Below are 144,179 nucleotides of genomic sequence, written 5' to 3' on the forward strand. Positions count from 1 at the left end.
TCTTACTTTTTATTAAACTTTTACTCAGAATGTTTTAAGCATCTGGATCTTGAAATTCATTGCTGTATTGTTTAGTATTCATCATTCTCACCTGATAAAATTGCTCAGCTCGTCTACAGCAATTGAGACATATAAAACTTCCTTGATTCTGAAACTTTGGTGGGTACAGAAGTCAGAAGGTTACTCTCTCTTCTGACTGTAATGGCTGTGCAGTTGCTTTTGCTGTCACCAGTGTTTATTTTTATTAATAGATACTACGGGTCTTTTTTTTCTCATTTAGCCTGGTAGCCTAATGTTTAAAGTAGTTGAGAATCAGATTTTACTTGAAGAACATTTCATTTATTGAAGGCTATTTGAAATTACTGGTTTAATGAATGTATTGCAACTTAGCCAATAACCAATAACCTCATCTTCTTTCTGTGCAGTTCCAATTCTGCATAACAAAGAGAGGGCCATATGTATCCAGGGGAAACTGAATCACTGAAGCAGAAAATAAAGCCTGTCAAAACACTACATAAATGCTGTTACATGCATCTTTTTTAATTGAGTTGGGTAAATTGAGAGATTTCCAGTATATTCTGAATGTCTAATCCCTGGACCAAGTCAAAAAATGATCTGCCACTCCTCAAGCTAAAATGCAAGTCACAAGTCAAACCATTAGTCCTTTAAAGGAGCAGTGAATATGTGCAAAATGGTGATGGTTTTAGAGCTCCTTGATTCAAGTCATCTCACGAATTTAGTTTACTGATTAAGAAATGCTGCATCAGGAGCTTCACTGCCACCCTCCCCACAGAGATGGAACCTAATGTTCTGAAGTACAGGCTGAATGAAAAGGGTGTGAGGTTTACAGAGCTAAGCAGAGGTGTGCCTGTATCCAAGAGTAGCTCTTATGGTACAATTGGTGATAGGGGATACACATCATAAGTCACCCCAAGACACACATGTAAAAGACCTCCAATATTTCTGTCTTGTAATGAGGGCTTTAAAAACCTATTCTCATAAGGAAAAGACTTGAAGGGAGGGGAAGAAGCTTCTTAGTGATTCCTTTCAGTGGGTCACTGCTCTGCAGTGGCTCTCTAAGCTGCTATGGATTAAAACATTTTCTCAAGCACAGCTGGGCTATTTTTTTTTTTTTCCCTGGCATTTCTCATTCAGATATAAATAGCTACTAGAGCAATATTACCAAGAATATCTTTAAAGAAATAACTGATGAAGCCATAAAATAATCTTGAACTAAAGCTTTCCAGAATGACTGCTATCATTTTCGTGTCTCTGTTCTGAGTGCTCATGAATCTATCTAGGAACTGTAAATTTAGGGAAAGAAATAGAAAGGTGTATGATGAGTACAGCAGATGGGATATTTAGTGTATCTTTTTCAGAGATTCTTTTTCTTAACGCAGCATTATTTCTGTCAAAATTGAAATGCTTTGAAAAATATGCTAAGTTGATATAAGTCTGTTCAAAGGAGAACTGATAAAGCATTAAAAAGTCCAGCAAAGAATATTTTGGCCATGTAAAATTTTTTTTTATGTGAAATTTGTTATTTAAAATAATAAAAGAAATCTAAACTCTAGGAAATGTCTTGCAACATCAGAACAACAAAACATATTGGGTTTAAATGGGAAAAAATTGAAATTGGGAGAAAAAATTTCTGTGAAACAGAAAATTCAGTTCCCGGCCAGGTCTGTTTAGTGACAATTTCCTAAATCTGCAAATACTTTTGATTCATAGAATCATGAGTCATGATTCTGTAAATACTTTTGATTGATGGTTTTAAAGAGAGAGAAGATTCTTAAATGTCAACTCACAATTGCAAGTGGATTAAGATCTCCTGAGCCACCTGCTGGTTTTAGTGGGGACGGCTTGAACATTGTGTGGAAGCCCTGTTCCACATGTTCCTCGAAATGGTGCCTCAGCACTGAAGCTTAGTTGTGCCCTTCTCTGAAAACTGGGTGAAGAGATTTTCCTAAGCTGTAAATATCAATGGTCTCAGACTAATTATGCTTTTGCAAAGCATAAGGCTGTCAATTACCTGAAATGTAGGTTGCTGTTGTGCAGGAGGAAGGAGAAATGTTTGGAGTGATGGTGTTTTGTCTTGCCAAGTTTCGTGTGATGGAGCCCAGCGTTCCTGGGGATGGCTGGACACCTGCCCATGGGCAGTGGTGAATGAATTTCTTGTTTTGCTTTGCTTGTGCACATGGCTTTTGCTTTCCCCATTAAACTGTCTTTATCTCAACCCACAAGTGTTCTCACTTTTACCCTTCTGATTCTCTCCCCCATCCCACTGAGGGGGAGGGAGCACGTGGCTGTGCAGTGCTTAGGTGCTGGCTGGGGTTAAACTTCTGTATATTTAAAACTGGATATTACCTTTGAAGCCTAAAGAACATGTCAGATAGGCTGTTACCACATCTCACATGTCACCACGGAGTGCTGCAAGGTAGGTCTCACTGGGAGCTGGCCAGGGCTGGCAGCAGAAAGCTGGGAAACTGTTGTTATAAAGAAAAGACCACCTTCATAACTGGGAGAAGTGTTGGCGGAGGCAGAAGCTTTTAGTGTGAACCAAGCAGAGCCCATTCACTAGCTCTTCCTGCTATGTGGAAATTCAAACATGGAATAAAAAGGACTAGTACTTTGCAACTAGTTGCTGTGCAATGAGCATTGCACCATGCTTTGACTACAACACCCACCAAGTGTAATAACTATCTATTGGCCAGATTTTTTTTTTTCCTCTGGGGATTTTGACCAATTTCCTGTCGAAACAGATTTTTCTCGTGTCACATCCATGTATTTCTCATTACTCTGTAAATTGAAGTAGAAATATAGTCTGACAAATTAATTAGCTAGAATCCTATGTAGGAGACCATGTAGGAGGAGTGTGTAGACCTTAGAGGAGTATTTGTCACCAAATGAGCATGTCTGTGCTAGTTCAAAATGCCCTTCAAGCTATGTCTGAATTACTTCTCTGTTCAAATGAGTTACTCCTTCTTGTAGGTGGAATCAAGAATCTTGTCCTTCATCTTAATTTGCATACAGCAGATTCATGGCAGTGTAACTTAGTCACATGAAGGAATGCAGATAACACCTCCCCTGTACACCATGCAGAGCTGTTGTAAGCCAAGGAGTTGTACACCTAACAGACTAGTAAAACCAGGCCTGGAATGTCTACCAAAACAATCAGGTTGCAAACTCTGCACAATCAAGTTAAAAATCTAATTTAGGTATTTGTATGGGTTCTTAGTCATACATGTAATGTGTGCAAGTTCACATTAAAGTTAATTACATCTTGCAACTCATCCATCTAAATGAACAATGCTTTGCTTAATGCAGCTTTGTTTTTATAAATGTCCTCCCATTATGCAGCAACTGAATATTCCTGTTTTACCATGGCTTTTGTGTGTGGGAGAGGCACTCTGGAAACTAAATATATCCAGTATTAATTAAACTATGTATCTCGGAAGGACAGCAGGATAATTCTTCTTTATAGTTTTATAATGAGATTTGTCTGTACATGAAAAAAGCTCAGCCATTCAACATTTTTAGTTCAATTTTAGATCTATCTTTACACCAGTGAGAGTGAGCAACAATTGGCTCCTGTATTTTACAACCTGGTACTTAGGAAAAAAGACTGGTTTTGAATTGAGTTTTGCAAATACTCAGAAAACAGGAAGAAACAATGCACAGGGAAAGGGGAAATGGAGAACAAAACATGGAGGAAATAACAGACATTTTTGGCATCTAAAGAAATGGGAAGGAGAGAAATGTCTGTGAAATAGAAATCTGAACATGAAAGTCTTGCTGGATCCTAAGAATGACTTGCAGTATGTTAGATCATAATTTTCCTTCTCTGTTATGTCTCTTGCCCTGTTAATACCCCACATATCCCACATCTGATGGCCTTTGTGCTTACCTCCCTTCCTTGTGCCCCATACAAGCCAGCAAACTTACCCTGGCTCCCCTTGAAGCCCACAAAGCTGGCACATCCCATGTTTTGTGCCGTGAGCTGTCTGCAGAGGGTTTCCATCACCCAGGCTACAGCTGGTGGCTCTGACTCAGAAATGCAGAACATGAGGGCCAGTTTTTGCTTTCAGTTGTCCGCAGTAACCATAGAAAGGTTTCACTTCTACCCTGGATTCAACAGAATGCCACCACACCTGGAGGTGTTGTGAACTGAATGCTCTGAACTCAATTGACTGGAATTTTCCCACTGAATTACTCTACTTAGAAATGAGAGAAATCCCCAGGTTAATTCACCAGTCACACAGGTACCCTGTTATTCATAACACTTGTGTTTATTCCTTGAACAAAGCAGTTTAGCCACTCCTGTAGCCCAGGGACGAGCACAGGGGACAGCCTTGCAAATCACGCTGAGGTTGTTAAGAGGCAGAACCCCTCCAGCTGTTTCGTCTGTCCTGTCCCTGCCACAGCTGGCTTGGAGGGGTGGAGCACCTGCACGTGTCTCAGTACAAAGTCTTCTTTCTTGGCCCAAACCAGCTTTTGTCAGCACTTTAAAGAAAATTGCTGGACTTTGCATCTGAGTCATGTACACACAGCGCCAGCAGCTGCTTTTCTGCGGGGATGGTTTTCCCTGGCAAACATGTGATAGCAAACTGTGGAGGGCCTAGAAACAGAAGAAGGAAATAATTCATGAGTTTGCAAAGACTTCCAGACTTTTTTCCGTGGTATTTCAGAGGTCAATTCTTAGCCCCATATAACAGACAACAGATATTTATGACAAACATTCTCAACCAAATGAAAAAATACATGGTAAGCAAGCACCAAAGATTTCAAATATATATTTTGCAAAACTGCCTGTAATTATGCAAAGTAAATTTTATGCAAAAAGCGGCGCCACCTAAATGGCAACATAACATATGCACACGTTCAAAAAAGACAAAAAAGTATTTTCAAACAAACTATTGCCACAGTCATGCAATAGCTGGAGTCTTCAATTACAAGTTAATCTATCCTAGTAAAATGAATTCTTTAATGTGGTGATTTTTTGTTTTGTTTTGTTTTTCACTACTAAGAGTTTCTACTCTTCCAAGTTGAAACAGTAAAGAGGAATTACAGGAGAAGGTAGAAGTACCTCCATGTGTGGCAATATGACAGTAGTTTTGCTGCAGCTTTCCACTTGGCAGGTTAAAAAATCCAGCATTAGATGTCTCAGATGTTACCAAAGCAGGCATTAATTTCTCACCTTAAACTCAGGCACAAGTAGTAACTTTTGTACTAGCAACAACCCTGATAGTTATGGTTTTCTCCAAATTACCCTCTTTTCTGTGTTTCCTGGCAAGTAGAATTGGTCTTGTGGCATCGGGTTGCAGCTTTGCTGCAGACCCAGAAAGAGCAGGACTGTTCCAGCCGTGTCAGTTCATATGTGCTGCCTGCTCTTGTACCATGGTGCATTTTCTTCACGCAGCCTCCCCAGAGAGCTGGACTAAAGATACAGCTTGTGGTTCAGAGTGAAACTGCCTTGAAGAGCAGGAGACAAGGTTATATAGGTTGTGAACCCAGATGTCCATTATCTAGTTGGTGCAACAAGCTAGCTGGCTTTGTACTGCCTGGGTTTTGAAAGGTTCCAGAACAGTCCATGGAAAGGGTTTTAGACGTGTTGGCACAGGTGCAGTGATAGCTGTGTCAGAACCAGAAGGTGTTGCAACTTTCTAAGTAGTAATAATAGATGGGTTGATGCCATCTACTTCCCTAGTTTGTCTTTTCCTGGTCTGTCATAAGGGTGTCTGTCTAGAAGGGCTAAAAAGCGGAAGACTCTTCTGTTTTGAAATATTTGCAATTGTAAGCAGACAAGAAGGAAATGAGTACTAACTCTTGACAGAGGCAGAGTGCTACCCTGCAGTCTGAGTGACAAGCTGGGGTCCAAGCTCCACTACACAGAAGGGGTAGTAGTGGTTTTGAAAGTTGAGTCTCTATTGGCCTTTATAAGTTCTCCTGGTCATCTGTGAAAGTCTTAGGGATGTGACCGTCAGTAAAGACATAGCATTCACGAACCTAAGTTTAGATCACTTTAAAAAGTATAGCAAGCATGAAGAATGGATCAAAATTGAATATATCAGAAGAAGTGACACTGGTCCTGAGAAAATACCTTCATCTAGGGCCGTTCAACACTGATTCTGAGGAAATAGATGCCTTCATCTAGGGGCTTTCTAGATGAGTCCTCAAATCCATGACCACTTGAGTCAAAATTGGCTCTACAGTCCATAAAACCTGGTGTTAAAGTAAAGATCCAAGAGCCAAAGTTTTCCTTCCACTGAATTCACCTAGTGAAGATCCAAACTCATGTCATTGTGTGAATTAGTAAATACACCCTTTGAATCAAAGAACCTTACACTAAGATGTTGAATTTGTCTATTACATTGATCCACGTCTCTCCTCTGCAGTGACCAGAGTCCACTGGAATAAAGAACAATTTGAATTATTTTTTATCATATAGCTGAAAGAAAACAAACAACAACAACAGCAACAAAACTCCCGTATCATAAAGATGTGTTTACCTGAACTTCTCACCTTACTATAGATGCACAGTTTGTGGGATGGGGAGTCCTGAGTCTCTTGTCCTGTTTCCCTTGCTCTGTCACCATGTGTGTGAAACTCGTATTTCCAGTGCAGCATTGTGACTTTTTGGCAGGCCATGGAGGTGTATTTGCAAAGGCTCCCAGTGTGGTGGGACACTGTGTCCTGGCCACTTCCCACACTGCACTCTGCACAGCTTCCACACCAGTCACCTGCCTAACCTGGTGTAGAGAGCTGCTTGCCCTCATAGTGTGTGGTTTTCCCCACAGTCCCTCCTTGTGATTGTGTCCTCCTGCAGTTAATGCTTTGCCATTCCTGAGCTCTGTTTAGGCATTCCATGTCCCAGCCTTGGTTAATAAAAGTAGAGCCCTCAGAATGAACAGCTTTGCCTACATTTCTACATGGACAACTAAACTAAGTGTATGAAACTTTACCTCCCTGACCACCTACTAATAATAAACCTTCTCTGTCTCTGCCTTCATGCTTAGATAATCAGTCCCCATCCTTTTCACGTGATGAACAATTTTATTGTCTCAATTTTGTCTATTTTTATAACAAACACTTCCCTTAGGTTTTTGCCTTTGGAGTTTTTCTTTTTTCATTGACTCTCTGGAATACTATATTGAGCTTATTTTAAATTGCAAAGTGTGCCCATGTGTAGTGTGCCTCAATGAAACATGCATGAAGTGCTGTTCCGAGCAGCTCCTGCTGTCAATCTGTACGCAGTGTTTCTGAGGAGGCTGCTGCTCCCAGGTTCCCCAAAAGCACTGCCTGATGTCACCACCTCAGTTCCTGTCTCCTTTTAAAGCCATGGATTCTCCCTCTCCAGAGCTAACCCTTGCTTTAGCTGTTCAGCACGGAGTCCTAGCTAGTGTAGCACTCCCCGCCTTCTGCACATTCAGTTCCATGGCAGCAAAGCTTACCCCGAGGATGGTTTTCCTTGGAAACGTGTACCAAATGTGTAATAGTGTAAGAAGCTGAATAGAGTTTTACCAGTGAATACTAAAGATCATCAATGAAAGTCACCACTGAGAAGCAAGTGCCACTGGAGATCATTTCTCAAACAGTATGACTAATGCAATTTATGACCCTGTCTCATCTCCTCAGGCTCCTGTTTAGCTAATGTGTCATCCTTTCAATCTTATGTTTCACCCCAGCTGTCCGTGTTTTTACATTTAAAGGCTTTGCATGTGCTGTGCCTGACACTGTAGTAGTAAAGGTCACTAAGCTGACTTTACTATTAGGTGGGTTTCATTTTTATATACCAAACGTGATGAGGAAGAGTCACAGTGAAATCTGTAGACAAGATCAGCTTTAAATGTTGAACATATTAAATGACTTTGCTTTCAGTTGCTCTTCTCAGGACAAGGGGGACTGGAAATCTCATTAGAATATATAAAGTGACAGATTTTGTGGTGCCAAGTGTACTCTTGGAGCCCAATACTGTTCCCCATGTGAATACACAAAGAGTAAAGTTGCACATTCATTTGGAGGTTGTCCTACAGCTGTTTCTAGAGCAGCCACTGACAACAGCCACAACCACCCTCAATGCATCTCTAAGAGGGTTAACGGCAATAAAGGGGTCTTAAAGTGCTATTATATATTGATTAAAAACTTCCTTTTGCTTTCTTTCTGGTAGGTAACCTCCCCAGAATTAATTATTAGAACAATAACTTTTTAATCACTCAGGTGAACACTACATTCAGATAAACCAAGTCAAGTATGTCAGGTGAAATGGTCTGCAACTGTCAGCATTCTTCTGTACCATTTAGGTGAAGTAGGCTTGCTGGTTAAAACCATGAGAAGAAAACAAAACCCTTTTTTGTTTTCTCTTATGCCTTCTGCCTTACAAAACTGCTATTGTTGAAGACAGTAAATGTGGTGAGACACCATGGGTCGTTGAAGTAACATGCAGAACACATTCATTTCTGCCAAAATATATTTTAGAAAGCATTTAGTTTCTACATGCAGGTAAAAAATACACGATGGTGTGAGCCTGACCATGCAAACCTCAGTAATATTTTGTATTACTTGATTTTTTACATATAATATGGTACAGTCAGTAATAAGATACAAACCAAACTGGCACTTAATCAAGAAAATGAAGGACATTTTGTCCCATGACTGGATATAAAAGAGAGAAAACCACTCAGGGAATGCAAAAATGTAAACACTCAGTTCCTTTTGAGGAAATTTCTACACCGTTTACTCAGTAGCTTCGTGTGATCCAGACTGAGAGCTATTAAGTTAAAAAAAATATATTTAAATAGGCTGAGGGCATGAAAATTTTAGGCTATAAAAATCCTATAAGATCCTATTAAAATCCTTTCTTGGGAAAAAAAAAAAAAAAAGAAAAAGCTGTAATTAAATCCTGCTATGGAAGTCATAGTCATTTGTGAGGGACTGCCTGATCTTTCCTTAACTTTTTTTTGGGATGAATACAATGAAACTTGCTCACCATGGCCTATAGAAAACTGCCTGTCTACAGCCAGTTCAACTGAAAATTAAGATTTATAAGGGAAAAAATCCCTCCCCACAAAAAAAGGCTAACTCCCATCTAAATTTTTAAACAAACAAATTGTCACCAGAAAAGTTTCCTAAGTGCTGAGGAAGCTCTTTCTGTGTGTGTGCTTCAACCCTGCCAGGGCTGAATACCTAGGAACATTCCCTAAAAGGGAAGCAGTGGTATTCCCCAGTTCATCTTCCCAGAGAGCACTTGATAGCTGAGCTCCGAGCATGCTGATGGGGTGAATCAACATGGCATGCAGAGCCTTGGGTTCTTCATTTAAAAATACAGCCACTGAGGAAGGCAGTAATGATGTTTGTTCCTTACTTAAGCTCCTCGTATTTACTGTCCCTTGAGTTCTGCTCCCTCCTACACTAGCAGGGGTTTGGTGTCCACATTCCCCTCATTCCAGAGGAGTGGCCAGACAAGGAGGCTGGACCCCAGGCTGTGATAAGGACATGGGGTGGTTGGACCTGAGCAAGGATCATTAAGCTTTAGTTGTGAAACATGAATCCCTATGTAAAGCATCTTTCCACCCATTCAGAAGTATCTTCCCTGTCCGTAGCAGGGGTAGGATATTAGGCACGTGTCTCCCTCAGCAATTTAGCAGGTCGTAGGTTGCTGGATGTTGTGGATCCCAGCTTGAAGCATCCAAGGCCATTCCATACCTAGGACAGGGAACTTGGGTAACTAGCTGAGGTATTTTAATATCACCCTGAGAACTCAGTACCTGAAACCTATGTGAAATTATGCACTACAGTGGTCTGGGGCCTTTCATTTCTTTGAGTAGCAGATTATGGGTAACTAGAAAGAAGGGCATACAAAATGACAGAAGCAAAATATGGGAATTTTGTACAGTCCTGTCAGTTTTGACCCCTAGTTTTATGTGTGGACTACAGGATCCTGATGGAGAGCAACCCTGTTTATCCACAAAGACCATCAAATGTATGGTCATTGGCTAAGAAAGCAATCGTGTGTCATTATTTATTTAAGGAAGAGTGCAGCATGCATTTACATGACTGCATGTATGGGAATCTCATCCGGGAGTTGTGATAGGTTGTCATCACGGTCAATGAGCATTTGCTTCAACAAAAAGCAAGAAATGACTGAGAAATTGAATGGAAGAGAAGAACAGGAAGTTTGCATGCAAAGTAAGAATAGGGGAAAAAAAATACATAGAACTGACTTGATTGCTTTGTAATCCAAAATAAATTGTTTAGACCTTGAATATGACAGTTACACATTTATGGTACTAAAAGTTATAAATGTTTGAGCTCAAATAGTTTCAAAATAAACATCAGAAGTAATCACTAGGTAAAGTCCAAACCAGGGGGAATGTTAATTATTATTTTGCTTAAAATGAATTCAGTGGAAATAGTGATTTGTTGTGAAACATGCTTATTTAAATGACAGAAAGAAGTATTTTGGAAACAGCTCTGTAACTTTCTACTCCTTGACAAACAGTGGCTAATGCCTACTGGAAGGACTAGTAGTCATTGCTGAGCTCTAAATTGCTTTCAGCCTCATACTGTTATGGCCTCTCAGGAAAACTGTGTGAAATAATATGATCAATGTGCAAGGGTGGTCAAGAAAGTAAATAAAATGTGAAGATGGCTAGGGTAAAAAGGGCACTTTAAAGGTTCTTTTAAAATCCGTAAATTCTATGAAATTCAGCTGCAGTTACATGAAGTCAAGATTTTAAATCTGGGAATTTTTATTTTGAATGTAGTACCTGACTTTAAGAAGGCACGTGAATAGACATCTGCTGTCAGAAAGCAATTGGAAGGTCAGGGACCTTCAATTTAAGATCTATTAACAATGGAATATGAAGTTGTGTTTTGTAGAGCAACAAAACCTACATTCATGTCATTTTAGTTTTACTTTTCAAAAGGCTTTCAGATGACAATAGCTCTCTTTCCTGTGTTACAGCTTTGGTTAGTTTTTGTTTTGGCTCCCTTGGGTAATAACCACCAGGAGGTTTTGCAGTGCCAAAGCAATGTTTGAATGGTTACCAGTGACACAGAGAGTAATTGCCAAATGATGATTTCAAAAGTGTCATGCTATAAAAGCTGCTGGAATGGCCGTGGTTTTGTCAGTTGGCTGAACTATTTACTGCAGAGCCAAAAGGCCTAAGTGAAAGTGCGCCGAGATGGGGTTTATAAATGTGAATCCAGGGCAGCTCTTGTCCAGGCTTAATTACAGAATGTGTGTTTGTAGCGTTCACTGCGCTTTTTGAAGCAGTGCTTTCTCATCCCCAGTACAGCAGGTTACACATTTGGGAAAAGAAAACCAAGAAGCCCTGACTTGTACTTCCCCAGCTGTAACTTATGCAGCCATAGTCTAATTAAAGCGCTAAATAAACGTTGCACTTAATTAAAGACAAACCCAAGTCTATTGAAAATGGAGGGAAATAATGAGCTATTTCTTGTTGTACATGGTCTTTGTATACAATAAAACATGTGCTGAAGTGTTTTGTGGTTGGCTGATGTTTTGGCTGCTCTTTTCAAAAATGGGAAAACAAGGATTCCCGTGAGCAGGCACAGGCTTTCCCTCCAAGTGGCAGTGTGCATATCAGGAAGGCGCGATCACTTACTGATTTGAGAGATAGGTGAAATGAAACTTGATGGATACCATCGCTGAGCCCATGTCACCCTCTCTTCTGGGCCAGCACAGTTGTTCCTGCAGCCAGTCAGTGAACCATTTTGGGGAACTGATCTAGCAGAAGAAAACAACCAGTTTAGGGGGGAGGGGAGCCTGTGCTTTTATTTCAGGTGAATCACTTCTCCAGCACTGCTGGTGAGGAGGACGTGCAGACAGGGGGAGCCTTGCTCAGGGGACCAAGCAGCTGGAGGCAGTGGTTGTGCAACGTGTCACCAATTGTTTAACAATAAAATCATGTCTGGTAACAGCCAAACCCTGTAGTATTGTTAAAAGCTGAGGTGCAACTAAGGGGAAACCTGACAAACTTCTGCAGAAATGTGCATATATATATATGTATATATATATATATATAATTAAGATATTAAGGGATGGTAAGGAGTATTAGTAGCATCAAGTCAAGAGCTCTTCCTAAACTGTGGCCCTGAGAAAAGCATTAGTGTTTTCTGATGAGGTAAAAATTCCAGTCTTGTGCTCAATCTACTTCATACAGAGCTTGTGCTGCAAACAGAACAGGGAAATCTGCTCCCTGTGGTTCCCAGCAGCACCATAAGTACGACAGAATCCTAATTTGCATGGCTATGGTTCAGATTATGTATTTCAATGGCAAATCACTGTCTCAGGATTGGATTGCTCAGCCTTTTTTTATTTTAAAGAAAGTTAGGAAGTGGGAGCCCTTAAAAGTGATAATTTTATTGGGGGAGGGGAATTTAATGGAAGGTGATACTTTGTCATCCTATCCTGATGTAAAGAGAATTGAACAAAACATACGATTTATTCTTTCTTTTTGGACACATTTTATTTTTGGACATGGAAAGCTATTAAATGAAACAGTGAAAACACTTGAAAAAATATTGCAAGACAAATGTATTTCATTTAAATGCTAATTTGTTTATAATATTTTCAAATAATGTAAATAATAGTTTTGATGAAAATTATCTGAACATAGAACATGTCAAAAACACAGTGAAGAAGCTGTAAAAATGTATAAGGAAAAGCATGGTTATATATTGGAAGAGGACAGAGGAATTGGGCTAGCACTCCTGCACAACTGCTACAGAAAACTTTTTTTAAAAAAGCCCCAAGCTGCTACTGTTGTCTTTCTTACATGTAGCCATCAGTCTGAGCAGAGAGAATTTCCGCTCCTATCTCCAGAAAAGCAATTTGAAAGCCATTTCTGATCTCATTATATTATCTGCATACTCTCTTGTCTTTTGCACAATAAATTCTTTGGGAACATTAATTTTAAAAATCGCCTCACATATTGCAGCATAAAAGGCAAAAAACATTAAAACTGATACAATCTGTGAGCAACAAACCTGAGGAGTGCAAATATTGATCACATTGCAACATCTCCTGCACAGAAGCTACAGTGAAATAAAGCAGTGGTTGCAGGTTGTCATGAGCTGTGCTCGTGTTTTACCTAAAGTCCAGGATCTGCCAGCGATGTTATTACCTGATAACCTCAGTTTTAAAAAGATCCGTACTCTACTGTGGGGAGAGGAGGGCCTTGAATTACAGAGTCATAAAGGCTGTGCGTGACAGACAAGCAGCAGCCACAATTCATTTTGTTGCATTAGGCTCCCAGCTCATGTTTTTTAGGTACTCGGGGCTCTCAGAACTGTGCTGCTCTCCTCAGCTTTTCCTACAGACAGTTTTGCCAGCCTTGGAAATGTAGCTGGGACACAGGTACCATGCATTGGGCAGGCATTCAAAATGTGAGGTGGGCTTCTCTGCTGCCTTTCACCTGCTTCTGGTCAAATGTGTTTTGGCCAGCCGAGTCTCTCTGCCCTGCCTATGCTGATGCCCAAAGCGGAGTCCTTTCTCATCCTTTCCTTGACACCCCAGAGCAGGGTGACAGAGAGACAATCTCTTCCCTAATACTGTTTATCTGTGGTGCCAAAATTCACTGTGGGCTGCCAAGACCTGCTACCCTCCACATACATTAATGACGTGAATGCTGAACACCATCACCTCGCAGCCCACGCAGTCAAACCCAGCCAAACCTCAGGGAAGGGGAAGACCTAAAACTTTAGGTTGCACCATTACTGTGTCTAGTTCTGGGCTCATCAAGGAGCTCCTGGCGAGGGTCCAGCAGAGGCCACAAAGGTGGTAAGGGTCTGGAGCACCTCTCTTATGAGAAGAGCTGGGCCTGGTTAGTCTGGAGAAGGCTGAGAGGGGATCTCGTTAATTCATACAAGTATCTCAAAGGTGGGTGCCAAGAGGATGGTGCCAGACTCTTTTCAGTGGTGCCCAGTGACAGGGCAAGGAGCAGTGGCCATAAACTAAAACATCTCAAGACGAGGAAAAACTTTTTTCCGTTGAGGGTGGCAGAGCACTGAACAGCTGCCCAGGGAGGGCGCAGAGTCTCCCTCTCTGGAGACACTCCAAACCCACTTGGACACGTTCCTGTGTCACCTGCTCATGGTGACCTCGCCTTGACAAGAGGTTGGGGCGGGTGATCTCTAGAGGTCCCTTCCAACCCGAACCATCCTTTGATTCTCTGATTTATTTGGTGATACGGTTTGTTGTCGCTACGAGCAGCGACAGCGCTGGAAGCGCTCAGAAATCGCTGGCGATCCCCTGGAGAGCGGCGCCGGTCCGAGCTGCTCTCGGTTCGCCCACAGCGGGGCAAACTTCGCCTTCCGCGGGGACGCGGCGGGGCCGCCCCTGCATCCGGCGAAGGACGCGGAGCCCTTCCCGGGGGAGGAGCGGGGCGGCCGCGGGGACTCGACGGGGCCGCCCCGCTCCCGCCGGGAGCTCTCAAGATGGAGGCGGGCGGTGTGACGGGGCGGGGAAGGGGCCGGACGGGGGTTGCGCCCGGGGCAGGTGCGCGGGGCGGCGCCGCCGGGAGCCGCAGCCGGGCCGAGGGCGGCGCTCGGCGCTCCGGGAGTGGCAGCGGGGCCGGAGCGGGGCTGCGCTGCCCCCCCGCCGGGCGGTGACTCGGGCTCCCCTCCCGCCCCGCCTCCCGCCCCGCTCGCCCAGCCCGGGCCCGGCCCAGCTGCCGCCGCACGGCGCCGCCGACACCCGCCGAGCCCGGGGCGCCGCCGGGAGCCGCGCGGGGGCCATGACGGTGGAGCAGAACGTGCTGCAGCCCGGCGGCGCCGCCAAGGTGAGTCTCCGGCGGGGCCCGGCCTGGAGCGGCTCCGCGTCCCCGCCGCGCCCGGGCCTGGCCGCGCCCGCTCCGACCGCCGCCGCCGCTGCTCGTGCCCGTGCCGAGCTTCTCCCGGGCCTTGCCCGCGCCGCGGCCTCGCCCGGGCCCCGCCGCTCCGGCGACCGCGGAGCCGCAGCGGGGGCCTCCGCCGGCCCGGCCCCGGGTCGTCTCGGCCCCGGGCTTGGCGCTGCCCTCGGGAGAGCCCCGGCGCGCTCCCCGCGGCCCCGGGCGGGCCTGTTGCGCTTGCAGACTGCCGGGGAGAGCGGGGGTATCGGGGCTGGGCAGGAGAAGCGCGGGGTCCCGGCCGAGCCCCCCGTGGGCCCGGGGGGAGATGCTGCACATGCCCGGCGTGACCCTGCAGCGCCGGCATCCGCGCCTGCCAAAGGTGAACGCTATTTCCAGCGAGTGACGCGCTCCTGCTGGAGTGAAAAAGTGCCGGGTTTAGGGACTCGTGTTAACGTGCATCATGGAACGGGGTTAAGGGAATGACGGCGCTTACCAAGCTTTTACTGTGCGCCTGGACGCGCGGAGAGTGTTTCTCTGTGAAAAGAAGGAAAAAAAAAGATACTTTCTAAAGCTTTCCTTCGCTTGAACTGAACTGTCAAGAGAAATGTCTGAAATTAAATTGCAGTGCTTTTAAAATAATAAGGTTTAAAGCTAACTTGTAGGTTAATGCAACTCTTGTGGTTAGTGGTATGACTGTTGCCTCATCCCTGATTTTTATTAATGTTTTAGTGGTGCGGGGTAAAGGTGTATAATGCTTTGGTATAGTCGGTGTGGAAGTTAAATGGCTGCAGCCGTAAGAGTGGACAGTGGAAATGTGCTGATTAAGGGATAATTGGTTAAAGTGGTACAATTCATATTTAAGAAGCTTTTTTGGAGGGAGGGCGTGTCTGGCCGAGGACTGCTCTCCTAGTTGGAAGTAGTTAGCAGCAATTTTGGCTGCTTCAGCAGGAAGGTAAGGGCTGAACAGACTGATTTTGTTCCTCTGTCTGTTTTCAGCTGGGGTGTGCTCGCAAGTTAATATAGCAGATTTGCTGCTACATGTGTCTGCTGTGTTTGAAAACTGATGTTGCTGCTGTGCATCTGGACTTTCGTGAGCAAGATTATCTTTTACAAAACCTCTTGTCAGTGGTTCACTTAATAAATCGTAATAATCACATCAGATACTTTGTTACATGATGCATTGTGGACCCTGATCAGTGCTGCCTTTTTGTGCTTTCTGACAATAATCCTGAAGGAGAAATGTTAGTTTTCAGCTAAACTAGGAGAATCCTTAATTTTCAGCTAAACTACTGGTTGTGGGTCAGTAGTTCAGGATTACTTGAGCTTCAAATCAAGGACAAGCCCAAAAGGAAGTTGAAGATTGATTGAGTTATATGCCAGGTAATCCATGCTGCAGTAAAAAACAAAGCTAGCAGTAGTTGTGAAGTTGTAATCAGCATGCGGGTGATGGTCACTTCTCTAAGTGTCTAGAGAAACTGGATAAAATATCAAGGTTTTTTCATGGCAGGATTTTTTTTTTTTTAATTTCTGTTGATTATTTTATTATCTGAAATTGTTTGTTACCTGTTTTATCCCTAATTGCATGCATTTAGGGAATGAGGGAAAGGCAGATCTTGAGAGTACCTTGTAAAAAAGCTTTTTTTGACTCCAAAGTGAGTATCTCATTGCTTAGCGAGACTAATGACTAGCTAATTGGATGACAGACTTTAACATTGATCAGGTATTTGCCTGTAAGAAGGCAACTCGTGAAAGTGCAGTGGGCTGATGCATGGATGAAAGGTGGAGAGGCTACCATAGCACTAACTCATTGTCTCCTCTTGAAAGAGGAGAATTCCAATCTCCACAAATAAGGGAGTTTGTTCTGGAGACCTCAAAGTTTGTTGCAATTGTTTTCTGTTAGTGTGAAGAAACCACATACAAGCAGAAATATATTAGGTTTACAAGAGATGCCTGAGTCATCAGCATACCTTATTCAGAACTGTGGTTCCCAACATTGTTCATTAGATGTTTTCTTACTGTCATACAGGAAGTGTGTGTCAAACTTCACCAGCACTTGGAGATCTAGGTTTGTATTAATGAATGCTCCAACTACAAACAGCCCGTTTCCCACTGAAGCTATCTTTAGTTTATTGTGTAGTTAAAGCAGCTTCATCAGGTTAAAAGAAGGTTTTCTTTCATCTCTACTGGTCATCTTGACCCTTAGTTAAAACTTGTCATTTATGTCCTGAAGCAGATAATGAATCATAATATTCTTGTTGCTCATGGCCCTTGTGTGCTTCTCTGACATCGTTTGGTGTCTGGAAGTTACAGGTAATGTTCACAGTAATCAGTTAACAGTTCTCATGGTGTGCAGACCCTTCCCTCGGCCAGTGTCCCCTACACAATGGGTTCAGGGGCTGGGTGAATGGTGATTTTTCTGGTAACTGGAAGTTATGATGTGGGGAGGTCAAACGTGTTTCAGCATTGTCTCAGCTCTGATAATTACTGTGATGGTCATCTCAGACCAGCAGATTGAAGAAGCTGGGTTTTAATTGCTGGCACTTAGCTGGCCTCTCAGCAATGTGTGTTATCGAGTTCTACTGCTTTTGGAGAGAGCCTGACATTTGGTTGATACATGAATTTAAAGGCTGTTATATCTGTTCTTTGGTTTCCCACACCCACTGTTATTTCAGACCTGTAATTCAGCAGTGCATTGGCAGTGTAAACTCAGGAATAGTAAAGTTAGGCATGTCAACTCAGCTCATTTTTCTTTTTCTGAAAGAAGCACAAACTTTTAAGGATATTTACCACTTGAAATAATGCCTGGCTTAAAGCAAGGTCTGATACTAAATTCATCTCTCTTGCTCTTTTTTGGGGTAAAAAAGTGAAAATTGTGCTAGCTCATGTGTGTTTCTACTCTGCTCGTCCCATGATTTTGATGTACTTATTATTTAAAAATTTATCTAATAACATGGCACTGAGTGCTTTTCTTTGCTGAAAGCAACAGCCACTTCATGCAGAGGATGATAGAGTCGCCTGTCTCCACCAATTGACATGATGCAGCCCTGAATGGCAGGAAGTGATTGCAAAGTTTCTACTGAGCACTTGGTATGCAAGGAAGGTATCTTGGGAGCTTTTTTTTCCCCCATCTTAATAGGTGGCAACCTTCCAAGGATTTAAAATTCAAACCTTTAAAATCTCTGTATTGTTGCCTGGTGGATCCAAGGGGCTGAAGACTCCCTCTCTCATCACAAGGCCAGAGCCACTCTTTCCTGTGACCAACGTGCAGGTGTCCCTCTGCACCTTAGAAATGGCCCCTGGGTCATGGAATGAGGATGGGTTATGCATCTCCCCATGAATGGGAAGCTGTCTGTGTTTGCACTGTGTGACAGCCGGGCTCCGTGAATGGAGGGCTCGAATATGGGGAGTTACAGCTGCCAGTGCTGGTACCCAGAGCTTTGCTTCGTCTTTGGCCAGGATGAGCAGAATAACAACACTGAAGGTGTTTGCACCAACTACCAAGTAATTTGCAAACACACCTTGTTCTGTATTTAAGAAAAGAGTTCTTATCAAAAAACTTTATAATACTTATAGTTACACCTTTGATGCAGATTCCTGTTGGTATTTCTGAAAGTTAGAGCAACGTGCAAGGGCCAGTTACTCAAAATAATTTTGAAAGTCCTCATCAAACTGGTCTGCTGAATGCTTCCTGGTTTTGTGACTGTTCTGATGGATTTTTGGTGGGAGTGGGTGGAGGTATGCATGGTTAGTTTTGTTTCTTTTGTCTTTTTGTCTTTTTTTTTTTTTTTTTTTTTTTTTGTTTGGTGTCTATGCAAGCCTGCTGGATCTTGGAGGGTTGTGTTTATTGGTATAACATTATATGAATCAGCAACCTTATGAAACCTTTAACAGCAGTTTAAAACTTTTTGCTTTCAGAAAACCCTTCACAGAAATTCAGTAATGATTTCGGTTGTGGTTGCAGGAGTTTACAAGTGTAGTACTATCATTAGAATTTATCTGAAATAATGTCTTTAAGTATGTTCAGTCCACACCTCGAAAGAAAAATATTGCTTCAGAATATGAAAGTGTAAACTTTATAGATTTTCCTGGTAACATTTTGTAATATTATTTTAAAATATCTTTAGTAAATAATTAACGCACATTCCCCCCACACCCTGCCCCCAATATTTTTAGGATAACTGTATTCACAGCTACTATGAGCAGCAGCAATAAAAGATGATAAAACTCATCAGCTTCTATGAAAAGGTCAAAAAAACAAATTACCCGTGTCTTAAAATAGAAAAGTATTTTCCATTTCTTAAAGTGCTTCATAAAGATAAGTGGAAGGATAAGTGAACAGTTGCTTTTCTTACACTCCTGTGCCTGAGAAGATACATTGTGGCTGGCATCTCCTTAATTCTGTGAGATCAGCTGGTGTTTGTGGACTTGGGTAACTGAAGGGGAAAGAAAAGTAGAATAAAAGATGGGATTTCTGTTCTGTTTCTGGCTAAATCTTCTTTTCTTCCTTGCCGAAGAACCTAGCCCAGTTTTTCAGTCCCTGAGAAGCTGGCTCCACAGCTCCAGTGATGTGAATGGTTAGGTTGAGGGATGTCCCAGGTGCTGGGGACCAAGTGGCCAGGTTAGTGGATCACCCTGAGGCCCCAGTAGACTTGGGAGATGCCTTTTCAGGATGGGCTGAGATTTTTGCAGAACCAGCAGGGAGGTCTCTGACCCTCACCTGTGCCAGGAGTTGTCTGGGGAGCTGCACCAGTGACCCCCTTACAGCCATTGCTGGCAGTGCCAGTGATGGGGGGATTATTGAGGTGCCCAGAGGTGCCTAAAGATATATTAATATTGCTTTTCACTTTCTGTAGTGAAGATACTGATTTGCAATTCCCAGCTGATCATCTGGCAAAAGCTAAGAGTCAAATGTGACATTCCTGGTATTCCTTAGCATAAAAAGTAAACAAAAAGCTTAAGAGCTACATGTTTTTGTGTAGGAAAAAATTCCTTTAAAGGGCTGAATTTTTGGTTTTGTTTAGTTGGTTGTGTTTTTGGTTTTTTTTAAAATTGATTTTGTGTACTTGTTATGGAACAGAGCTCTTAAAAATCTGAGGGGGGGGGGTGTGTGGGAGTTGCTGGGACCTGACTGAGAGAGAAAAGTCTTTTCTACTTCCTCTGACTAGAAAAGCCGCAGGTGTGGGAGCAGATTTTCTTGGAAATGAAAGTATCCTGAGTGCTTTCACTTTCTAGTTCTCTTGTGATAACCACTGCGATTATTTTAAAGTGGGTAAAGGTTGCCTTGAATCACAGTGAAGGGTTGTGTGTGTGTTGTTTTTATTTTGTATAGTTGTTTTTTGTTTCTTTGTTTGCTTGGGGTTTTTTTAGCTGGCTTTGTTAAACTTCCCCATCAAACCCGGGTGACTAAGTTACCAATGGGATGGTCTTGAGTCAGTGGATAGACACCTTTAAATTGAGGGAATTCAGGTTCTCAGCAGGGGCCTGTTGACTCCTGCCTGGGGTAGCAGTGTAGTATCACGATTCAAATCACAAGTTGAGTGTTAGGTGAGTAATGTAGGAGAGGCTGTTGTGACAGTGTATTTCAGAAGGATTTTATGAATTCAGGGAAGAGTTCAGTCTTTTATTCACATCATGAAATAGAGACGGCTTCTGTTAGCTAATGATTACACTTTATCAGTTGGGGTGCTGTTAAAGAAGTCAGCATCTGCCAAGAGTGGAAAATATCAGACTGGACTGAGCATGGGTTCAGTTTCAGTGGTGGAGTGAAAGTAATGTCACTCACGTGTGACTTCTGCCAGGGAGCTGAGTGTGTGACACATGGGATGAAAGCTCCCTCTGTTCCCTTTGGGACTATGATATGTCCAATGTTCTGGTTCATGAGTGGTCAAGCATAATTAATAGGGAAAAGCTGATACTGTGAATCACAGGAGTTGGTTGCATGCAAAACTGTGCAAGTTGAAAGTTTTCTATAAGCTCATCTTTTTTATTATTTAAAAAAGGGAGACATACTAAAGCTGTGAGGCTTTAGTGTTGAGGTGGTGAGGTGAGGTGGTGAGATGTCTTCCTGCAGAGCATTCCTTGCATGACAGTACAAACTCAGGCTTTGTGCCAAGCAAAAGGAAATAGTTTTTCCTGTTTCCTCAGGTAGGCAGATGCCATTTCTTGCTGTACTTGGTGAACACTTGTATCTCTTAATTTGGCAACATAGTGTGTTCTGGACAGCACGTCAGATTTTTCCCTGTTACCTTACTTTAATACTGTGCTGAATATAGATGTTATCATAAGCTGTATTGTGCCTGCACACCTCAGCCAAACTTTCAGGTAAAATGGGGAGCAGTGTGTGCTGTGGTGACCATCTGAAATGTTACTTTCTTCCAGCACTGCAATTTGCTCTCTCATACTGTATTGCATTTCTTTATTGCTAGATTTCTGTAGGACTTCAAAACCTGGAATTGACTAAGAGCTCTACAGACCCTTAGTGGAAAATTTTCATGAAACTTTTTTGAATGGTCCTGTCCATACCACCTTTGTGCTCTGTTACCACCCCATTTTTCAGAAGTGGATAAAGTGTCTCTTGGCTGCAGAGGGTTACACCTCCCCTGCCTCAGTATTTGAGGCGAGTACACCAGCCTGTGTTCTGGAGTGGCTGTGGGGGTGTGCTGACTCCTGCTGACGCTCACAGGGCTCTATCTTCTGGGAGAGAGGTGGTTTTCTCATACTGAACTACACAGTAATTTTCCTGGTGAGCGTGGTGCAGAATCTGTGGGTTTAGGCTTTAGCATGAATGAAATGTTAAGCAACATTGACTCAAAATGTTGAGGTTGCTGTGAAATGCTGTGAAGCTGGGTCCTAAGATGGTGTAAAGGGCAGATTGACACAAAATGTCATGAGCTGGACACTGATGACTTCGGTCATTGGTGGGAGGCTTTCTGAGTTCTTGTCTGTTTAATTATAGAGTGGTTTCCTCATGTATTTAGTTCAGTAACATCATTCATTCCAAGCATTTGAAAATCACAATGAGCATATCAATCTATTCAGACTAGACTCTTGCAATTTAAGAAGGCACTGATTTTTTTTTTTTTTTTCAGTTGGGTTTCGTAGTTTTCATTGTTTTGTAAATGTCATTAGCTTTTCTTTGCCACAAAGGATGAAATTCAGGAGCGCATTGAAAGCCATCAGCATGAGAGTTCCCCTGAAATCTGGTGTTACTTGGTGATGGGACTTTAACAGGAACAGCCCTGTTGTGAGCAGTAGCACCACTGAGTGTCCACAGTTTTAAGGTATCTCTCCTTCTAAGGGTGTTGGAGAGGTGGAATCCAAAGGACATGTGATGTGGAACAGCTTGAAGGCTGGAGTTGCAACTAGGTTAACTTTGAAAACATCGTCTGACACAGATTTGTGTATGTAAACCACTTTTTTTAAGGGCATCAGAAATATTGGTATGCAAATCCTAGCAGGTTTTATTCTGAGATTCACAGTTTTGACTTGATGCTTTTGTTTATAGCTGGTTTCTGAATTATTTTACCTGGTGGATTCTTGCTGAAAAAAATTATACTCTGAACAGCATTTCTTTAAAAATGTTTCTGTTGTACGCTAATTGGCAACAGTCAAGCTTATCAAAGTTTAGGTGCCAAGAAAATGCAGATTGTGCTTAAAATATCCTTGACTAAAGCTTTTTTAGCCATCAGGTGAAAGCATATTTTCAGCTTTACGGTAAGCAGAGGTAGACAGAACAATGTATTTAATAAAAGCTTGTCAGAGAGACAATAGTGTTTTCAAGGCATGATCTGGAACTATTTAAATCTAATTGACCCTTGTATCTTACTATACACAGAATTTGTGGAAATGAATGCATGTGATATAATGGCATTCCACCTCCCTGTGGCCTCTTCCTGCCAATTGTAATCATTTCACTGGTGTTGTACCCCAAAATCTAGAGGGCTCCCTTTAGAAGAGGATGTTCACTTGACATTAGGGTCTGAGGTGTAAAATTTTTGAATTGTGAATTATGTAGCTGTATTTCATGACAACTTTTACTTTTGTTGAATAGTAAGTGGTAGGCTTGAAGTCACACATGGTTTGTGTGATAACTGTCTGTCTCAAAGCTGTGTGACTAAGGAAAATCAGATACCTGTGCTTGAAATTTCTATGCCTATTCTCATACCAAAAATTATGCTGATTTTCAATCAAATTTCAATTAAAACATAAAGCCATTTTGAGAAGTTGAATTTAGCTGTGTTTTTACTGGGATTAAGCCAGAAAAAAAAAAAAAAGGAGAGTGTCACATGGAAGTTGAAAATAGTATTCATTTACGTTCAGGTGTGTGCTTTGAGAGTGCTTTAAAGTAAGCATCTGGAAAAGGCTGGGTATGCCTTGGCACTCGACGTTCCTCATTCTTTTCAGAAGAGGAGGTGACGGGAACAGACTCCTACTTCACTTTCCTTTTGTTTTTGGTTTCATTTTATTCTCCTGAAAGTTAGTTACTTTGGAAAAGAAATTTCTCCTGGGACTACAGCTGTTGTAAGAGTACTTTTCTCTTTTTCCCCTACATTTTCCAGTATGTAGGTATAAATGGCCTGGTTAGAGGACTGAATACCATGCTGTATCCCAGAAATCTTAGGTTATGACTGAGAAAGCATTCTTATACTTCGCAGATTTTAACTTTTGCTTTGTTTTGATACAGAACCATGGGAGAATATATGAGAATGTTTTTAAGCTTATAAATATGAATTTGTTTTAAAGCTAAATGGCTTTATAGACGGTTTACACAGGGGTTTCCCTTCTTGGTATTACCTATTTTCCCATCTGTCAGCTTCTTTACTTCAAAATCTGCTTCTATCTCCACCTCTTTGAGGACCATGTTTTTTTTGTTTAGAGACTTTCCCACTACTGTGTAGTTTTCTTACATTAGAACCTTTTAATTATTTGGTGGTAGTAATTAGTAAGTTTTATTTAATTCTGGCATCTAAGCTTATAACTTTTTTTTTTAATGGGATACTAGAATTAAGTCTTCTCTGTCTGTATTCCATTACTTGTTTGGAAATTAAAAAATAACCAACAGCTTACCAGCAACTTCTAAAAGTTCCCCCGGTCTTGCACGTGTTTTACAGGACATAGTGCTGAAAGCCACAGAATGTGTCTTGTGACAGCCCTGTCTGGACCACTGTTGTCCCCCCTCCTGAAGCTGCTTGGGCTGCCTTTTTGAGTACAGTCTGCTGGTCTAGAGGATAACCTCTGGATTTATCAATGGTGAAGACAGCCAGATTTCCCCATCATAACCAGTTCCAGCTCTTGCTAAGTTGCTGTGTTGCCTTGAAGCTTTTTCTGGGGCTGATTGTAAGGTGACTGGTGAATGTGCCACCTACTGCAAGTGCTGAGTGGAGGGTGTGTGCAGTGCACAGGCTCTGCTGAGTTGTTAGAGGCCAGGGAAGGTACTGAATGCTTTATGACCCAACTGAGTAGAAAAGGATTGAAGATTTTAGTATCAGAGTTTATCATCTGTCATTTAATGGAAAATGTCCTGGCATAATGCTGCTGCTAGGAAGGCAGCACAGAATTTAAGGTTTTGTTTCAAATAATTTTCCAAAAATGCGAACTCATTAGAGGAGTATTTTGTACCCCTTTTATTCAAGTCAGCTTATGAAGCTTCAGGTAGGTATGTGGTGATGGCAGAAAGTCATTCTTGGTGATACTATTATGACACTACTGAGACAGGGAAAACTGGCAGGGCTAAATTGCAGCAAACTGTGCTTATGAACCAAAGTTGTAAATTTCTTGAGACTGTGTCCGAATGTATTAGAATAACCACCTTTCTGTGGGAGGTGAGGCAAATGTGTGTTTCAATATAATGTAATTCAAAGTCCATTAAAAAAAAACCCCAAAACTTTAAGCATTATCTTTTTGTTCTTTCTCCTTGAAAGAAAATGGCCTAGAAAATGTCAGTTGCCCTCTGTGGAGTGCAGTGCTGAATTTACTGTTTCTTTAATTGTGAGGTACTAAAATTACATGCTGATCCCTAGTACAAATCTTACCATGTCTTTGAATACCGTAGTGTCTCTGTTGTGTTTGAGGTTCGTTTCAATTCTAATATCACCTGCATCCATGGAGGTTATTACCCAATGCAAGTGAAAGCTGTTGGCTGCCCTTCACAGTCCGTGGTGTGGCAGTGGCCTTTCCGCAGGGACACAGCACACGCCAGCGCATTCCTGGTGCTTGACCCAGGAAAAGCTGTCTTCCCTCAGAAGCTGAAACTGCTGTCAGAAGCCTGTCACCTTCCAGGTGACCTGTTAAACACTACCCCAGATTTCGCGTGGCTTAATGTTATCTGTAGGCTGTTCTTCTGCGGAGTTGTGCCTTGTGTCTGTCCCTGCCCCCACTCCCCTCCCCAGGCTAAGAACATGTGTCTCTTCATACGATTTCTTTTTAAATGATTAGTGGGGGCAGGATAAGCTCTCAAATCATTTTACTGAATGCTGAAAATAGGGTTATGTGGCTTTTCTGATGTAATTTTGTCTTCCAATGCACCAACAGTTGGGGAGGGGGTGACCAGTTGAGGCTGTGGGATGAGTTCACCTCTGGCAGACCTCACTGCAGTGGAGTGGAGGTGTTCCCCCTCTGTTCTTCTTCCAAGCCCGCTGTGTTGTCTCTTACTTATTGTGGGCAAGAGCAGGCAAGTGTGATGAGGAGCTACACTCTGGCTGGCCAGCATGCCAGGGAGCCTGGGGGTGCTGTGGAGGCTTTTGGGGATCCCTGGGGTCAGGCCAAGCTGCTGGAGGTGGCTTTGAGCTGTCAGGGATGTTGCTTTTGAGAGACAGGAGGGCAGACATGCCTGGGTACGTGCCCACTCTGTGATTACAAGGCCTGTTTCTGTAGGAAATTGTTACTAATTTTTTTTTTTAATAGGACTAAAGGGAAGAACCTTTATTGAAAGGCTTTCTGTTAAGTTTGGTTGGTTTTTGTTTTTTTCTTTTTTCCTTCTTATTCAAAACAGACAGCTGAGCTTTTTCCCCAAATGTGTCCCTTCTATTGAATACAGTGGACTTACAGACCTGTCTGTAAAAAAGTTCAATTTAAATTTTATTTACAATTTCTCTGCTGTACTATGCTGAATTTTGTGTGGAAAAACTGTGAAATCTTCCTGGTATCACTTACCTAGGGCACGTAGCAGAGTTGTTTGAGGTGAAGTGGAAGCTTTGATCTTTGTGCCATCAACAGCTGCAGTAAGTGAAATCCTTCTGGATGTGCACACCTAAAGCAGGGAGTGGAGAACAGCGTATGGCATTTCAGCTGGTGCAGGAGTGGGTCTGATTGTGCATGTTCACTTGTGAGAAGTGTACATCAGGAGCACCACATCTCTGTCACTGTAAGAATTTTAATTCACCTCCTGTTGGTGTAAGTTTTCAGCAATGCTGCCTAAGTAGGATGGGGAATGCGGGAGGCTTTTTCCCCTGTCAGTTTCTCTCACTGATTAAAAGAAGGATTAAAATAATGGCAGAGAAACAACTCATTCTTAAAAGGTTGCTGCTCCACAACAGTTGAATCCAGTGGAAATCGGTGCAGTCTTTGTCTTATCCTGTCCCTTCTCCCACCCCTGGCTCTCACTAAGTTGGCAGGAAATTACTGAATGTGGAGAGCGACTCTGATGGTTTATTGAGAGCCTGGCCTGGCTTGCCAGAGGTTTGGGTGGGTGAGTGGTGGTGCTTGATCCAAGGGAGGAGTGGCATCTGGCAACACCAGCCTGGGCTGCCCGGCGCTGGCAGGAGCTACAGCCTGGGAAGAGCAGCTGGCTCCTTAGAAGCTGCTTGTGGTCTGACAGCCCGTGTGAGTGTTACTGTTTGTAAGTATTACGGAGCCTGGGATCCCATTGATCTGAGGACACTTGGAATTTCCAGAGCTGGTTTGTTTGCTCCTAGAATAGTTGCCCTTGTTATCATAACGGCAGTGTGAGGAGGAATGGGGCTAGCTTGGTGTTTCCTTGGGAGCTCTTCTGTGTTGTGCAGAGCAGGGTGATGTTTATGCATGATGGTAAATATGTGTGAACACAAGAATAAAATTAAGAAGTAAACTTTTAGAACAGTAAGTAGCCAGGAGTGATTGGAAAAATATCATAGAATCATAGAATGATCTGGGTTGGAAGGGACCTTAAAGCTCATTTTATTCCACCCCCCTGCCATGGGCAGGGATACCTTCCACTATCCCAGGTTGCTCAGAGCTCCATCCTGCCTGGCCTTGAACACTCCCAGGGATCAGGCATCCGGAGCTTCTCTGGGCAACCTGTGCCAGGGCCTCACTGCCCTGACAGTAGAGAATTTCTTCCTCATATTAATCTACACCTACTCTCAGTGTGAAGCCATTCCCCCTTGTACTGTCACTCCAGGCCCTTGTAAATAGTCTCTCTCCATCTTTCCTGTAGGCTCCCTCCAGGTGCTGAAAGGCCACAATTAGGTCATCCCAAAGCCTTCTCTTTTTCAGCCTGAATAGCCCCATTTCTCTCAGCCTTTCCTCATGTGTGTATGTATATCTTGCTTTCGCAGGGTGTTGGATTAGATGATCTCCAGAAGCCTCTTCCAACCCCCTACCCCTGTGGTTCTGTATGCGTGGATTTATGTACACACAGTTTGCTGTGTGTTTGTCATCCTCCAGCCTTCTTCTCCTTTCTATTTGTATAACATTGCATCTGACTGAGCCCGCTGGCTTCAGTTTGCCGTGGCTTGTGCATGCTTTTGGCAGGTGTCTTGGTGCTGAGGTGGGACTAGGGCTGTGAACCACTGGGACTGTGGCAGTGCCCAGCTGTTGTCCGTGGGTGGGCTCTTGGAGGAATCCTCCTGAACTTTATATGTAGTTTACAGATAATAGTGCTGGTGCTTTGAATGACCTGCCCTGCTGCCACCAGTAACTAATCACCCAACAGACTTGAATTGGAGCAGAGAGATTTTTGCTAATTACTGTCACAGTTACTGGAGTATGTAAGAATCAAAAGTGATTTTTGTGAAGCAGGTTTTCCCATGGTGTTTCCAGCGAATACAACCTGAAGTTTAATTTGTGTCTAGTTAAGTGAAACTGGAGATCTCATTGGTTTTACTGTAGTTAATTAATTTTAGAGCTGCTGTCATTACTACTGGGAAGCTCACTGTTATGCTGAGCAGGGTATGGAGAAATCATGATGCTTTAAAACACACAGATCTCAAAATTCACAGTAATTTTACATTTCTGACACCTTTTTGTTTTCAGTAAGTACTAAGGCTCCTTTCTTGATTATCATCCTGTCACTGAGGCTCATTTCAGAGTAGCTATCAGTAACAACTAGAAACTCAAGCAAGTGTTCATAAATCAGTTCTTAGACTAATTTTAAAATTCCCCCCTTTGAACTGAGCAGGTGGTTTTCCTGCTCATTGCAAGAATATTCCCCATGCAGGTGATGATTTGGCTCATAATTTCTGGATGCTTTTTTGTAAATAACTGTCAGAGGTGAGTTTGTGTTATATTTAGTGTCAGAGAATACAAACCAAACTCCTCAAGTCTCTCCTTAAAATCTCATTTCAAAATTTTTAACTGTAGCTTGAATAAAGACAAATGCATATGCTGAGAGTGAAAAAGATTGGTTTTTTTGGCCACATATGAGGCTCAAAATAGTGAGTGTTTATATGAATGCATGGTCTCATGTTGTGTAGAAACCTTAATATCAAACTGTAAAATTCATTGAAATGTCACTTGAAGCATGGAAAGCATAGAAGTATGGTGAGAGTATTTTGTGTGTTGTCTAGGATCAATATGGGTTACATAAAGCTATGATTATGTAGAATCCTTCATTTAATTTTTGAGAGATGAGTGTATGTACCTAAGTAGTGCACTCAATCCTTTTCCCCCTTAAAGTTTTATTTGGGCTAGGCTGTGGTTGGCTGGAAGTTCCTACCATACACTGTGTCCTTTTGCCTCCTTGAAGTAAGTTTTTGCTCTCAGTCCAGTTGCACTTTGTACAAGCTGCTGCTGTAATTGTCAGATTTTGGCAGCTTGTGCAGAGCAGTCCTGGACTGAAAATCTGCTGTCTTTGTGCATGTCCTTTGTTCTCCACAGGTGATTTTTGTCTGAGCCAAGCTGAGGTGCATTTTGCATCTGTGTGTGTATAAAAATATATCTTTACCTACTTTCTTAGAGGATACAATGTCATGTAAGAGGTTTCTCTTTTCATACCTGAACAAAAGGAAGCTCAGTTAGCAGATGCTGGGCAAGGGAACCTATTTCTGTTATGCTTTAAGGAACACCTTACAGCTGGTGCAGAGATTTAACTTCGTCTTTGCACTAGCAAAATAGTGCTTTTAAAAATATATGTATACATATAACCACTTTCTAATTTATATATTTTTATAAATACATTTATTCTGCATAAACATGGGGAAAAACCATGAGAGCTGGGAAGAGCAAAGACGTTCAACAAAGCCTTCTGGAGCTGACTGCATGTTTTCCCTGTGCTTCAACTCAGTATTTTCATGGAAGGAGTTAGCTTTTATTTGCCTATTTGGAACTTGACCAACAGTATATTTAGAAAATGCTTAATGTATCTGTGTTGCTGGAAGCTATAATGTACAGCAGTGTCTGTGGGCCTTTTAACTATTCCTGGGAGATATGATTAATGTGGCAGAAAATGATATTCACAGCAGTAATTGAGGGTCTTTAGTATGCTTGTCCTTTGTATGTTAAACTATTTGTTTGTTTGTAGCAGAAACTTAAAGCCTGTTTATAGAGGATTATATTCCTCTAAGCTCTCAGTGTTCTTCTCATTACAGCAGCATCATATGAGGAAACCAGCTTATTAGCTACTTGTCTGCAAGCAGTGCCATTAGCAGGTCCTCTGCGGCTCAGGCTTCATTAGAATTGTCTTTAATATAAAATATATTTGCGATGTCATTTGAGTTTTCCTCCAACAAATAGGTCTTATAAATGAGCGTTGCACTTGAAAGTAAAGAAAGTATGACTTGTGTGGAGGGCCTGAGTCAAGATGCCATTCTCAGCATTTGTATTCTTTTTTTCTTTCTTTCTTTTTGCCTCTAATAAAAGTATTCATCCCTCAGGTATCAGAATCATGGCCTGGGTTGGAAGGTACCTGAAAGATCATATGTATGGTTCCCACCCCCCTGCTGTGGGCAGGACACCTTCCACTACCCCAGAGTAGCAGAGCCCCATCCAGCCTGGCCTGGGACACTTCCAGGAATGTGTAATCCACAACCTCCCAGGGCAACCTGTTCCAGTGCCTCACCACCCTCAAAGTAAAGAATTTTTCCTGATACACAATCTAAACCTACTCTGTTAGTTGGAAGCTGTTCTGCCTTGTCCTGTCGCTGCAGGCCCTTGTAAATAATCTCAGTTTTTCGTGTAGGCTCCTGTTACGTGGTAGAAGGCTGCAAGTCACCCCTAAGCCATCTCTGTTCCAGGCTGAACAGTCCCAATTCTCTCAGCCTTTCCCCATAGGAGAGGTGCTCCATACTTCTAATCAGCTTGGTGCCCCTAGTACATTTTCATTATGTACTATTGAAATGTGAACTGTGTAGTAAGGCCATGGATCCTGTTTTCTCCTGCTAATGGTTGGATCATCTCATTCATTCCTGAACATACAACTTTATCTGTGCTTGGAAATGGAAGAGAGTTGTTTTATCTTCTGAGTTTGTAAATGCTTGTGTTGCAAATGCAAACATTTGGATGTTGCCATGAATAAAGCCAAAGTTTACGTGTGCTTCGTCAGAAGCTACAGAGAGGAGAAAATAAACAGATCAAAAGGTGGCTAATTTTCTCCCCAAATTTATCTTCACTATAATTCAGTATTAGTCAGTTTATGAGATTTGCCTTGTCCAAAAAAAGAATTTGTGTAATTTAGCTTTTTGCTCTGATTGTAGGAAGTTATCAGAGTTTACAGTACTGTCGTGGAACTAATTTGGGCACAGTATCTCCCTAAGCTGATTGTAGTGTAGATTTTTTCTGCTTCACTGGTGCTGGCACAGCTACTGAATATGCTATTGTGTGAGGTTATAAACCAGATAATCTTAATTGGGCATTTCCTGACAGCAAGGGAGGGATGGCTGAAAAAGGAGAGAATTGGAAATAAGGGCATGCATTCCTAATACACAAATTTGGCTTCTCTCTGGGAAAATGGGAGAATTTCCTGTTAGTTAAAATCATCCAAGAGCTGAAAGCCTGAAGATACATAGTGCATACCTCAGGGATCCAGAGGAAAGGGAAAGGCTGGGAATAGCTCATGCATGAAAGCCCCAAGGGAACAGACTGCTGTGTGATATGGTGGGAGTGAGTGGTGTGAGCAGCTGGATCCAAGGGCAGCCATAGCATCAGTGAACCATTCCTTTGTGTGGCCAAGGATTTGGGGTACCCTGCAACAGCTGTAGCAGCACAGTCTGGTGGTGTAGTTCAGGTCCTGGGGGCTTCTTAGAGTTAAGTCAAATGCTGTTGAGGCTCCATGGAGAATGGGCGTGTGTATGACCTATGTGCACATATGTCCTAGCACTGCAGATATTCTTGGAGTCTTGACTCACTAAACTGGAGGATCTCTGCTAGTGAAAAGATATGGAATCAGTCATGTAAATTTAAAGATAGGATGGCAAACAGTAGTGGGTACAGGCAAGTTTGAAAGAATGGGGGTGAATTTCTTAGCACCTGTAGGTGCACCTGGTTCTGTTGGAATGGTCTGGTTTGTGTCTCCATTTGAAAAGAAAGGCTGCTTATTAAACTGAATTAAAGTACAGTTAGTTATAATTCAGAATTTGAACCTCTGCTGAGGCAAGTTTGGAAAAACTAGGGAATCAGGAAAGAGCCGCTTTGAAAAAATACGGCAGCTTTTTTACGTTAGAACTGGTAGTTGTGATCTGAATCTTCCCTCACTGACTTGATTTTATGAGCATACATTGGTGTAGGTACTTCAGACACTTGTAAATACTTGTCTGCTGCCTTCTTAATTTTTTATCTTCGTTTTAGTGTAGGGTGAGTTCTTTTGGGTATTATTGGGTATAGCCTTTGAATGAATTATGATTATAATTGTTTAATATATCTATGTGTTTTTAGACATTAGAGGTTCTATATGCTAGTCACTTCAGCTCTAGTTAGCCCAAGCTTCACGAAAAGTAAAGCTTTTAGAGTAAATGTAATCAGAATGAGCATTAATAGGCATGAGGAGGGTGGCTTGCTTCATATGTAGAAGTCTGTCTGTAGTGTTGTATTAAGTATTTCTTATCATACAGAAGAGACTTAACTGTTTAGCAGTTGCATTAGAAATTGATCTCCAAGCTTCAGTCATGGGTAATAGTAAAATAAGTTTCCTGTATGCCACAATAACCAGAGCTAAAGGAATATTATTTAAAAAAAAAAGAAATTTACTCATTTTGACTTTTGCAGAGTAATACAGATGCACTAAATGAAGTCACATCAGGAATTAAGTAATACTAGCTCTCTGAATATGGTTGCAGTTGTTTCATAAGCATATTAAGTGAAAAGAAAAGCAGAAAGAAATTTGAATTTCAGCCCCTGATAGTCAATGAGGAAAGAGTTTGATAGTAGCTGCCTGCTCAGTCACTTAAAATGAAAAGAAATAGAATTACCTGTGTTAATATAGTTTCATGGGTGATAAGAAACTGTCATTAAAACAGTGAAGGAGAATAGTGACAAGTTAAACATCCAGTTGCAAGAAAGGTCAGTACACAGTAAAGATGCAATTACATCAGATTTGAGAGGATGAGGGCAGATGGTGAATTTGTGGAAAAGAAGGCCACCAGTTGGAGGTTTTAGCTCCTTTATGCAGTTTTACAATTGTTTCTGAAGATCTGTTAGTCTGTTAGCAGGTATTAAAAGAACACGTTGATCGGGTGGAAACAATTTCAATTTTACTTCTTCTAGAAAGGGAATGTATCCATTCTTTAAATTCTGCATGATTTGAAATAAGTCAATTAGAAATTAATGGCAACTTGTCCACACGTAGCTGAAAAAACCAGCAATGTCTAAACCAGACAAATGCCCCAAAGCTCCATTTAAGGTATTCAGGAGAACTGTTAATTTTCCTCTTAGTTCCTGTCACTTCTAACTAGGGTGATTATGAATTCTCCATGTTGTTCTTTTAATTACCAGTTAGAAATTCTGAAGCTGAGTGCCTTAAACTTTTGGCCTTAAAAAGAAGTATACTTAAATACTTAAATCATCTCCTGATGAGAAGGAGCATCTCTGGGCCTGGTTCTGATCTGTTAAATGTAAGGGGACCTTGAAGCACAGCTTTTACACTGGAATACTGAAATGTGGATATAAACTACAGATGTCTAAGTTTATAAGTCACAGCTGTGCTCATAAATTAACAGCCAGTATTTTGAACTGCTAAGAGATTGTTTGTTGGTAAACTGTCTCTTCTGCCTTTTCCCAGTCTCTGTGAACAATGAAGATCCTCCAGTCAGCCTTTCCAAGTGTTGTATATATTGTGGAAGATACAGAAATCTGTTACAACTTGTTGTTGTAATAATTTACAGTGAAACTATTTTCTGTTTTGTTCACCATCATGTTGGTGGCAAATAAGAAAACAAATCTACTTTACCGTCATGCCCTTGGATTGCTGCTGCCAATTTTAATGCTGTTGTAATTATTTTTCCCAAATACTTTGTTTCTTTTCTTTGATTCTTTCCAGACATAGGGGCAGGAAAGCAACTTTATAGGCGAAACAAGTCATGGCTTTGTACAGTGCTATGAAATGCACAGAGTAAACAAACGAGTGGGTGAGGGATGGGGATAGAGTGGGAGTTTGTTTTCCTGCATCACTTCACTTCTCTTGTGCCAACAGAAGGGTTTTTAAAAGGAAAAGAAAAAAGAAAGAGGCAAATTGGATTGTTAGCAGTGTCTCTTAGGATCATAAATGAAGGGAAGATTGTGTATGTAATTCATAAGCATCCTGAACTATACGCCTTCTATTTCAACTTATTAGGGCATGAAGTAGTGCCTGCCAGGTTAATTTCACACTGGGGAATTCAGCATTCATGCAGCTCTTAATTTCCTCCTCTATACAAAGCAGTGATAAGGAGAGAATAAGGGTATTTGAGTATTTGATTCCAAATAATTCACTTTAAAGATAAGTATTTTAGAAGTAGCCACAAGACAATTATAGTTGCTATTTTAAATTGAATTTGGAGAGTAGCAGGAGAATGTTTATTTATTCCCGATAGGAAATATGTTTTTTGTCTTGCAAACAAAACCCTGTACTTTACAAAAATCTTCTCTTTCATAGATTAAATTACTGTTTGGAGTTCAGGATGTGGTGGGCAAAGAATTAAAAAGAAAAACCACTTGAAAATATCTTTTCTCCATTTCCCATCTGCCAAAGGAACAATTAAATTTGTTAGTATGGAACAATGGTCAGTGCTCTGTGTTTTCATGGTTTTAATGGTTAAGATGCTTTTAATGGTTAACAGGAATTCAAGGATTGTTCCAGCTTAGTGCCTGCTTTTTGCTTCTGTGATGTGATAGCTGAGCATGAACAGAGTGAATCATCTGTTGGCTCTAAACAGGGGTGGGACGAGGTTTTTATTTAAATAAAACAAAACCAAGACACAAAGTTCTTATGGAATGAGTATTTAAGAGACCCAGGACCTCTTGTTCTTTTTCTAGTTCCAAATGTTACTTTAAACTCAGTCATGGGTGCTGACTAATGTGATTTGGGAGAGTTGGATACAACTGGTCAAGGAAGGCAGTTTGGATGGATTCCTGAAGTTCTGTTTCAGTATCAAGAAACTGTTTTGTTTGGAGTTTTAAATAGAATTTCTCTTCAAACACCTCAGTGATCAGTAAAGTTGAATTTCCTGGTTTTGTGGTTGGAATGACTAGGAATTATTTACGTTAAGGAAATAATGGGGTTGAGAGTAACTGGGAGTTAAAGAAGTTGGTTTTGATGGGAGTTCAGTCAGCTATTTCCCCTACTGCCTTTGGAGACCAAAGCTGCGGAGTTTTATTTGTTTAGAAGGGCCCATTGTGGCTTTATATAGGCTAGTTGCATCCATGTTGCCTAAGGTTACCCATTTTTTTGTTTAAAAAAATCCAAAACCAAGCAAGCCCACGAAAATGCAAAATCATAACATTTGGGAATTAGAAGTGCCTGAATTGCAGAAACTAAGACAAACTCGAGTAATGAAGGTTCTACCCCTTTTTGGTGCATAAACTTCAAATGGAGATGCCTTTAATATTTGTGGAGGAGTGTGCTTTTGTAAGTAATTGGTTTTGCTGTTATTTGGCTCTAATCTTATTTTGATGATGTTTTTTTGTTTTAGCACCAGCAAACATTTTTAAATCAGCTGAGGGAGATCACTGGTATCAATGACATCCAAGTACTACAACAGGCACTGAAGGTAAGATAACTGGCTTGTAGCTGAATGCGCCTGAATGTATCTTAACTGCCTGTGAAAGCCATAAATCCCACCCTTTCTTACTCTTGTCCCTCCCTTCCTTCCCAGCTTGAATTTATTTCAGGGGAAATGATGGCTTGTTCACTTTACAAGGAATCTTGTTCTCGTTTGGTACTGACATAAAAATTAATCCAGTGTTCAAACATGAAAAGACAGGAATGTTACGACTTGGCTTTAACCTTTGTGTGAATTGTTCTGGGATACATTGGTGCTGCTACAGCTGGTCAGCTGCTGAGGAATCAAGTGGTGTTTTCTTGTCAAGGTGTGGTTGTTTTCTATCATGCACACGCCTTGCTCATTGTGCCAAATGAAGAACTCTGCTTAAACTTGCCAGCCTTTGCTAACTTGGTATTGTTTCACTGTTTTTTCAACCACAGTAATTTATTCTACAGCACAGAAGAGTTCTTTGATGCAAGTAAAGAATGGCAGGTCTCTCTGTATTCTATTTCCATATACTTAAATAGATATAAAAAATTTTAAAAATGCTTTGTCTCTCTCAAGCAGAACTATTTAGCCATTTATACATGGTAGGTGAGAATTTAGTAATTTAAATCAAATATATATATATACACACACAAAAAATAGATAGTTGTTTTTAGCATAAGTCATGTGCACAACTGCTCTTCAAAAACCAGGATCTCTGGCTTTAAAAATGAAACTGTAGATTTTCAGAAAAATTCATCTGACTGCTTTTGAGAAGCCTGTGAATGTGCTGGTTGTGTTGTTGAGAGGTTGACCTACACTACAAGATGGTGTTTTGGTTTGGTTTTTTTTTTCTGAAATAAGTGAAACTTCACCAAAACAAGTTTTTATAAGATCTTTTATCTTTATTTTGGTTAAAAATAGTGAAATATGCAGAATATGTCAAGTTTGGAAACTTTATTTTCTAGTCAGTATTTTTACCTGACAGTACAATGGCTATTGACCTGAAGTTGCTAATCATGTAGTTTGCTTTTAAGAAAAATTATAAAAAGAGTGAGGGGACTCTCACTTCTCGTGGCTTTTTTTATGCTTAAAGGACAGCAATGGTAATCTGGAGTTGGCTGTGGCTTTTCTCACCGCGAAGAATGCCAAAGTTCCCCAACTAGAGGAGGCAACTTACTACCAAACAGCCCTTCCTGGGAATGACAGATATATCAGCGTGGGCAGCCAGGCAGACACCAGTAGGTATTTTTTCTTTTCATAAGTTTAGTGTAAAGGCATGGGAAATAAAACTTGCCTGTGACAAAACTGTTAATCTGCAGATAATTCTTACTTATCAATTCTTTGATTAATATCTGTTCTTTCCTTTCTTATTTCAGTGGGGGGTGTTTTGTTTTGTTTTGTTTTGTTTTTTTTTATTTGAGCTATCTTTAAGCATTACCTTTATTTTGGGGTCATGCAGTAAAGATTTAAGGCAAAAGCTGGGTACTCCTCCATCAAAACATAATTGGAGAAGAGTCTGTCATTGTCTGCCTTGATATGCTAAAGCTTAATAACCTTAAGAGTAGTTTCTCCCTGACAGGAATGACTTTCCCAAAGGGAGAAGTGGGAGGTTAAGTGTGAACTTTGTAATAAAAGAGTAGGTATTTTATATATGAAATTAGCATTAAATATACCTGATTTTAAACAGTTTAATTTAGTTGATATGGAGGTCCCACAACCTGCATTTCGCTAAGTTGTGCAGGTTCTAGTCCTCTGCTTTAGTGTAGTTTTTTTTATGGGAGAAAAAAATTAAATGTGTTCTGCAAATAAATACAGGAAATAACATAGAAATAAAAGTCAAAGGAAGTTTTGTAGTGGGATTGATATCTGTAAAATCTGAGTTTCTTGATGCTATAGTTACTTTATTCATGGTGCAGTGGAGAATAATTATGTATCAGTTCTTTGGCCATATATGTAGTACATCTATGTAGATTTTATTAAACAAGTAGAATTATTTAGTGTCTCCTGCAGTAGGATTTTCCCCCCTTTATTTTGCTCATGGTGGCTTCAATGTAAAGAAGTTTAGTTAGATCTCCTTATCAATTGTACAATTATCTTTTGTCTGTAGAAGGTTGACACGAACTTTTTAAACTTTTTTTTTTTTAAATTAGTGATGAATTTATTCTCAGCATGTCAGATCTGAAAATGGCATTTAAATCCTTGGTATTACTAGCAACCCTGTATAAAATGTCCCCAGTGCATTATAGGCAGTTGTGTTATCCCTGCACTAAGTTGTGGTGGGTGGCTTGGGGTTTTTTGTGTGTTTTTTCTTTTCGCTCCTTTGGAAAGAAAACACACACAAGCTTCCCCATGTGTTTAATTTTCAATGTCAGGAAATTGCCACTGAGGAAATGAAGGCTTTTAAGAACAAACTCACCACTGTGTTATATTTTCTGGTACTGACAACCTACTATGGCAGTGGAATAGTAAGCTAGATTCTCTTGGAGTCTGTGTTTAATTAGATTTAAGAGTAATCCCATTAATAGAAGTATTTAGTTTTGCTGTCACTCACTGTGCTGTACAACCTTACTGAAGAAATGAGGGACAATGGAAAGGGATATGAATCAAACCTGCAAGAGCATACATTGCCCATAGCTGATGGTCAAACTGAGAAGAGTAGGTCTTGAGTTGTACATTCCAAGGTGAATTTCAGGATTGTCTTCTCTTTTCTGGAGGGCTGAAGTGCAGACACAGGTTTCTTAGAGTTACACAGCATGACTAAGTCAGTTATCAAGAAGCACCAACTGCTGTGGGAAAAATAGATTTTTAAAATTTTTTTTAACATCATTGGGTGTCTGGTCAGTTCCTCACTGGCAACAAAGTTGAGAGCCCTTGGCCACCCTTTGTTGTTTTAGTTAGACTGAAAACACATTATGAGATAAAGGCATCTTTGTCAACTTTTCATCATATTGGGGGACTTACAAGGCAAGAACTGAACACCTACAGCAGAACAAAAGCCTAAAGCAGTGTGATCATGGAGCCCTCTCCAGGCCCCCAGAGATCTAGTGAAAGCTTCTGGAAGAAACCCACACTTTCCTTGTAATGTGCTTGCCTGTAATTATTTGGATTCTAGACTTAAAAGCCTAGTGCACCTAAAAGGCCAAGTCTCAGGGCCCTGTGTTAGTAAACGCTGTCGTGCAAGGGAGTATGAAAGAGCAATGACTTGTGAGGAGAGAATGGAAGGGTGTGCACAGGATGGAACACCTTCCTCAGTGATGGCTTTGACCATCACCGCTCCCTTCTGCAAAAGAACTCTTATTAGCAGTTCTCAGTGGCTACGCTGAGTTGCTGACAGGATCTTGTCTCTCAAATTGGACTCCCTTTATTATCCCACATAGGTATAATTACATGAATTAATTATAACTCACCCTTACTGTTCCTTACTGCTTAACTACCTGTGTGTTTGGAACTCGGGATGTTATGAGTCACCGAACTTTGCAGTCCCACCAAGTTAAAGCATCCAAACTGGGAATGAGAGAGTCACAGACAAATACCAGGGCTGCTTTTTATGCCACAGAAAAACCTGCAGCCATTTACAAAGGCTGTTGAATGTATTCCTTGCGTAAAGATACATCAGATGTGTTCTGTGAGCTTGACTGACTGCATTTGTTTGACGTGGTTACTTAGTTAAGGGGTAAAATGAAAATGTTAATGTGTACCATAACAGCCAGTGATTAGTATGAATTGTTAACTGGCTCTTCCAAAAGTGACAGTGGTCATAAGTGGGGTGAGAGTTGCATCCTGGATGGTAGGAGGTATAAGGAAACCTGGTTTGTATTATTACAAAATGCAACATTTTGACAGCTGCAAAAATATTAATGGATTTGCATAAAATCTACTTCATCTTTTAAATAAAGACTGACTTGCACAATCAGTGTTACTCACAATGCTTGCCTTTTTGTCTGTTCAAAATGGCATGTGCAAGCACCTGCAAATGTAGTATTTTCACATCAACAGTGATGCAAGCTTAATCTGATCCATTTGCAAAGGTGGTTTTAATAGTTTGACTTTCTTTTCCTTCCTGCAATCTGTGAAGAGAAAGTGCTTAAACAATAGGCTTGCAATGTACAGATGCACACTTTTTAATCTAAGGTAATTTTAATGTTCCACTTGCTAGAGTAAATCCTAGGCATTGTGCTTAAAGAAAAACGAAAGAAGTTGAGTAGTACTTTCAAATATTTTCACTTTATTGATTTCTCCAGAAACCTTTTTATTCCCATTTGAAGTAATTTTGTGTATTTCCATCTTACGGCTGCACAGCAGAACTGTTGGATTGCTAAGAATGTATCCATTTTCTTGTTATTATTGAAGGAACTTGAAGAACCCAGGGTTAAAGGAAGCAGCTGAATGTAGAGATGTATTTTGGAAGTTGTGTTGTGTTCCAATGAAACAGCTGTCAGGACAAATTCTCTCCCTCCCTTCTTTTGAAAACTCAGTTATTTTTCATTAAAACTGAATTATTAGTCTTTGCAATTGCACATTCCATAGCCAAAACAAAAGATTTCAAGCCCTTTTATAAGGGCATAGTACAGTGTAACTGTTTCGTGTGGCATTTCATAATTTGAGGATTGTAGACTTCATGGCTTCTGGCTTTTTATATCTTCCTGTTCTTAGTTTGAGCCTTTGCATATGTTTCAAAAGTCATTCAGTCAGCCCTTTCCAGTAAGGTAGAGTTTAGATTCAGCTGTACCTAAATCCTTTTGAAGTGGTGTTTATAAAACATTTCTTACTGTTCCATTCTAGAGACTCTGAAAAGTTTATGGGGTAATTTGTTTTGGAGCTTCACTGTCCCTACTTTTTAGACTCCTAGTGTCTTGCCTAAATTCCTTTTGCTTCAGGTTAAGTCCTTTACTCCTTGTGTGTCCCCTGTGGAAATTATAGTAAACTTCATTCCTTTTATCTCAAAGTGTTGTGTGCTTGAAGACAGTGTATTATAAGACTTCTCTCAGATCTAAATGACACAGCCTAAATTCCTTCCAAGTATTTGGATGCATTTCCTATACCTACTGTCATTTTTTTTTTTTCTTCTCCTCTAGACCTTCTTTAGTCTGCTTTTTTTCTGAGCTCTGGCACTTGAAACAGTAATGAAGACATCACCTTAGTTCTAAAGAAAAATAGGTGAATCTCTATAAATACCTATGTAGTACTCTGACAGAAGTGTAACACTTCCTATTTTCTTCAGTGCTGCGATGATGTGAATTGCAGATTGAACATGAGTCGGCTGTAGCTCCTGAAGCCTTCTTGGCACAAGTCCTAGTCAGTCCTCATTCTCTAGCTGTTCACTTATTGTTTCTGTGAGGAGAATTTGACAGTGGCTTCTTCTGTCACCTTACCTGACTCAGCCATCGCTATGATTCTTCATTACATTTCCTTCTATTTCAGGGATTACTTGTGTCATCTCTATCCAGGTTCCTGGGAGTTTGGCCAGCTTGGTATGTCAAGGTCCCTGCTTCAAAATGTCAGGAGTCTTGTACCTTGAGGTCGTCTTCTCATCTTACAGATTCACTTGTTGCTTTGTGTCATGATTACCTCTCCCCATCGGTGTGAGAGTTGTCAGTTTAAGGTGTTATAATCGTAGGATGTTGTAAATGCAGCTGAGATGGGGAAGCTGTGGGATAGTGGTGGCTAATATTTACAAGCTCCTGCACCAGTACAGCAGGTTGACCTGGCTGAATAGCTGGAGGGGTGCTGGGTGCTCTCCTCCCATCCAGTTTAAACCAAAATTGGCATATACAGCCCCCTAAATTCTTTTAAATCTTCATGTTGGGAGCCTGAGACCACTGTGAATTTAACATCACAGAATAGGTGGCAGTATATAGGATCTTGCATAGCCCTGCTTGTAATAAATAAACCAGATGTAGTCTCAACTTTCTTTTTTACATCTTTATATTCTTGATGTGTTGAAATTGGAATCTTGCTGCTGGATTTTAATACTTGGCACCACTCCGTTGAACCCATTAAGGCTGCCCTTTCATTTTTTCTCTTCCTGTTCCAGTTGTTGCATCACTGTGGATGTTCTACTGCCTGTCCCTGAGTTCAATTGCTACTTCTGATCTGTCCCTCATGCTGAGTTTCCCAGCCTACTTAAGTTTGAAGTTTCTACTCTCTGCCTCCTCCTCATATAAGTACCGAGTCAACAACACAGTAATTACTTTAATGACCTAGGCAATAACCAAGTAAGAACCATTTATTTAGATGATGATAGAAACTTCCTAAGTAAACAGATTAATAAGTGCTTAGGAAAAAAGGAAGATCTGTGGGGATAGATATAGTGAGTGCATTTATTATACATACACTATTATATTTGCCACAAATTTCAATATAAAATTTAAAATTGCTTTGCAGAATTACAAACGATGTCAAACTCTCTGAATCTAATGTATCAGGACACATAATTTTATAATAATATTGTAAACCAAGAATACATTTCTTTGTAAAACAAGTGATTAATTATGAATGCTAATTTTGTTTGAATAAACACGAATGCACTAAGCCAGACTGTGTTGGTGAGCAGTTTCTTCACTCATATAGAACTTTTTCATAAGCAAACTTTATTTACTAGTCATGGCCCGGTTAAGAATGTTTACATTTTCTAAGGCTATTTGACATTACAGTAATAAGTACCTTTATGAGGATGAGCCAGTGAGAACTGAAGTGTTCTGTGGGCTAAATGAGAGGAGTGTTACAAAACTGCTAAATGTAAATTAAAGTCAGGTAACTAAATTTGGACAAGTGGCATTATTCTTACACCTTTCTGAAATGCATCCTTCAGCCTATCACAGAAAAAACTTGTGTGTCTGAGAAACTTTGCGTAAAAGTAATCTTTTTCTTCAAACTCACACTCAGAGAAGTCTGTTGGTCAGATAGGAAACTTCAGTAGCTCAGTTTCATGAATGAGTACTACTGTTAATAGCTGTAACATTAACATCCCCATGCAAGAATTTATAAAACATGAAGATATTTTAAAACAAAAACAAGAAAAAAAACCTTCTTGAACTTCATGTATTGTATGTACTCTTGTATAATCTATAACCTTCTGACAGGAATACAAACTGTGCAGACAAGGTAGCATATATATAAATGTATATATTTATTCTTGGTTTTATAGATAGAAGGGTTTAGTCTCAGACTGTTACCCTTCTTTTATGACTTCTATTGAAGTCTTCTTTAGCGTCTTATGATTTAGGATTCAAGTCGTATGTGAGGTGTTGCAGCTTAATGAGTTACTGTGTCAGCTGAGATGCTGAAAAAGACCTTGAACCTGCTCCAAGTACAGCAAGCATGAGCTAAAATACATTATCTTAAATCTCAAAACCATTTTTATTTTACATTTCCTGTGGACTAAAAGCTTGCGTGAAGTAGATTACCATGGATTAGATGATATTTATAAATGTAGTTTTTGACATAAATTATGCTAGGTAAACCCTCTGTGACATGAATTGATTGCACCACTCCCATGTAGTGGTAGTATCTGGCAGCAGGTCTTCACACTATTGTCTTTTTTTCATGCAGAGCAGGAGTGATGTATTAAGAGAATATTTCTGAAGAGAATCCTATAGGGTCTACTACAAAACCCTAGCATGCCAGAACAAACTCTTTTGGCTCATCTGCTTTTGGAAAGCAAACAGTAATAAAAGATTTTGGGTTTTAATATTAAAATTATGTAATCACTGGTAATATGAATGGTAATAAACTTCTAAACACATAGGGTGGTGGTATAGATTAATGAAAATTAGAGACCTAGGGAGGTGCAAAGAAGTTGAATATTTTAATGGAAGTGTGAGTTGGAGTTGATCCAGATAGATTTTTATATAATGGGGGAGGTTTTGTTAAATACATAATTTTCACCTACATTAAGAGTTCTTTTCTAGAAAATATTGTCCATATAGGGAAACTGACTTCTTAATCTAATTTCCTTTATTGTCATATAAAAATTTCATCACTCTTCCCTGACTAGAGAATAGCTCAAGGAACATTCCTCTCCATAAGGAAGTGACCAGAGTAATCCTGTACTTGTCCATCAACATGTGTGGCTGCTGGGTTGTGACCACTATTGCTACTTTGAGAAATGCAGCTTGGCTCCAGGGGAGATGAGGTGCTGTGTGTGGCTCCTTGTAAATGCGCAGAAAATACAACACAACCACCACATTTTAGAGCATAATAGGTAGTGTGTATGTGTGGTGAGGGGATCCTCATATCTCTGTCAACCTTTCTAGTCTCCTCCTTCTCTGAGGCTGTAGGACAGAGCCAGGTTTGCCTGTGACCCAGGCTGAGGTGGTATTTTTGCCCAAATTATGTTGTTCTCAGCATGGCAGCTTATTTATCAAAACTTCTCTCGGGGAGACTTCTGCTGGTGGTGGTTGTAATTGCTTCAGTACTTCTGAAGGAGAATTTCAGGCATCTGAGTTGAAGCACCCTTCTGTTATGCTGGAAGATCTGAGCTGACTGTAGAAGGCCTAAGAATAAAATTAGGAAGTCCTGCTTTTATAGTAATAGTGTTTTTCCATACTTCTAGATCATGACAGATTGCCCAGTGCACTCTGCAGGTAAGAGTGCTTCCTTTAAAGGCCCACTAAATAAAATAGAAATTCAACCATTATTTGGAGGAAGCAGGGCTGAGTTTAAAACTAGGTTTTGAAGATGCTGGTGTTAACGGAAAAGTTTCTTTACAACTTCTTTCTGTTTTCAGCTTTCTGCCAGGACAAGTCATCCCATTTTCTGTTCATGCATGGCTGTGGCAATGATTCTTGTATACTGAGTTCAGTATTTTGTTCTGATCCAATGAGAAACGTCCCAAAAAAAGAAAGCTCAGGGAAACAGGGGATGCTACAGTCTCTACAGTGAGCCAGCCCATGCAGGAGAGAAGTCCGTACCTAGACAGACAAGCTCTTTGGGGTAATTGGGTTGGCCTGTGGAAGGAGAAATGCTGACAAACCTCTTGTCTCTCTTTGTGAGCAATTGCCAGTTTCAAATCTGTATCTCTTTCTCCTAGAGCCTTTCAGCTTCTGATGGCCAAACCCCAGGCTGGAGACAAGTGCCTTTCGTAACTCTTTGGGTAAACTTTGCATTGGAAGAGGGAGACTCAAACCAGCCCATGCTCCCTGTGCGTGTCTGTCTGGTATTGCACGCAGAAGTCTCTTTTGCACTTTTCCTCTCTGTCTGTCTGACTTGGAAAACGAGACTTTTGACCCTAGAAATGGTGACAGTAACCTTGACTTTTCTGAAGGTCATGTGCAGATGATGGACATTCCTGTAGGCTCTAGCTGCTCTAAAAGCTTGCCTGTACCTGATAGGGACATAATTTGTGTTGTGGTGTGTAGTAGGTTCCCACCTGAATCAGGAGCAGGGGTGTTGTTGCTGCCCTCAGGAAATAAGTTTATGCGGGATGTCAGTATTTGATCCTTTAGATAAGAAGAGGTGGTAAAGAAAGCAGAAGTAGGGCTGTTTTCAGTCAGTAAATACAGTCCATCCAGCATTCCCCATGTATCCAAGTATGGATTCTCAATTTGTCTCCAGTATTTGTTTTCATGTTGAGATGCAATACTTCCAGTACACGAAATTGGATTTAAATATGTTCAGAAAAGGAATGCACAGACCGGATAGAAAATAATTAGGTTGAATAAGGAAATCTCCCGCTTGTTATGAAGCTGTGTGAAATATTTGGCTCACCAGGGTACAGAAATACTTGTAGAATTTGGGGCTGTGTTGGGAAAACTCCGTTACATTGTTTCTTCATGAGGAGAAAAATTAACTATGCTCGATTAAGGTGTCCTTTTTAAGTAAGGTCCTCTTCATTATGTGTTCCCTGAAGCAACTGATCTCAGTAGCTGAAGTAATGCATTTAAGTGTATTGCTTTAAGAAGGCTTTCAGAAAACATGGATTCCTAAATTTGTCCCATAGCTTTGTGACACTTAAGAGTATTAGGAGCAGGGAGAACTACAGCCCATCATATCAAGAGCAAGCTGCTGAGGTTTTTATCTGGCTTGGAGGCAGAAGGGAGCTGTTAGCAGGGTTAGTGGTTGGAAGAGCATAGTGCACAGGAGGGATGGACTGGAATGGTGCTCAGCAATCCACGTGGGCTCTCTCCTCTACAGTAAGACTTACCTTTCATTCTGTTTCACTTTTAATTTTGAGAAAGATAGTTTTGCTTTTCAGATGTGATTGATCTCACTGGAGATGATAAAGATGATCTTCAGAGGGCAATTGCCTTGAGTTTGGAGGAATCAAACAGGGCATTCAGGGAGACTGGAATAACAGATGAGGAACAAGCCATTAGCAGGTAAACAACCAACTTATATAAAGCAGAAATTAAATTAAAGAGTTGGAGATTGGCCTGTATTGCTTTTTAAACTTTTAACAAAGAATAACTTGTTTACTTTTACTTGTGCTACTGATATGCCTGGCTTCAGGATGTTGCTTTAATGTATTGTATGTTCTACACTGGAAAATAGTCTATTATGTGTGGACTAAGATTTAATAGTATGTTTCATATTGATATATTTGTTTAAATATGGAGGAAGTGGATGGAGATAGAGAATATGTGGTCATATTTAAATAGGACCTAAACCCCAAAGCTTCTCTTGTGTACCAGGTAAAAAGCAACAAAACCAAAATATAATTAAGAAGCTAATAAATACTTTATCCTGTTTTTTGCAGTGTTCTTTTTACAATAACGTTTTCTTCCCTCTGTGCAAAGGCTGAGATTGAGGGACTGGGTATTAATATTATGGCTTGAGTATACTAAGAGCAGCTGCTCTATTTTAGCAGATGATGAATGTTATTAACCTATTTAACAAATAAGATTTATAAGCTTTGAGTGAAGTTCTGGATTTAAAGTTTTATAAACTTAATTCTCTCAATTTGGGTGTGATAAGAGTCTTTGAGTTAACTTTTGATCAGATTTTATGATAACTTTTTTGTACAGTTTGTTTTTTGGTAATGTTGTTACAATTATGACATGTTTGGGACTTGAACTAAGCCTGGGTGTAGGGTTGTGTGGGAGGGTTGTTGTTTCTTTTTTCCATCTGTAACTGGCCTTGGGAGGAATGTTGAGTTTTTCGTTTGTGGCTGGCCTTGTTCTAAGGGAAACAGGCAATGATTTGATCCTTGATAGGACGCAAAGTACTGCCTCCTTGTAAAAGACCAATTTTATAGAAAAATAATTTAGATGGTGGAGATTAACCACAATTACTCTTTTTCTCAGTTCATTGTGTTTGACAGGCTAAATGACTAATTAGAAAATTCCGTCTCTGAGAATATGGATATTTTATTGCTTTATTTATATTACTTTATCAACAGTAATTTTCTTTTTCCTTTTGAAAAATAAATGTGCTAATTGTAAGAATAAACATACCCTTCCACCCCCCCATCTATGATAAAAGCCATCTTGTTATATGAATTTAAGATAACATATTTTAGGAGGAAAAGGTAGGATGAGAGGGATTTATATTCTCATTAATAAGTGTAAGAAGTGTTTAAGGGGTTGCTTTTTTCTAAGACCTTGGTATGTGCATCTGTACAGGAGGATGGTGGAAGTTCTCTCCAGTCTTTTTTTCAGAAGGTCAGCTCTCACTTGTTCTTTTTTGAAGGTCAGAATTGTCATAATTACAGAATTGTGATTTAGGCAGGCACTCAGAAAGATGGACCTATTTCTGGGGATGGAAAATTTTTTCCCTCTTCTTCCTTTCCCAAGCCTTGACTGCTTGTGCTGTGCTCAATTCTTGGGAGCCTTGAAGATTTAGGATATTTGCTGAAGACTTTGTTTTTCAATTTTGAAACTAAAAACTTCTCTTTGGTCTTATCTGCTTAGCCCATAACTTAGCCCATAAATGCTTTCTACTTAAATTACAGTGTATATTTTTCTGGCTGCAGGAAATAACAAAGTATGCCTTTTTTTCTATATGTACAAAGGCATGTAGACAATCTGTTTGGTTATTTGCAAAGAAAATGTTGGTCTTGTGAAATAGAGACTTGCATCTAATGGCAAAATTGCACACAGTAATATGTGCAATGTCAAATGAAGAGCTTATTGCAGGTCATGATCCCCTTGGTGCACTGCACCACATTTTCTATGCTTCCTGGAGTGTTCTTTGGACCATTTGTTGCACAAATACATTTCACAAAGCCATACAAAAATATTCACTGAAGGATCCTTAGTATTTCATGACACAAGGAATGGAGTGGGACTTTGTGAATGGATGGAGAGATGAGGGAGGATCTTGAAGGTTTTGGCAGTATTGAGACATTAGATCAACTCAGTAACGTGGAAGCACTCTGAGCTGATGGCAAATTATGTCAGTGTTGAACAAATATAGAAAGTTCAGAATTCTTGATCCGAACTTTTCAATCAGTTTCGTTAAGGACAGAATTTCAGACTGGTTTTATTACAACCCCCCCCCAAAAAACCCCCACAAAACAAAACAAAAAAACCCCCACTTTGTAGTTAATACACCGCAGAAGAATGTTGGCATTCCAATAGAAAGTGCAGGATCTGTGCAGAACTTCTCAAAACAAAAAGTAGAACACTGTGTTTGTAAACAAGTCAAGCTGCAGCTAGATGCTTTTGATTTTCTAGATAAAACAAGAAGCAGAAATCAAATAGGAGGTCAATAATAAGCAAATTCTAACTGTGGAAATATTTCATTTTTAAAAATTCCGGCCATGTGCATATTTAAATAGTTTTTGGTGTGGAGAATATTTTTTCAAAGGTATTCATAGTGGTTTGGAACCTAATTTGCACAGATTTTGTTAGGGTTTCCAAGTGAGAATTAATGGAATTTCTCGACTTGTGTAATTAATGTTGTAATGCATGTAGAATTTGTGTTCCTGAATGTAATTGCTTTAGGCTGCATAATGAGGACAGATCTGATTACTGTGTAGGTGTTGAGAGGAGTGCATCTGAAATGTTCAAGTGTCCGAGCTGAACATCTCGTACATGGCACGCTTAAAGTCTTTTCCTGTTTCCTCTTTACATCTCCCAGAGAAATGTGCATGATCAATGTACTTCCTGTTGTGAGAAAGTGTCTTCTGTTTATATTACTTTTCCTGGATTGAAGGAGTCTGAAACGGGCCAAATAGGGCTTCACTAAGGAAGGCAGTGAGATATTACTGGAAGGAGAAGTCAGCTGGCCTGTGTTGTGCCTGCAGTAATGCCCATATAAAAATGAGTCCAGGCTGTCAGGGCATAAAGGATGCACAATCCCTGGGCTTTTTTTTAAATCACAGTCACTGAAACTGCTAGGAACTCTGCACTGTGGTTAAGCACTGTGTGTGTAGATCCAAGGTGGGATTGTGGAATGTTGTAGAGTCAGGGATATATTCCTGGATGTCCAGCTGTAAGACAGTCGCAGTACAAATAGCTTCCCATGCTCTTTTAGCTGAGTAACCTGACAGAGTGGGCTTTTCTGCAGCATGTTGAGTGGGCTTCCTCAGAGTGGTTTGACTGAATCTTTGTGCTGTGGACTCGCCTTGCCCTGGGGTTTTTGCTTTGGTGAGCCCTGTGCTGTTCTGCAAAGCTGCTTGGATGTGCCCATCTTGTTACAGAGAAATAAAAAACTGCTTTCAAGTCTCATGCCAAGGCTGGCACTAACTAACCCTTGCTACAGCGTTTCACTCCAAACAAGATTCCAGCCTCAGAGGTGCGGGAGGCATAGGTCCTGTGAGGCCGGGGGGATGCCAAGCCCTGCACGTAGCTGATGGCTGTGTGCTGGAGACTGTCCCCGAGGGTCACCAAGTGTGGGGCTTCAGCTCTGTCATCAGAATTGCTAAATCCTTGTAATAACTCTCTGGAAGGATGCTCATTTCGTCAAGCAATGTAAGATTCTTGATCCAGGTGATGTCCCAAATTGTGGCTCTATGAATGTAAGACAGTGAACATTTTATATGAGATATCTCACTGTGCTAGTAAATACATTTATTTATGTAGCTTTTGAGCCGATCATTAGGTTCCTATTTACTGTGCTCCCTACACTTTATTTCACTTTTCATTTTTGATTTAACTGCATCACAGCTATCATTATATCTGAAAATTAATTCAGCACATAGAATGTGCAGTTATTGCTTGTGCTCTCTGAGGACAGATAATATTATGAGTAGAATTAAGGAAAAAATACTATGACGCCTTCGGAATCAAATACTTTATTAACACATGGAAACACATTTCAGGTCGAGCTAGAGATAAGTAAATCTCTTACCTGCTAAAGAAACACAGATTCAAATACAAGAAAGAAATTTTAGTAGGTAATTAAGCTGATGAATGGTAATACTCATGGAGTCAAGGAACTGTTTCAGTTTGAGAATGTTTATTTTTCTGAACTTGAATCTTGAAATACCTTGAAATATTCTTGAGCTTGTGGGGGGAACAAAAAAAGGGAAGTTTGACTGTTACCATGAAACCCAATGGTGTGAAGTAGGTATTGTAGTCCTGTTACAAAATCATTTAAATTTATTCCAGTCTGTCAGTCTTCCTGTCAGTTTTAAAGGTCCCTTCAATTTAATTTAAACAAGATTTTAAGCAATTCTACATGCATGAGAAATTATTTGAACTATGTATGATATTTTTTAATTGATTTTTAATGTCCTCAATGACAACTTCTGCTCTCAAAGCAAAGATACACTGGTCATCTAACACTTTTGAAGGACTGTATTGGTGAAAAGGGAAATGAATTTGACGGTTTCTTTACATTTTGGGGTTTTCTTAATAGAAAACACTATCAGAAAAGACTCTTAGAACAATCAGAGTCAGGTTCCATCCCTGTGCACTGTTTGAAGAGACGTCAGAACAGAAGGTCTTAGTGGATTATGTGCCTGTCCTTTCAATGCTGTCTACAAGGTGGTGTAAAAAACTAAATTGGTTAATCCTTAGGAAATTACCAGTTTTATGTTCTTTCTGAGACAGATGCATACAAAAATGGTATTTGTATCAAATGGTCTCTCAAATTTAGAATGCCTCTCTTTTACTGTATTTTTTCCAAAATAAGTATCAATGACAAATTAGTATGTTCCCCAGGGCAGTTATCTGCAGTAAATTAATGTGATGCTTCACAGGTCTTGGTAAGATAGCTTTTCTTTCTTTAACAGGAACATAGCTTGAAATAAAGGTGTAGTTAGGAAACTGAGGGATTATGGGGTGGGGGGTTGTCCACTTCTATGTTTTTTCTAAGATGTTCAAACTTTATCCTTTAGGAGCTCCCTTTACAGACTAACCTAAGCCTGGCCTTTCTTTTGTGTTTAGTGAGTCTAGAACTGAAAGGGGGCAACTCTTCATGCTGCTCAGACTGCCTAGACGCTTGTGATGCAGCTTGTGAAATCCTGTGCTTGGTGTTGGAGAGCAGCTCAGCATTTTTTTTTGTTTCAGAGTTGGACTGGATGGCTGGGGACAGTGACTACTGTGTTAGTAGTGCACACACCTGGCTCTTGTCATATGAGTTAGAGCCACTGTTACATGACCTCAGTGCATCCACCTCCATCTTGCTATATAGAATATACCTGGCCACAAAAGTGTACTTTGTTGCCAGGCTGGGCATACGTGCTGATACAGAAATAATGTGTTGAGTGAAGCTTGAGTTGGAGAGCTTCACACCCATCAGGTTTTACTGTCATGTGAAATACAGATATTCAGCATAAATCGCATAGGAACAGTTTCCAGCAAAGAAAGTGGACATTGAAGCATACAAATTAGAGTGTTGGGTGGCATTTGAAAAATTGCAGGGAGATGTCTCTCCATGGCTCATAAAGTAATTACTTGCCATGTGAAGGGATTAGCCACAGTTGCATGAGTTGCAAAAGTGGAAACTAAGAAAACTGCGGTCATTTTTGAAAGTTGCCTAGCTAGCTTTGGCTTCCTGTCAGTAAGTGGAAGATTGGCGACTTTGTGCTTTGCACAGCAATAAAAGCATTTGTAGATGAAAGCACTGTACTATTAGCGCTGCCTAAAATTTATCCATCCTGTTTGAATCTGGTTCTTAAATAATTGATGACTTGTAGACATGGCTCTTGTAATCTAGAGATCTCACAGGAGATTAATGCACTCACTGATACCATTTTCCAAAAGGTAATGGAATTGCTGTAGCATAGCTAAAATTAAAATAGCATTTTGAAGACATGTTATTGCATATAATATAATATATTGCATATATTGCTCAGCAGCAATACGTGAATGATGTCATCATCATGTCTATATTACTACCTGAATGTATTTTACTACTTGGTGGGGGGGGGGTTTGTTTGTTTTTCTTGGGGTTTTTGTTTTTTTTCTCACATTTTTCCCCTCCCTTCTGTTCCTGAAGAGTTCTAGAAGCCAGTATTGCAGAAAATAAAGCAAGTTTAAAGAGGACGCATCCAGAGGTATGGAGTGACTCTCCAAACCCTTATGATCGAAAGCGGCAAGACAACTGCCCAGTAGGATTAAAGAATGTTGGCAACACGTGCTGGTTTAGTGCTGTCATTCAGGTAAGCACTCTTCAATTAGCTATGTGCACTCTTCATTGTATCTATTGGGAGGTGAGTTAGCTCATTTTAAGTGAATAACTTAAAATCATCTCTTTTCCTGGGAAGTTCAGGCCACTGCATGAGACGTTTATGAGCATTACTTATTTATTGAATCTCTTAATGTGTCGGCCCATAAGTCAGATTGAAGTGTAGAAAGTACTAGTAGCATATCTAAGTGAAGCTTCAAAATGTTTCTTATTAAGAAGTTGTTGAAGACAAGGAGTTGGCTCTCTGAAGATCCTGGGTGTGTGCAGCTGATGCTGACATCAGTGGCAATTGTGGATGCCAAAGAGCATGGGAGAATGGGGTTACGGAACTGACTTTTTGTATTAAAAGGAGCACATGCAAATGACTGAAAGGGGATGGCTGACAATGGAGGTAGGTAGAAGAGTGGAGATACTCAGTCATGGAGTGCTTACTCGAATGGCTACAAGGGGATACACATAGCTGGGTAAGGTAAAAGGAATAACTGATAAAGAAGGAAACTTCAGAAGAATGAAGGGGAAGGTCTGATGGATGCAATTGCAACTGGTTTTGATTGTTTTATGTAATACAATCAATATGTATGCTTTTTTTATAAAAAGATAGGGTGAGTAGGGAAATGAGTACGGATACTGCAACTTGCATACTGAAAGCTAACTTTCTAATATCAATAATTGATGTACATAAACTTTATGAATTCATCTTTTAGGAGATGTATGTTTTTGTAAATAATCGGTAGATCTACTGAAAAGCATTTTGACCTACAGAAAGCTGAGCATGAAACTGGAATACAATAGTGGGAAATTTTTTTTTAGTCTACAAGAAACAAATGCAGAGTATTGTAACTTTTCATAGTCTGAGGTTTTGAGAGGAAGAAAATAAAATATTTAATACCCCTTTTTAACAAATTGGTATCAGGCTGAAGCACTTCAGACAAACTAATACTGTTACTTTCATACTGGCTGTTGAAAGATGACTGTTGTACTTCAGGCTGAGTCCATTTAGATCAATGTTCTGCCCAGCAGTTTCCACAGATGGGTGCTTACAGAAGAGTGTAAACAGTACTCAGGATATTGCTAGTAAAACACTCCTGAGCCTCCCACTACTTTTATCTTGGAAGGTTTTTTTTAATCCTTTGCAGTTTATTTAGTTTGTAAGCCCCAGGGGACCTCCATTGTATGTACTTGTCTTCCTTGAACCTTGCAAAATTTTGCACCCATAGGGTCCTTTGGGGAGAAATTCCAGAGTTGTGCTTCCTATTGCATGAAGAACTGCCTCAGTTTCATGTGGTTTTTTTTGAACCTGGCTCCCACTATCTTTTTCCAGTAGCCTCCCTGTCTCCTGGTGGACCAAACAGAAGTTGATTGCCATTATGGTTCTGTGGGCTGCTCTCCTACTCTCAACACCTCAGTGGTCTTTTTTTTTTCCAGGCTGGATGCTGAACTGCCACCTGTAGAATCTATTCTAAGCCCTGATCTGCTTTGTTGCTGTTCCCCAGATCTTTTCTAGCTCTAGTAGCATTTTAGTTGGGGGATGAGGAAAGCTCTTAAGATGTGAGTGTGCTGTCAGTTGGAGGTGGTATGAGGGAGAGATACAGGCTCCTCAGGAAAGACAAGTAGGGATGACAAGGAGAGGCACTGCCTTCCTCCTGAAGGAGTAGCTCAAATGTGTGTGGTACTTGTGTGGGACAAGGTGACAGTTTAAGATGAGAGTCTGTGGATCAGGATCAGAGGAGAGGCTGGTAGAAGTGTGCCATTATGATTAATCTGCTACAGACTACCCACCTCAGGATGAGGATGTGCACACAGCCTTCTTGAAAGTCAGGGAAGTCTCTGGATTACAGTCTGTGGTTCCCATGGGAAACTTTAATAAACATCCTGACTTGCTGGTTCCAACACAGCAGGACACAAGCAAACCAGATTTCTGGAGGGTTTGAGGAATCACTTCTTGGTATGAGCACTGATGGGCCAACTAGGGGTGATGCACAGCTGAATCTGCTCTTCCCCAAAAATGGGAGAACTAGAGGTAGAGTAATGTGGGTACTCTTGAGTGCAGCAACTGTGAAATAGTAGAGTTCAAGATGCTAATTTGACCCATAAAAGTCCACAGGACCCACTGAGCTATGTCCAGTGGTGATTAGAGACAGTGGGAAAAAGTCTTAGCAAGGCAACTCTCTCATTTTTGAAAAGTCATGGAGAATAAAAGAGGTTTCTGATTTACTGGAGCTAGGCTTTTTAGAGCAGTGCATATTGGGAGGGTGAGAGGTAATAGGAGTCATTGAGATAAGGAAGATTAAGCCTGGATATAAGAAGCATTTTTTCCCATGAAGACAGGTAGGCAGTGGAGGTTGCCCAGAGAGGCTGTGCAGGGTCTGTCAAACCTTGGAAAGTTTTAAGATGTCTGAAAAAAAGCCCTGAGTATCCTGGTGTGATCTCACAGGTGACCTCCTGTGAGGTCAAGTGGGAGGCTTGACAAGAGACTTCCATCAGTATCTTCTGAGCTGAATTACCCTGTTATTCTATACTAATGTTTTCTGTTTCATTCTGTCTTCCCTTCCTAATTGTTTTACTCTGCTTTTAACTATGATTCTGCTTCATGTATTGATCTGATACTTTCATGGAACCATCTGGAATAAATTCAAAGTTTTGAATAATGCTAGTTAGTTTGGTGCTCATCATTATCTATAAATTCCAGAGTTGCTTTCCACCATGGACCTCACCGTACACATAGCAGTTTTGAATTTAGCTTTCTTCTTACATAGATACTCAGTCTCATGTGATGTTTCTGTCAGTTCATGTTTGCCAACTCTTGCTTTTACTACACTGCATATCTCTTTACTGAGTAAACCTGGTCAAAACTTGCTGTCCTTTTTAGATCTCTTCTGGATTTTACTTACCAGCGCAGAGTTTGTGAATTTGCAGTGACCTCCCTTCAGGCTGGAACAGATGTTTGGCTCTTGCTCCTCTCTTAATTTTTGATTGCCTATTTGTTTGTGCCTGGACCTTCCATCTCACCTCACTGGCGCTTAGTTAAAAGCTTTCATTGAATGACTTCTTTAGAAATTGCCCTGAAATCCCAGTAGACTACATACATTGGATTACTGTTACCCATGTTCTGCCTGACTTGGAGGTTTTTGGTTTTGTTTGTGGTGGGTCGTTTTGTTTGTTGCTTTGGTTTTGTTTTTTAACAGGAAGGATTTACTTACCTGCAGGTTGCGTGTAGGTAACGCTGTGGATAATGAAATGGAAAGATTTAATTGTTCTATGACCCCTCCTTCATATTGAAGTTTTTATGTTCTTAGGCCTCTTTAGGCATTTAGTAAACTAACAGGTGTTAAAAATTTCTGTGTTCCTAGAGATCTTTTCATGTTTCCCTTGTTCATCTCTCTTCCTTTCCTTATTCCTTTGCATGCATAGCTCTTTTTGCAATAGCAGAAACATTGTCCTAGCAGAAGCAAACATTTTATTTTCATTAAGATCTTTATGGAGATAATGTGACTTGGTGTTTTATCTTCTCTATTGTGTAATCAGATTTTACATTCCTAGTAGTCCCAAATTTATAGATGACTGATTTTGTGTGTGTGCATTTCTGTAAATGACTTTTATATATAGGAAACTGCAAATATTTAAATAAATGTTTTCATGGAAACTTGAATTTTTAATTCATTAACCACAGAGGTAAGAGCAGAGGGCAGAGAATGTAAAAACCTCTGCTAGACCTATGATCTCATGTTATTTATACCCAGTGTGCAACTTTATACCTTGAAAACAGATTTGAAAGAGACCTAGCTAGTTCTTATGGTCACCAGCCATACCATGTGAAAAGTCTGTGGTGTCTGGAATTATAATGGCTTGATCCTAAAAGATAGTGAAACTTCTGGAGTTAGGTCTATGGAATGTACTTCAAGCAAACCATTGAAAGATTTATAACTTCAGTTGGTTGAAAATTTAGGTTATTAATATTATTTGTCAGCCAGGAAGATTTATGTTTCAAGCAACCATCCCAGGAAATTTAATGCATGTTAATTTAGAACATGAGCTAATACCATATTTATTTATTCCCAGGGCAGATTGACTACTTGGGTTGCATTGACTATGTAGAAATATTTTCTTGCTTTCTTTGGGACGCTTTCGTAACCTGACACGTTGCTTAGGTCAACAATATCTAAATGTTAACTACTGTCAGTCACAATGATATATTGTGTAATATAATCTAAAACTAAATTGCAAAGAAAGAAAAATCTTCCTTCTATTTAAGGGGTGCTTGTTAAGGAAAAAAAAAAAAGATTTTGACATTTTTATGCTTTCCTTTTGCAATGTATGTACCAATTAACTGACTTAGTGAAATGCAGTCATAAATGGTTTGTGTATTTGCATTAAGAGCATGAAATTCCTCCAGAGACATTTGTAGTGAGTGACAGCAAGCTCTAACAAGATTCAAATATCGCTGGAAATGTTGCCTTTAACCTGTATTTATTTTGCCTTGGAGAAGTAGGCACATGTGGAAGTCATCCTCTTCTGCAGGTGAAGAGGGGAGTCTCTCTTCAGAGAGCTCCAAAACAAAGTTTTGCTTTCAACAGTTACAATCAGCAGCATTAGAATGAGCAGTAATATTTCTCCCGCAGTGTAGCTTCTAAAAATCTGCCCTGCTGTTGAGGACTTCTGACTTGATAATAACAATTTAAAACTGAGTCCCCAAGACAATATGTCGAAACAAAACTGTATTAAATCACGTTCATTTCTTCCTCACCTGCCAAGAAATGAATCAAGTTCCTTAATGATTTTTCTACCTCTTCTTGAACTTGTAATAAACTTACACGTGGGACAGGAGTTCACCCATGCATGCTTTTGCTACTGTTTAGTTAGATGAAGGACCCATAAATCTTGAGGCTTTAGAGTATTTCTGTGTTGGCTGTGTGTTGTTTATTTATTAATTTTTTAAAATTCTCATTATTGTAACTACATATGTCTGCTCTTGAAACAGAACTTAAGACATCAAGTTCTTTAAAGAAACAAAACACAAACATACCACTGTATGTTTTTACTTTTCTGCAGTAGATTTTAGTGGCTCCCTTGTGAAAAGGTAACGTCACAGTTTTCTTGGCTGTAAGAGTTTATAGCTTGAAAATGACTTAGAAATAATAGATTTATGGAGCCTGTGGAGCAGTTCCTTTGTGTCACGCTGAGCACAAGTTAAGAGTTTGGAGGATTTGGGATGTAGAAGGCAAGTAACACAGGACATGGATGAGTTGTTGGAATCATGTCTTAAGCTTGCTGGCTGTGCAAGTTCTCCCCTAGATGTTTTGGTTTCAGACATTGCACTAGACTAACTTTATCTTTTGGAGTCCCAGGTAGGGTTCTGGTCATGTGCAAGAAGTAATGTCCTGGCAGGACCTGCCCTGTGGAAAGGGTGCCATGGGAGATGATGCCCAGGTTGTTTAGAGAATGTCACAGACTCGGTGTGCCGAGGCAGATTTCTGTGGGAGGAGGAAAGTGTGTGGGGAATCAGTGAAAAGTGTACTGTAAATGCTGCTGTTTCCCCTTTCTCCAGTCCTATTCCTTGCGTACCATGTGCACTCCCCTCCCCATCTCATGACTTCCAGAGGGCCAGATTGCAGCCCCTCCTTTTACCAAATGAGGTATCCCAACAGGACAGCTGGGGCTTGGCATCTCCACACTCTTTTCTCTGTGAGTCTGTCAGAGTCCGATGAGATTTTTTTCTTCCCCAAAAGTGCATAGCTTGCTGAATGAAGTTAACAAGCATAAATCTCCAAGGGTGCTCTTTAACTTTTATTTTCAGGGTCCCTAACACCACTTCTGGCATTTTACTCTGTAGTTTTATGTTTGGGAGCAGCCTTCTTGTTTTCCTGATGTCAATATATATGAGGTTAGGATCTCCTCTGTTCTTACCAATATTGTTCTTCTTTAAAGCAGCCTACCACAAGTATCTAACTTGTACATTATTTTATGTTTCTCATTTGTCACGATGAATGGGAAGGATTGTGATGGATGATGTGGTAGTGCATTAATACCAAAAAGACTAGGATTATATAATTAAATGTGCACATATATACGTTGTACATGAGCCCCTTGCTTCCCTCAGCATGCAGTGCAAGGCTGTAGGCTAAAGAACATTCAGTGCTCAATCCCCATATGAGTTAAAATGGTCATTGATGGAATATTTTCTTTCCACTCTTTTCACTGTGGAGCAGCCTGGGGCAGGGGTTGGTGGGGGGTATAGATATAAACCGTTCTGTAGAGTTTCATGGGCAGAGGAATGATGATGTTGGAAATCTAGTTTCTTGCTTTCCATTCCTCTGTCATTCCCTCTGTTGCCCTGTAAAGTGAACCTGTCCCTTCCAAATTCAGTCATCCTATGATATTTGCTGACAGGGTATTCCTTTTCCTGCTTTTTGTGCTTCTGTAGTCTCTGGTTCCCTCAGGTTGTGTGATACTTCAAACTCTTACCATATATTTACTGATGTGTAATACTGCAAAATTTGTTGCAAAGGTATGGAAAGCTTTAATGAATCCTGGCTTTCACTTTGACTCATAAATAGTTGCCCATTTAGTTAGAATAAAGGATACAGGATGCATAGTTTAGGTGTGTTATTTAAATTTATGTCACTTCATTTAGGCAAGAAGTTGAAAACTGTAACCATGTAAGGACAAGTTGGCTGTTGTTTTATGTCCTAACAGATTTTTTTTTCTTGCTTTGACCATGTAATAGAGGAGTGGTTGAACGGCATTTTTTAGTATGTGCCAAGACACAAGCGTAAAGCAAATTCTTCTGGACACATATCATACTTAGCTGTCTTCTAAATTGCAGTAGTGTTCTGAGTTTGTTGCTATAAACAAGTAAATGTTCTCTAAATGCAGGCTGGTAATGCCATAGTGAGCTGTTTAAAATGTTGACTTAACCCAAGCCTTCTAGAGGTCTTAGTTTGACTTTCTATCTCCAACAGTATGCAAGCTGTTTTCCATCTTGTTCCATGTTGCACCTCAGCCTTTTAGAGATGTAAGACATGATGGCTTAAAACTGCATTTCATACCTAGGTTTTCAGCAGTTTGGAAAGCTAATTGGTTTGTTGGTTGTAAGTAAAAATGTCCTTTTAGAGGTATTTTCCAAAACTTTTGAGACCTGGGATTGAATTGCTCTGTGATTCTGAAATTGCTAAATGTTTTCCTGGTCACTGCCACTGTACACGTGGGGTGGTTGTGCTGAAGTTCAGCCGTCGGGCAGTGTCATATCTGTCTGTATGAGTTTTGGTTTCAGCGGGAAAGAGAAAAAGAAAACTCTTCTTCCTATACTTCCACAGTGAAGTTTGAACAGGAACCTGCTCAAGTCCTAGGCTGAAGCTGCTTTCCTCACTTCCTTTCTGTCTTTCTCACATGAAGTTTTCTAAAGAATGTGAGAGAAGCTTTGGACTGTGCCAAATCCTCAGTGTATATAAAGAAGCACAAAACTATGTTTTGGGTGACTTCCTAATTTTCTTAATGCCTGTCATTAGTCTCTATTCTGGAAGCAGGATTTATGACTTAACAGGGATAAGACACGAACATGTGGAGTGGGAGACAACCCCAGAGTAATTTAGAGTAAGTTATAAGGAGGAGCAGGATAGAAGGGAACATTGGGCCAAGCAGAGCAACTGGTGCAGCCACTTTATGGACTTTGTTGTGAGAAAGTAGGTTCAAGAATATGAACCAAAAAGGAGAAAAAAAAAATTCAATAAATAGAAAAAGTGGAAAGCCTTAAAGAGGAGAGAGAAGTGATTCTCCCAAGTTAGAACCATAGAATGGCCTGGGTGATAGAGGGGATCTTAAAGATTATCTGCTTCCTCCCGCCTGCCATGGGAAGGGACACCTTCCACTAGACCGGGTTGCTCTGAGCCCCATCCAGCCTGGCCTTGAACACTTCCAGTGTTCCACTGTGCCAGTGCCTTGTCCTCTTCACAGTAAAGAGTTTCTTCCTAATATCTGATCTAAACCTACTCTGTGAGTGTGAATCCATTCTCTCTTTTCCTGTCACTCCAGGATAGTCTCTGTCCATCTTTCCTGTAGGCTTACTTAAGGTATTGGAAGGCCACAGTTGGTCACCCTGAAGCCTTCTTCAGGCTGAACAGTCCCAATTCTCTCAAGATACAGTGATGTAGAGTCCAAAAGGCTTGCATGTTGGTGAGAACTGGACTCAGCTGTCAGTGAAGTTGCTCATGTTTTTGCAATATGGGGCTTTGGACACTAATATTCAATTGGAGACATGCAGGAGTATTAAATCACTAATTTGTGCAGTACTTAGGAGTACTTTTACTTTGAACCTTAGCACTTCAAATATTGGTAACTAGTAAATTTCAAGTGCTTTATTCTATTGGAGGAAACATGGCAATGCACGCAGATAGGACCATATATTCCATAGCTCTGTGTTTTTCTTTGATTTGAGTTACTAACATGAATAAAATGTTAACTCTAATAATAGCCAATCTGCCCTACTAAAACTGTCTCTATATACCTTAAATCACCAAAATTGTTTATAAAATGAAGTAAGAACATAAATCTAATTTGTCACGTTGGCAGAGGCAAACTATTCCAATTAATATACTTTATGACATAGGGCTCTATTTTTGCATTTTATTTTTAGAACAGTAATAATGTATTCACTATTTAAGATTGCTCTCTGCTTGTTACACAAAATGAAGGTAGATATGGTCTTGGCTTTGTGGCTTTAAATAAAAAATGAAATAAATAAATGTCAAATTGGAAATGCATGAAAGGCCCTAGATGACTAAATGAGGCAAATGGGTGTTGTGATGTGCTAATACATCTAAGTTTTCAACTTATGCAAGATCATGTTTTAGCTAAATGCCAGTACCTAAAGGAATTTGTTTAGGAGCTCTGTAGGAATGCATGCTTTTCTCCTTCCTTACCAAGAGTTGCTTTTCAAGCTCTTTGGGTTGCTCTTTCAGGCTTTTTGGGTTTTTTCCTTCTGTTCTGTCTTCCTTCTGTCCTTCCAAGCTTAACCTTTGCAAATTCAGTGGGAAGCTGTCTGTGTTTGTGGTATTCTGAACTTTGTATTTCACACAAACGTGTATAGAGGTGATGCATATTAATAATGCACAGTTCTTGTGGACAATTTTTTGCCTTTTTCTTGTTTTTTGTTCTCAGTGCTGGAAACGAATACAAAATTTGTAGCCAAAGAGAACCAAATGTTTTCAACAATCTGTTAGTGAAACAGCTGGTTTTAGTGCCTGATGCTTACAAACTTGCAAGAATCCATCAGAGAACCTGTCTGAAGCTTTCTGCAGCAGCTTGTTGGCTCATCTTTTATCTAGACTCAGAAGTTGTGTTTTCCTACTCTCTAAGTGTTATTGATGTCAGGAACTTTATTAATTTAGGACTCTGCTGGTGGCTTTTAATGACCTGTGTTGCATGCCAGGCATTTATAATGTAATATGCTGACTAATTTCTATTCTTGCAGCATTAATGCAGCATCACAGTTCTTGAATGTTAAGACTTAACCCTTCACGCAGTCAACCTAAATTTTGCCAAGGTCCTTACGTTTGATAATCCTAGGGGGAGAAAGGGATAAGCAGAGTGTTTTAAGGGAAGCCAAGGTGACTTAAATTCAGAAATTGTGTTTGGACTCAATGTAAGTAAGCGTTACTCAGAAAAGTGAATGTTTTAGTATAGAAGTATAGGAGCTACAACTCTACCTACTTCTCTCTGGCATGACTGAAAATACATCATAACCACCGATAGCAGGGGAAAGGCACAATATGTCTGTTGCCATTCAGCATTGTTGGTGTGAATGCCTTAAACTGACACTAGATTTCTGTTCTTGTTTATTCTCATTTATTTTTACTGTCTTGTTCACCCCCCAAAATTGACAGAGTACAAGGCAGTATTCCAAAAATCTGTTGATTTTCACAGTGATTTGAATTGGTATAACTTAGCTTGACTTGGTCAAGTTTCCAGGTGACAGCTTTTAAATGGTTTAAATACACTGGGGAAAAAAACCCCACAAACCCACCTTGTAGAGAGTTTTTGTTTCATGTATAAGTTTTGCATACTTTAGTAAATTGTAAAGGTATTTGATCAAGTATGGTAGATGTGAAGTATCTGCCTTTTGGATCCTGCCTGTTTTCTTGCACTGGGACTCCTGACACCTTTGTGCAGCTGAAGCCAAGTGGGTAAGAGGTGAGGTGCCACTTCATGCAGTGTGTTTGGAAAGCAAATGTGTTTGGAGCTTTAGGCTGGAGCCAGTGAGTGGCACTTGGGCCAGAGACAGTCTCTGCTGTGTCTCTTGGTGGCTGCTGAAGAGCAGCTTCTGCCTCATGGGCCACTTACTCTGGGTGCAGGGAGCCTGGACAGAAGTTGGTTCAGCAAACTGGAAATTGTTTTGCCTCACCCCTTTCTGGGCTTTGGAGGGGTTGGCCTTGGAGGTCTCTGCTGGGCTTAAGTGAGCTCATTTTTGTCTCCTTACCTTAGGAAGAACTACAGGTTCCCCACTGAGGTACTTCAGGCACAAAAATAGCTGGTTTCGGGCACTTGTTTACACTTACACTGGGAAATTCATCTTTTTTTGGTGAAGGTAGAAGCTTTCTTGAGTTGATTTAGCTCGGTATAGGAGAGCTACGACATGACACTGTCCTGTGTGCATTAGTGGTGTTGGCAGCAGATGAACTGTGAGGGTTCTGCTGCAACTCAAAACAGCCATGCACAGTGTAACCTGCTCTGGAGAGAAGTTTAATAACTAAACATCTTGCATAAGAAATTTTGAATAGTACAAGGCTGAAGAAGAAAAGACAAAATTGGACAATCCTCTTAATTACACTCAGCAGATTGCACGGATAGGTTTGTGCAGGTCAGTTGGAAAGCATGGAGTTATGATCAGTAGAGTTCTGAATTAAAGAAACAGAATTTTTGTGAGAAAACTTGTTGGTTTGAATGCCAGGCAAAAATGCTAAACTTGAATACAGTTTTCTGTACATAATTTGTATGTTTGTATTATGAAATTGGCCTGCTCAGCTGCTTGGCACTTTGATGGCACTTGGATTAGTTATGGAGAGAATTCAGCCTTTGGACATTATATTTCAGCAGCTGGTTTATTTTGTACATAAAACATTGCTATGTTTTGCTTGATGAAGAGCCCACCAGTGGAATGCTGTTACATCATGAGACATAACTTCAATTAGTATCAGCTTCTAGACTGACACTTGAATTAAATATTAACATTTTCTATGCTTTGAGTAAGTAAACAAAGAACTCTGTTTTAATCTTCCTTCTCTGCAAGGATGGATAAAAGGGGAACATGCATTTTGAACAGCAAAACAGGAAAAAAGTTGGACTACTCAGTTGTCTGCCTTGATTCAGCAAGGTCAGAAAGGTCTTTTTTCAACTGATGTTTTTGATACTTTTTAAATCTAAAAAGAAGTGTGACAACAGTAGCCTCTTCGTTTTGTTGGGGGTGCCATATGCTGTGGGGTATGGGAAAAGGTTAGGCTCCGTACAGGATCTTTCACAAAGAGAGTCAGGAACATGGCAATTCTTCATAACCTTTTTTTTTCCTATCAGTATGTTCTAAATTACTGGCATAAGTGCAGAGCCTCTTCACAATATGGGTTTCACTCACTTGGCAGTGTGGTGTTGAAAACCTATTAAACCTGTTGTGATCTGTGACTTAAGTCTTTACATGGGTAGGACAAGTTCTGGGATCAAAGTCTATTGCTGGGGTAAGCAAACTCTGCCTTTCCAAAACAAATAGTTAAGATATGTGATGGAGTGGGAGGAGAGTTAATCATAGATTGTAAACCCAAGAAGGTACAAATAGGAAGGCAAATCTTTCCTGTGCTTCTCTGATGAGCATGTTTAAGTTACTTCCAACCTTTCCTGCTACCCTGTCTTCATCAAAATGCTCTTCTGTAATGAAGCGATTTTAGTTAAGATGCTTTTTGCCTGTATAGAAAAGCAGTGATGCAGTTCCATAGGTGCTGAGGCCTCCAGTTCTCAGCCAATGCTTTGGACTTCTGTTTTTTGCAACCCAGAGTCATCTTGCTCTTTTATTCTTGGCTCCAGGCTCTGTGTTACACTGTGGAGTTCTTTGTGGGTATGCCTGCAGACACCTGTTTTCATGTCCTAGACAGACAGACAGTCTTTTCATGTGTCCATAAAATGGGAATGTTATCAGTGCCTTACCTGCAAAGCTGTATAACCCAATTTCCTTACTCTAATGTGCATCCCTCAGATTATATCGGAATGGGAGGGGAGAACGGAATGCAAAATGTCCAGCTAATTGCAAGTGGAATTAAGTTGCATATGCAGAGAGGTACTCTCTGTGCACTGAGGAGTAGATGATAGAGGGCCTACAAGATGAATTTTAGGTGGCTAAACAGTATTTCATGTCAATTTTGAAAACTGACAGTTACACAATTAATAAAATTCTTGTTGTAAAACGTAATTTGCCTATCATGTAAAGTATTGTTCCTTTTATGTGATTAAGTGCAGAGATATTTTATTACACTGTTTTCTTGGCAAAAATAATTGTCTTCTGATGAAAATATGTTTAGCAATAATCTTCCTTCTGAAATAAAACTTAACATTGCATATGTTTAACACTCCATTTGTTTTGCTAAGGCTTATTTGGATGAGTTTTTTATTGTTTGTAGAAGAGCTTAAAGATTTTCTTAATTTTTTCTTTTCAGTCATTATTTAACCTACTGGAGTTTCGAAGACTAGTTTTGAATTTCAATCCTCCTGCAAATGCTCAAGATTTGCCCCGAAACCAAAAGGTAAAACAAGAAGCCAACTTCCCCTTGTGGCTTATGAGGGCATTTCTGTCTTGTACTTGAATTTTGCACTGTTCTCTAGCTCAAGTCATCGTGGGTTTTAGAGGTGCCATTTAACAGTTCTCTGAGCTTCCTTAGATAAATGGCATCAGCCTCGCAGCAGAGTATGGGGCAAGGTGCTGAGAGAGGCAGAACATTTCTCATGTGTATAGCTTGTCTTAGCAAATTTATTTTATTCCAGTTCCCTCCCACTCATGATCTGAGATTGAGCTTTTGGTTATTAGCTTGTCTCTTCTGGCTTTTTCAGGAGGTGATTATAAGCATAAATTTTCTGATCTTTATCCTGGTACTCGTATAGGATTGGGGAGGGGATGGCCTTGGCTTAGGATTCTTGTGACTTCAGACTGGCAAGGGGGAATGGTCATGGAGTGAGGGATGAAACAGACCAGTATTTCTGCCTTCATGGGCATCCTTTGAGGAGAGATATAATGGGGCCCCTTGGTTTCTATGCTAAGAAATGGAAAGGAAGAAATGGGAAAAGGAAGTGGCTGTATGAAATGTGAAGACACTTGGTAGCCTGATTTTTAGCAAGAACTTATGGAGCAATGAATTTTTGCATATCAAGGAATTAGAATCATGGAATGGTTTAGGTTGAAAGGAAACTTAAAGATGAATTAGTTCCAACCCCTGTGCCCTGGAGAGGGGCACCTTCCACTAGACCAGGTTGCTCAGAGCTCCATCCAAACTGGCCTTGAGCACTCCCAGGGATGGGACATCCACAGCTTCTTTGGGCAACCTGTTCCAGTGCCTCACCACCCTCACAGTAAATTAGACTTTTGTTTCCCCTTTCTTGTCAGATTTAAAGAAGGGAGTGTGTTGTTAGCCTGTTCTTAGTTGCTTGTCCCTTCAGGCTTGTCTGGAATGTTCACTAGCAAAAGTAAGAGCTGTAATTAGAGAAGCAAAAGAAAACAGACAAAGGGAAGACAGTGTCCATTTTCTAAACCTCTGGGCATGTACCATAAAAGGCAAGTTGAATGTTCAGTCAGGACTGGATAATTTCTCCCCTACCTTGCCCCCTTCTTTCTCTACCACATTCAAAGTGCAAGAAGTCACTTATTTTGGTAGGAAAGCATATTTGCACTAGGTCATGAGATTGGTGTGAAAATAAAACATGGGTAGTGTTCCCAACACAAGGTGGGGATGGGGCAGTGTATTATAATAAGAAAGTCATGCTTTACCAAAGAGTTGTACTAAAATATTTTTATTTTTAGATTGACTTGCTGCCCACTATTTAATTTTTCATCATATAATTTTTTAGTAATATCCTTCAGTACTCAGAAATTGTGTTCATTTTTCAGCATGTAAAAAGCAATTGGCATCTAAAAGGTGGTGTGAAATAGCTAATAAGAAGCTGTTGTTTACAAAAACATCCAGCCCAAGCATTGACACTTGCAGCCAAATGCCTTTAGCAGTTCCAAAGTGCCATATATTAGAAATTCTGACCATGACAGACAATGATAATAATAAGTTTGTGTGAAATGGTGTGACTCCAGGCAAGTGCGTGGATTTGTGCAGAAACCTTGCTTTCTGCAGGCTTTCTGGAAAGAATCTCTGGCAGTAGTTTGTGTCCTCTCCTTTCATTCCAGAATGAAGTAACGTTATTACTTGGTGTACTCAGCTGTCTTATCTACAGCTGAAAAACAATTAGGATAAGGGATCACTTCACTAGTTGGAATTTAGATAGAAGACATAACCATGCATGCCCCCAAATATGGTGCCTTTATATCTTTATAAGTGAAGGCAATTAGAGGCAGATTGATTAAAAGTTGTAATATAAGTTACCTGTTGACAATAAAAAAAAAAAAAAAAAAACAGTAAAGCCCTGGAATTTACTTCTGACTGCTTACTTATTTTAAAACCATTTTGCCTTAGTTTTGGTTTTGTTTTTATTTTTGTTCTAATATTAACTACCATATGTGACTGACATTCTCCAGGATCAAATTTCCTTGCTAATAAGGGACATGTTTTAATAATCCCAGATTTTGAATACTTGAGTTTACATCCTGTTGTTCTTCCAGTTGGTGGGAATTAGAGTTTAATGCTGGGGTCATGACTATCTCTTGATTTAGCATTAAAGCATGTGGTTGTACTTCAGGGAATATTGCAGAGCAGGGTGTTTGTTCTTTCCCATCAATATGTTGAATCCAAATGCTATGAATAATTTGGCATGTAAACTTTTTAATCCAGAAGTCATTGGTATAAATTTTTACTTCAAAAAACCCTCAAACAAACAACAGCCCCACCCTATTTGTCTCAGATAATTGGTCTTTGATTTTCTGGATTTGGGCATACACTTAAAATCTCCAATTTGATCTTGCTCTTTTTAGTTTGAAAATAATTTTTCTCCCTTGGTTTCTTTCTGTAAAACAAATGCAGTTCTCTGTAGTTACTGCAGCTTCTTTGCTGTCCCAGTTCTCTTAGCTCTTGAACATGAACAGTGTGTACGCACATTTTTGCTGTACACAGTGAGACCAGCTAAATATTTGGCCTCAGTGATATCTTCAGGAAACATTTTTTAACCAGAGGAAGGGGGTTACTGCCCTACAGGTTTGCACATCCTTCTGCCTGTTCTGGTATTACTATAATCTTATCATTATCTCACTCTCCTGGTGAACTGATTGGCTGCAATGAATGTTTGCTATGTATTAAATATGTGGACTGCTTTATAAGCATTTATAATAGTAAGTTGTTCCAACATGTATTAAGAAATTATTTATGTAGGCAGGATAGGTGATAAAATAGAGAATGGTCTTAGATTATGAGATTTCCATGCAGTGTTTAGTTAAAAACTGATTTTAGGGGTCCTTTGTGTTGGTGTACAGGATGCTTTAGAGGTGAGAGCTGTATGCTGTGCTGTGATCACTTCATCAGTTCTTTGTTTTAATGTGAAAGTCTTTTTGTGGAACTCAATACCTTTTCTTGGGGACTGGCCCACCTTACTTTGAGGATTTTAGGGTTTGTTCTTGTCAAGGATCATGTCTAATGCATTAAATGGAGCTTTTTCAAAAAGCAGCAAGAATTTCCCTAGTTTTAGAGAACTTTGGTAGCCTTTGTAGATACTTGTTCCAAATAATCCTACTGACATTAGTAGCCAGTTGTTCAAGCTAAGGCTACAAGTATGGCTAAAATTCAGCCAAATTAGTGGTGTAAATTTGGGTAATGCAGTAATGTACTATGCACATTATAATAATGCCTATGTACTTCACATTTAACAAAAATAAGGTAAGATCTAGAGTATTCTATGGCTAATGATCTACATTATTATTATATTATCACCAGTATTGAAGCATCTTGATAAAATGTTACCTAAAATTTGAAATTCTGTTCATTTTATTAGATTACTTTATGAAAGCAGCAAGAAAAATACAACTTTTGCAATTCGTTTCCTTCTTTTGTTGTTTCATAGTGCTTTAAGTGTCTAAATGGGAGACTGATTTTGTTCTGAAATTAGGATGATTTAATGCTGAATTAGGGTGGCATGTGAAGTCTTCAGCCTTTTCTGTGAACAAACAGTGTTTATAGCTGGCAGGTGTTTATAATTGCAAGGTGGACTAGCAGAGCAAGTTAAATTCAGAGATTTACATGACTAGAAGTATTTTCTAGGTATTATGTGGAACATGTTGACTCACTGTGCAGTTTTTAAAGCTGAAATAAACCCGATTTTACATACAAAAAGCTTTATGCCTACTGGATTGACACAGGAGCGACTAAACAAGTCTGTCGTTCAATGAGCATGTGAAATAGTTTGTCATCAAGCAATTCCAGTTTGACCAGCATCAGACATCTGTGCTGCCTTTGAATGATACTTTGTTCTAAACACAAGTGGATATTACATGGGGTTTAATTTCACAAGCATTTGCCAACTATCTACTCAGGAGTAGATATCTGATCTCCACAGCATTGGTAACCTGTGATTAAATCTATGGCATTTGTGTTTCAGTTTGTTTGTTTTTCATTATACAGGCAGAAAGTATTTCTTCTCTTCTGGAAACCAGAAAAAGAATGCCATAGTCACATGAAGTGTACTTCAAATTAGGTAGAAAGGAGAGCAAGCTATTTTATTTGTGTCAAGAGAAAAATAAAGGTTAATGTAGACCTTAGAAATCTAGTCTTCAGTAAAAATTAAGCTTAAAAAAGGTGCTGAATAGTGTGTAGGCTCACATGAAATTCTGCTAGAGGTATAGAGGAATACTAATTTCAGTAAAATAATGCATATTGCTGTGATGTATTACTTAAGGCTTTGTAAGTCTTGAGAGAAACATTTCTGTCCTAAATGCAACTCCTCTTGTCCAGTTGTCAGTTCAGGCCCATTTCAGGAAAAACAGCATCACCTAGATATGATTTCAGGGAGCTTTTAGTTTCTGAAATGTAATTTTCTTGTCAGAGAACTGCATTATTTTGTAAAACTGACAAGTAAAAGGCATACCTTGCACTACGTTGGTAGTACTACAAGTAACCTTGCATATTATTATGGCATTATACACTCAGTTTATTGGGTAACGCTTCTGTACAGTAGATTTCTGCTATCACTTTGTTCAATATTTTCATTCTTCACCTACAGGAACATAGGAATCTGCCTTTCATGCGGGAATTGAGGTACCTGTTTGCACTTCTAGTTGGTTCAAAGCGAAAATATGTTGATCCATCAAGAGCGGTTGAAATTCTTAAAGATGCTTTTAAATCAAATGATTCCCAACAGGTAATTTCCATGTATTTTTAATCAAGTTTATGCATGTTTTCATATGGTCATATTGTATTAGGAAATACTTACAGTGAGCAACAGAATTTCAAAATGTCCACAGGAAAGCACCTTCTGATTATCGTAGTCTTTGTGCTTTTCCTACAATATTATGTGATTTCTAGTTACTTTTATTAGAAAGATTAAAAAAAAAAATTCCAGACAGCAGAGCTATTTTATTCAATGCACTTTCTTCCTATTATCATAGAAATTAACTAATAGTTCAACATTCTTGCCTTTAGGATGTAGCTTAGCTTCTAAGTCTGGGGGTTTTTGAAAGAAAAATACTCTTCTGATATAACAGTACATCCAGGGCTAGTACAATCCTATTATGTTGCTTGTCTAGATGTTGTTTTGGAGGATTTAAATATTCATATTCAAGATGATTACCCAAATCATAATGTGCGTATTCTGCTTTTTTTTTGAGAAACATTTTGTTTCTTCAGATACTTTGTTTTCCCACATAAGGTTACGTGGCTGAGGTGTTCAATTACAACAGCGCACTGAATTTAGTGCTCGATGGAAGTAATAATAGTCACCACTTGTTAGATACCAAAGGGTTTGAACAATGGGATTCACGAGATGCCTTTGGACTTGCATGGTGTGAAAGCTGAGCCCAAGTAACAAGGATCACAGGACAGTGTCACTGCTGAGGAACACCAGAGCCACTCATAAAAAACCAATCATGGCATAGTCTTAGACATAGTGTGATTTTGGAACGCTGTTGGAGGGGAAGGGATTTCTGCTAAATAGGTCTTGTAAGGTGACACTTCATTGTGTTCTGTTACATATGTGAACTGATCACTTTATGTTTAACAGCAAGACGTTAGTGAATTCACACACAAATTATTAGATTGGCTAGAAGATGCCTTCCAAATTAAAGCTGAAGAAGAGAGGTAAGATTTTTTTCTAGCTCTGTATGTTGAACATTTGGATGAGGGAAAAGCAAACCATATGACCAAAAATGCACTTCTCTGTATGGCTGAAAAAATTTTGACTCTGTAGCTTTAGTTCAAGTGTGTTTTTTCCATACATGTCAATACTTCCGGGTTTTTTCCATGAGTTGTCTTTTTTCACCCTCTTATTTCATGTTAGCAATCTAGCTCAATGAAGTCCAGAGTATATAAAGAGTAGAAATGTTTTGTAGATAATCAATTAGGCTTTTTTTAATTTGAATGCCTTTTTGCTTTTTGATCCTGTAGTTGAAATACTTCAAAACCTCCCTCCTCTTTCTCATCTCAGGAGTTTGTATTAACGAGCATCTGGAAACTCTTCTGAATACATAATTTTTTCTAGGATGTTGCAAGAAATAGTTTTTACAAGGGTTTTGTACAGTTTAACCACTCACAAATTGAATCTGATTTGCACAGATTGTCCTAGAATGAAACACTTCTGAATATTAGTTTTCAGAATATACTTCTCCCTGCAAATAACTGAATCATTGTTATTAGAGGAAAGTACAAAAATAAATTAACACTGAAATGGGCAACATTTCTATAATGAGTTCAGAATAGTCTGTTCATAGTTTTATAAATCAAAGGTTGTAGCTTTGACTTTGATTTTATTTTTTTTGTGCACTAACATAGTTCCTGTTTTTTAGGGATGGAGAGAAACCAAAGAATCCAATGGTGGAGTTGTTTTATGGGCGATTTCTAGCCGTAGGTGTACTTGAAGGTATGCATCAGAATTTACTTGGACTTCTCTGGTCATGTCTGTTCAGTGCTTGTCCAAGCACACAAGTGACTGATGCAGTTGTAGGATTTTAGCTACTTCTGCAGAAGCAGATGTGGAGAACACACAGACATACATCTGTCTGTGACAAATACGGTTTGTCAAGTATGAGACTGAAGAGAAATGCAGCGAGCTGCAGGGATCCACGAAGACTGCTGCACTGAGAACATACACTCAGCTCCTGAAGGTTATGAAAACAGAAGTTGGGGTGAAATGCTGAGGGGAAAATGCTTGGAAGAAATTATGAAGGCAGTGTTACCGCTTACTGATGGTGTACAGAAGGCAAGATACTGTATTTCACTGAGCTGTTCTCTCATGCTCTCTCTGATTCATTTAATGCAATTTAAAACGTCATTACTGTATTTCCTTCTGCACAATTTCTTGTATGGAAAACTCACCAGTTTTTTGGAAAACCAGTCAGTGAAAACCTGCTCAAGGGCAGTGTCAGAGAGAGCACTAAGGAGGAAGAGACCGTACAACAAGCTTGCCTTTATCTTATCTGTATGTAGTTAGTAGATCTGCAGAACTGTACTGTTCTCTATTTCCAAGAGGCTATGAAAATACTTTTGAGTCATTTTAATGTTGGTGATTCTGCCCTCCATCCAAGTGAATGACTTTTACATTTGAATGAAGCAGGTATAGTCTTTTAAGTGGCTTCCAGGTTATTCTGTGACCTTGAACATGTTTCTAATGAGCTGTTGTCAGATTTTAGAACCATTTGGCAGATTCCTTGCTAGGAGCTAGCATTCTCGCTCCTTTACGTTTAGCTACTTTCATCCCTTACATTCTCATTTTAACAGAGGAGATATATAAAAATCAAGTAAATGAAAAACTAGGAGATGCAAGACTTGTTACTGACTTTGGGTTGAAATAAATTGAAATCCTAGGTTGAAATCACTTGTCCCCCATATTTCTCCTCATGTTTGCTCTTACATCTTTATACAGTGTTACCAAATTATAATCTTGTTTTCAGGACAGAAATCATGAATGTTTTCTTTTGTGGTTTATTTCTGCAAAATGCACTTATACAAAGGTCTCTTTCATACCAGCAATTCTACTGACTTCGCTGATACAACATACGTTTGTATTATTAAGCTCCTATCTGCAGGAGGAGAACTTTGATTTATATGTGTGAAACTTCCCATATGTCCGTGCTCCAAAGTAATTTTGAGTTTGCTTATTACCAGAAGATGCTAAAACAATACAAAAAATGGGCTGAAGAGGAAAATACAGTAATTTTCAATATTGTTTGAGCAACATTTTTGCATAAATTGTCTTTGGCCATATAATTAAATTGTTCGATAAGAAAGTGTGTGTGTATTGTTCAGTAGACTAGGTCAATTGACTGAGGTTAGATAGGGTTTCTTTCAAGTAAATGTTTGTTTCTAAAACATTATCTGTTTAATTTTTCATGTGAAGGTAAAAAATTTGAAAACACAGAAATGTTTGGCCAGTATCCACTGCAGGTTAATGGCTTTAAAGATCTGCATGAGTGCCTAGAAGCTGCAATGATTGAAGGGGAAATTGAATCTCTCCATTCAGAAAACTCTGCAAAGTCTGGCCAGGAGGTGAGTTAAGTGCTTCTGTGGACTTCTCTTAGTATCTTGTTGTAGTGCCCTTTATTTTTCTTTGGGTTTCTTGTCTGGTTTTTATGGTTCATGGCACCTGCTGTCTATGTGGGAATCGTTACTGCCTGTAAAGGCTGAGCTGTTTCTCTTTACCCAGCTGTTCATGTTTCATCACAGTTATTTTAAAGATTGGAAATTGTAGGAGGTTTTTTCCTACTTGCGTAAAAAGTTCAGGTATAATTTCTTCCTTGATGTCAATCTCTTGCAGTAATGAAGTTTTGCTTCCTTTAATCGTATCATAGTACACACAGGGTTTAACTGTGAAGCCTAGTGACGCACACTGAAATCATCCTCCAGTCTGAAGTTCTGGTGCCAATTTTGTGTTTTACAACAAATGTTTTATACCATCCCTTTTACAATGAGCATATTTCCTGAAATATAATTTGAAGAAAACAAAATCTCATAAATTTCTTGGTACAATCCCAAGTTTAGTTTCTTCATGCTAGGTGAAACCTTGTATGTACCTGCTACAAGAGCCCAGTTGTTCATCTTACGAAGTTACAGTTAAAACCTGTGTGTATTCTTGCATAAAATGTCAGTTATGTTATAAATGCTTGACTAGAAATGTCAGACTTGGGTGTTTTGGTGTTTTTGGTTTGGTTTTGAGGCTTTTTTAACTTGTAATGCTGGGAAGGTGGGAAACAGCAGGATAGTGATGTACAGGTCTTATACTATTAAGCTTTGAGTTCTGTGAAATTGTTGGCTTGGCTTCGTAGCATATGGAAATAGAAGTCATACAACAGACTGGCAGTGGTGGAAAACCAAGAACAGTAATGTATTAAGTCCTATTCTAGAAGAACATTGCTGCATTATTACCATGGAAAAGTAAATTGGTTATGTTTCCCTGAAATAATCCATAATAATATTGCTTCTTTTAGTCGTTACATTTAAATACAATGTCTGAAAGATGTTACAATGCATTGGAAGGTTTGGAAGTACTAAAGAACTCTGAATTTATTGTAGCTTTAACAGGGTCTCCCTTAACTGATCTTCAAAGTAGTGTTGCATTTCTTCTCCTTATTCCCACCATTGCCTCTAATGGGTTATTTAGCTTGTTCACTTTTATTATTATTATTGTTGTTGTTGTTGTTACTGTTATCATGATGTCTAAAAGCCTCAGTCACAGAGCAGGGTGTCAGTAAGTGAGCTAATGGAGAAACAGAAAAGGGAGACATTCCCTGTCCTGAGGAATTTAAATCATGCTTCAAGACGATTTTAGCCATGAGCACATGAAAAAAAGGCTGTTTGCCAGGTATTGTATGAAAAGACTATTCAAGATATTTGGCTGGATAGGAGAACTTGAAGTGAGCCCTGAGTCAAATGCCACGTCTGGACTATGGCATTGATGACAAATATGTGCCAGTGGTGTCTGCAGCAATCAGAGAAACTTCAGGTGATGGTCAGATACCCATAAGTTATTAAATGGGTAGACTGTGGTTGTTACATTTGACAATGGAGAGGAAAAAAAAGATCTCCAGTACTGGAACTGGATTTGTATTGTAGTTGAGAAGCAATGTATGTAAAAAAAGAAATGAAGTCTCATGTGGATAGACCTCTACTGAGTAGTCAAAGTCAAATGGGATGAGATGATGATGGCAGTGATTAGAGACATGAGCAGAAACGTCAAGCTGTTAATATGGAGGAAATGTCAAACACTTGCTGATCCTGTTTCAGAGGGGGTCATTAGAAACTTTAAATGATACCAGGTGAATGAAAGGATCAGGAAGTTGAGTCTGGGAGAACTGTAGCAGGAAGAGCACTTGCTAGCAGTGAAAACAACCCTTTCATGTCACTGAGGAGTGAAGAGAACAGAACAGTTGGCAAGGCAGGTAGGTTCATGCATGAGCTGACTTTTGTATGAGTGAGATAAATGTGAGTGGAACAAGCCTTTCTGCTTCCTCTGCTGGAACACAGCAAAGCTTTGATGCACCATGGGCAACAAATGGTCTGTGTTTACAGTTAAGGGAGAAGATGGGAACTTCAGAAATTTTATGTTGACCCACCTTCTAAAACCAATTTCTCTCACAGCTGTGTCAGAGTGCAGGTATTGTACCATTATTACTGAATTTCTGCTATTGGAAGGCATTAATGTTAGGGGTTTCTGTTTTTTGTTTTTTTGTGTTTTTTTTTTTTTTTTTTATCCAGCATTGGTTCACAGAGCTTCCTCCTGTCTTAACTTTTGAGCTATCAAGATTTGAGTTTAATCAGGCTTTGGGGAGACCAGAGAAGATACACAACAAATTAGAATTTCCTCCAATTTTGTATCTAGACAGGTATGGTATGATATTATCAATGAAATCTTAGTATGAACATGAAATAAATCTTGTGAGTTTGTTAAAGTTGATTATGTTTTTCATGCTCACTTAAATCACAGTAAATTTATGTTCTATTTATACAAGTTAGAGTTTTCATGGGTTTCATCTGTTTCAGAAAATACACATAGATAACAATTTAAGACATACTGCTCCTTTGTGTCAAAAACCTGTTTCCACTTTGATTTATTGCTAGCTACTTGTGTACACAGGCAAAATACTTTGAAAAATCACACTGTTTATGGGTCCATTTGGGAAAGAGGGTGACAAGTTGGGTATTTCGTGGTGTTCCAGATACTCTTCAAACATGCAGTCAATTTTCAGCATGAGTGGATGCAGTTTCTCTGTAGAGCAGAAATATCAGGATGGCTTTCAGTTAGCTGCTGAATGTTGTTTGTGAACCTAAACAATGAAACAAGAGTGTTGCTCTGTGGTTGCTACTTAAACCACTTAATTTAGACTTTCTCTAATAGTAGCTTTCTATTACATGTTTGTCATCCATGATATGAACAGAGATTTTGACACTGGGGAAAAAGCATCTTCTGAAAGTTGTGGAAGGGAAGGCTTATTTTCTTCTCAGTTCTGTTTTAGTGCTGAGGTATGTTGTAGGTTCTAGAGGGTGTGAGCTTTTATTAGCACTATGCAGTGTGGTTGATGGGGACAGACCTCAGTTTCACTGTTGGGATACTGTGGGCTGATACTACTTTCTAAATTTCATGTTTTACAGGTATATGCACAAAAACAGAGAAATAACAAGAATTAAACGAGATGAAATCAAGAGACTCAAAGAGTACCTCACAGTTTTACAGCAGAGATTAGAACGGTACTATAGATAACTGTGTAAATGCAAATAGTATTATGGGCTACATAAAATAACTCTTTGCAATTATACACCTTGTATACTTACTGGAGATTTCCTTTCTATATCTCTTTTCTTTTCTCCTTTCTTTGGAAGCTGTGTATAAGTGTTGTAATTCTGATTCATGAAACATGCTAGGAGAGGCTTGCTTTAATTAATTGCAGTCAACAAAAAAAAAAAAAAACCAAAGAAATTTTTTTCTTTTTAATCTTTTTTTTTTAATATCTGTGAGTCATGGCATTAATACGTTTTGTGGTTAACAGATATTTAAGCTATGGTTCTGGTCCTAAACGATTCCCCTTGGTAGATGTCCTGCAGTATGCCCTGGAGTTCGCCTCCAGCAAGCCGGTGTGCACGTCCCCCGTGGATGACCTGGGTGCCAGTGCCCCCGCCAGCGGCACACTGCCGCCACAGATCCCCCCCAGGTAAGGGCTGCCTTCTGCTCCCTGGGGCAGAGGCCAGAGCAAACCAGCCTCTGGGAGAGAGGGAGCACGTTCAGCTGCTTTGTTCACCAGATCAATAAAACCAGGCGTCTCCTAAGGGGGGTAAAGTTTCTGCTCTTTTCTTTCAGCACGGCAGGCTTGAATAAACAAAAATGTTAATGACCTGAGTTTGTCTCATGCACTTACAAAAATGTCTTCACAAGGAGATTACCATTTTCAAGCACAGCCCAATCTACAATTCTAAATAGACAGAAGATCTGGTGAGGTCACTGATTCCAATGTGTATTGTTTAAGAATCTGAATTGGGCAGAGTGTGTGTGCTGCATAGCGTCACAGTTTCTGGTGTGCAGTTCATCTCTTTACTTCTTGCCTGGGAGCTAAGCTCTTTTCTGCCATGCAGTTTACGTATTCTACCAAGTTTGTCAGGAACCTAATAATCTGACTTCTTAAAAGCCGAGTAGCTAAAGTACCAGAACCATAAATGTCCAATAATGTTGTTTTTCTCTCTCTTTAAGCTAGTAACTCGGTATAGGGGATTGAGTGTAGGCTTAGTCAGTTTGCAGATGATGCCCAACAGAAAAGGACCTGGGGGTGCTGGTCAGCAGCAGCTGAACATGAGCCAGCAGTGCCCAGGTGGCCAGGAGGGCCAATGGCACCTGGCCTGTATCAGCAATAGTGTGGCAGCAGGACCAGGGCAGCGACTGTCCCCCTGTGCTGGGCACTGCTGAGGTCACACTTCAAATCCTGTGTCCCACTCTGGGCCCCTCACTGCAAGAAGAACATTGAGGTACTGGAGCATGTGCAGAGAAGGGCAGTGGAGCTGGGGAAGGGTCTGGAGCACAAATCTGAGGAGGAGCAGCCAAGGAAGCTGGGGGGACTTAACCTGGAGAAAAGGAAGCTCAGGGGAGACCTTATATCACTTTCTACAACTCCCTGATAGGACGTCATAGCCAGATGGGAGCTGGCCTCTTCTCCCAGGTAACAAGTGACAGGACACAAGGAATCGGCCTCAAGTTGTGCTAGAGGAGGTTTAGATTGGATACTAAGAAACATTTTTTCACAGAAAGGGTTGTCAAAGGTTGGAACAAGCTGCCCAGGGCAGTGTTGGAGTCATCCCTGTAGGGATTTAAAATACATGTAGATGTGGCACTGAGGGACATGGTTTAGTGGTGGACTTGGCAGTGCTGGGTTAACGGTTGGACTTGATCATCTTAGAAGTTTTCTCCAACCTAAATAATTCTATGGTAATAGAGTATAACTTTGGATAAGTGGAATTTATAACAGTTTATAACATAGCTTTGTATATTGTATTTGGACAGTGGGGTTCTGTCTTCTGGCTCAGTCAAGTTTAAATTTTTTGTTCAGAGAAGTGAAGTACATGAATTTAAAAAGACTTTAAAACGATATCAAATGTCTTACTGATATAATGCCAGCAGAAATAATGATGATTGATAAGAGAAGACAAACTTTTAAAAGTTACCATTGCTTGCATGAAATGCAGTATCAAAAGTAAGACACTGTTGAAACTTCTTCAAATAGCAAGTTTGTTCTGTAGAAATGTAAGTATTGTGGCTTTTTTGTACATCCATAGAAACACATGGTATATGGAGTGACATTTTCAGCTCTGAAAGTTCTCAGAACTTTCTAAACTCCTGAAGAATCCAGGTTCCTCAGGCTGCGTTATGATGCTGTACACAAAAGTTCAGTAGCTTGCAAGGAAGATCTTCACATTCCTGTTCTTCAGTGTAATTATATATAGGTGATCTTGCTGATGGAAAGAAAAAAATTTGTTACAAGTCCTCATTTTTATTACCCTGCTGCTCTTGCAGAATTCTCCTAAGATGGCTGCTTTGCAGCTTGACTTAGAGTGGTTTGGAACGAATTTAGATCAGTTGGTAGCTCATATCCAGTGTGCCATAAATATCAGAGGTCCCTTCATTATTGCTGTTCACCTAACTTAAGTTGTAGGTAGGACATTAGAAAAAGTATGTCTGCTAGGCATAAGACACATTAAGAAGTTATTAAACTGAGAATTTGTGCTTATTGGATTTTATGGTCAGTTGGCCATAAGACAAACTGCTGTGACTTCTCTCTCTGCCATTTAGCTGTAAATGTTTCAAACCAGTTACTTACTTGTATGACGTGATTTGAAATTGTTCAGTAGTGTTTCAAATAAAGCCAACTGTTGTTGTGCTAATATGTAATATACCACAAAGCTTTCAGAATTTACATACTGATTCCATATTGCTATTGTAGTTAGCTGTCCTGAACTGCACTGTAGGAAATTGTTACCTTTAAAATGCCCATTTTCAGATTAAAAGCTTGTTTTTATGGTAAAACTTTTGGTCTGTCTATGTGATGATTCAATTTTTGTATTTCATGTTTTGAATGAATGCAGCACAATAGAACAGCAGGGGCCCTCATCTTCAGATGTCCCAAGCACATCTCCTGTACAAAGATCAGTAATACATAAACCATTCACACAATCACGGATTCCACCTGACCTGCCGATGCATCCGGCACCAAGGCACATCACGGAGGAGGAGCTGTCTGTCCTGGAGGGCTGCTTGCATCGCTGGAGGACTGAAGTAGAGAATGACACAAGAGGTAATGCCACACACTGGGGAATGCATTTGCTGCAGGAAAGGATTGGTGCAAGGCGGGGAAATCTTTCATCCAGGAAAGTTTAGCGTTTGGCATGTAGACGGGCGTAGCACGTGTGAAACCCACCCCTGTTTGGCTTTTTGTGAGAGAAAATAGAGATGCAGCCATGTGCAATTATACAGCCTTGTGGAAGAGAGGTTCTTTCTTCTCTTTGTCTTTCAGATTTACAAGAAAGTATATCTAGAATACATCGGACAATTGAATTGATGTACTCTGACAAAACAATGGTCCAAGTAAGTACAGTTTTGATGTGAGATAATTGAAAATAGATCCTTTTTGTCACTTTTTAGAAGTTCTTAGATGCTTGAAAACAGAGCAAGTGTACAACAATTATCTAGTGTTTTGGGAAATTTCATTGGAAAGTCATAATGGGTTTTGCAAGCCCTGTAGTTGTGCGCAGTCAGATGAAAGACAGCATTACAATATTTTGCAGGTGACAAGCTTAAATTCAAGCAACTGTGATGAAAAGCCCAAATATGTTCTATCTCTGATCCCCGTTTTTCACCTGAATGCAGTTTTGCACAACAAAATTTTCTTGCCCTGATTTGTCCATATTGCTCAGTAACCTTATGGCTTTAAGGTGTTGAAGCATTAGACACAGGAAAGTACTACTTACTTTGCTGCTTACTGCCACTGTGTATTGCAACTTCCATGCTAATATGTGGAAATTCAAGGTTCCTGATTGGGATTTGTAGTTAATTCCAGTGAGTGGTTTTGTTGTTGTTGGCTTGGCTTTTTGTTGCTGTTTTAAACTGTCTGGGTTTGGTATCAGTCACAACCCTGATTATTAGTCTAAGCTGTCTTTTATCAAATTCTCCTTCTGTGTAATCTGAACAGTGCTTTTAGAATGTTTTACTGTGGAGTTGTGGCTCCTCTGCTGTTTCTTATGTTCATATACTCATGTTCTCTCACTCTGACAGGTTTTAAGGTTAAGGATTACTTCCTCTGTTACTTTCTGTTAGTAGTAAGAACTATTTTCATTCCAAGTAAGATCTGTTCAGCTTACAGTTTTCCTTGAGGTATGTTTTCATTTTGTACATGGCTTGTAGTAGTTCCTGGCAGCTGAACTCTGATGTTAAGGATTTCAGGCAGATTTGCCTAGATGACTTTCTTTAAGCTTGCTACTGGTAGGCAGTTTTTTTTCCTTAATACTTGTTTTATAACAAGAAGGCCACAGGCTACATGTCATCTAACAGCAAAATTAATTAATTTGGTAACTTGCATCCCAGTAGTCTACCTGTGTTGGCTTAGGTGTTGCAGGAGGAAATACCTCTGGATAGCAAACATACAAGTCAGCTGTCATTACAAAAGAAGAAGGAGATTACTTAGTAAAACACTAGCAGGTGCTGAACCCATCTGTGAAATCACAGGCTGGAAGGGAAGCTGCCCTTCTGCAGCTCAGCTGGTTTGTCCCTGTGGCTGTTTAGGCACAATAGGAAGGAGGCAGGTACGCACAGCTGTCTGCTTTTCCCTGCCTGTCTCTGTCTCTGGGTGATTGATAGCCAGGTATTGCTGCATCCCCTGGGAGCAGTTTCACAGTATTGATGTTCCTCTCTGGACAATACAATTGCAGGATTGAAAGCTTTTCTCTTGCAAGTCAAGTTCTAGGTGCATAAAATTAGACACATTTTTAAGATGAACCTATAATATTTGCAGGATGCTTCCTAGTATATTTATGAACTGTTTGAGAAGCTCTGTGTCTTCTCCTTTTGTTCTTTTTGATTCTAAGGAGACTACAATAGTCCATAAAACCTTTGTCAAGTGGTCATATGAAATACATTCCCAAAATCTTTACTGTTTCATTCTCTTGAATGAAACATCAGCTGCTTCTTTATTTCCTTTCTTCTGCGAACTTCCTGCTGGGAAAGAGACACAACTGTTTTTTCTGTGGGAGTTCATCTTGAATATAGCAGCTTCGACATACCTGTTCTGTAGCTACATGTGATGGAGTTGGTGAAGCTCCATTCCTGGTTAAAGTGAGTGTGAGTGTAAACTACAAAGTTTAATGCCACCTGTGTTTGTGTTGCCTTGTACTGTTGATTACGGTTGATGTAATGGTTTATCACAGGAGATGCCTGTTGGCACTGAACTCGCCTGTACCCTGGTCACAGAGCTCTGTGGGGAACCTTCCTGAAAGCTTGGCGAGGATGACTGACAGCTGCTTCTCCTGACTTGGAGGAGAGGGTGGGGACCCTCAAGCTGACCCAGTTAGCATGGTTTTAAGTTAAACAATTTAAATTCAATGGGGATTTTTAGTGCCTGATTTTAGGGTGAGAAAATTTTATTCTGTCAAAGTCTAAAGAGACACCTTTTTTTGAAATCAGGATCTGCATGCATTTTTTGTGCATATACACAGGCTTGCAACCATTTTAAGGAGACTTTCACACTGATTTAATAACCAATGTTAAAATCCCCAGAGCATTCAGATTTAAGGACTTTTCAGGATTTCTTCTGTATATACTTCTTGTGTTTGGGAGGTTCAGAGTACAGTTTGGTCTCTGGAATGACAGGCTGTTTGATTCCAGCTGCTGTGCAGTCACTCAGCTTTACAGTTCAAGGGGAGTTGCAAAATCTCCAGCACTTGCATATAGCCTGGAAGGGAATGATAAAGTTAAAAATAACTTCAGGGAGTTTCTCAAGTCACAGTTATGTGTGTATTTATGATTGTTGCAGTACTTAAATGGTACTTGCAAAAGGTACTGAGTACACCTTGAGTTAGAGAGACTGCTTATCTTCAGTCCAGATTGTGACACCAGTACAAGCTGGTTTTGGATTTTTCATCCCAGCTGAGCTGTTGTCATTCAGGCACACTGTGCATAGCAGGGAAGCTCAGTTTTCCCTTTTATGTTTCATGTGCTATTCCAGCAGGTTAAAATGAGGCAATCTGTAAGATGCATTCAAAAGACTTGTAAGGAAGGAAGAACTCATTCATTCTGCTTCTCTCTCTCCTTCAGATTTCCAGCTACTTAGACAGAAACTAAGTTTCCCAATCTTCTTACTTGTTGGTTTACAAATGTAGCCTGGAATTCTTTTTACACTGATCCTGGAAACTGCTATCACCCTTTGCCTCAGGAGGAGGAGAGGACCTCTTCAGGTCTTCCATGCTTTACTTAGCAATGCTTTTCCTGATACATTTAAAATACTAGTTGTGTTCCTATTCTACTGTAGGAATTTTGGTTTTGGGTAACTGAAGTATTTAACTCACAGATATCAATTTCAATAAATTCTCTTACTGTCACACAGAAAACACTGAGTTTATTACCTTGAATTTGCATGTGCCTTTCCAGACTTTTTGACAGGTTTTCCAGGTTGGAACTGAAGCAAATCACAGGCAGTCAAGGCTGACTTATTTGAGGGGTTTTTTGGTAGATACAATGAAGGTAGGAATATTAAGCAATTTAGAAAAAATGATGCGTGGCAGTAAAGACAGCAGAGTAGAATTTATGTTCTACACTGACTAATATTTTTAAGATCTCATGTAACTATTAGTGGTAAGTAACAGTTTCAAGCCCTTATGTTTAGTGAGTTGCTAGTTTTACTTGTTTGTTTTTCTTCTGTGTTGTGTTTTGATCCTGATTAACTTTAGTTCAGTTACTTTTATTTCATGTAGCAATTATTGCTGGCATACAGTAGGAACTAAATGCTGTTAAGGAGGGTTTGTTGACATTTGTTGTATTTTCTGTTTTGTTTTTTTAAGGTTCCTTATAGGTTGCATGCTGTGCTAGTTCATGAGGGTCAGGCGAATGCAGGACACTACTGGGCATATATTTATGACCACCACCAGAACAGATGGATGAAATATAATGATATTTCTGTGACAAAGTCAACTTGGGAAGAGTTGGAACGAGATTCTTTTGGTGGTTACAGGAATGCCAGTGCATATTGTCTAATGTATATCAATGACAAGGAGCAATACTTGATACAAGGTAATGTTATCGACATGGATTCTGCATGATATAGAATAGCTAAATGCATTGGTAAAGCAAACTTCTTTCACATGGATTTCCAGATTTTTGAAATGTTTTTAATAGTTATTGAAAGTTTTATTCCTGCCCCTAACTGTTAGATTGTTTTTGTGGGTGGAACAATTGCTGTTCAACTTTTAGATCAATAAAGACAATGCCAGTGTTTCAGCAGTATTAAGATAAAAAAAATAAACTGTTTGCTAATTTGTGAATATTTTAGACAAGTGATTGCAGAATTTTGGAGGGTTTATGTCAAGATTAGAGGAGAAATACAGAAACAGAGAAGTGAGCCTTTTGACATTAAAATTCTTATGTAGCTGCTTTTTTTCCCTAAGCTTCAGAGCTCTGATGCACTCTACTGGAGCGTGGAAACTTGAAAGCTTATGCAGTAAATTGAAATGTGAATAACTTAGCCCTACCAACCACACATCAAATCTAACTAATACATGGATTGGGAAATTTTTTTCAGGTCATGTAGTAATATGCAGCTATAAGGCTTTGTATGGAAGTGTTTGAAGAGAGGACAGAGAGCCCTTAGCATGAAGGTTTTGATAATGGCAGACAGAGAGCTGTCTGTGAAAGTGTCCAGAGATTCAGTAGTAGGTCAGGGAAAATATTCAGGTTCCTGTTTTCACATAGGGCAGAAGGCTCAAGTGCTCATTTGTTCAGTTTTTGAATGAGAGCCAATATTACCCTTGGCATTCCTAGATGGCCAAGGTTGGTCACGCACTTGCAGCCATAGGGTGTTTGGGCCCTGTAGGCTGCCTGTGCCATTCCAGTTTAGTCTGAGGCTTGTTCACTGTGGGACAGTTACAGCTGATGGATCCCCTGGGATCTGGCATACCTCTGCACAGACCATTCTCAAAACAAAAGGAAGATTACTCAGTTTAGCTGGTGTTCTTATCAGCTGACTTTCTGAATTCCTGTAGGCCTGCTCTCCTTCCCCTTTTCTCTTGGGAAGTTCAGCTGTGTCCAGCTCTCTGTGGCAGTAATACTGTAAAGAAGTGGTGGGGGGGTTTGTTACTATTCTCTGAATGTTCACATAGAGTGCTCAACAGATAGTAAAACCAGTTAAAACTAACATAGTTTGGGGGGTTTGGTGTTACACCGTACATTTCTGATAATTCACTTGAGGAAATCTGTTGAACATACTTTCTTCTGTCCTATTCTTTCTTTTTCTGAAACTTACATTTCATGTTACCACAGAGGAATTTAACAAAGAAACAGGACAGATCCTTGTTGGAATGGACACGCTGCCTTCTGATCTAAGGGATTATGTCAAGGAAGACAATAAACGTTTTGAAAAAGAGCTTGAAGAATGGGATGCAGAACTTGCTCAGAAGGCACAGCAGGAGAAATTGTTATCTCAGATACCCAGGGCACCAGCACCCTCTCCTGCTCCAGGTTAGCTGCTTCTACCTATTTGTAAAGGGAGTAGGACCAAAAATCACTGGGGATTGTACATCTCATTTTGCAACTTAACAAAGGAAGAAGTTAATTTGTGTAATCTTGAATTACAGCCATTTACTTGGCTAAGGTAACTGTACTTGAAGTTTAGCCTTGTTGGGGTGGCTTTTTGCATTTCATTTTTTATTTAAAGAAAATAATTATTCATTGGTTCTTTTGCCTTTTCCCTCCCAGTTCCTGAGTTTTTTTTGTTTTTTTTTTTTCCCCTGTAGAAATGGAAGCTTTTTAAGATAGGTCTCACCAGTCTGTTTTGAGGGTCTGTTAGTCTGTAAATGATATATTTCTTCTATTCAGGATGATTTAGTGTGAGACCTTCATTCACATTTTAAATTAGAACAGCATTTAGAGCTGAAGAGCAGAATAATTTATTTGGTGTTGTACAGTGAATAGATATAACAATAGTAGGGCGTGATTAAGAAATTACTGTGTGGAAATGAAGGTGTTAAAACTGTGGAAAAGATTCTGAGCAGCAGCTGTGAGGCCAATGCTTGTAGGAACCCAGCTAATAAGGACCACTGGCAATCTGATTATAAACGAGAGCTGCTTTGACACTTAAAAACCTGCCAGGTATTTGGTAACATCCACCTTTTGCTCCATTGCAGTGGGCTGTATATATTACATGAAAGATGACATGATGATTATCTGTCCAGATGTTCTCATTGCTGTATTTGAGTCCTAAAGATTGAGCATATATTTCTCATAACTATGTGTGACTGCAAAATGAGTGTAAGAAGTGCAGTGATTTAATGGCATTGCTTGTTTTGCAAACTCTGCAGAGAGTTACTTCATCATTTTCTAAGTTTTGAGTTCACAAACACTTTGAGACTCATGCTCTTTCTTTTGTTAGTAATGGAAAGTACAAAATGAATGTTTTATTTGTCTGCCAAAATTTGGTTTCATCATGTAAGGAATATAAGACACTATTTGTACTAATCAATTTATTGCTCTCAAGTGGAGGAGACTGAGATTTCCCTTAAGGCAGAAAAATATAATGTGTTTATTATTTTACAAAGTAAAAATAAATCTTGCACTCAAGTGGCTGGAGGTCATTCCATATGTTGATTCTGTATCCCACAGAAACTCCAGCTAGAATCTCATCTTTGTTCTCAATCATCCCTGATGATTGATTGATGAACACCCTCACTCAAGAGCTTTAATGGGTCTATAGACAGGACAGGTCTATTGTTCCCGATATAAAATCAGAGATACATTCACAGGGAAGTGTTGAAGATGGCATGAGACACAGACTGGTGTAAAGTTGTATTTGTGAACTGTGTGACCTACCCTGCATTTTCTGTGTGGTTACCTTGTCTATGAGACAGTGATCCAAATAAAACGAATCAATTTAAAATTCATCCTTATGTTAACACACAAAATTGTTATCTTATTTCTGTCACTAAGTTCAAGCAGGAGAACCAGAGTATTTAGAGCAGCCATCAAGAACTGATATTTCAAAGCACTTAAAAGAAGATTCTGTACAAGCAATCAATAAAGCTTTAGCTGAACAAGAAGATAGAGGTCCAGAAGCTATAATGGATACGGTGAGGACATTTTGAAGCTTGAAATACTTCTTTTGCTTTTATTTTACAAGTGAAAATGATACAAACACTGATAAAAGGGTGTGAGTCTGGAAACTTTGAACTGCAAATTGCTTTATCTTCAGGGATTGTCCAACACTAAAGTCCCTTCAGAAAGTGTGTACAACAGTAATGGGTGTAGTGCAAAAAAAATACTAAAATAGGTATTCTCTATGGGATTAAAACGCTTGTCAGGAGTACAGCATATTGTTCAAATTACAATCAGCTGTTTGTGCCCACCATCTTTTAAAAATGTTAGATGATCCCATGTATTTTTGAGGAGTAAACATTGACAGACCATGTAAAAGACTTGAAAAGTACTGCTTTAGACATTTAGGTTTTTATCTGAGAAATATAAGAATATAATTGAGTTCCTTTGACAGACCTGTGAAAGTTAATGTAGATTTGAAAAATAAGGGGGTTTTCAGCAGTGTTCTGTAGCTTTAATGCAGATTCACAACTTGATGAAAATCGTTTTTTGTGTTTCATAGGATGCCTATATCAACTTAAAATGTCTCTAATCATCACTGTTGGTTGTTTCCGTTTTCACCTTGTACAAAATGTACTAAGAGGAATGGGACATCACCTATTTTATGGGTTATTAATGAAACTCATATTTGACTTTTTTTTTTCAGCAAATATTTTTTTCCTTCCCTATAAGTATGTAGATAAATGACAAATGTGTTTGCCACAAAACCAAGGACCATTAAAACAACATACGCACATGTCTTGAAACTATATCCATAAATGTACAGTATGGCTTCCTTAGGCATCCCTAGAAACCACTAGACCTCTAAACAATTTAGATCTCTGCAGAATGCTTCCTAAGATCAGGTGTGAGCCCTCATTAAACAGAAGCAGTCTGGCCCCAGATATCTTAAAATCTTTGAAAATTATGTGACTGCTTGTTGACACCCTGTTGACCTGCTGTGTTTTTCATCCCTCCTGTAGTGTCAGGAAAGCAGGGAAGCATGCTTCCTCTGCTAAACTGAAATCAAAGCGAACAGGGAAACTCATCTAACCCTGGATGAAAAAATGCTCTGCCATAAAGGCTTAGGCTGCTGCATATTGGCCTTTTTTGAGTTCTCAGAAAAGCTTAGTGGGAGGCTGTTTAATACGTGTCACTCCAGCTGAAGAGGTGGCTATGAAGATGCCAAAACACATTATGAAATGTCTTTCATAATGCTGTCCTCTTTCCAGGGTTTGTGGGCACCATCCCGGTGGGATGTGAGAGAATCTTGGACTTTTTTCCATGGATCAAGCGTTGTAGTTCAGGATAATGACACTTGACACTCTGGTCAGCCTTAGGACTTCACAAGACTGTGGTTGGGGAACACCGCGATCTGTTTAATGAGACAAAAGAAAAAAAACAAATCATGCAAGCATAATTTAGAAACAAATGTACTTCAGCTGTTAAAATGTAAAGTAAATTTCTAGTTAATGTGAAGGTACTCTGTTAATGTTTAAAAGCTGCTCTCTGTATCCCCAAATTTCATTTAGGCAGAACTGTTCTTCCTTCTCACTATATCAGCATGCTTTCTAATTATTCTACTTCCATATGCATTCAGACATGCAGGCATATATTCCATTCATTCACTTTTTGTTTGTCCATTTTTAAAAGGAAAGCCAACATCAGCGCATGTAACAGGATTGTAGGTTATTCACCACATTTTCATTTTGTCCATTTTCTGCCTTTTGTCCTTTTTTTTTTCTGCCCTCTGATTGCACAGTCTTCCTTTGTATTTGTACAGTGTTGGGTGTAAATAGATACTGAGTATGTTTTTGGAATCTTTGTTAAAAAGTGAGACTGTTGTTATAATTGCAGAACAAGTAGCATGGCATTTTGTGATTGCTTGGATTAGAGCCAAGGTTTAAGTTCTGCAAATGTTGTAAACTGCCTATTATTCTGTGATAGACCATAGGAGCCAAGATTTGTCTCCATTGTTTAAAACTTACTTTAACGTAGCAAGAATTTTAGTGACTAGGATAATCTTCTCCTGGTTTTCTGTTTAATTGCTCTCCTAAAAACCAAACCAGTTGAATGTAATGCTCCTTTAAATATTCTTTAAAATATCTTGATTGTTAGAAGCTTTTTTTGGGTTTTTTTTTTTTTTTTTCCTCTCAGAGCATCAGGGAATGTTAGCTTTTAGCTTGTTTCTATCCTTTAGTGTGACTTCATCAGGTATTTCAGATAAGAAGTATCTGACCTGGCCCTCTTCAAGGCCAGACTGGATGGGGCCTGGAGCAGCCTGATCTAGTGGGTGGCATCTTTAGGACTAGATGATCTTTGAGGCCCCTTCCTAAACTTTTCTGTTATTTTATGATATACTTAGTAATTTTGGGGTGAAATGTACAAAAAATGGTGGTTCACAGACTCATCCTTTACCAAGCGCCTTAAATTTGTAATGGATATTAGAGTTTCAATACTGGTATACTAACCTGTAAAGATAGCATTAGTGAATAAAGAACAAATGAAATAATTTTAGTAATTATGGCTTAATTTTAAAATGTATTGCTTAAAAAATTATAAATATCACTTGTATTCTCTAAATAGATACAGTTTCTGAATTTTTTCAGAATTTCAGCAGTGCACATCATTGTACTAGATCAGCCTGTTAGTTTGCATCTCTCCATAATTTTACTGTCTTTGATGATGATGATGATGATTGTCCTTTTTTTCCCCAGACACATACTGATAATGGTTTTCTTCTGCAGAGCTCTGCTAATGCCCCAGCTCAAGCAGCTCCTACCCAGCGAGTGGTAGAGGTGGCGATCCCTGATGTAGGGACTTTTGTCATTGAGTCAGAGGAGGGGGGTTATGACGATGAGGTACCTCTGATTGCAGTTGTGTGCACCGCTCCTCCTCGGTGCTTTCTTGTGCTGCCTGATAAGAATTTTTGGCATGTTTGCACACTGTGACACCTAACAGACTTCTGCAAAACTAAATGCTTAGCGATTTGTAATCTTTACCAATGTCATAGTTTGTCATGAAATATGAAAGGAAAGCACTACAAACTCTAATTTGGCACGCTTTGCATGGTACCATTTACACTGAAGGTGTATTTGTCTCTTCAGCTGTGGAGGTTGAATGTTTATATTAGGCCAGGTAGCCTTCAAAATGCTGATGATAGACTGCACACTGCTGCATTATTTAAAAAGTGACAGGACTCTGAGGGATGTTCTTAATGTTTGTGCTTTCTTGTCAGTCTAGTAAAGCTAATGTTCAAGTCTGATCTCTTATTTGCCAAGGTTAAGCTTTTCAGGCTTTGGGGATTAAATTAGCCATGAAAGTAACCTGAAAGTGCTATGGCTGGTAGAACTTACTCTTGCAAATCTTATAAAAAAAAAAAAAAATTCAGACTCAGGGTGAGACATGTACCTGGTACAACTTGAGGAATAATTGAGAGGCTCGTTGTTACTCTTAGAGGCATTATTTTTTGCTGCCCAGTTTCAGCAGTAGAAAGCAACGCTGCAGGTCATCAAACTGCCCTCCCTTGTCACTGCTTACTCCGTGTTTGTTGTGGTTGGGAACAGGGTTGGTGCAGCCATATTCTCAGGGGTCTGAATGTGGGTTCTTGGAGGGCATTAGCTTCCCTAGGGAAATGGATATTTCAGGTCATTCTGCCCTGGAAGTGTGATCAGTTAGAACTGGGAGTATGGGGTGGGGAATAAAATGGTTTAATTGACATCATCACACTGAGTTTAGCTTCTCACAGATGTGTAGTCTCCAGCTTGAAAGAAATGAGGATTTAAGCTCATATAATGACTTGCTTGTTAGTTTATTTCTTTTTACTTTTGTCCCCATGACATTGTCTTCCTAGAGGATAACTTTCTTGCCTATTTCCCTGTTCATTTTGTAAGTGTATTCACTTTTTTAAAATGTTATGTGTGGGAGACTTGCAGGGAGTTTAAGATCTTTCATCTTTTGTTGCTGTGCCAGCAGTACCTTGGGCAGGGAGAGAGGGAGTGTTTTTCTTTGCTTACAGATAAAAAAGGAGAAAGGCTTTTCTGAATAGCTTGGATGTATCAAACTGTGTGTAACTGATGTGAATAGCAGTGAGAGATGGCTTGTGTTTGGCTTGGTGTTTGTTAATTGTTTTGGGTTTGCTGTTTAAGGAATTTTCTGCAGATGCTTCAGGGATTGATTGCATTTGCAGCAGTGAGTCTCTTATTTTGACCTTGAAATATGCATAAAATACAGGTTTTATAGTTTACCATGGGTTTAGTGCAGTATATCTGAAGTGTGACTGGGTGATTTTTCTAGTTAAATTTTTTTTTTTTAAATCGTTAGATGGCCATGGGTAGCACTCATTCAGTGTGCAGTTTCTGCTTGGTACTAATGCTGAACTGTGCGTGTTTCTTTCCTGGGAAGTTTGGTCCATGTAACTTTTTTGACACAGTTTTCTTACTTCTTTTTTTTAATCTTATTTTTTGTAAGATTCCTTTAATGTTGTTACACTAAAACTACATATACACATGCCATGATTTGATTTGCAGAATATGCTCACCAGGTCTGTATTGAAATGTGCCATTTTGACGTATGCATGCATTAAGTTGCTTTTTCATCTTGCATGAGACTAAAAGCATATTGAATTTAATCATTAAAATATTAATTATTCAAAACTTTTACCTTCAATCCCTTGTGGCAGGTCATGCTGACCCCGAACATGCAAGGTATTATCATGGCTATAGGTAAAGCCAGGAATGTTTATGACAGGTGTGGGCCAGAAGCAGGGTTCTTTAAGGTATAACTAACATTTTCAACTTTTTCTCCTCTTGACTTTTCCTGTTAGATATGCTACTCTCTCAACCCCTTTCTGTATATAAAGTCTTTTCCAGAATTTATACATACTTCTTTATATCAGTCCTTCACTCAGATATTTCTCCCTTGAAAAATATACAGATATTTGCCCTCGTTGATATCAGTAGCTCGTATACCTTTCTGCATCTTAGCTTTTTAATAATAGTAGCGAGTAACATACTCGTAACACGAAACCTAGATGTGTAATCAGTAAAAATCCGTGGGTTTTTTCTCCTGTTAGTAATAAAACCCATGCCTTTGCTAGACTGTGGGACATCACGTTTTTTTTTTTGCCCAGGACTTTAGTGTTTAGTCATTTGTTGTTTATTTCAACGATATGTTCTTGGTTTGTACTTCTTAAAATATTTTTAATAAATTGCTTGCTTTTGTGTAACTGCATGGGTGTCAATAATATTTATTTAGGCAGTTTTTTATTACTGGGAATTAGATGTTAGGCTTTTTGCGGTGATTAGTCTTCACTGTGATACCAGACTTAAGAATATGTTCATTTTCTTAAATACACAAACTTCTGAGCACTTTTAGCTCGTGACCTCTTGAATTTCCAGGATATTAGAAAGGGAATTGCTTTGACATGGTATAAAATGAAAAATCCTCTCAAACGTGATTTGGAGAGGGGAAAGAAGTTTCTTGCTTTTCATTGAGTAGTGGTCTGTTTTCTTCTTAATTGTTATGGCGTACTTCCACTGGAAGAAATTGTAAAAGCCACAAAACCCCCAAACAAACAACAGGCTAACAAACAAAAAACCCTACCATCACCAACAAAAAGTTTGCAACCCCTTGGCAAGGAAATTGAAACCTGATGGGTTGGTTGGTTTGTCTGTTTGTGTGGGTGTTTGAAGTGGATACTTACAGAAGGATTATAACCATGACATGTTTGCAGGGTTGTCTCTCTTAACTGTGCCTGATCTCAGGGAGGGGAGAGGCACCTGCCACAGCCTCTGTTGAGTGAAATGGGGTTTGTTTGGGATTCAGTCCTGGTTGCTCTTTTTTTCAAATTTATTAATGAAAATATGACAATTATTTTTTAAGTTGAAAAAAATCCTCATTTGATCAAGTCACTCCTTATGAGAAAGTTCAATTATATCTAATTATATTTTTTAATATGAAGGGTGTTTTGATAGCTTTAAAACAGAAAATTACTTCAAAATAAAATTAATGCATCAGAGTTATCAAAACAATGCTCAGTTGAAATTATTTTCACTCTTTAATTTCGAATGCTTAAACATTTAGGCTTTATGGGGGCAGAATGTCTTTGAGTGAGAAAATGTTTTGACATAAAGTAGAAAACATTCCTTACTCATTTTCTACTGAAGTGTGTTTGCAATACTTAGAAGAGGTGAAACATGGTTCGTTTTGAAGGAATACATTTGTATGAACGGATACAGATGAAGTGGTCCTTTTTAGGAGCAAAATTTTTGTTTTGGGATGCATCGGATTAAATCTCATGTTTTCCCATAACTTACTGTAAAAGCTTCTGTGATATCATTTAATACTGTTACTGTGTTCCTTCATGTGGTTTTTTTAAAATTAAATTAGTGTTTTCAGAAAACTGGGGTGGGAGTTTCTATATCTTCATTTTAATTTAACTCAGGTGAAACCCCTTTGTGTGGGTCATTGTTGCATTGCCAAGGTTTCACTCCCCCTCTAGATCTCAGGTTTAAGACATGACTAACATTCAGATATTTCTTGGTCAGTGGTCTCTTCAAATCATTGTTCTTTAACCTTTATAGACAACTCCTTGCAGAATGTTTCCATTAAGATCTTTATATAATACCCTGAGTGAGAAAATGAAGGCATATAATACTTTTCTCTGCTGTCCCTTTTTCCTGTGTTCTGTGTAGAGAAATAGTGTTCTTACTTCATTTTGCATAAGATTTCTGAATCTGTAGAATATCACAGTATTTTAAAAATTAATACAAAAATACAGGGTTTGTGTTGTATTTTTCCTCCTCCTAAGTAATTATATGAAAAATTAAATGCCTAATAGCAGTTTATTTTTGTTTCCTCAATAAACAGGGTTTCATTGTTAGCAATGTGGACTTTCTAATGGTAGAACTTAAGATGTAAGAGAATAGAAACTTGGTGGCTTTTGGCATTTATGATGTTGTCCTAAACATTCTTTTTAATGGTAATGCATATCATGAGTATTTAAAGATATTGATGCAGAATATTCCATTCTCCTAAGTTGTAAAGGTCTCCACATGCTCTATGTTTAAACCTGTATGATTATTATCCTGCATGCTTAGTCCTGAAACAAAATGTGTTATTAGCAGAGGATGGGAGCCTAAATTTCTGATAGTTAAACGCCCGGTATTACAGCATAAAGGCATCTGAAATACTGAACAGGTTGTTTTGTTTTTTTCCTAACTGCTTTGGTGTTTTATTTTGTGCATACATTGTATTGTACTGAAAATTCGCTAATGTGTTAGCAAACCATCTGATAACCTGGAATGTATGTTAACATTTGTCACCATTTTTCTAATTATTTTTCTTGTTGCTGTTGTTTATGCTGTATAGTTTCAGTGAAAAAAATATAATGAACATATCAAAAGATGTTCATTAAAACCTAATGTGCTGGCAAAGCTGGAAAAGTAAATGCTTCTGATGACCTCTAAAGTTTATCTAAAATATTCAGTGAGGGCTGCATCCTGCCCTATAGGGCAGTACTGTTCATATTGAATTACTATTTTCTTTAGAAATCCTATCATTTGTTTTTCATTGAAAGACATATTTCATTCCCACTTATTATTTTCCAAATCATACATATTCACTAAAATTTGTCTAGGATATTTTTTATTCATGTCTTTGCATTTAACCATGTATTAGAGGTACTTTTTTTACCTTATGAGACTTCAGAAAATTTCTTTAGGTCAAGCATCTGAAATCTTATACTTGTCTTGAGCTTAAAGAAAATCTGAGGACTGGATAAATCTCCTTTCAGGGAGACATAGCACAGGACAGAAACTACTTTTGAAGGGAGGGTTTACTTGGGATTTTGTCAGGCTTGACAGGGGAGAGAAAGGACCAACTTGACAGTTTATCTGTTTGTTTTCTGTTTGTTTGCTTTTTTAAAAAGTTTAATAGTTCAGACTTCTTAGAAGGGTGGTCTGTGGAACTGTTAAAAAATTTTGTAGGCAAAATGTGATGGGATGTAAATTATCTTGTGTCTGTGATGTTTGAGTTAGAAGCCAGAAGGAATAATGTCTATTTTTTAAAATTATGTAGGCAATTAAATTGGAATACACACGTCTGCTAAAATTAGCCCAAGAAGATCCACCACCTGAATGTGATTATCGTTTGCGTCATGCAATTGTTTACTTCATCCAAAACCAGGCACCAAAGAAGATAATTGAGAGAACATTACTGGAGCAGTTTGGAGATCACAATCTCAGCTTTGATGAAAGGTAATAAGATCTGCACATCTCATTTCCTGTGTTCATGAATGTTCTCTGATGTGTGGAAACACCCCTTCATATTTGGCTGGTGTGTTTAGCTTTATCTCCTAGTTAATAGCTTGCAAGTTCACTTTGTAAAACAAATCATCTTTATAAAAATCCCTGTTAAAAGAGTAATCAAGAAGTTGCATTTATACTCATCTAAAATAAGTGGAAATGCTCAGTGTTCATAATTTTGCACATAGACTTCTGTACCTTCTTTCACTGTGTGTTTCCTCACTGCCCTGAAAGGCAGCAGTAGACAGCAGAGCCTTTCCAGCTGGGTGAGTGACTGACTTAAGAGCAAGACAATGTCTCTCTTCCACTCGAAATTCCATCTACTTACTTACATAAATAGGTAAATTAAAAGTTAGAAAACATTAGTCTGATTTCTGTGTAGGGAATAATCTTCTAAACTTCTGCAAAGTAAGTGTCAGGGAGTTTCAAGCTATCTGAAATTTAAAATTAAAAGAAGGACTGAGCAATGTGGCAATTTAGCAAAATAAAAGAAGTAATCCTTTAAATAGCACAGGCCTCCATCACACATACTTCAGAAGTATGCTTTCTCCTGCTGATTATACCATGCATAATAAAATGTACATTTTCCACAGCATTTTCATACTCGTTTGCATAAGGCTGTAGCTCATACTGTTTGAGGCTCCTGTCTTTGTAAGGATAATACCCTCTGTGAATTTCCAGTAATATTTCGTGATTTTTTTATTGCTTTTTGTTAGGTGCCGTAACATCATGAAAGTTGCTCAAGCCAAACTTGAAATGATAAAGCCAGATGAAGTAAACATGGAGGAATATGAGGTCAGTATTTCTTATGCTTTAAATTCAGTTGTAATGTGAAAGAGTTATCGGTAAAGCTGAATTTTGTCTACACAAATTTCTTCTTGTCTCAGACCAAGAAGTTAAAACTGGCTATTTATTTAAACACCCCTTATTTGTCCAAAGGCTGCTCTTGAGCTAAAGCTGTTTTTTCCACATCTGTAGTTCCAGTGTTTGAACCATAAATTAGTGTCAGGTTGGAGTCTGTCCTTACTTTGTTAACGAGTCTTGACGTCACTAAGACCATTTTGTAATTTATCACCACATGAGCCACATGGCTTTCTCTATGCAGACACAGCTGGCAGGGAAGGAGGAGAGTGGGCTGTGCCCAGCCTTGCTCCTCTTGAGAGCTGCGTAGCAGGCACAGTCCCGTTTGTGCTTTTCCTCCAGCTGTCTCTGCAGCCATTCCCATTTTCTTAGGAGCAGCAGATTCTTTTCTTTGCCGAGACCATGCATAACCAGCTTATGCATTTAATTTTTCCTCCTGTGTTTAGAAAAACTTGGAGGGAAAGTGCGAATGAATCTTGGACATTAAATAATCGTGACTAATAATTGCTAAAATAATCATCTCACATCTAAAACTAAGCCTGTAGCTGGTTTTCCAGTATCAGTTTCAAGTCTGAGTAATTCTGGTCATTAAGACCTCCTAACAGTGGATATTTATGTCCTGGGCAGGTCCCAGTGCACCACCTATACCTCCTTGTTGTGCTGTTAGGTCCAAACAACTTGATCAGAAGGATAATGGCAGTAATCTTTCCCTCACAAGTCCAGTGACAAATATTCTAATTGCCATTTCTCATTACCTGGTTTAGGACCTACAGTAGATGCTGCTACATTAGTGTGCCTCCCTAGTCCCTGATAGGGAAGGACCCTCAGAGTGGCATTCTGGTTGCATTTTCTTGGCTGTGCAGGGCTGAACATTTTACCGTTTTCTAAATGATGCTGCACAAAGAGAGCAAACAATTTTGGACTTACCCCCACTCCCCACTCTTAGAGCTATCTTCTGTTCTTCTGCAGAAAAGTGCCCCTTTTATAGCTCCTGCAATAGGTAGTTGGGGATTTCTCCATAGGTTGTGTCAGTCTGGTATAGTGAGTTGGCATTTTATGGATGCTTTCTCAAGGTCTTTCTGTTGAATCTGCAAGTGGCTGTGTCTTACGGGGTGATGTCCCCTATTTTATCTTTAATGCACAATTGCAAGTCAGCAATTAACCCTCTGTAGAGAAAGTGCCTTTCTCACCTGGAGCATTTACCGGTAAAGTGAACCAGGAGTCACTTTGTATAAATGGTGATGCAGTAAGATAAATGTTCTGCTCCAGTGCCAACATCTCATCTGAGTTGCATTTGGGATTTTTTAGCACATCCCATGTAAAGTGTTGAGGTTTTTTCTATGTCATTCTTGTATTGAAAATTGAGCTTAATATCTTAATATGCACTTGCTATGACTATTGGACACAAAATTTAAGTGGGGGGGGGTGTGTTTAAAAAAATTAATTATATTTCATTTCTGTGGATGAAGTTCTATTTACCCTTTCTTACATGCAGAGATGGCATCAAGACTATAGACATTTCAGGGAAACAACCATGTTTCTCATGGTAGGATTGGAGTTTTTCCAAAAAAAGAGGTAAGTGGTAGTACAGAACACAAATGCAGTAGAACGATGAAAAGGCAAAATGTAATATTGATAAGTAAAGCTATTTTTTAAATTTAGAAGTGTTTAATGTATTCTTCATTTCAGTTAAGCATTTGTTCAGTCTACTGATGTCTTCAGTCTTGCATCTTCCTATTCATAATTTCCATTTCCAATCTCATTTCCAATTTCCATTATCAAGCCATGTGTTCTTTTCAGAGCACCCTCCACATGCACCCCTGTTCTTCCTTCTGTTCTACTCTTGAGTGCTCTGGGTATCCCTCAGCCCTCCTTCTCTGGCAGCACCTGTACACATACATTTATCTGCTTTTATCAGCAGACACAATTAGTCAAGCCGCTGTCAAGCAGTTTTACCTTCTGCATGAGTCTGAGCCAAAACTCCTCCTATGATGGGCTCCAAAGGTCAGGAAAACAGAACATATTTGAGAAAAACTATCATGTATAACTGTCATAATTGTAGCTGATTGTCCTTAACTCCGTGGTGATTCATTCCCTTCTCTTTTTGAACCAAGTAAGAAATCGTGGCTGTATAAAATGGGTGACATTTATGTACTTAATTCAAAACAGCTCAGATTTATTCTGATCTACACATGCAACAATAATGGTGATTACAGTATAAATGTAGTCAATCACTGATTTTTCATGTATAAAACAATAGGTAGGGAAATTTATAGTGGGAATCAAATTTAATTTTTTGTCTCTTTGTTGTGTAGTAAATTGCTTCATATTTCTCTTTCTTGTCTTGTATCCTCCCAAAAAAGAAAGGCCCCAAACAATACAGGAAAATTTATTGCAAAAGACACAGCCTTGCCTTTGTGACAAGACACGTTTTTATACTGGCTGACACAATGAGCCCAGTCTTGGGTTGTCGTGGAGTTACCACCATGTAATAAACAGTACATTTATTAATAATCTAAATTGAAATATGCTACACTATTGGCCTTAAACAGTTCATGTACAAAGGCTAGTCAGAAGATTGCCTGGCTTATTTGAAAAATAAACACTCTGGTGTTGCTTCATCCCTTAAAGAGGCAAAAATATCACAGGCATTGGTGTGGTTTATAGGAACCCCTGTGCTTCATGCAGTCTAAGCTTGCAGGCAGGTGTGAAACATCTTCAAGTTCCTTGGCACTGGAACTCCAGAGTGGCACCTTCAATTGTAAAATACCAATGTTTTCAGTAAATTTCTTCTTGCCATAACATATTCTGATTATGCCATAGAGGAGAGAGGGAAGCACAGGTTTCTGCTATGTGCCTAAAAAAGTTCTCCATTATTTACAATAACTTGCAGAATTAGGGTGAGGTGTTCATTACAAAACATTCTCATAATTTAGAAAACAAGCTTATGATCACCAATCTTACACTCTAATATAGGTCAGAAATAAAAAGTACAATTTCAGAAGTGTTTCAAGAAGTGCTTGATACAAAGATGGTAGGGCTGAAGTATAGTTAGTGGATGAGTGAGGATCTGGGTATCCAGTGACCCACTCCAAAGGCATCTTGGGCAAATGCTTTCCTGTGTTTCAGCTTCAGGTTCCCAAAGGACTCAGAGATTTACTGAGGTTCCTGCCTTGCACACGAGAGGGCAATGGTACCATCCTTATGCTGGAAATGAGACTAAATTGCTGATCCCTGTCAGTTCCTTTAACACTGAAATCATAAAAACGTAACTTTAAAAATATTTATGAAAGGATAGACTTTCATAGTAGAAATGTGATTTTCATTAGTAGGACTGTTTTGAGGCTTTTTTCCCCTGCAAACCCATGTCTCGACCAACTTTCTTTAGCTTCAATAACACTAAGTGGTAACCTAGCAGTGCTCAATGTCTTGATGGAGCTAAAAGTCGACCTTCATTCAAGTAGTCTCTGATTTCTTTAATTGTATTGTGTTGAACAAACACAAAAATCAACATTAAAGTAGTTTGGTGTATCTTTTTCATGCCTACTTACAGTGGTCATTCGTGATCCCTGATGGTGGGTGACAAGGGCCACTTTTCACTGCAGGTGAAGGATTAAGGGGTCTTTCAGGCAGATCTCCTCTGACTGTAGTTTGGAGTGAGATGTAGTCTGGCTGAGATGAACCTAGCCAGATAATGAGCCTTGGTAGGAGTTTTGCTTGCAGGTCACTCTTCTGGCAGCAACTTAAAAGTGAACAAACTGTAGGTTTTACCAGTTGCCTTTTAAGATTCCTGGAAAGCCAATACAGCTTTTCAGTTTTCACTAAAATGCCTTTTTCAAAGCATTGCTAAAATTTTTCCATTCTGTGCTTTCTGCTTTTTTCCAAAGCCTTGACCCAGTGAGCTCCAGAATTTTGTGAGCAGCTTCAGTGATCTTAGGCTTAGGCTGCACAGGCTTGAGCTTATGTGCAGTTCTGGTGTGAGAAGGCAGAAAGCCAGCCATGTTCTGGGCTGCATCCAAAGCCCCGTGGGCAGCAGGGCAGGGAGGGGATTCTGCCCCTCTGCCCCGCTCTGCTGAGACCCCACCTGCAGTGCTGCATCCAGCTCTGGGGTCCCAGCACAGGAAGGACAGGGACCTGTTGGAGCCAGCCCAGAGGCGGCACCAAGGTGATCAGAGGGATGGAGCACCTGCCTGATTAAGACAGGATGAGAAGGTTGGGGCTGTTCAGACTGAAGGAAGAGAAGGTTGCGTGGGAACTTGAAAGCAACCTTTGACTGAGTATCTGAAAGGAGCCTACAAGAAAGATGGAGAGAAACTTTTTACAAGAACATGGAGTGACAGGGCAAGAGGGAATGGCTTCAAACTGGCAGAGAGGAGGTTTGGGTTAGTTATCAGGAAGAAATTCTTTACAGTGAGGGTAGTGAGGCCCTGGCACAGGTTGCCCAGAGAAGCAGTGGAGGCTCCATCCCTGGAAGTGTTCACAGCCAGGTTGGATGGGGCTCTGAGCAACCTGGTGTAGTGGAAGGTGTCCCTGTCCATGGCACAGGGGTTGGAAATAAATGACCCTCGAGGTCCCTTTCCAACCCAGGCCACCCTATGATTCTATGGATCTGTTTGCTAATTTACGCTGTAGTCCCATTCCTCAGACCCAAGATATATAAGGAGTCTGAGCTTGGATGTACAATCATGATAATCTAAAATAATTTACCTTGCTGTTACATGGCACCACAGTTGTTTCAGGAAAGGGTCACGCACAAGTGAGGGGAGAAGCAAGAAGAGAGCGACTGGAAATAAGGCCACTGCCACCACTGAGTTTTAATTTGCATCAACAGAGCTGTTGACACTAGCTTCATCCTGCAGTTTCACAAATAACTGAACTAAGAATGGAAGAAAAGGTCCTCCTTCTCTGGCTTTATAACCAGCAGTTTCAGTTCTTGTAATCATCTTTTCTTCCCCTTTCCTCCTCCTACATTAAATTTTCAGCTGTTTGATCAGTTTCATTGGTGACCAGTGGTATGAAGAACTTTCATGGGTAGGAAAAATGGACTTGAGGAGACGGTAATAGGACTACTTTTTAAATGAAAGCATCGTTTTTTATTTTTAGGACAAAATGTTGGTGAACTGTAACTCTACTTCTACTACTTAAGCAATAAATATTTCTGATTGCAGGAACTATGAGCAGATCTCATGGTGGAAAACATAGCTTCCAGTAGATTCTGAAATTGTAATGTTGGGATTCATCTTGTTCTTCTAAACAGGGGTATTAGAGGATTAAGCTTTAAGGAACCATTGAGATTTCAATTTTCCCTTATTTTTATATTGTCTCATTGGGAGGTATTACCTCAAGTCTTGAGTTTTTTACTTTGGAAAACTCTTGACATGTATTGAGGTACGCTCTGTGTGCGTACATAATTTTTAGCCTTTTTCAGTAGCTTGGTAATTTGGTTTTGGTAGTTTCAACTTGACCCATGAGCTCATACTCTCATCAGGTGTGAGTGCATGCACAATATCATGTTCCTTTAACCACTCCCTTAGGAAATTTCTCTTCCTATATTTTTTTTTTTATTTGAATAAAAATGAGATATCAAACTGCCTGTTTTTAGGGTAGCTGCCTGAACTGCTTTCAGTGTTTGTCTGTCATAACTGGGTCTCTGTAAATCAAAGAATTGACCATTTCAGGTGTTTGCAGGGGATGGTGTGCAGCAGTACGAGGGGAGACTGTTCATCTGTGCGTGAAAGGATCTCTGTCAATGATTAACTGATAGGTTCTTGGGTCCCCTCTTATTCCTTTTCTACCAATTAGCCTTGCATTTATCTACTGCATTCGGACTAAAGACAGACATATCAACAGTCTAACAGCACTTCTGCTTTTGAAATGCTGTGATGGCTTCTTCCATCACATGAGATTTCAAGCAACTTGGAAGAACTTAGAGTTAATGAAGCTTAAAAATTCACAGTTTTTGTTTTAGAAATAAGGTGACCGCTTTAAGTCTTACTTGCTGAGGTGTAGAACGGTATCAAGATAATTATGGCAACAGAAGCTCAAACCCAATGTGACAAATGCACTCAGGAAAAACTAAGTTTTCATGGATGCTCAAGGCCAATCTAAAGCTAGTTTTGAAGTGAGTGAAATGATACTCATTGGTTTCAGTGAGCTTTGGATCAGAGTTCAGGTGCAATGATCTAACCTAATAATAAAGTAATTTGTTCTAATCTCTGTAAAAGACAAAACTGTATGGTTTAAAAAAACATTATGAAGAGATTGGTGGGGAGGGGTGGACTTGCTGTCCAGCAAGTGGAATTACCTGTTCTTTGAGGAACACAGTTGTTACCTTGATGCAGGTGGTACGTGGATGTTGCATCTAATACTTTTGTTTCTTCACTTCAGCTACATGGAAGCCTTGCTCTATCTTATCTATGCTTACCAGAATAACAAAGAACTCTTGTCCAAAGGCCCGTACAGAGGGCACGATGAAGAGCTGATATCTCACTACAGACGAGAGTGTTTGCTAGTAAGTGAAGGGGGAAGTATATGTCTCAAAAAGTTAAGTTTGCTGCGTAGCTTTAATAAAATTAATTAGTAAAAGAGTGTTGCCATCACGTACAACAAACCCCAAACCTCCCTCCATTAGCAGTTTAATACTGAGGCTTGTAAAAAAAAGCAAAAGTAAAAAAGAAAACATTATTCCCCGCTCTTTCTTTTTTTAATAGCCAATCATTTTCTTTATGATTATAAATAGTGTGCTCACTGCCATCATGTCTGGGCTAGGTAAGAGCAGTGGCTGACAGTGTTGCTGAGCAGACTCACCCTGCTGCCGTGGTTTGATGGGCAGACAAATATTGGGAAAGGCATCAGTAATGATGTTGTGCCTGAAACAAGGGATTTTTTCCTTGTTATGTCACTTTTAACAATAGTGAAAAAGTGAAAGCAGGTGATGGAATCTCAGTCTTAACAAAACAGCTGCAAAATTGGAGTTGGCAGGTATGAAATGAAGTGGCTTGAGGAACAGCACAAGTTCAAGTGCATTAGTAGAGCATATGCATCATGCTGTAAATGTTGAAACAGCTGTGGTTAATACAAATTGCCACGTAATTCTGTAGGAAGACTGTGCTTTAAAATAAACTGATAACAATGCATGGTAGAATGTGAAATGCTGTGTACTTAAAGGCTTTCCTTTTTTTGTGGTGGTTTCTGAAGAAACTAAATGAACATGCTGCAGCACTGTTTGAGTCGGGAGATGATCAGGAGGTAAATAATGGCCTGATCATTATGAACGAGCTTATTGTCCCGTGTTTGCCATTACTACTGGTGGATGAAATGGAAGAGAAAGATATTGTTGCTGTGGAAGATATGAGAAACCGTTGGTGTTCCTATCTTGGACAAGAAATGGAACGTAAGTCATTTATTCTTAAGGCAAAATGCCCTTGTGCACCTCTTTTATAAGTATGATGTTGTCAACGTCTGGAATTAAACCTGTATCTTTGGTACTGTGGTAATGCTTTTTGAGCTACCCTGACTTTTGAATAATCCTGTACACATTTAAATAAAAAGTTTTTCCATGTCTTGCACTGGGGTATCAGGCTGTAAAAGAGACATGCTTTTTGAATGGAAAAGCATTTGTGTTGTTAGACCATCCAAAGGGATATTTATATCAATATGTTACTAGGAATTGATATGTCCTAGTTATTGCTGGTAGGTCTAGAGAATCTGAATTATTCCAAGTGAAACTCCTCCTCTTCCACCCACTAATAAAAAAAAAAGTCAGCATTGGGCAGAAAAAGGACAATTCCACATGCAGACATAAATGCTTATGTTTGTTTTTCTGGTTTGATTTGCAGCCAACTTGCAAGAAAAACTAACAGATTTCCTGCCAAAACTGCTAGATTGTTCTACAGAGATCAAAGGTTTCAATGACCCGCCAAAGTTACCCTCCTACTCCACACATGAACTGTGTGAAAGATACGCCCGAATCATGTTGTCACTCAGTCGAACTCCAGCCGATGGAAGATAAATTCTGCAGACCTTCCTAAGCACATTGTATAAACTTTTTTAGTTCTTAAACCTTGCCTTCCTGTCACAGGGTTTGCTTGTTGCTGCTATAGTTTTTAACTTTTTTATTTTAATAACTGCAAAAGAGAAATGACTGTACAAACTTTAGCCAGACTGCAAACAATTAAAGCTGAGAATCGCATGGCGCTCAGTCGTTTCAACCAGAATTGATGCAACATGCAAGTCTGATCATTATGGCAAAACTGCTTTTTTGCCATTTATCTGTTACAGTATTACTTTGCTTTTATCTTAAGATCCTTTACTTTATCAACAGCTGTCTGGATCATTTTGTGACTGCAACTACTTTAAGTGTCCAGTGCTGTGTAAATACATGGTACTTGGTAGCTTGTAAATGAAAAGAAAGAATAAAGTTTTATTTATGGCTACTTCTGTGTTTGCAAGCAGATACCTTGTATATTATTGTAAAATACGGGTATTTTTAGAAGAGATATGGTATATTGATGGGTTACTCAATTTTATAGACAAGGTTCTTCAGGATTTATGGCCAGTTTCCTTTCAGGTAGTTGGAGGTTACTGTATGTGAATATATTGAAAAACTGTCACAGTATTATACACAATGGTGTTTTGTATATTCTTCACTGGTCTGTATGATACTGCACCTGAGCACTTTAGTGTGCACGTGAATGGCCATGCCAAATCTTTTCTAATAGTAGGGACTGGCTTCTGAAGCAAAACAATAATGGCACCTTCCTTCTATTCTTAGAAAAAAATGGAAGTAAAAAAAATTAAAAGTATTTTCAGTATAAATATATTGCACCCTCTGAGCAAAACTTCTAAAAATTGATTTAGGTAGAGAAAATAAAGGTTTTAAAAAATGGAATTTATGAGGCTTAAGGATTAATCCATTTTTAATTGGTATTTTAGTCATGTAATTGACCAGAAATAAAATCTTAGCGTTAATTCTTTACTTGAAATGGGTTGCTATTGTTGCAACAAAATATCTCAGAAATCTTTTATCTGTCTTAATTAAATTTCTTTTGGAAGTAAAAGAACATATCTATTTGGCTTGTTTTGTAGAACTGAAACACTGTCTGGTTTTAATGAAGAAACTTAATTATTTTGTGGAAAAAGAGATTTAATGCGTCCCTAAGTAATCCTGTTACCTGACACTATTTTGATTCCTTCTCTTTTTAGAAAACGTTTTGTGTTAGATCAGTAAAATATGTGAATATTTATTTGTGTTTTTATTGGAGCAACACAACTTTTCCTTACAGGCTTTCAAGTGGTGTGAATATCTGTTAATAAAGGCCACAGAGGGAGGGGTAGGAGTGATGAAGTTCAGACCACCTAGAAATGCAGTGGGCAGAAATGTGGGCATCTCATATGCAAGAAGCAGCAGAGTTCAATCTCGGCATGTATCAGTCTGAGAAGTTTTTCACTCTGGAGAGACACTGGATCACAGTGTACTGGGAGTAGAATGTGGCCTTCAATTCAGAATCTGTTCAGGGCTGTTCTCCACTCCTCTCTTCAGTATTGCAGTGCTTCATGCTTTTTCAAACTACCCATTTATTTTATCAAATTCTTTTTTTAAAAAAGAATATTGATATTGACCTTTTACAAGTGAAATACTGCACAGGAGCCTTATTTTAGGTCTGAGACTGTTGATGTGTGAAATATCCCTCTTAAGAAAAAAAAGGTATGCTTACCATGAAATGGGAGAGAATACATTTTAAAAGCTTTCACATTTTGCCCCTGTTCCACTTTGATTTGAAACTCAAGAATATGCCTACTTAGCGCTGTATTTTTGAACAAGGTTTTGAACAGATCGCTTCCCACTTTTTCAATAATAGTAAAAGGAGTTAGTTGTGAAAGAGCAACTTTGTTTTGTTATGGCTAACAGGTTTTGAGTTTGCATGTTTGTGGAAGCTTTTAAGGAAAGCTCCCCTCTTACCCTGAAAGAGCCAGTTACCCTCATCTGGTTAATCTTTCATGACAAACACATGGGGAAAGGCACTCTTTCTAAGGTAAAAAGAGAAACTATTTCATTTGGGAAGAATACCTAAGATATTTTAATTGAAGCAAGAAAGGATGAGGTTTGTTCTTTGTTGCAGTTTTTTTTGTTTTCAGTTTCTGAAAGTATGAAAATAATCCATTGAAGTTCATTGTACTGAAGATAAATGTGTATTCCCTTGCAAAGAAACTATTGAGTTGAATTGAGAAGGCAGTAGAGCAGAAATAAATATATATGTATTTTGCAATTTCTATATATTTTAAATATATGAGTTTAAACTTTCAGCAAAATCGTTAATTTTGTCTTAAAAGCCTTGCTTTTCTCACTGCAGTAAGGCAGTTGATAGTTTGGATTCACAATGCCCAGCACTAAACATCTACAAGTAACTGCAAGGTAGTAAAACACACAGTCCATTTGGCTACCTGATACTCTGGGACTGAATTATGTAAGGAGATATGGTCTCTTTGGTATTGTGAAGGTCCTTATCAGGGTTTCTTTTTTCAGTTAATAGAACACAAAAAGATTAAGGAAACTTAACCAAAATTCATTTACAAAATCACCTGCACCATCAGGTGAAAGATGGTGTTTTTTCCAGATGTTGCTTCATACTGAGAAAGACCCTGAGGTGGTCCTTTTTTAGTTAATTGCCTTTTTTTATCCTGCCCAAGCATGTGTCTTCATTTTAGCTTCCCAATTCTATTGCTGTACTTGAAGTGATATTTTGGTAGTATCAAGAATGCTGTTGTTTCTAGTTCAAGCTGCCATAGCAGGTCTGTTAGCCTCAGCCTAGCAGAAGGCTATGAGCAACAGCAGAATTGAGCTGAACAAGTGGAGAGGATGGCAGGAGTCAGTTTGTACTTCTAAGATGTGGTGGTGTTTGGAATCACACCGGACACCAAAACTTGACCTTCGCTATTGAATCAGCTTTGTGGACAGTCTGTGCTTTACTGCAGGAACAGCTTTGCTCTAGAAAACCTGAAGTATGAGCAGAGCCAAAAGCACATGCTTCGTGTTCAAGCATTAACATACCAAAATTTTGTAATGTCTGTATTAAGTATCTTTCAGGTTACTTTTAGGCTACTCCTGTGAAGATTGCAGCTCCAGAAAGGACCTGGACACCAACACACAAGAGACAGCTGGATACTGTCCAACAAACGTAAAGGTTCATAAAGGGAGACAATGGTTGCTGCCCATATTCTTCATTTGTCACGTTTCCTTCTTTCAAGCTCCAGTGAGTCCAAATATCTGTGGGAGGCCTTATATAAGCACAAGGTAAAGAATTTTGATGGAACAATACACCAAGTCTGCCGTGAGTCACTCATCTGTGCAGCATTTTTCAACATAAACGCGTTTTTTTAAAAAATACATATTCTAGGTTTGAATCTAGAAGAATGCCAAAAAAGTGAGTATCAGTCTTGGCAGTGAGAGGAAAGTGGTTTGCATCTTTCCATTTCTTGTTTCTGGAGAGGAGATTAATACAGATACGAAAATGCTCTCATCTAAAGAGGTCTTCTAGCAAAATGCAGTAGATGGAATTCCAAAGGGGAGTGAGTGATTCAAGTGAAACAACTATTTTTCATGTTATTTTAAGCCAGTGTTTCTTTACGTACTGTGTGCTTGAAGATCTTTTGAAGTCCTGATCTTGGTGGATAAGTTATTCACTGAAAACACTTCTAACTGCTAAAGAGCATCTTTTTTTATAGGCAAGAACCAGCAGAACATTCCTGCTTGGTTCAGCATTTCTATTCCCGTTCTGATCCATATGGGAGCAAAGCCCCCGAACTTTTGCAGACACGTCTGTTGCTGCTGTACACACATGTGCTCCAGCTTTATTGTCATGCCCTTAAAATCTTGGACTTGGCTGTGGAATGTTCTCAATTATGAAATTCAGATCTTTGCTGTAAGTAGCAGGAAAGGACTCTTGCCTCTCAAAAACCTCTTTCTTGAGGTAGCACTTTGAAAGAACAGCTTGACTTGCTTTCTGGTGATTGGGATCAACCCAAATCCACTTCTCGCAGGCTGGGAAATGCACAGTGGGAAAGGCTTGTTTTCAGGATGATGGTCACAGGATGGATTTATCATGAGTATTAGGATATGGTCATTCTTCATCACTCTCTTCATATCTAAACTGACGTACCTCTTAAAGTTTGGGCTCCATGGTTCATTCTTTCACTTTTTATTTCCCTCTCCCCTGTTCCCCAGTGAAGTCACCTGAATATTAATTTTCCAGGCTTTGTAGTTGGTTAAGTCTTTGATTCACCATCACCTTGAACTAACCACTGTGCCTTCACCACCAGGATACAGAACCAGGATTCCTCTGCTTCCATCTGATTAGTGTGGGCTTCAGGTTTTGTCTTGCTTTTCCTGGAAATGCCTGTTCAGGATCTGTGGGCTGAATAACACCATCCACATGTATACTGTCTGGCAGCTTAGCATTTGAGAGCCTGAAAGAGGGAAGTTATGGATAGTTAGCCAGAGTTAACTAAACTGCAGAGTTCTTCTGTACCATGACTTTACTGAGCACTTTAGGAGTGTGAGGGGTGTCTTGTGTACTGTATCAGCACTGTCCTGGTTTATGAAGGTTGTAGACGCTGTTCCTCATGTGCAATAATCTTCAGTTTACCCTGATCTTTATACTTTGTCTTGAATTATTAAAACTGCAGTCAAACATAACTTCTGGTAAAAAGCAGCTTTTCCTGCTGTGCTGATTTCAGTTGGTAACTGCAGTCCTTACCCATGTTTGTGCTCTGTGTCTGGGTGTTTCCTATCACTGTTCAGGACCATATCTGCTTTTTTATCTGTGTTAAAGTTCCCTGGACCCATTTGCACTTCGTGGATATACAGGCAATAGGGGAAGGGCAGTAATTGCTCTAGATACTGTTCAAGAAACAAAGTGTTCATTTTGTCTGTGACCTTTAATCTGTAACAGTAAAACTTTCAGCTGAATGTGGACTAAGGTCTTGGGAAGCCTGTGGGAGTCTGGGGAGGGGTTGCTTAAAAACTATCAATAATAGAGGATCATGAGCTGGAGGGAATTGCTATGTAAACATAGTAAACTTTTATGTGGATTAGAAAAAAAATACATTTGTTGAAGTAAGTTTTAAGCAAAGAAGTCAGTGTTATATAATGCAATTTGAAGAAAACCTCCTGTGTTCTTAGGGAAGATGTTGGAGTGATTGGCTTTGGTAAGGAACCTTGATTGGTGAAACCAAAAAACTTGTAAGTTTAAATAGTTCAAGGTAAAGTACATTCTTGTAAGCTGGTTATGAAGCTCTTTTGTCTGGAAAGTAAAAAAAAAAAAAAAAAACCAAAACAACAAAAACAAACTGCCCCCACAAAATCAAATAATCCCCCTATTCCTCCAGGAAGATAATACTGTTCTGCACAGTCCAAGTTGAGTTTGGATGTCCAAAAAACTTCTTATTTCCTCCCTCCCTTGCTCAGTCTGTTTGAACAAGTACATTGTTTTGAAATGCATATAATTTCTCTTTGAATTTCTGAAGGAAAATTTGTCATCTCCATTATTTTTCAACGTGAGATTAAAACCTGTCATTGTACTTGGCACTGGCACTTGTTCCACCCTCAGCTGATGGTGATTTTTAGTTTTGTGGTTGTTGCAAGATGCTTGAACAGATGATATATCACTTCAGTTTCCTTCTGTAGGATGTAATCCTCAACATTCTTTGCATACAAAGGTTTATACTGCTGTGTTTTAGGAATTTACTCCCCTCCCCCCTTATCTTGGTTCAATTTAAGGCTGTTACTCAAATGCTTTGTAGGGAGAAAGTGAAACAGCACTGATTCTGTTCACCATTGGTCTACTCCACTGGAGACAGTGACATCCCTGTGCTACTTGGACTTACGAGATTTTATGGTGCTTTGTGCTCTGTGAATTTGTTTGAAATGGAATGTGATGGAGTTAATTACCTGTTGGTTGCAGCTGACAGAGAAGAGCCATAATGTTGTTTTCTGTTTAATAACAAAGTAAAATGACATTATTTCTCCCTTAACACAGTTCCCCACAAGATTAGGAAAGCTGCGTATCTTTTCTAAGAAAGTAGAAGTTTCTAGGTAAGATCTGGTAAGTGTTCAAACTGGTCATAATCCCTTCGGGAAGGCACTTTCATGCATAGTGTGTTTGTTCTCGTCTTTGTTCCTGGAGTAGGCACACAGCTAAGCACACTGATTTAAAAGTATGTAGGGTGGATTTTTATCTGCTCTGTAGTAATTTTATATGTTTTCTTTGGATAGGCTTGTTTTGTAAATGTCTAATGTCAGTTCTTGGTAAGCAATAAAGAACGGTGCATTCCAATGAGAATTTTCTGTCAGTTCAGCGAAGTTGTGAAACTTTGCAGTAATTATCCTCAGTAATGTCTATGCTATTACCTGGCTAACTGCCTACTGTCCCCAACCAAGGCACTTCTGAAACTAAGTAGTGGGCTCAGGGCAGACTATCATTTTCTTGATTGCTTGGTTGTTTATTTTTTTTTCCTTTGTTTGTTTTTTTCAAGGAAAAGATGAGTTGTGTGGCAAAGAGAGCTACAAGAGGTTTAAGATAGATACCAAATACTGGTAAGCTCTGGCTAAGAGGGGAAGAGACACAAGTACTACAGTCAGGTTTAAACTAATCTGTCTTGAGTTATTTCTGCTATTAAGACTGAATGATTTGGAGTGGTTGCACATGCTATTCACAAGCCATCTATAAAAGGGTGCTGTGCAAACTGCAAACAGTGTCTACAGGGAAGTGCTGGACAATGAGTAAATGTTGAGGGCTTTTAAGTACTGTACTTCTAACACCTCTTTCCAGAGAGAGAGTATTGTGGAGTTTGGTCCCTGCAGACTTCAGAAAAGACATGACAGGTATTGTCAGCTACAGAGACGCTCAGAGCTATGAGCAGACAGAGATCTTTCATCAGGATTTTTGCAGGTGGCTTTGTTCCCTGTTCCTGGGTTTGAACAGACTCTTTGCCCAGAGGAGACTCAGTGCTTCTTAATAATGTAGGCAAAGCTGGATTAGTCCATGAGAAATGATGGAGTGGGGCTCCCTACTGTAGAAGAGGGGAAACAGGTGTATTTTGGACAGGAACTGTGGGCTGTGGGACCGGCATGCTTTTTTTTGGAATAGGGACAGCTGAAAACAGTTGGGCAAAGCCCCATCTTTTCCACCAGAGTCACTGTCTGCACTCTGGCTGTTCCCCTCCTTGTCACCAGCTGAGTCTCTCAGCTGTCTCCTTCCTCGGCTGAGTGCCAGCTTTGCCATACTCCTGTGTAGTGTCACACCTGCGAGCTCATTTTCACTTCAAGTCCTTTCTGAGCCTCTCCTTTCTAGGGTACAAGCCCTGTTGGATAAGGGAAGGATGGCCTTACTTTCTAACAGTGAAGAGGACTATCCTATTTTAAACCTGCACTCAACTGAATCCAGCTTACTGAGTACTCAGCTATATTGTGATTGACTGACTGACTCATGGCAAAGTGTATCCTTCAGGTTTTACAGCATTTTTGTATTTCTGTAGTCATTGCTTATATTTCTGCTCCCTGATGAAGAGCTTTTTGCAGGATGTGTGTGACTCCTTCCCTTCACTAGTAGTGCTTCCTCTGGAAAGAAGTTTCCAGTAAGAAGAAACCTCTCCTGTTATGACATCACAAAACTGCCCATGGAATAAACAAAAAAGCTGTGTGCCCTGTGGCCAAGAAGGCAAATGGTGCCCTGGGGTGCATTAGGAAGAGCATTGCCAGCAGGTCAGGGAGTGATCGTGCCCCTCTGCACAGCCCTGATGAGGCACATTTGGGGTGCTGTGTCCAGTTCTGGGCTCCTCAGCACAGGAGAGACATGGAGCTCCTGGAGCAGCTCCAGTGGAGGTTACAGAGATGATGAAGGGATGGAGCATTTCTCTTATGAGGAAAGGCTGAGGGAGCTGGGGCTGTTCAGCCTCGAGAAGAGATGACTGAGAGGGGACCTCATCCATGTCTGTCAGTGTCTGCAGGGAGGGGTCAGAGCATGGACCAGGTTCTGCTCAGTGGTGCCCAACAATGGCACAAGAGGCCCTGGGCAGAAACTGATGCCCAGGAAGTTCCACCTGAACATGAGGAAGAAATTCACTGTGCAGTGACCGAGCACTGGAACAGATCACCCAGAGAGGGTGTGGAGTCCCTCACTGGAGATATTCCAGAAGTGTCTGGATGCAATCCTGTACCGTGTGCTCTGGGATGGCCCTGCTTGAGCAGGGAGGTGGGACCAGATGACCCACTGTGGTTCCAAACTTACCAGTCTGTGATTCTGCGATAAATCATAAATTTTGGTCTTGTGGCCATCTCAGACAGCATTAAAAGACGTGAGATTGTAATGGGAAAGCTCCTTTGGTAATCAGTGGTCTCCCTGAAGGGAATGATGGTGCTTCATGCAGCACCCGGCAGAGTTGGACTTGGCACTAGGCTTTCTTTGACACCAGCACAGTGTGCTCTCACTGAACAGCCTTCACAGCTCTGCAGTGATAGCAAATGTTCCAACAGCATGTGCAGCAGGATTGCATGTGGGAATCTACTTTTACATGTTAAGCCCCAGAGTTAAAAATTTCAGCATCAGTCCTACCGATTCAGGCCTCCTACACCGGAGAAAGATAAAAATGTTAAAATGACGTCAGACACACTGCAAATGAACACGGATGTGATGAAACTGAAACTTTTGCTGTCTGAAAATCTTAACATGGTGACAGCCTAGCGATGAGGAATGCAGCTAAAATACTTGAAGTTCAGTTTTGATCAAGCTCTTACTGTATTACAATATTTTAAAAGTTTCTATTTCTTATATGGCCTATCTCCTTAAAGAGTCTGGAAGGTTTCAGTGGAGTGCTTAGTGGCAGTGTACATACTTTTTAATCTATTTTTTCCAAATTTGTTGAGCTTTTTCTCTGACCTGCATAGGAAATTATTTTAAATGAATGCATTAATTTGGACAGCTTTTCTCCTGTAAATATATGGAACGTGTGCTATTGACAATGCTTTTATGTTGCTGACTTTACAGAGCCTGGGGTTTTTCTGGGTTGGAGTTGGTTTGCTTTATACCTTTCTATGTTTTCTGAAGAGCCTAATGCTGGCAGTGATCCCTTCAGAGCCTCTGATGCTGCACTGTCCCGGGGAACAGGGGCTGCCAAGGGATAAAGTGTATCTCTGCCGTGCTTCATGAAAAACGTGAACGCTGCCCTCAGCCATGGACACAGCTGCCATCTGAGAGGGCTGTGGGGACCTCTAGGGTAAAAGGATTCTGGAATACTCTGAATTTGTTCCGTCTATGTATATTTACTGAGAGTACCTCAGTGTGGATTTGGATGATGAGAACTGTGGGCTGCCCAGGCAGCTTGTACACTCCCCATTGCTGGCAGCGTTCAGAGCCAGGCTGGATGCGGCTCTGGGCACCCTGGTGCGGTGGGAGGCGTCCCTGCCCGTGGCCGGGATGGAGCTGGGCGCTGTTCCAGGTCCCGGGCAGCCCAGGCCGCTCCCGTTCCCTGCCCGTGGCCGGGATGGAGCTGGGCGCTGTTCCAGGTCCCGGGCAGCCCAGGCCGCTCCCGTTCCCTGCCCGTGGCCGGGATGGAGCTGGGCGCTGTTCCAGGTCCCGGGCAGCCCAGGCCGCTCCCGCTCCCGGGCAGCGCGGGCATGGCGGGGCCTCCCGCGGGGCCGCAGCGGCACCTGCCGGGCCGCGGCCTCCACTGCAGGCCGGGATCCCGCGGTCCGTGAGGGGCCGAGCTCCGGGATGGTTCTGCGGGAGCACCAGAGCCCTGCGAGCCCGTCGGGACCCGGGGGGGGCTGTGTAAATAAACGTAGGCACTTGGAGTTTCCCGCAGTGAACGCTCTGCCGAGCAGAAGGGCTCCGGAGAGGTCCCGTGGAAGCCTTTTTTCCTCTCAGGGCACTTAAGACCTGCAGCAAGGGAAAAGTAATTTTACACTTTTAGTTGCGTGTTCCTGTGAATCTGAACAATTCCTTTCTTCCCTTCGGCTGGAAATGAGATGTAGATTTTACCAGGGGAAGCCTGAAGTGATTAGAGACTGTTTTAGGACAGGCAGCTTCTTTCAGTAGTTTGTTGTAATGGCTGCAGTTCCTGTGGCAGATTCATACTAATCTGCTTTCTGAATTTAAAACAGCCTGGGGCGGTGTTCTTAGCAACTGGTCCTTTTCCTCTGAAATTCACTTTGTCATTGGTACCAGTGCCATGGCTGTGGCAAGATGTACCAGCTCCCAGGAAGCATTCCTAGGAAAATCAGTGGGGCTTTTTGAGACTCAGGTGTGCCTGTGAACAAGAGAATTCAGGATAGTTTATTAGCAGATGTTTAAAAATAATTTGACATATTGTGAATTTAGCCTTTCTACCTTTAAGGTTGTGTATAAATGGGAGATTCAGGAGAGCTACACACTGGAAATTTTCAGGAGCTTTTGTTGTAGGTTATTTTGGTTTTGCTTAAATTTCTATGAAAATAGTAATTTTGCTTATTTATATATTCACATTTTGTCTGCTAGTGATGTCTAGCAGGAAAGAGAAAGAATAGTTTATGAAATAATGAAATAAGATTTCAGTTGGATGCCTAGAGCAAGTTAACTACTAATTAGTGGGTTAGTAACTAACTGATGGGTTACCTGCTTCTTTGGAAGTGTGTACATGTGAAAAAGCAACAGTGGATACAAGATGACCTGGCTTAGTTGAGGTCACAAAGGAAAAGTTCCACAGAGATACCTGAGTGAGAAATAAAATTGCCAATTTTTTTTTACTGCTACTCTTCCTAGCAAATCAGATAATTTTGACATCCTGTGCCCAAGAATGGCAAAAATAGCAAGTGTAGCAGTGCTTGTCAGGACTGAAGTATCAGCATCGTGATATCATGACAGTGGAACACAAAGTTTGTGGCTTGAGCTTTTCTGCTGGATTTGAACTTCAGAGCAAGTTCAAACCTGAGCTTGATCAGGTCATTCTGGTGCCCACCTGAAAACTGAGGCATTCAGGGGCTCCAGCATCCCCTTTGCTACCTGCAAAAGAATGAAGAACAGATTAATCTTTATTGTGCTCACCTAGTTTGAGATTCAGTAGGCAGACCAAAGATTGCTTTAGCTAATTAGGCCCTCTAATTGGATTTAAAAAGTTATTAACCTTTTAAATAGGTTCTCCAGAGTGGCATGTCAGCATGTTCTGAGCTAATGTGCAGCCAGCTATTGGTTCCACTTGCAGGGCTGACAAGCAGAGGGCAGGCAGGGTTGAGTTGCTCCTTGGGGAAAGGAGGGCAGGGAAAACTCTGTGTCCCTGCTTTGCCATGTCAGGGCTACAGGAGAGGAAGGTGGTGCAGGTTCTCAGGATGCCCAAGTAGCTGCTGCCTTGTCTTCTCCATCACTTCCTGCTTATGGAACCAGCTGGGATTTTATCAGGAGGCTGAAAGAAGAAATAAAACTCTCACAAAGCGCTTTTTTTTCTCCTTTGATGCTGTCTTGCCTTTGTTTTTGTCCCTCCTGTGGCATATATTACATTTCTTCATCCCACAGACTGGAAGGGGTTCCCCCTGAGATGCGCATTACAGAGTACTGAGAATGACTGGACAAACTGGAGGGGGGTGTGTGTGTGTGTATGAAAAGCTAAAAAATAGAATGATGTTATTTTCTGGGCATATTGGAAGGTATGATTAGTCTTTTAAAATATTTGGACCAGCTCTGTTGGTGACTTTTTAATTCTTGATGAATTAAAGTGGTGTACAGTGTTTGTGCTTCTGTGCCACTCAGTGCCACGTGTGCAAGACCAAAATAGCACTACATGAACATGTCAGAGATAACCTGAGATGTTTAGATACCGTGACTTGTGGTCAAAGTTATAGAGATGGATGAATTTGTGTTGCTGTAGCATATCTACAAGATCTTTCCTGCAGGCATTTCTTCTTACCCAATGTGCTTTAGGACTTACAAAATTTTCTTTTTTTCCGAATGTGCAATGTATGAGGTCATATGGGCAAGAAAGAAGATAGATGCGTGTTTACACAAAGTTGCCCTATGAAACAGAAACCAACGTACAGCAGAAATGCTCTCTGATACCCAGTTTTCGTATAATGAGGAGTTTAAAGCCCCCCACTCTCACGACCCATTGCATTTTTCTTTCTAGCCATCAAAATTACTTTTCCATGGCTTGTGAGAGCTGGAAACCTAAGGCCAGCACTGAGCCATTTGTGTTCATGCTAAAGAGCTGCCATTTGATGGATTTAATTAACACAGCAGCTGCTCCGTGCTTGCTGCTCCCCTTCCTGCTGTCTGGAGCAAAGCTGATGCTCTACCTGCTCCAGAGAGCTCAGCCTGACTGTCCCAGCTGTGTCACACCGTGCCTTGCTGGCAGCATGTCACAGGGCTGCCAGCCTGGTGACGATGGACTTCTGTCACTGCTCAGAGCTCCAGGGCTGACAGCAGTCCCCAGCTGCCAGCCTGGTCTCTAGCGCAGAACAGAAGGAAGTATGTCATGCTTCTGGTGCTGAACTTTTTCCATGGTTCCACTTCCAAATGCTTTGCTGAGAAGCATCAGGAACTTTCTTCAGCTGCACATCGTACTCGTTGTGAAATATTCAGAGAGAAGCTTTGCCAAAAGTCAAGGATGGAGTTAATATGTGCAGCAGTTGTACTCAGTGATAAGGCTCATGCCTTATTCATGCAAATTTTCCAGGTTCCACTTCGAGTGAGAAACCTGTAGCTATGGAATTTCAGACTGAGGTAAGGAATTTTTCTTAATGGAGTACCACCTACAGTGGTGGAAGTAGTAAAATAAAAAGGGCAATTTCCTTAATATAAACTCAAAATCCCCAGTACTTTGCCTGCCCTTACATTATTTCCAGCTGTATTGGTGCCTTGTTGTAGAACCAAAGCATGCAGTAAATTGGTTTTTTGCCATGGTAGTCCTTGTTCTTGCAGTTGCTAAACTCTTTCTAGATTACACCGGGAGATTTCTGAACTGATTAGTTGTCCTGTGTGTTAAAACTAACATAGTGCAGTGGTATCCCCCCCTCACATATCAAGGCTTGTAAGTCTTCTGTGTGGTTCATTCAGCAGAGGTTATGCTGTAATGGAAATGTTCACTGGGGATATGTAGTTGTGACCTGTACAGTCTGAAATGACGCACACTTGGAAAAAATCTTAATGTGGTACGTTGTCATGAGGGGTTATAAAAGCATGAAAAATAGATTGCTGCCCTATTCCTCCTCTGAAAGATTGATTATACGCTTCTTGGAAATGTGGTTTCAATTTTGGAAGCCAAGTCGTGGTTTATGAGCAGGTACCCCAGAGCAAACCCAGCCCTGCAGCAATTGGACCTGACACTCACTTAAGGCAGGGAGGGACACAAGACTTGGGGATGTGTAGTCTCACCATCACCTTCTGGTTTGTGTTAGAATATGTTCTTGAAACCCCAGCTGAGAGAAAAGTTCTGCTGTTAGCATATTAAAATCAGAGATGGTAAAAGTGAATAATGATCTTGAACATCTTTTAATTTTAAAAGACAGAGTGGAGAAAGATGTGTCCTCCCCAATGTGTGGAAAGGAAGTTGAGCAGAAATAAAAGAAGGGTAAGGTTGGGCCCTGTGTTTGAGGTCTGTATTTCTGTTTGGGGGAGTGAGTCTTCCTTCTAGAACCACAAGCTTCTAGTGAAGCTGGTTGAATGCTCCTTTCCCACTCAGGAAAACTGAAAATATGTTTAAAAGAAGTCTTGATTATGTTCTATCAAGTCAGTCTTCATCTGTTCCTCCTATAGATGAGACAGAACAGTTGCTGTCTGTAATCTGGGATTGGCACAAATGTGTGTGTATGGATAGACATATATGTATACATGTGTTTGTGTGTTTATTACGATTCTTCCTCCACAAAGGAGAAAATGGAATATGCTGTATGTTCAGAAAAAAGGCAAAACCCTTCAGACTCATGTTTTAACAAGTTCTGGATGTCTGTAGGCTGCCACTCAAGCAGATTTGTTTGCAAGGGCTTGGTAGTTCCGCCTTGAAAGCTGATAATCAATATTTCAGTTCAAAGCTACTCAGACTTCTGCAGACATGCAACCTTAAAATAACCTTAAAGTTTTTTTGTTTATTTTGACTTCTGAAAAATTAATATGTCTAAAAATCACTTTCAAAGTAATGAACCATATAAAGAGCATAAAAGAAACTGAAAAAATCTATAGAGATCATAGGTCAAATGTGATTGTCCAGGTTTTAGAGTGCTGTGTGGACCCAACACTCTCCCGAACATATTAGTTACCCAGGGTATCCGATATGTTCACATCACAAGTCTTGAATAATATTGTCACTTTATAAAGAAAATGTTACTTATGACTTAGTTGAAAGCAGAATAAGACTCATTTTAAGGTAACTGTAACATCAAAGTCAATTAAAATTCAGCTTTATTATGCCGATATTAAAACTATTGGAGAGAGTGCACCGTGGGGAATTATTCACCTATTAGCCAGTTCTGTGCTAAATGGAACTTCAAAAAAAGCTATTTCTGGGAGGTAAGTGCTAAAGATAAAAGTGGACTTAAGCTGTCATTTTCAGCTTCTCATTTTTACCTTTTTTCCTCTCTGTTAATGCCTTTGTGTTCCAAGTGAACTGTAAGATTCCAGAGGTCACGAGTGTTTTGTGTGTGGCTTTTTGCATGGCTACCATGGATCACTGTTTGCACAAACAGCAGCAGCCGCCGCTTGGATACCAATGCAAAACACCCTTGCTCAAATGACCATTTAGTGGCAACTCCTCCTAGGATCCAGCTTTTAGTCCTTATTTAGTTGTACTTCTCCTGAGGGAAGAAGAGGGAAAGAGGTTTTCTGTCATCACTCGTGTCAGAATGAGCTGCTTTCCAGTCCTCTGTCCTGTTTCAGATTGCACAGAATATTGTGAGTTGGAAGGGACCCACGACAATCAATCAAGTCCAGCTCTTATGTGTATGGCCTGGGCAGGGATCAAAACCACAACCTTGGTGTTATTAACACCGTGCTCTGCCCAGCTGAGCTACTATCAGGGTCTCATAGTAAATCAAACCACTGTGCAAGCTCCTCTTGGGAGCAGGTGGAATAAAGAAGTCCACAATAGACAACTCCCATCCCATGATCCCTGGGAAGTTGAGAGGACAGAGAATTGAATTGAGAGTTGATGGCATGGTACTGCAGAAACCAGAGAGGCTCATGGGAGATGCTTTCACACAGTGGATGCTTCCTTGCAAAAAATCTTCAGCACTGTGCTGCACAATTGCTGGTAGCAGTAGTGCAATCATAGTAATAGTAATTGCATTTAATTAAGTAATTAATAGTAAGGCCCGTTGCCCCACCAGGACTCCTGTGGGACTGACAAGTAAGGAAGATGGGCCTTAGCAGTCTTTAGCCCTGATAGTTTTTGGTGCCATGTGCTCCTTGTAAACTAATAGTAGTAATATTGATAAAAGTTATAACCATTTTGCTTTACAAACCAGTGCTGAGTGTACTCCTTTAAATCCCTCCTCCAGCTAAATGCCCTGCTTGGTTTGGAAGTGGAGGAAACATGCAGTTTTTGAATCCTAGTTTTGGAAATCCTGTTCTTTTTTAATATCATGGAAGGCAGAGAGCAACATTAGACACATGTGTAAAACATGACTTTGTTTTCCTTTCTCTGGTGCAGTCCCAACTGCTTTTTCTAAAATCCTTTCAGCACCTTGAGGAAAAGTTATAAGTGCCTGAACAATTCAACCACAAGCTAAAAAGTGTTTGTAAAAGGGGTGTCAAAACTAGGAAACTGTGTAACAGCAGCAGTATGAAACTATGGATATATTGCTGCTGTGTTTTCTCTAGCTGGCACTCTGATTACTATTACTCATACAAGATTATATTTCTTGCTGTAAAAAAAGATCATTAGAAAATAAATGCTATTACTTTGCTATCAGAAGTGACTGATGCACTGAGGTTTTTATCTCTCATTGCTGCAAAATAATTTTGGGTGCCCAAGTTATACCCCACCTATTTTTTTTTTTTTTGTTTGGGTGGGGGTTTTTCTGTATGTTTTTGGGGTTTGTTTGTTTTTGTTTGTTTGTTTTATTTTGTTTTGGGTTTTGGTTTTGTTTTATTTTGTTTTGGGTTTTGGTTTTTACAGCTGTCTCCTAAGTAAATTTTTACATGATGAGGTTGCTTTTGTTTGGTTTAGGCATTTAAGTACTGTGAAAAAGATGGATAAGGACGGTGAAGAATGAATACTAATGATTGCTACATCTATGTCTATGCCTTTCACATTTTCTTTTGAATTTAAGATGAGCTTCCAAAAGAGACACTACTTCAGTAAAGACCTTAGTGTCATTGACATTGGGGAGCAGTACTAAATTTCCTTAAACCTTTGAAAATCCAAATATTTTGTAGGAGATTAAGAAGTGTTTAAGCAACAGGATGTATGAAAACCATCTGCTCTTCCTTTAAAAACAAGAATGCAATCTATAATGCTTTCATAAATTTGTTCCTCTTATGTAGATCTGCAAGTTTTTATAATACCTAAACAATGTGGGTGTGCTGTTTTATGGTGTTGATGTGAATGTACCCATCTTCTAACAATAATGGAGTGCAGAGGAACTGTGGCTGTACTGTTTAAAATATTGGTTTTTTTTCAACTGTTCACTTGGGCATCTGAAAGTCAGGCTTGAAATGTGCTTTTAAACATTGACTTTTCAGAGCCTCAGTCAATCATTTGCAGACATTGAGGAATTTTATTACATAGGTTTGGGAAACACTGTACCCTTGATATGTCTACAATATTGTGTTTTACTAGTAGTCCAAAAATCTGGTAATCCTATTCCTTAAAAAGGGTTTGGGGTTGAGTTTGTTTGTTTTTCACAGAAGACTGAGGAGACACTAGGAAAAATGGAGCAGTTTTAATAGAGGAAAATTTGCTCTTCTGATGAATATATTTTCTTGCTCATCTAATATGAAACAGGTGTTCATTAGCAGTGTAAACAGACAGTTTTTGTTCTCATATGCTTCAGGTAAAATATCTTATGGGGTTTTTTGCTAATAGAAGATGGAATTGGGCATTCCTTGATCCTACATAACAAAACATTTGCCTGTTCAACAAACTGAGACCTCAGAATATACCTGCATGATTTCTGGGAAGTTAAAATTACTTTGGAGCATTTGCAGTGAATCAGTGAACCTGATCATGGTATTAAAATAGCCCAACTTTGTTAAGTTTCTGCTATAAGCAAACATTTAATAATGTTTTTATTACATCATCTTAAGGCTTCATATTGTATAACATATAGCCACAGTTGTTTAATTGTTGGCCTCCCACCAACTGCTTCATAAGGTGTCACATGCTTTGCTTCAGTTTCCAAAGAAAGACTCCTCTTCCTAAATGTGTTGAGTGGTGATGAGATTATCTGATCTAACTTCTTCAGTTTTCCCCTCCAGCTGAAGTCTTTGCTCTGTGAGGGACTTTTCTCTTACTGAGGTGGAGAGAAATGAATCCTGTAAGTCCAGGAGGGCTTTAGCCCTGCTATAGGCCTGCAAAGAAATGCCTGTTGGCTCAATAAGCCCCAAGGGTGCAGGTTGGAAGCTGGGAGCAAAGAGTAGAGCAAAAAATCATGGTGTGCTTGCCTGTGTTACCCCTAGGACAGCATTTGGGACAGGATATGGGGCTGGAAGAACTTTTGACCCAGGCCAGTAGAGCCCTTTTAATGTTGTTACCTGAGGGGTCTGAGCTGTCCTGCCTGCCTTACCCTGCAGCGTGGACTTTTGTGGCAGGGCCTCTGACACACCTTGGGATCCCCCCAGAAGGGCTGGGATGGGAAGCCTCCCCGCACCTTCTGTGGCTGTTCTCTGCCCATTTCTGCAAGAGCAGGTGCACCTGTGCTCACTCTTCTGTCCAATTTGCTGACCCTCCATCAACAAGTGATTCCCTGCAAGAAGCTTGGGTAGGGGAGGAACAGAAAACAGTTAAATTGAGAAACTTCTGTGTCAGCTGTGCTTTGCAGTGCCTCTCAGTAGAAAGCATTTTTTTGTCTTTCTCCTGTCTAAACTAAGGCTGAAATTTAATTCGAATGTCTTCTGGTCGTGCAGTACCCTGGGAATTAATCTTATAAAACAAAATGTAGACCTGCTTAGTCTGAATGAGCTTTAACTTCGTTATGTTAGTACAGAATAATTAGCAGACAACCGAAATGCAATTTTGTCTAAAAGAATGGTGGTTCTGGGGCTTTACCTCACCTATAGCCTTGCAAGGCTTTTAGTGTCCTGTCAAGCAATCTGTCAGAGCAGGAATGTTGAGTGCATTCATTTTTTACTTCAGTTCTTTTCTTACAGGAGCTCAAGTGACTCCACTGCAACTCTGGCATTTATCACAGACAAAATTAGGTCAGAAGAGAGCACAGAGGTACTGAACTGAAAAGAGATAAATTCATCTTAGAAGAAAAAAGAAAGTCTCAAACTGCAAACTTGGGTTTAATTTGTCTCCTCCACATAAGGTAAGACTTTTCTTAAGGGATTTTCCAGGCAAGCTAATGGTGACTTTGATATACATATACAATTAAGTTTTGTAGGAAGAATATTTATAAGTTTTTTGTTGAGCTGTATAACTTAAAGTAACTGAAGAACAGTATTTTTCCTAAAAGTAAACAAAAGCAGCCTAGGGAAGACTTTGTCCCAGTTTGGTCTTGTGGTTAGTGTCCAGTTGTGGAAGCTGCTGAGCATGTTTAGGTAGCAGCAGGAGTGGTGGGATTTATTTGTCATCATTATTTGCAGGACACAAGTACTTGTATTCTGGTTACTGCCAGTCTGGTGATAAAGCTGATAGATAAAATGTGATTGTATGTATGACTGACTGATGGTGTGACATTATCTTCTGAGAAAAATTGCAGCTTTCCAATTTGCATTTAAGGACACAAATATTAGCATCTTTGCTATAGAACATTTTCCTTGATTGCATATGCTGTTACGGTGTAGATAAGGTTTGAATTTTTTGCTGGGCCTGATGGAATATGTAAATACAGAAATATCACACTGCTAGGAAATAGCCTCTTGAAGAAGATGCCTCTAGTTTTACCTAAATATCTTTCAGAACACATTGGTGTATTTGCCACTTGCTCTTTATCTCATGTACCTCTGATGTTACCCAGATATATTTTTCTACAGGGATTCTTCTTGTCTAAAAGCTTTTGCAAGCAATTAATTCTCGTGTGAATTCACTATCTAAAGCCATAACACTATTGCCTCTATCAATAAACTGAGTGAGAATCGGTAACTCCAGATTTATCAGTTACTTATGATACAAACCTCCCAGTAGTTATTGAAAACTTTCTTACAACCACTGTACAACTCTCTGCAAGAGGGGCATCATGTGGTTCACACCATACAGCACTACATCATTTAATAGTCCTGGTGAATCAGTCTTTTGCAGCAGAGGGGATGTGGGGAAGGAGATTGGAAAGGGCAGGCAGGATGCACAGGAGATGGTTTCTGACGAATTTTCTATTGGTAATAATGTATTACATTATGTAGTGTGTGCCAGTTAGAATATTTAAATCCAGCATGAAGAAATTCAGGAAAACACATGTGGTTCCAGACATTCTGTGCTTTGTATCAAATCAAGGTTATTAAGACAGCCCACACAGTGAAAATAGAATAGAAGAAAATTTGACATTTGGACCTTAATACTGATTCCTCATAGCTGGGGCTAAGTATAGTGGTGTCTAGAAAACCACCTAGACCTATTTGAATGCAAAGTAGATGCTAGTTAAAAAAAGAGAAAGAAATCTATCTGAATGAAGATCTTTTTTTCCCTTATCTCCTAACAAAACTGCGTAGGAATGTACTGCTGCTATGCAAATTGTATTTGACAAAAGCAGTAGGTGTCTGTTTAACAGCATCTGTTATCACTAAGTCATTTCTAATAATAGCTTAACTTTTGATACTCCTGATATTACAAATACTTTTCATAAATATTTTATAACAAATTGTCAAATCCTTATGTAAAAGCATTTACTGTGTTTGCAGCCATATCTTGGGGTGTAAGACGCTAACTTTTTTAGCTAATTTATTTTAAGAATTATTATTCTCATTTAGCACATCCCACAGTAAAGTCAGATTCTGAAAGGTAAGGGCAGACTTTTTATAAGGTTGGTAAATCAAAGTTAGTCTGTCAAGATCCTACTGTTATTGCTAGAACATTTAATTAACCAGCTTCTAAAGAATTACCACATCTGCATATGGGAAGAATAAATCACTGAGGTAGAAAGCACAAGACCTTCTTAATGTCCTTGTAAATAACATGGAAAATCTGAAGATTTGCCTGGAAGCTGTTGTAAAAGAAAAATCTAGTTTAATGTGCTGACCTGATTCTGTTCCTCTTGGTAACCTTGCTATAAGGTTTTAAGTCAGATGGAGCATATCTGAGAATCTAATAGAAAGCAGGACGGATAATGAAGTGTTTTAAATGAAATGCAGAGAAATATTGGTAACTCTCAGTTTGGGGTTGGGATTTTATTTTTGTTGTTGGGATTTTTGGCCTTTCAAGTATGGTAAATGATTTTAGAGCATAAGTATGTACATCAAAGTGTGTTTGTTTTCATATGCTGTCACTTAAATTTAAAAAAGAAAAACCTGTGGTTTTGTGCATTGGCATACATATGTATGACTGTACACACACATTATATTTCATTGAGATGGAAGATAATGATTGTTTTCTTAAGGATAACAGATTGCATTTTAACACAAACTTTAAGAACTTAATGATGTTTTTTATCTATTCCTACCCCAAATGGATGCAGCTATTATTTTCTTCAGATTTAATGAAAAGAAATACATTAAACCACCTTTTCTTCATCTTCAGTATCGGCCTTGTTAGGTACCACAGCTTAAAAATAGGACTGAGAAAATTAAGCTGTGTGTCTCGCTAAGGAATAGTACATTTTCAAAGAAGATGATAATGGGGAATTACAGTAGCTCAAACTGCTTTCTCTGATACCAAATGCTAGAGCATTTCTCTTTGAAATGCTCCCAAAGCTGCAGTTGCTCAACGGCTATAAGGGGCAATCATTTGAGACAAGGACAAGTCAAATGTCTCTTTTGAAGTGCCAAATTGTATTTTTTCAAGCAGTATTCTCAAAATGGAAGATAAAAGTTCAGAGTCTTTCGCAAGAGAGCTTCAGTGCGATGTGCACTTTGGAGGAAAGTCACTGTGGTTTAAGTTTGAGTGATAAGGACTTTCGCTGTATGAAATGAAAGAGCAGGACTTCAAAGTTCAGTGTTTGCCTTGCAACAATTGCTTGTTTCTGATGTCCAGGCTCTCAAGTGAGGTTGATCTTTGCTCTCAAAATTACTCATTTTGTCTCAGAGGTTGAAATTGTCAGGGAGAAGCCAGACCCCCCCCTAAAGCTGAATTCTAGCTTTCATTTCAGCAGACTGCTTCCAGGTAGGAATTGTCAGGATGCCTACACAGCTCTGCCTTGTACGAGTGGAGCTGATGGGAAATTTTCTAGTTAAAGAAACCTGATCTGATTCATAAGAAATCTTCCTGACCACCCTGTGGGTGAGTGGAAGAGGAGAAGAGAGAAAGGTTGGGCTGCCATGTAGCAAGTAACACCACTGTGAAAACTCCTACCAGGAAGCTGAGGTTCATGTTGAGGTTTCTGTCTTGCCTGCATGAGTGGAGGGGCTCCCCAGCCACCAGCTGTCCAGGCAGCGTCTCCTTGTGCTGTTTATACAAAGGGGCATAGCTCCAGCAGAGCCAGAGGAACTTTCTCCAAAATAACTGGTGATCAGGTTACAGCTTTGGGATCTTGGAGATCAGAGTTCAAAACCCCTTTCTGAATCACTGAGACGAATTAACTTCTGGAACAGCTTGAACACAATGTTTCTCTGTCATGTAAAATCCCACTCTGAGCAAATCAGATGTGTGAGTCTCTGTCTCAGAAGGCCAGATGAGCCCCGAGAACCAGGATGTTCTGAATCTGGGCCCATAATTGTGAATAAAATTTGAAACTCCTTGGTTTCTCTCCTGATGAGACTCTTGTTGTTTAAGTGTTGACCTTCCACAGGATTTCTCTGTTAGTTTGTAGGGCAGTCTGTAATAACACCACATGGGTATTGCTGGCCGGGTGAAATGGGTGTGTGACCATATGACCCTCTCTTACCTCCCTGCTAGCTCTTGCAGAATGCTTGCTAAATGCCAGGCATTGCTGCCTTCACCTGCAAAGAGTGAATCAGGGCTGTGGAGCAAGTTAGACTGTCTGTGAGATCTCAGCTTTGGCCTGAAAGGTGTGGAGGTAATGAGGGAACTGCAAAAGGAGGGACGTGCAAAAGAAGGCAAAGAAGTACAGATAATTTAAATATTATCCCACATAACAGTGAATTAAAAATTTCTGTCTAAAATGAGTGTGGTCCCCACTAAGTGAGCTACAAATTGGCTGGCTAAATAGAGGATGACTGCATGACAGTGAGCTTTTGTGAGCTGATTGTTATTTCAGTGACAGGGACCCGCTGTCCCATAGATCAGTCTGTTGCGAGACATCCATGTGACTTTAGCCTTGTTTTCTTGTCTTCTTCATTGCCTCCTCCTTGCTTTATTCCCTCACTGTCCACTCCAGCCCTCCTATCAAACTGCTGCCACCTGCTCCTTGCCTCCTTGTCTGTCCTGCCTGTGCTACAGCCGTCAAGGGCCACCAAGCTGATCAAAGGGATGCAGCACCTCTCTTATGAAGAAATGCTGAGTGAATTGGGATTGTTCAGTCTGGGAAGGCTCTGAGGTGATCTAATTCAGCCTTCTGGTACCTGAAGGGAGCCTACAGAAAGGATGGGGGACTATTTACAAGAGTATGTAGTGACAGCACAAGGGGGAATGGCTTCAAACTGACAGAGAGTAGGTTTAGATCAGATAGTAGGAAATACTTATTTGCTTTGTAAGTGGTGAGGCACTGGAACAGATTGTCCAGGGGACTTTGTGGATGCCCCATCTCTGGAAGTGTTCAAGGCCAGGTTGGATGGGGCTCTGAGGTTGGGGTTCTGATTTAGTGAAAGGTGTCCCTGTCCCTGGCCAGGGGCTTGAAGCAAGATGAGCTTTAAGGTCCTTTCCAACCCAGACTATGAGATCAGACTAAACATGATTTGCCCATGCTGTGCCCAGGTGTGTGTTCAGGTATGCTTCAGAAGGGGAGCCAGTGATAGCAACAAAATTAAATGAAATTGTTTCATTTTAAGTTGCAGAGAATTTGTAGATCAGTCAGGCTTGCAGTCTTGCTAAGGCAGGCCTATTTGGAAAATTACCTTTAAATATTTTTAAATGTGAATGTATACACCTAGATGAAAACATATTTCTTGCACTCAGATGAGCATGTATTCCAGAACATATTGAAAAAAACCTCAATGCAGTAAATGCAGTTCTCTGACATATGAGAATAAAGGCAGCAGTGTTAGCTGCATGTGCAGTGTGTGTGTGATTGCAGGACTGTAACCAGTCCAAGGTTACTGGAACCACAGAGCCCAGCATTCCATCCCTGGCAGTTGCCAGCACTGGCTGCTGAAGGAAGAAAGTGTAACATATCAGCAAACAGTAAAACTTCCCAGGAGTTATCCCAGGATAATTTTCCTAACCTTCAACAATTTGTAGTTCAGGAACTTTCTGAATCAAGGGTAGTGACTCTGCAGTGAAAAATTGAATAGCTACACATTGAGTATTTGTAATGAGGGAGTGAACACTCATTTAGCAAATGTTATATATGCACATAAAGAAACCCTGTTCAGTCTGTACATACGAATGAGATGGGGAATTAATTTCCCCATTTCCTGCTTTATGAAAGTTTTATTTAAGAACATTTATACTATTTTTAGTGAAGTTCTGAAAACAAGGGTGAAGTCCCATGGTAATGAGCGATTTGATAGGGAAAATCAGAGTGATATTAAAAAAAAACCATTAAGAAATGTTCTGGATATTGTGAACAGTGTTTCCTATTCCTGTTGCAACTCCAGTGTTTAAAGGTGAGCAAATTCTTTTAAATCTTGGGGCCTGGTCATTCATTCACAGATGAATCAGTTTAACATTACTAGGACATTTAATCCATCATGTAAGCCAATAATACAGAAGTGAGGATGACTAATTATTTCATTTATGCAATTTCATTGTAGGCACTGATACACATCTCTGGAGAATACTTTCAGGCTGTTTCATGCAAAATTTCCTCGTGTGCTGTCTCTGAGAATCTTCTGCCAAATAGATATCTATTTTTAGTTCATTACTGTTCAAGCTTTTATGTAAAAAATATTCAACACAGAACTATTTCTTTGTTGTTATTACTGCTATTGCGGAGCTACAATAAAAAATAATAAGATTAAGTTTGGGGTTTTTTTGAGAGCAGGATGTAGAAAATGCATGGAATTTAATTCCTAATGCAAGTCTTTCTGTATATTGCAGTGAGTGATCACTTTTGTGATCCAGTTTTAGACCATGCTCCTTAAAATTCAACCATAAAAGATCATAGTAAGAATAGTCTGGGAATCTGGTGCTTTCAACTCTGAACAAACACTTGGAAAGTCGGTTCAGGAAATCTTTTTTAGAGATGCCTGGTGATCTTTCCAACTTAGCCTATCTGGAATCTGGATCTTATATAGCAGGAAGATTTGTTCCAGGCCTCACTTCAATGGTGACTATTTATACATTAGTCTGGTGTCTAAAAAGTAGAAGTAATATTGGAGTTTTAATGAGTTTAAATTATCTTTCCTTCCTGCACAGGAATGGCAAAAGGCCAGGTCCTCCTGCCAGCAAACCTTACAGATCCACCAGTTTTCATCTCCTGACTGCACACTAGTGCGGGATGGAAAACACTCCTGGTGGGAAGGGCGTTCACTTGGATTGTAAGAGTTTATTGTAAGATGTGTGTGTGCCTGGAATCCAATTGTTTCAATGCCTAAAAAGTGGTCTAAACACGATTCCCTTTCCACAAAAGAGAGATGCTGTTGGCTTCCATTTCTCTGAGTGGCACAGATAGAGATTCAGGTGTTGGTACAGGATTATTCCTGAACCATCCTTTTGAACTTGTGTGTGCCTAAATTATAGTTCCTGTTTTGTTTTTTTTTTTCCCTTTAGGTAGCTAAATTGTCAGATTTGGCCTTCAGTCTGCTGTGATAACTCTTGTTCATGACAAAGTCCCTCTCCTCACACTTTGGAGTTGTTCCGTGAACGCTTGTAGATGTGACCGATTTATGTTAAATTTGTGTGATTAATTTCTGTATTACCACAACCTCTTGTGGCTGGTTTATTTGTGACTATTAAGCTTCTGTCAATGAAGAATTTTAGACTAATACAGGAAAACCATAACACTTAGAAACCTGCAAGGTGATGTGAATGGTCTGAGGCTGTAGTGCTCCCATTTCCACGGTTGTTTGCCAATCTCCTATCTTCTCTAATTGGAGCATAACAACCCTGGCCATTTATCATTAAGCATTGTGACATCAGTCTCTGGCCTTTTGCTGAACTCTGAAGAATTGTGACTTTTCTTTGAACTCTCAGCTTTTAGTTCCACCGACCCTATGGCCCATTTATAACTGCTGTGCCATTTATCACTCTAGGGCTTAGAAATATGGTTGGGGAAAAAGACTCAAGTGCAATCATTCACACCTATGGTCTCTTTGTATTTGGACTTCACAGTTTCTGTGTAGTGTAACTGATAGGGAGAGATTAGTTACAAAACTGTAATTCCATTGAAGGATTGTGATAATACCCTACCATAAACTGTATATGATGCTCAAGAGGTTTGACATCATTGGGGTTCTGAGATTAAGTTACAGCATCTACTATTAATCTCTGTCAGTGTCTGTTTTAGAAGAGGGTTTTTGTGCAACCCCAGTGTAAAATATAGGATATTTTCTGAGTTAGGAGACTTGCTGTTGCATTAATCGTCTCAGAGTCCTGTTAATAGTTAAACTATAGCATGACATAAAACAGATTTGGTACAAAAGGACAGAAATATTTATTTTTCCATGTTACAGAGGAATTCTCTGTAGTGACTGCTAACAAGGTCTTGGGATATCAGTTTGAATCAGAACTTCTTTGGCATTTTAACTGTTTTGTCTTCGTAAAAAAAAAAGAGCAAGCAACATATAAAACTCAGAAAGAGTTACTGGTGAGCCTGAAGTGTCATTTCTGGAAAGAAATCAGTGTCTATTTTACAAGCAAAACAAACTGACTCCTTTTTATTCTTTTACATTATTCTTTCCCTGTATAGCTGCTGCTATTTACACAGACACACATACACATTTACTGTTCCTGTGCCCCTCGGAAACTGTGGTTTCCCCTTCTTTAAACTTTTCTTTACATCTTTCTTTTATCTCATTCTATTTCATTTCTCTATCCCTCTGCCTTTTCTTGTAAATTTTTCCATCACTTATGAGAGAAACAGTTGAGTATGTTGTGCTTTAATGTGATTTTGGCCAAAGAATGATTATTTTTAAAGTGATTTGTTCTTGTGTAGAAGAAATTAGGAATTACTTTAAAACTCCATCAAGGTATGATGTTGTGCATATGGGTGAGAGATCTTTTCACAATTCATATAAGGGAAACTAGATAAAGGAGGAGTTCAGTCAGAATAGCTCCAGGACTTTGGGAAGAACTTTCTTCTTCTGAGAATAACTTCCCTGTTATGAGAAAAAAGATCAGGATATTATATCAAGGTTTGGAATTTCATGCCATGGGGAAAAACCAAAATGTTTTCTTTGAAATGAGAGAAATGTTTGTTTATTTATTTCTTCACTACATTGTGAACCACTCAGAAAGAGAATTATTAGAATAATTATTTCACTCGGTGTTCTCTAATCAAAGACTCCCATTTTTATGCAAGAGTTTAACAAGTTTATTCACTGTTCTTCCTTATGCTTTTTTTTTTTGCCTTCCATGTCCAGACTTCCTGCTTGGGTGGCGCCTCCTGCCACTCCTTCCCTTCATGAAGACAACATTCCTGTGCCGTGTTATGATGTAGGATGGAACGAAGGCTGCACAGGAGCCTGAACCCTTTTCCTAGTGCCTGCTATCAGTGTACCTCTTTAGGACAGAGAAATATTAAGTTCTGACAAAGATTTCAATTTATGCCCAAAAAGTAATAAAACAAAATATTTTGAGATATATGTCCAATTTGACAGTAAAACTGTGCCAAGGCATCTGACAACTTTCCTTGCATTTTCAAATCCACCTCTCTCCTTACTATAGAACATGGCTTCCTCTCTGGTGCAACTTGGTTTTAGTGTGAATTTTATGGAAATTTCCAAGTTTATTAGAAGGAAAAAAACAAGTGATAAGAGATGAGCTATTAAAAGGACCAATCAGCCAGAAATTCTCAAGCCACAAGAAAAAGTTCCGGAAAAATTGTGGACAAAATTTTTCTTTTTCAGCTTTGGATCCCCAGTGCATATAGATACTTTCTTGAAATTCTGATTAAAATATCTAATGTCCAGGTGAGATGTAAGACTGGAGAGATGGGGTTCTTTCTTCAGTCTCAGCACTTCCTGTTACTCAGGTGTAAGTAGTTACATGCCAATATTCAAATTTTGCCTCCTCAGCCTTACATTAAGCTTTGTAGTAATTACCATTTAGAAAAAATAAATGTTGTGGTATCCCAATGCAGCCATTGGTTAGGGTGCAGAGCCACTTGTGTTTAATTAGCAGATAATTGGTCATTAGTAATTGTAAATGTTGTATGTACTGCAAGCCTTTGCTGTGTTGAAAGGGTTTCAATTTTCATCCATTCAGGATAAGGTACTTAAGCCACTTTGTCTCTGTATTCAAAGTTAGTACTCAAACGAAGCCCTGTAAATCTTTGTTCCCCTCAGAGGGGAAAATGTAAATGACACGAACCAGTCACCATGAAATGTTTTAGTGCTGGCCTGTTCAAGATGATGTCGTTTATAAAGTGTTTCATAAATCAGTTGGGTTTTAGTGTCGTTTTAAAATACTCCATTTAGTTTTAAAACTAAACTGAAGCAGAGACGTAGAAGAAAGGGAAGGTTATTCTGGTTTAAATGTAAAAAAACTGGTCAGTTGTTTGATTCTTCCATTATATACTGGAAGCTTCTCTAGCACTTCCTTGCTCTCTTAAGTATTGTTCAGCAGTATTTTGTTCATATTTTTTTAAATTGCTATTTCACAAAGATTGAGACAAACATTTTGGTGGAAGCTTCAATAGATTTTTTTTGGAGCTTATGTATTACGTGTAAAACAGAGTTAGTGTTACTCCTCTTCTCTAAACAATAAGACACCGTGTCCTCTCATAAAAACAAAACAGAAGAAAATGAATATTCTTCTAGAGTTTGGAAAAGGGATCTTAATTTATTTTTGTGGACAATTGATTGAGGATTCGATTTAGTTACCTAAGAGGTGTCTCTCCACAAGAGAGCTGATTGCATAACTCTGCCTCTGTAAAAAAATTTATTGTCTGTCTAAGAAGTAGATGCATGTGTGAAGTGAGTAGGTGCTGGGTGAAGTGAGTTTTAGTTTTTCCTGAACAGTTCAGAGACCACTGTGTGTCATAGTGATATAACTTCATACTCTTCAGATAGCCTCTTCTGTTTGGGGGTAACATTAACTTTTTTATACCTGAGACAGTAAACCCCAGGGAATTTCCCTCCCAAGTGTACAGAAGGAAAAATCAGGACAATTAACTTGCTTTTATTTTTGGTTAGTTTTTTTCTTAGTGAGTTATGAAAAATTAAATAGTTAAAATTGGACTGTATATAATATACTGAGCTTTCTCTGCTGAGAGGTGCAATGTTGTCCTTCTCAGTAGGAGGACAATTTAGGCTGTAAATAAAATGAGTTCGCTGACTTGTCCAGGGACTGAAGGGACGAGTGGGAAAGGAGGGACCAGCACAACCTGCACAGACCCAATTTTTATTCACCAAACCTACCCTTGTTTCTGCAGCTCCACACAATTTAAAGACATATTGTAGCATGTACATGTGGATTCTATTGAATAAACTCCATATCTGGTGATGTGGGGTTTTTTTAATATGGTTTATATGATCTGTAATAGATAGCCTTACCCCTTCCTCTCATGTTTGAAAAAAAATTGTAGTGGCTGCTGATGCTGTTTTGTAATGTGCTTTTTTAACATCCTGTTCTTCAAATGTGAAGCTCAGGAAAAAATCTTTTATTTTAGTGGCAGCAAAATGCCTGAAGCTTGGATTCCTTGAAAAAGTGAAAATGCTTTGTGACATGAATGCAATTTACCCTTAACATTCTCTGTACAGTGCTCTCTGATCTGTTTGCTTCCCACGTACTTTGAACCCCATTGAAAATGCCTTTAGGTCCCACTTGGTAACACTCGTGAGCCAAAGTGTGCTGAACTTCTGGAAGATGATCAGAATGGTCTACAAAAAAATCACACACCTGAGCGTTCAGAAAGGCTTGGGAGCGATTGCTTTTTTCCAGAGCTGGCTTGCAATTTCAGATTTGATTACGGTTTCCCTGCTTGGATTTATGTGTACATATTGAGGATTCATTTTTGGCAGGTCTCTACTTCTGAATATTACAGAACATGCGAATTCAGACATGAAAATATATTTTGAAAGGTGGTATTTTGATTGATATTTCCTTGAGTTAAGTTATTGTATGAGAGCAAAAGGAAGAAGAATAATGATGAAGCAAAAATGATCCTACAGATATATGTAGGAAGTTGTGAGGAGGAGATGCTGACTTAAGGGGAAAAAAAGGAAAAAAAATCTAGTAATGGTGCACCTGATTTTGGGTCTTTTTGTTGGGGTTTTTTGTTTGTTTCATTTTTCTATAGTTGCATAACTTGGTGTAAGGTATGACTATGATTTTGCATATGATTTTCTTCTCTTTTAAATTTTTGTGGAAAAATTAGACCATTTGGATAATTTTCCTTTAGTCAATTTCATTAGAAGCAGCCTATGCTAATTGCTCCCGAGGAGGGAACAGATGCTGTAAATACAGTAGCACATGTTTAAATACAATACATCAGGGAAGGATGGCTATTTTATGTGTAATAGCATTACGTAGAAATAAGTAATGAAGAAGGAAATTACGTAGAAATAAGCAAGACTGTCCACTTGAAACAATTTGAGCACTGTCAGTGTTGTGTTGCCCACAGGTGTGCTCTCAGGACCACTTTGTGCTTGCCTTGAATGTTCTTATAGCTTATCACAGGCTCTGTCCTGTGACCTACACCCAAGTTCAGCTGTATTTAGGAAGTCTTTTGTTCCCCTCTGCAAGGCAGTTCAGTGTACAGACAACATGTTGTCTAAAGCATATATTCTGTAACCAGTTACAAATTATTCATCTTTTGTGCTGAGACTGAAACAATTTGTCAGTGTCCACTGTCAAAACATTTTGTTTTACTACATGCCTTATATGATTTCCTTCAAGCCTTGTGACCCTTAAGAAAAAGTAATGAACAGAAAGGACTAGAGTGGTATTTTTATTGTAGTTGTGCTTGAAAACTCCACCCACAATTATGGTTCTGCTCTCTCACTTTGTGTGTGGAAAGAGGCAAAACTTGATCTTCTTAAAGTCTCGTTACACAAGACTCTGAGATTAAAAAAAAATAGTATTGCTTGTTTTGCAGAGAGAGTAGAATGAAACTCAGAAGAAAAAAAACCCAAACACACAGAGAGGAAATTTTCATTGCCTCAACACAAGGAGTTTAGATGTTTAAAATTTTACAATTTCAGGTTCTGAACAGTCATCCTTAAGTGTCCCCATGGCAGTGGGCTACCTATGTATATCTTCTCTGTATTTCAATCATCTAATAATTGATGGACAAATTTGATGATGCCGGCTGAGGATTTTAAGTTTTGGGTATTGGGATATGTGCTTGTAGTTGATTTAATAAAGGTTACATAAGAAATCTTTGGCAGAGGTGGGAAAAACCTGAGTTTCAGTGTGTAGTTCAAAGCATCTCTTCTCTGTGTCCCCTTGGTTTTCCATGTAGTTTAAATCTATGCCATGATCACTGGATTGTTGGAAAACATTTGTTCAGTTTGGGGCTCCTACTGGTAGAGGACCACTCTAAGACATAACCCACATCTTATATTACAGCTGGTACATAAGGAATTGTGGCTTGGCTTCTAGCTTTGGATCTTATTGTTTGAACTTGAAAAAAACTTTTCACATTTAAATATAATATACTGTTCTTTTTCAAAGTTGTTTATCATGTGTATTTAAAGTATAAATGGTACTATTTCGTTAAGCTATTCTGGTCTAGAACCTTTATTTGTACCTTGCCCAAATCTTACTGTTACAAGTCAAAAAAAAGAAACAACCCACTTGAATAACCCATCCTTGGAAATAAGACATGACTTTGAAATGTTTTTTAGGCCTCAAAAGTATTTGTATTAATCTATTTGCCATTAAATATACATTTTTGACACTATAGTGGGAATAACTTTCATGCCAATATTGTAAATTAGTAGCAGGAATTTTATTGTGATCTGTATAGACACAGAAAGGCATTACTTCCTAATAATCTTCTCTTCCCTTGTATGCCCACTGTTATGTTCTTTGCTCCTGTGGAATTCTTATCCTGCAGACTGTGAGAATCTTTTCTCCACAATACCCTTGTGCAGCAAGTTGGCTGCATCATGTTTATAAATAGAGACTGTTGCAGCACAGTCTGAGTCTCCAGAGCTTCTGTCTACTAATGTGAGCCTTGGCCATCACTTCTCTTGCTTCTTATCACTGACTACTTATCAAACACTTCCGCTGGATTTGTAAATTTTCAGGGGAGAAACTGTTTCAGTTCAAGAAATAGTGCAAAATTGGTCTGAGACTTGAAAGGGTTTTTTTTTCCTTTCTTCTTTGCCAAATGCAGTAAAATTTTACCATGTGTATATTTTTGAGATTCTTCAACTTGCAAAGTCTGAAAAGGCACATGAACTCTTTGCTGTGAGAGCTGGTCCCTCTCTTTAGGAAGATACCGGAATGTCAGTCGTGGGGGTGCTTGGATAGGCTTAGAGTAATAAAGTGTGAAAGGAACCACCACGAATATGCTTGTTATTAAAAAAATAAGGATTTAGCACCTGCTTGTACTCCATTGGAAATCTGGTGCCTGAGCCTAACTTGTGTGGCTGGCTCACACTGGACATGCCTCCCAGATCTTCCAGATCCCCGTCTCCAGCTCTGTCCTTAGCACATCACCAAGCAGGTCCTTTGGGAAAGCCATGCTTGGCTCCAAGTCTCCTTGTATTTAGCACTCGGTGGAAAGTGGAAAGCCTCTCTTCTTGCCTGGCTCGGCAGGAATGCCAGATGTGGGGCCACGGGTGCACGTCAGGAGTTTGCCCTCGAGCCTTTGGTGCAGCACATGGAGCTGCTCCCAGGCGTGTTCCCTCTGCTCGGCACGAATACCTGCCCATGGTGCCCTCTGGAGTGATGTGTGGCTCCATGGGGAGCCACAGTGTGTCTGCTGCTTCCCTCAAAGGCCGATATTTGGCTTTGTGTTGTTTTCCAGTGGGTTCTCACAGGAATCACTCCCTCTGGAGCATGAGGGGGAAAGGTATGCAGAGCAAGTCATATTCTCAGGGGCATGGGGCTCTGTGGGTTGCTGAAGGCCTTATTTTCTGTAAGAAATAGCTGTTGTGAATGAAACTAACAGATATAGAAAGAATTAAGTCTGAATAGCTTTTTTTGTTGCCTGTCATCTGGGGAATTTTTTGGTTTTCCCCTATTGCTAAGCCAGTTAGAGAAACAAGGGTCTCTGACTCTCCCTTATGGATATTTTGTATAACCCATCAGACCTGAAGTTGTGCTATTCTAATGTAAGAATCACTTTATTTTTCTGTTTCACATCTCTTCCCATGCTTTCTTTTCAATGACATCTGAAAATTTCCAGATTTAAATGGCAAAATCTGTAGTGTAGGAGCTTATTAAATACAAAACAAAAGGACTATATATATTGTTTTGAAGCTATTACAAGGTAACCAAATACTATAATCCCTATTTATGTGATGGAGAAATGGAGACACAGACTTGTGCAAAACTGTAAAGAGTTTTGGGATGCTACAGATTTGGAACACAGAAGTTTTCTTGGCCCTATGCCCCAACCACCAATAAATAAGGCTTTTTCTTATTAGAGCTCAAATATAACTTGAGCTTTTGATCTAGCACTGAAGGAGAATCCTGGCCTTGATTTGAAGATGCATTTAGTAACCTTGTGTTCTTCCATAACTTATTTGTGACAAGCAGATTTATCACCTTATGTTATGTAAGAAGAAAGCTGGCATGTGAGATGCTCCATAAGTTGTAAGGGTAGGAAGGAGATCCCCCCACTCCCAGTTCAGCCTTCAAAGTGCCAGATTTGTCTGTGGGAGAATATGCAGCGTTTGGGGATGCACCAATATGAGCTTTTTCCTGCATGTGCCATTTAAATATTAGGTTACATCCAGTCATTCCATTCTGTTAAAGTAATTCTGGTTTCAATGCTGTTCTTGTCAAATGCCCCTGTCAGAAAGGTTCTTGCTCTCTGCCAAAGCTCTGGTTTCTGCAGCAGGCCAAGCCCTAGTTTTTCTAACAGCCCTATGTGCTGTGCTATGTCCAGACTTTGTGTTGTTGCATGTTCCAGATGGCTTCAGGTGGCTTTGATTGATAGTATGCAGAGTACACGCTTCCCTGTGTGGTTAGGGAGTGCTCAGTGTGTGCATTACTACAGGATCCTCCCTTTTCTGCTTCTCATAGTCACAGAATCACTTAGGTTGGAAAAGATCTCCAGGATCATCAATTTAAACCTTTGATTGATCTCCACCTTGTCAACCAGACCATGACACCAAGTGCTATGTGCAGTCATTTCTTGAACATCTCCATTGAAGGATGACTCCCCCACCTCCCTGGGCAGCCCATTCCAGTGCTTAGCAATCCTTTCTGTGGGAAGAAATTCCTCCTGGTGTCCAACCTCAACCTTCCCTGGTGCAGCTTGAGGCCATGTCCTCTTTCCCTGTCCCTGGTTGCCTGGGAGAAGAGACTGCCCCCCATTTTTCTACACCTGCTTTTCAGGTAGTTGTAGAGAGTGATAAGATGTCCCTAAGACTCCTTTTCTCCAGGCTGAACAATCCCAGCTCCCTCAGCTGCTCCTCATAGGACTTACATCTACCTTGAGTGTCTGTCTTCTCGTGGGTCCCTGGAGCTGTCATGGTTTGCACCAGCTGAGACCTCACCTGGTATGTACTGATTTTGCAAGAGCAGTCCCAGCTGGGGCGGTGAGTTCTGGCTGTCTATGTGTCTGATACAAGCAGAGTAGAACACTTCTAAATTTGACTCACCTATAGCAATTGCTTTAGCAAACACCAAAATAGCTCAAAATACTAGAAAAGTTTTACAAGCTATTCACAGGCTTAAAATGCTTTTATGTACTGAAAAAAATAGTGAGCCTAAATGCAGCCATTCTGGGAATTTTGATGTACTCCTAATGTTTTACCAAAGATGTGGTTGCACTGAAATGCAGAACTACACATTTCAATTGCAGTTTCCAGGCATTAAATTTTCTAACCTCTTCCAGGGTTTGTCGTAAGGGAATTGTGCAGCATTTGTGATTTCTTGTACGGACCTGGAAGGGTTAATAACTCTTTTGTAAGTACCTGAGATTTTAGTAGATGATAATTTTCTTGCCTATTTCTGAATGCCACTTTGAACTTCAGATTAATCTCCTAAACACTAAGGGCTTTAGGAACTCCTGGGATGCGAATATTTGTACCTATTGTGGCTTATTTTTTCATTCCCTTTATGGACATTCAAAAATGAATACGGATAAATGATCAGATTAAAAGCGAGTGTGACTGAGCCTTCTATATGGTCGGGGAAGATACAACCCAGCTGTAGAGGTGAGCTTATTGCAAAGTACTTTTATTTACATGCTCTTTAGTTGCTGGTACTATTGCAGCTCTCTGCTATTACCTGTAGTGTCTTGTAATTAAAGTAGGAAAGATGCTGGGAAGTACTTTTTGCATCTTTAAATTATTAGTTCTGAGTTTGCTGGTGTTCCACAATTTAATCCTGCAAATGCTGAGGTTTCCAGTAGAGGTCAGGATGACATTGTCAGATATTTTGTAAACGCATTTACCTGAATAGGAACCAACCAAGACTTACTCTCACAGGCAAAACGTTTGGGTGGGGTTTGTTTTACCTTTTTAACATGCAGATAAAGCACTGTATAATTAGTTTGGTTTCCTCTGGACTTCGTCAGCAACTTTGTAAAGTTTGATGGCATACATTTCTAGCTTCTTCAGAAACTGTGATAGTTGGGAATAAGGAAAAACAGCGGGAAGGGGATGAGCCTGGACTAATGCTGCTGTTGAGGTGAAGGTCTGTTACAGTGCAAATGTTAAGACTAGGGGGCCTGAGAAATTGGTTTAGAATAGTTTTAATTTTTTATACTGTATGTAAATTTTTACATAATACTTGTATATATGCATATATACATGCATATCACACATACCTACACAGATGTATTTATATATATCAGCATACATGTATTTCTGTCTAAGACTGTGCTACACACACACAGCAACAGCACTTAAGCAGCTTTTGCTTTGGCAACTCATCTCTGCTTTTTCATTGTACCTACTGTCTCCTGGCTTTAGTCAAATAACAGATCTGGCTGAAAAAGTAACCCTATGGAGTAGAGGAAAAAAGATATGTTTGGGGCTTTTTTTTCAGCCACATCAATTATGTCATTGGCTTTGCAGCACAGCCATGCAAATAAATATATCCACCCAGTGCACTGTGCTGCTGGTGGAATAAGAGATGCCTAAGCTGTCTTGATGACTGGAAAGAGCTAGGGAACGTAGTTTGTATTTTGAAAAATTAAATCTTCTTCTAGACTCTGGAAAACAGTTTTCTGACTGGGGTAGATTTTGTGGCAGGTTCTATAATGCAGAACCACAAAGTCTGTGTAGCCTTGTGTGCTTGCGCTCTGACGTAACACTGTGGATGTGCTTGTGCACAGGCATACTGCAGAACAGCTTCACTTCATTTGTTTTGCACAGTTCACTGCTGGCTGGCATTGCAGTATATGTTTCTATTTTCAGGTTTATGTTGCATTAAGATCTCAAATAGGTCTACAGATGTGCTCGTGCACACACTACACACAAGTTACCTGTGTTGTATTTAATGCCGCCTTGTGGTTACAAGGCTGTGGCATTCGGGCTCCACGTACTCACTGGCACACTGATTAGTGGCACATCAGCAATTTACAGGTTTCACACATAAACCCTTTTGTAAAATGTGTGTTGTTCTTCTCTGGATGTATGTAGGGATCAGCTCTTGCAATCCAGCCTTCAGTGGGCATCCACTGCAGGTGCACTCATGTCACCACTGTTCAGCATCTGTGTTCCAAAAGAGCTGGAGCAGCTTGTTTTTACTGCCCATTAGACAAAATGGCTTTCTCCACTTTCGGTAGAAACCATCTACAAAAACACATGAAAATTCCAGGCCCCAAAATATGGCTTGGTTACCTAGACAGGACAAAATCACGTTCACCATCTCTGAGTGTATAAAGCATTATGGAGGAAAAAAAATAGCTGAAGGTGAGGTGCAATAAGATGACTATGAAATGAAGTCTGTTTTTCCTGATGTCTGTTCTAAATTATCTTGGCTTTAAAGGTTTTATCAGACTATGACATACTTTCCAAGAGATGTAGTGAAAGTTCATATTGCTGGTGACATTAATAGCTAGACTGGAAAAATCACTTTGAATGCTTATAGGGAATAAACCGAAAAGTTCAGTGAGACATACGAGGTTGCTCAGTTGGTCTTTTTTGATCTCTTTATTGTGACAAAATCAAATATCATGCTTTGTCACTCCTGTATTAGGAATTATTTTGTGTTTACATAGATGTTTCATCTTTGAATTGGAAAAAGGATATTTTGAAATCAAACAGTTCTGGACCAAGATGGCAGCAAATGAAATTAAACAATGCTGTCTCACATTATCTACTCCATAATTTATCATAATAGGGAAGCACGGTTTACAAATTGCAAGGTCACCTTGCATTTTAGGGGTTTTCTTACCAAAAAGGGGCTCTCTTTCCTCCTAGTGATTTTTACCATTTAAGAAGCCTGCCTAACTGAGTGATGAAAACATACTTATTTTCACATAAATCCTTAGAGAAGGTCATTGCCCTACTGGGCATTAAATACAGTTATTGGGTGAAGAACAGTATTTCCCTTAAACTCAAGGATGTTCAGCCCATTAAGACTAAACTACTTCTTCTGAGATGAAAAATGTCTGGGTGCTTGAAATTCAGGTTTATCTCGACTAATCAACTGTTAAAAAAAGCAATTCTGTATCAGAAGTACATGGCAGGCTTTATTTACTTATTTTGCTTAAGTGTATTTTTAAAAGAGGTGTTGCTAGTAGATATTTCAGTGGCCCTTGGGCTACTTAGGCTTTATAAAGAGCTCCACCTGAGACATCTTTAGGGTGTTTAGCCCAGTTGTTTTTTAGTTCTTGTCTGTCTCTGCCTGGTGTTTGCCCTCAGTGTAGGAATACAAAGCTCTCTCAGGTACTGCCAGCTTTTATTCTGTTGGGTTTAAGCAGGCTGTGTTCCTGCAGAGGCCTCCCAGAAGAGTCCCACAACTCCCCTGCTTCCCCTGATAGCTATTTTCTGTCACCAGCCCAGCTTTAACTCATCTTCCCCATAAATGGCACACTTTCAGATGGCCTCGCACAGCGGCACTCCTCCTGTGTTGTTGCAGGCCCAGCTGGCTCTGAGCAAGGCAATGTTGATGGTTACAGTACTCTGTCAAATGGGTACCAGTACTCGAGTCCTCCTTGCCGTTATTTTCCTGACTAGCTGCCTTCTTCTATGCCTGAGTACATGGCCTTTTGTCTGACTATAAAGCTATCATCCCATATTCACCATTTGGAGGCCTTGATCTCTCGTAATACTCCAGGTAAACATTTTCCATGGTAACTGGCATCATGCACATCTTGGCAGCACCTAGCACATAAGATAAGGAAGAAGGTTCTGTTTCAACTTTGCCAGCTTCTAATCTTGCTGACCAAGTTCTCCTCTCTTCTTGACTCTTGGGTAGGCTTTTTTTGTGGTTGGTTGTGTGATTTTTTTTCTCATTTTATGCCAGTAGCTAGGAAACAACTCACTCTAGGTTGTTTGGGATGTATAAAGATGAAGCATGTATTTTCCTTCCTGGTTAAAGCACCGAGTTAACATATCGATGAAGAAGATATTAAAGAAATAAAGCTCAAAAATATTTGTAAAAGAGTTCTACTTCATTCTGGAAAAAAATACCCACTTATTTCTGCAATATACAAAGTACCTGTTTTCCAGGGTAGGGTTTTAGGAATGTTCTCTCTTGAGGAAACACCTACTGTAATTATAGTTATTGTGGTTATTGCTGAGTAGTTACTCAGCACTGTTCATCTTCTGATTCAAATTCAAAGATCTGATTTATACTTGAGTTTTGTTACATATACATTGCAGTCTTACTTCACTTTTCTGAATTCCTTTGCAGAGAAGCAACAACACTTACATTCTTATTATTTTTAGTTTGTTTTTGAAATATAAACTGAAAATGACACAGACCATCAAGGGAACAGACTCAGCTCCTATCCTGTTTTTTCTTCCCAGATCCCTAATTTGTAATTTTGAATATGGCCTCTTATATTTCAGATCCACAAAGTAGTCACCCTTTTTTACCTCTTATGTCCTAATAGCATCCACTGAAGTATTTCTAAAGACAGGTTTTTTCTGAAATAATATACTCTTTCACACATGAAACAGTAGTCTCCTCTTATCCTGCTTTCAAATTCAGTTTGTTTAGTACATCAGATTTTTAATAACCAAAAAGTTGTGCATAAGTGGCACCATTTTGATAAAAAGAATATAGTCTTTATCACTATTCTCAGATCATGTTTTGGACAACAAATGTAAGCTATATGTCTTAAATCTTGAATGTTTGAGTGCATTTTTGTGGGGAACCTTATGAGCATAAAAAAATATTAAATTCCATTGTGTCCAGATCTGCGTTGAGCTCTTATTGTGTTTACTGTTGCCCCATTCCATATGCTTCCTATTTCTGTGCATCTGCCTCCCAGTTAAATGTTCATTAATATGTACATCTGCAGAGGCTCTGCTTGCTTTCATCCAATGTGAAGGATTAGATGTTTTAAACCATATACATTTTTAGCTTACTTTTCTTCTGAACTGCCAAAAGAAGCACAGAATTAATGGAAAACTCAGAAGTGAAAAGAGATTACAGTATTGGAAAAACTTTGAGACGCAGAAGTCTTTTTAATTTTGGAATGGCTTCTGTTTTATTTGCATTTGTTTTTCATTGTTTTGTATTCATTGCAAATGTAAATGTGTATGACAATTTTCATTATACAGTATGGGACTGAATGTTGTCTGGAGTAGTTGATGTTCTTCCAAGAAAGCTCCTTGTTAGTAAGTGAACCTCTTCAAAAGTCTGCCAATTGTGGAACTGATTACAATGGGAAGCAAGTGATCCACTTTACCACTGTGCTCAAGGACAATAAATTTACCCCTGCCATTGACACCTTAAGTAAATCATGGGCTGTACGTGTTGTGTCTGTCTTCAAATGAACTCGCACTGAAAATCTGACTGTGTAAGAAGATGTAACAAATGCTCACTGGTATAATGATTGGTCTCTGTTCAGTACTAGAAGCACAGAACTAATGCCTAGAATACAGAGGCTGAATTGTTACTCCTAAGGACAGAAAAAAGAAGAAATATAACCATTACTTCAGGTCACCACTAAGGTCACTGACAGCACAGCATGGGGGATTCAAGTAGAGCAGCATGACTGTGACTCGCTCATGGCTGTGAAAGAGATCTTTAGTCCCCATTGCCACTATGTGATTAAATTGGAAGAAGAGAGAATACATTCTTTTGTATTTATTTACTTTTTAAAAAGGAAAAAGAAAATTTGAAAAATGAAATTTGAAAAGAACCCATTATAAATTAACATTGCTGTTGGTCCTGCTGTTTACTGTTCCATGAAGATGTTGTCTGTTAAATTAAAATCAGGGGTGAGTGGGTTGGTGGGTGGACCCCTCTGCAATCTATGCACTGCTTGCTTTAATAATTAGATATGGTCCTGTTGTCACACTGGAGTCCAGCTTTTATCATTCTTGGCAGACAGAGCAGAGCAACACTCTGGCACTTGACCTGCCCATAAAAACTTGAACAGGAAACAGCAATAAATAATCCATTCAAAAGGCCCTTGAGAAAAGCATTACACTTGGTTCCTTATAGGAATTGCACATTAGTCCAGTGAGAAAGTAGGCTCTTTCAAAACACAAGCTTTGTATTGCTAGCACTTTAAAAAAATTTTTTTTTTAATGATCAAATGTCCTAATGGTAGCTTGGAAGATAAATTTTTTGTATATAGAAGGTTCAAATTGTTCCCAGTTTTATTCCTTTTAAACACAGAAATAAACTTACGGCCTATATACACACATTCAAACAGCATTTCAAACAAAGAGCAAACCAGCCAACATCTTCCTCCAGAGTTGGTCTTTGCGTCTTTCACATGAGGACCTTGATTCTTCTTGTTCCACTTTCCATGGCAACCTTCATCCTGCTGAAGTGACCTAAGAGTTTGACCCCAAATCCCCTCACCTCAGTCAGAACACCTCTGTTAACTTGGGGCCTGTTCATTGAAATTGGCATGAGGTGCAAACACTGCTCCATTTTCTCTGGAAATTTCTTTCCTCAGTTTTTGAAGGAAGTGGCAGAGTATTTAATTTCCTGCTCTAGCCTGAAAGAAAAGACTGATTCTGTTTGTATTTATTGCAACCTATTTATAGTCTTTGACGATGTGATCCGTTCCACAAGCATTTGCTTTAATCTTTATCTTTTCTCATGAAGTGAATTAGAGAACTAAGGACATCATTTGTAGTGGGTTTAGTCACACAGTAATTTTTTTCATGTGTGTACAATAATCTATTTTTCATGTTCATTTCAGTGCCCTGAATGAATCTATACTACTTGGTAAAGGAAAAGGAAAATGTTTAATATTTGCCAAGAATAATTTGAGACAAAAGAGTTTGGAAAGACTACTATCACGCTTATTACCTTTATTAAATTGAAATTTTATTACTAAAATACAGAGTTGT

The 144,179-nt window shown here is 39.6% G+C and overlaps 1 protein-coding gene and 1 long non-coding RNA gene across 3 annotated transcripts; both read left to right on the forward strand.

Annotated features, from left to right (window-relative positions):
- Positions 1-14,689: 14,689 nt before the first annotated feature.
- Positions 14,690-104,318, forward strand: USP25 (ubiquitin specific peptidase 25). Of its 2 annotated transcripts, XM_039556325.1 has the most exons (26): positions 14,690-14,804; positions 35,147-35,224; positions 36,300-36,444; positions 45,402-45,525; positions 51,533-51,695; positions 64,411-64,497; positions 69,116-69,253; positions 70,112-70,188; positions 70,893-70,966; positions 72,443-72,591; positions 74,797-74,924; positions 75,691-75,786; positions 76,086-76,247; positions 78,664-78,872; positions 79,092-79,162; positions 82,627-82,855; positions 84,101-84,298; positions 85,763-85,902; positions 88,654-88,767; positions 90,588-90,683; positions 93,986-94,164; positions 94,929-95,007; positions 96,569-96,648; positions 101,461-101,584; positions 102,271-102,466; positions 102,912-104,318. In XM_039556325.1, the coding sequence occupies exons 1-26, from the start codon at positions 14,760-14,762 to the stop codon at positions 103,082-103,084; spliced, it is 3,354 nt and encodes a 1,117-aa protein (XP_039412259.1). In that variant the 5' UTR covers positions 14,690-14,759; the 3' UTR covers positions 103,085-104,318. The 2 variants fall into 2 exon arrangements, with proteins under 2 accessions (XP_039412259.1, XP_039412269.1); XM_039556335.1 differs by lacking the exons at positions 88,654-88,767; positions 90,588-90,683 and having other exon boundaries at positions 14,691-14,804.
- Positions 40,628-41,741, forward strand: LOC109144579. Its single transcript, XR_002045433.1, has 2 exons — positions 40,628-40,677; positions 41,241-41,741. It is a non-coding gene; the product is annotated as an uncharacterized LOC109144579 (long non-coding RNA).
- Positions 104,319-144,179: the final 39,861 nt, after the last annotated feature.

This window comes from Corvus cornix, chromosome 1 (genome assembly GCF_000738735.6).
Source record: "Corvus cornix cornix isolate S_Up_H32 chromosome 1, ASM73873v5, whole genome shotgun sequence".
NCBI lineage: Eukaryota > Metazoa > Chordata > Aves > Passeriformes > Corvidae > Corvus > Corvus cornix.

Excerpts from the sequence above, each read along its gene's own strand:
- USP25 (XM_039556325.1), top strand. The coding sequence starts at position 14,760 with ATGACGGTGGAGCAGAACGTGCTGCAGCCCGGCGGCGCCGCCAAG. Across the intron at positions 14,805-35,146 it reads AGCCCGGCGGCGCCGCCAAG|CACCAGCAAACATTTTTAAA; the intron begins GTGAGTCTCCGG and ends TTTTTGTTTTAG. Across the intron at positions 74,925-75,690 it reads CCAATTTTGTATCTAGACAG|GTATATGCACAAAAACAGAG; the intron begins GTATGGTATGAT and ends CATGTTTTACAG.